The sequence below is a fragment of the Pongo pygmaeus genome, chromosome 7, assembly GCF_028885625.2.
Source record: "Pongo pygmaeus isolate AG05252 chromosome 7, NHGRI_mPonPyg2-v2.0_pri, whole genome shotgun sequence".
Taxonomy (NCBI): domain Eukaryota; kingdom Metazoa; phylum Chordata; class Mammalia; order Primates; family Hominidae; genus Pongo; species Pongo pygmaeus.
This window is the reverse complement of record NC_072380.2, coordinates 146,066,028-146,209,274: the sequence shown is the minus strand read 5'-3', so window position 1 is coordinate 146,209,274 and position 143,247 is coordinate 146,066,028. Positions and strand designations below refer to the sequence as shown.

The 143,247-nt window shown below is 47.5% G+C and overlaps 2 protein-coding genes and 1 pseudogene across 3 annotated transcripts; 1 reads left to right on the top strand and 2 right to left on the bottom strand.

Annotated features, from left to right (window-relative positions):
• Nucleotides 1-4,686: 4,686 nt before the first annotated feature.
• LOC129043029 (large ribosomal subunit protein eL32-like) lies at nucleotides 4,687-5,109 on the bottom strand (annotated as a pseudogene).
• A 27,092-nt stretch (nucleotides 5,110-32,201) lies between these two features.
• Nucleotides 32,202-92,430, top strand: NDRG1 (N-myc downstream regulated 1). The gene is made up of 16 exons (XM_054498089.2): nucleotides 32,202-32,377; nucleotides 45,198-45,278; nucleotides 49,274-49,309; nucleotides 64,894-64,999; nucleotides 67,370-67,490; nucleotides 70,280-70,342; nucleotides 71,084-71,144; nucleotides 72,662-72,748; nucleotides 74,958-75,014; nucleotides 78,990-79,093; nucleotides 80,761-80,817; nucleotides 81,604-81,655; nucleotides 82,889-82,936; nucleotides 85,158-85,193; nucleotides 87,523-87,574; nucleotides 90,486-92,430. Exons 2-16 carry the CDS (start codon nucleotides 45,216-45,218, stop codon nucleotides 90,725-90,727), a joined length of 1,185 nt encoding a protein of 394 aa, XP_054354064.1. The 5' UTR covers nucleotides 32,202-32,377; nucleotides 45,198-45,215; the 3' UTR covers nucleotides 90,728-92,430.
• Nucleotides 92,431-99,765: 7,335 nt separating this feature from the next.
• On the bottom strand, nucleotides 99,766-141,325 carry CCN4 (cellular communication network factor 4). 2 transcript variants are annotated; one of them, XM_054499552.2, is made up of 5 exons: nucleotides 140,976-141,325; nucleotides 119,002-119,281; nucleotides 110,582-110,842; nucleotides 105,778-105,971; nucleotides 99,766-103,935 (listed from the first exon to the last, which is right to left on the bottom strand). In XM_054499552.2, exons 1-5 carry the CDS (start codon nucleotides 141,042-141,044, stop codon nucleotides 103,636-103,638), a joined length of 1,104 nt encoding a protein of 367 aa, XP_054355527.2. In that variant the 5' UTR covers nucleotides 141,045-141,325; the 3' UTR covers nucleotides 99,766-103,635. The 2 variants fall into 2 exon arrangements, with proteins under 2 accessions (XP_054355527.2, XP_063525165.1); XM_063669095.1 differs by lacking the exon at nucleotides 110,582-110,842 and having other exon boundaries at nucleotides 140,976-141,228.
• Between the last annotated feature and the right edge of the window lie 1,922 nt (nucleotides 141,326-143,247).

The window sequence follows — 143,247 nt, the reverse complement described above, 5'->3', positions numbered from 1 at the left end:
ACCCGGTAGAATTTATGCAAGAATTCAAGAATGTGCTCAATATTATAAAATCTGTTAACATAATTTATTACAATAATTATATAAAACAGAAAGGTACACTTGAACAAAGGAAATTATGTAATCTGTTCTTGCTTAGGGAAATTCAATCATTTAACAATGCCAAATCTCTCTAGGTTGGTTTCTAAATTTAGTGTAACCCTAACAAAAATATCAGGTTTTGGTTTTGGTTTTAGAAGTAGACTAGATGGACCAGGCACGGTGGCTCACCCCTGAAATCCCACCACTTTGAGAGGCCGGCAGAGGCTGGGGGATAACCTAAGGTCAGGAGTTTGAGACCAGCCTGGCCGGCAGAGGCTGGGGGATAACCTAAGTTCAGGAGTTTGAGACCAGCCTGACCAACATAGTAAAACCCTGTCTCTATTAAAAATACAAAAAATTAGCTGGACGTGGTTGTGAGCACCTGTAATCCCAGCTACTCGGGAGGCTGAGGCAGGAGAATTGCTTGAACCTGGGAGGCAGAGGTTGCAGTGAGCCGAGATCGCACCATTGCACTCCAGCCTGGGCAACAGAGCGAGACACTGTCTCAAAAGAAAAAAAAGTAAACTAGATGATTCTAAAGTTTATACTGAAAACAAACAAGGACAAATCTGAACAAAAATAACAATGACTAGGGGTCCAGTCATATCAGATATTAAAATATGTCATGGAGCTTAATAATTAATGAATTTAATTAACCATTAATTAAATTAGTATTGCACTATTACATAAATAGTCCAATGGAACAGGAGAGAAAGTTGATTAATACAATGAGATACATTCTGTAATGTAGTATAAAATAAGATAAAAGTGGTATCTTAAGTCAGCAGAGAAAAGATATTCAATAAAGGATAGTAGGTCAACTGAATATTGGTCTAAACATAGCTCACTTCATACACTAGAATAAACTCCAAATAGATAAAATAGTTAAATACAAAATTTCAAACTATAAAAATATTAGAAGAAAATATGGAGTAAGAAGGCTTATTTAGTTACAGTTCAGAATCTAATATTTATAAAAGAATTGATTGATAAATTATATGATAAACAATGTTTAAAAATTTCTACCTAGCATAATAAAACCATTAGCAAAATCAAAAGACAAAATCAAGCTAGGCAAAATATTTGCAAGTCATGTTACAGATCAAGCTTTTAATCTTCATAATATGTAAAGAGCTCTTAGAAATGATAAAAAAGGGTAATAACTAAAAAGAAAAATGGGCGAAAGATATGAATAGAAAGTTCACAGTAAAAAATATAAATGGTTTTTAAAATACTGAAAGACACAACATAAGAGATAATCAAATTAAAACAATACTGAGATACCATTTTTCATCTATCAGGTTGGTAAAAAAATTAAATATTGACCATACCTCGTGTGTGTGAGGTTGGGTGGAAACTGGTAAGTTGCAGGACAGAGTGTAAATTGGTACAAACTCTATGGAGGGCAATTTTGGAATACTAGCAAAGCCATAAAAGCATATATACCCTTTGAGCCATCAATCTCATTTCTGGGAATTTACCCAACTGATAAACTTGCTCAGTTACTAAGTGACAAATTATTGCACTATTGCTTGTAGTAAAACGTTGGAAACATACATAATGTCCCTCAAGAGGAGACTAATTAAATAATCCTAGTATATCCATTCTGTGGAATATATGCAGATGCCAAAAAGAATACAAATATTTTTATATATTATAAGAGATTCGGGATGTATTGGTACTTGAAATAGGATGCAAGAGGTGTTTATGTATGCTACTTTGTGTGACGGAAGTGCGTGGTGATAAACATATACCTTTATACGTGTTTGTTTTCTGTAGGAATCTCAGGAAGATAATAAAGGTGGTTATTATGGCGGGGGTGGGGAACTCAGTGGATAGCAGGCAAAAATGGGAATAAGAACTTTTCCTGTGTGCCTTTTGAAACTGCTTATTTTGTAAGCTATTGAAATGTATTTCCTATTCAAAGTTACTTGATAAGCATTGAAACCTTTGCAAAGTTAGCACAAAGTGACTGTGGAGATGGAGGGGTGCAAGGCAGAGGGGAGGAATGGCTCCAGTGCTCCAAGGAGGAGCCTGGATAGGCCCCTCAGAGTCTCTGCTCACAGGTGAGGGGCTGGCCGACAGACCGCAGGTCATAATACTCCCAGTTGTGCGAGAATGAGCAACCCCAGACCATCCAGGCAGCCCTGAGTCAGCATCCGGCCCTGCCTTTGCATGCAGAGAAGTGGTTTTCTCAAGGTAAGTCCATGAAGAACGTGCTTCTGGCCTGAGTTACCTGACTGGGGCAAAACGCAGGCTTTACCAGCCTTTTCCAACTGAAGGACACACCTAGCTCTCTGTGGCGAAAGCCAAGGCTGTGTCCCACAGTCAAAGCCAAATAGAGGCCCGAGGAGGTTGTCCAGAAAACCCAGCAATGGCAGAGGAACAAGAGAGCTTCCATCAGCCATCACGTAGTCAGACGGTTCACTCCCTTTCCTTCCTGAAAACACAGTGTAGCCCAAGGAAAGACAGTGTGGGTTTCTGTGTTAGACAGGGGAGCAGCTTCCAGCTCTGGTGCTCAACAGTTAAGGGTAACTCCAGACAAGTCACTGAAGCTCATGAGAACTCAGTTTCCTAATCTATGGAATGGGTACGCTTGTGCCCAACTCACAGAATTCTTGGGAGGATTAGAAATAATGCATGTAAAGTGCTTGGCATTTTGTGCTCAGTTCAGGGTAACCACGTGGGATCCATGTGTTAACATATCTTTCACTTCCAGCTCTGCCTGGTGGAGATTTTCACCAGGGAGAGATCTCTGAGCAACTACCTAGCTATCATCTAGCCTTATTAGATAATTGGTTATGTTTACATAGTCTAGGTTTAGCCAGAAGGTGCAAAGGGACTAGTTCAGGAATGGCAAATACCCTGACCATGTGTACATGTCACATTTCTACTCTATGTCTAGGGTAGACATTGCTAGTCTGCCCTAGACATTTCTAGTCGACCCTAGACATCACTAGTCTACCCTGTGACAAGGAGAATTCTTCTCAAAGCCATGTTCCAGACAGCCATTGTCCATTGACTGCCGTGCAGGAGAGGTGACATCCACTTAGCAATTCTAGATAGGTATCTAAAGCCCCATCACAATCTTGCTTCCTCTGATTTCTCAGATTCTATCAAAAATGACAATAAAAAACACTTTTAATATTTAATTTTAAAAAACATTAAAATAGATTACCACTTTCACATTATTTAATTAACATCAAAACATTTGATGTGATGTGGACCGGGTCACGGGCAGAGCTTTCCCTCAAGGTCCTACTGTACCTGGAGGGACTGTCACCTGGCATGAACTTGACCCCTGCCTGGCTCACCTTTCGTCAGGAGATTCTGTAGGACCAACACATATTCTTCTGCGTTCGCACTTTTTATTTTGTTTCTTTATTTTGGAGACAAGATCTTGCTGTGTCACCTAGGCTGGAGTGCACTGGCACAATCACAGCTTACTGTAGCCTCAAACCCACAGGTTCAAGCAATCCTCCCTCCTCAGCCTCCTGAGTAGCTGGGACTACAGGCATGCGCCACCACGTCCAGCTAATTTTTTGTATTTTTTGTGGAGACAGGGTCTCACAGGCTGGTCTCAAACTCCTGGCCTCAAGCTATCCTCCCACCTTCGCTTCTCAAAGTGCTGGGATTGTAGATGTGAGCCACTGCACCCAGCCTACATTTACACGCTTGAAATAAATTCTGTGTATCCAGTTCACTCGGCACTAGTTCTCTAGGCTCTGTTGTGGTGGCCCTGCGGGAAAGGGAAGGGACAGAAGATATTTATTTAGTACTGACTGTTTGCTAAACAATCTATTTAATCTCTTCTTTTTAGTCATCTTTTGAGGTAGATGTTACTACCCCCATTGTACAGTGGTAAAATTAAGGCTCAGAGAGTTTAAATGGCTTCTTCCCAAAGTCTCAGAGCCAGTAAGCTGACTGAGTAAATTTCTTGCCTGTTTAAACAACAGCTATGAGGCAGAACAAATCCTCCCAAACGAAACTTGTCTGGATCTGATTTCTGTTTGTTCCTTAACTTGAAGTGTTGGAACATATCTGGGGCCATAGAGTGGTAGAACTGTTTAATTTGGATGCACAGTGTACGTGATTTCACGATTATAGCTCATTTTGTTTTGTTCTGATTTCTGCAGCACTGTGGAATAGTCAGCCCACATCCCTATGGAACCGCCCACCTTTCCAAAAAATCCTCCAAGCTGGTAAAGGCTGGATTGTCAAGGAAGTCCCCCACTGTGCCTTTTTCTTTCTGGCAGCCCTCTCTCTGCTCCATTGATGAAGGTTCAGCCAGGAGTCCTGGGCTGCCGCTCAGTCAAGACCAAGCTGGCTCATGGTCACTTGTGACAATAAGTAAAGCATCCCCATCATCATCATCATCTGACAAAAACTGATCCCACCCCAGTCCCCATGCTGGGGCCTGGGTGCTAAAGACAAGATCTCGGCTGAGCACGCCACTGCCTGGGCCTCAGAGTGAGCTATGCGCTTGTACTTTATATGATGTATCTCCGTTTATCCACACCATGGATTATACCAACCTCATGGGATAAATGCTAATTCTTTTGGCAGTTTTTACAGTTTTATTTAAACACAAACGTGCACATGAGCTGTCTACTCATTTTCTTTGCTGCGCTGCCTGGCATTAGGGTTGGTGACTCTGATGGCTAGCTGGGCGGCTCTTTCCATGATGGCTTTGTGGTTCTTGGAGGAAACATTGTGAGCGATGTCAGCACAGTAAGATTTATTGCACATCAGCAGCACTTCCAGCTCCTTGACGTTGTGGACCAGGAACTTCCGGAAGCCACTGGGCAGCATGTGCTTTGTTTTTTGGTTGCTCCCATAACCAATGTTGGGCATCAAGATCTGGCCTTTGAACCTTCTGTGAACCCTGTTGTCAATACCTCTGGGTTCCCATCAGTTACATTTAATTCTGACATATCAGTTTGACTGGTGATGGATGAACTTCTTGGTTCTCTTTTTGATGATCTTGGGCTTCACAAGGGGTCTAAGGGTGGCCATGATGCTGAGGAGATGGCTGCCACCTCAGATGCCTCAGATGAGGCAGATGGCTGCCTCATGATGCTAAGGAAGAGGATAAATGCTATTATTAAACCCATTGTACGGATGAGGAAACTGAGACTCCAGAGGGTGAAGTAGCTTGTATAAGGTCATGATCTTAGCAAGTGCATCTGGATTTACATTCTGAGCTCTTGACTAATCTATGTTGCCTCTAATGGGCTCCTTCATTAGAGACTTGTAGTAGTTAGATTATGTCTAATTATGAGTAATAGAAAAAAACCCAAATAACAGCAGTTTAAACAACATAGACGTTTACTTCTCTGTTGTGTCCAAGGCATTCCGAGGAGCTGTCTGGGCTGGTATGGAGCCCCAGAGTGTCGACGAATCAGGTTCCTTCTCTCTGTTGTTCTGTGCTGCATTGGTTTCATGCCTAAGGTCACCTCGTGGTCCACAGTAACTGCTGGAGCTCCAGCCATTGCATTTCATTCTTGCCAGCATAAAGGAAGAAACAAATTAACTTGTGCATGCTTTATTTGAAGCATATTTTCTAGAAGATCTCAAACACTTCTAATTAGATTGCATTGGCCAAAACATTGTCACATACAAGGGAAACTGGGAAATGTTTATTTGGGCTGGTTATCTGTTAAAATGTGGTGTTCTATTATGAAAGATGAAGAGGAGATTGAATACAACCCATTATTTCTTTATTTGAGGCCAAAACAAGGGCCCGGGCTGGGAATTAATGTATTCATTGTTGGATAATTTATTAATTCTTAAAACAAAAATGTAGGAAGGGTTTCCTTTGTGCTCATCTGATTCTCCATCCTGGGGATCCAGGGTAACTAAGATAGACAGAGTCTCTGCTGCCATAGTCTTACAGTTTATAGTCATACAGTTAAAGTCACGCCTCTGACTTTAATGCGCTTTGTGACTCCAATACACCACGTCCCTCTCTGAGCGTTGGTTTTGTTATCTACAGAATTGTTGGATCCTATAACTGATAAGCACCTTCTAGCTAGAATATTCCCTGATGAGGTGTCTCTGAGATTTAGGAGAAAGGTTGGATGATAAAGAACCTGACTTCCATTTACTCCTTGGAGATAACAATCACTAACTTGCTGGGTTATTATTTAAATTGGGTGGGTCCCATGGAGAAGTGCCCAGAAAGGTGCCTGGCAGAGAAGGGGGTCTTTTGTTTATATATCTCCCTGTCTCTTCTAAAGAAGAAGGAAATTCCCTGGCCATATAAGGAGAATGCATTTGGAGCTTCAGGACATCCAGGGAGTATGGGGTGCCCAGGGTTTGGAAGCTGTCGGGGGAGGTTGGAGGGCACCAACAGTCTCCCACTCACTTCCCACAGTAGCCTGACTCTGGAAAATTTTCTCTAACCCTAGGGTAGAGGATCATTGCAGCCCTTTTACCCAGGATGGGGAGTCTCTCTGAGAGACAGCATATGGATTCTGGAGCCTGTCAGCCTGAATTTAAATCCTAACTCTGTCACCTACTAGCTTATATTATGGGCTAAATTGTGTCCCACAAATTCATAGGATGATATCCTAACCTCTAGTACCTCAGGATGTGACTGTATTGGAAGACAGGTCTTTACAGAGGTCCTCAAGTTAAAATAAGATTACTAGGGTGGCCTAATCCAATGTGACTGGTATCCTTAGGAGAGGAGAAAACATGGGCACAGGTACCGAGGGAAGACAATGTGAAGACACACAGAGGAGACAGCCACCTACAAGCCAGAGAGGCCTCAGAAGAAACCAACCCTGCCAACATCTTGATCTCAGACTTCCAGCCTCCAGACCTGCGAGAGAATCAAGTTCTGTTGTTTGAGCCCCACAGCCTGCAGTTGTTTATTACGGCAGCCCTAGCAAACTGCTACAAGCTCTGTGATATGACACCTTTTTCACTCAAACTTTCTGTATCCACTTTCCTCGTTTACAAAACTGGTAGCACAGTAACATCTCCCTCATAAGAATGTTCTGAGGCTTTCAATATGGAGAGTACTTAGAATGGGGCCTGGCATAAGATTTGCTCTCAGTAAGCATAAGCTACAATTATGATGATGAGTACCCGCCCACCTCCTCACCAGACCTCAAAGGCCGAGGTTCCTGTCTATGCCCCTCCCTCTAGCATTCAGTGGAATTAGACGCTATGCTCCTAGTAGGGAACACTCCTGGACAAACCAGGCCTGAGCGGACTCAATGCACGATGAATGAATTAATGCAGCCTTAAACGTTTACCGGAAACAAGCATTTCAATCAACACCGGTGGATATCTTAATTGTAAATGCTTAAAGGCAGAGATGAAACTGTTGGTAGTGGGTACGGTACGTGAGTGCCCAAGGGTGAAAATAGGGGATTTCTTTTAGGGGAGAGGCAGCGATGCTAACAGTCACCTATGCAGCAGGTGAGCCAGGCCAGAGACACCGGCCCCAGGCCAGAGGCTTACCTGCATTTTGGGAGGCTGACGCAGCTGTCTGGGGAACGTGGCCGACGAGGAGGACGTGACTGAGCACGCGGGCAAGTGGGTGCAAGGTGGCAAAGCTGTCGGAGAAGCTAGGGAGACACCTGTCGGGCTGGGCCGCCTGGCAGAACAGCGCTCTGCAACCGGCATCCTTCAGAGGAGCCCCCAAATGCCGCCAGCAGAGCCGACAGGGGCTGAACAAGGCCCTCGGATAGGGGGTCACCTGGCTGCCTGGCGGGTCGCCCAGAGCAGGGCCTACCCTCCAGGCTTGGGATTGACTCCTGGGCCTGGCTCCTCCTCCTGCCCTGCCCCAGGGAACTTTATAAAAGGCTTCTCCAGCACCCATCTGCAATGGAATTTCTGTTGCTTGGATATAAGACGCATGTGAAATATTCCATTGTATTCTCCCTGCACAAATTTTAAAAGATTCTGAGCAACACAAAGAGCTGTTACCTGGTACTTACTTCCCCCCACTGTTGGGGAAACCCCTGGACAGAAGGGCCTGTGCACCCTCAATGTCCCCCATGAGGCTTTCTTCTTCCACCTTGTCTACTGAGTTTCTATCTGAGTCCTCCCCTTCCCAACCTTCCCTGTTTTCTGGTTATGGATCGTCAGCTTTTCCACCTGTTATACCACAACCCATTCTGGGAATCTAGGAAAGGAATCACGGAATCTAGGAATACCATGGCACCCAGAGTTGGGGATTGGAGTCCACAAAGATGTTCTGGAGAAGATGAAGTTTACACCCAGTTTTGTTGGAGGTCAAAGGCAGCCACCCCAAGTCAGCCTGCCATCTGCCAATGTGCCCATTCATCTCATCAACACTTATTAAGCCTCTACTGTGTGCAGCCAGGCTCTGGATGCTGGGGATACACTGGAGATGTTTCTCAAAGAACTAACCCCCACAGAGGAGAGACAGGCCTGCAAACAGAAAATGGGGCTTACACATGACATTGCTTTTCCAAAATACCTTTTTTCAGAGTCATCATCATGAGGGGCTGGGACACGTGGGCAATGGATACTTGGCCAGAGAGGCCAGCCTGGAAGGTCTCCAAAGGAGGGCCCTACAGATGTGTTTCGAGGAACAAAGTGTCCACAAACTTCCTGTGCCTGCCAGGTAGAAGTTATCTGCACACACATCCTTCCTCCGCACAAATTGTATCCACCCCATGCATAATTGTAGGCCTCCTCCTCCACATTGACTGTTAGAAATCATTAAAACTGTCCCTGAAAACAGAGGTAATCTTCACCTGTTGTGCAGAGGAGTAAAGAAAGTTTTTTTCCAGTGCTTTTTGGGGAATTGTTCCGTGTTACTTACTCTAGATAGAATTGTCTAGACAAATAAACCAATAGACCAATAGAACATTCTGCAATGATAGAACTGTGTGCTGGCCAGTCTCAGTAGCCACTGGTCACAAGCGTTATTGAGCACTTGAAACGTGGCTAATTTGTAATTTCATTTCCTTTGAATGAATTTAAACACAGACCTGTGTGGCTACCGGTTGTTGTATTAAACAGCGCAGGTCTAGCCATCGGGGGCTGCTCCTTCACAGAACTGCAGCCACTGTATTATCATGGACACTTCTTCTCAAGACCTGTTTTCTACATGGGAGCTTCATGCACTGCTGCTCTGGCCCTTGCAGTGATGCAGAGGTCCCAACACAGGGGTGGTGGGCAGAGATCTGAGGCCACAAGTTCAGGTGTGCAAGAAATATCCATTTTTCTTACTCTTTTTTTAAGTCCGTGGGGACTTGCAGCCCTCATTCCGCTGGCTCAGTGGGAAATTCATTCTCTGTCGTGAGTGGGCACCCAGCTCCCCTGCACCAATGTCAGGCAAAGTTTCACGGATTGTGTTACAGAGCAGGCAGACATTGGGGAACTCAGGGTTTCTTTGGAGCAGGGTTTGCTGCCTGGGCATCAGGCTCTCCAGAGAGGGTGGGTTGAGGACATAGCAACCCCTCTACCTCCCCGGGGCGGGAGCAAGGGTCCCTGCTGCTAACAGAACCCCAGACCCTGCCCCCAGCTCAGGCAAAGTGTTCTTCCTTCTCCAACTTTAAGTTTCTCTCCTTCCCTTCTGGAATTCCTGATCAAATCTTTTCATGCCTTAAGTTTTATCAAAACAAAAGCCAGCAATGCCTGTGTCTTGCTTTGGGCCCAGTCATCCTAACCCCCAGGTCAAGAGGGCTCAAATGGCCAGGTTTCTTTCCAAGAGCGGTGCTGAAAAAAATAAAAAGAAGAACCTCACTCTCTAATATTACAACACATTATTCTTCCTCACAGGACCATCACTCCCAATGTGGAGAAAAGGGGGAAAGACCTGGAAAAGACATTTGCAGCAAAGGAACAGTTTTGTTAGGGCCTGTGGCCAGCAGTTTCCAGCATGGCAGCCTCCGAATGATACTAGTCACAATGGTGGCAGCTTCCTGAGTGTCTGCTGTGCAATCATCTCCATAAGTCCTCATGACGAGTTGGATGTTGGCATGCCCATTTCAAAGATGAGGAAACTGAGGTCCCAAGAGGTTAGACAATGTAGCTAAGGTCTGCAATTATCTTTGTCTAGAAGCTTCAGTTCCTGCAGGCAGCCTGGAAACAGATGATGTAAATGAGTGTAAGGAGAGAGGCAAGGCAGCAATTTGCCTTGGGAAAGGGATGTCTCAGAAGTAAGAAGCCAAGCCCTCAGCCAGGAGATGAGTCAAATCATTCAGGTGACTCCAGAAACCAAGAGACCAAGCCAGCCTGGCATCCCAAACTGCTGGCCTGTTGCTAAACACGCACACCTTCTCCAGCTTCTATTAATAATCAGCCAGGAAGCCTCCCACGGTTACTCACCTAATGATTAAACCATGATCACTGTTTCAGAGAGAGTCCTGGCCCACCACCACCGAGGCGGCAGGGAGGAGGCGAGATCAGCAGCAATGCCCTTTCTCCCTTTGAGCAGAGACAGTGTGGGCTGGATTGTGGTAAGACTGGATCTGCAGTCATAAGACCTGGGACCTAGAGCCAGGAACACTCTCTCTGGGTGTCAGGTTCCTCAGACTACACAGGGAGAATGTTGACTTCAAGCATTTCCCCACCAACCTTTGCATTCAGAAGGCACTTGGTTGCTTAGGAAAAAGAAACCATGGAGGTTTGGGGTCATCCAGATAATGGTGGTTAGGGACACACTTGACTGACTGCCTGGGTTCCCATCCCAGCTCTACTTACTAGCTGGGACGTCTTCGGCAAATTACTTTTTTTTCTGCCTTGGTATTTCTATTTATACAGTGGGGATGATAAAAACAGTACCTTACCTTTTGGAGATGTGTTGAAGACTGTGGTTATTACATACAAGTGGTTTATAACCATCCCTGGTACTTATATGCTAAATAAGTATTAGTTCTTCTCATTAGCCATGAACACTTTGTCCAGAAATTTACCTGCCTGAAGCTTAGCTTCCCCATTGGCAAAATGCGGATATAATAACTCCTACAGTTGGAGTGCTAATTGCATGAAATGATGTAGGTGAAGTCCCTGTGTAGGGTTGACATTTAGTCATGGCAAGCCCTCTCTTCTTGTTCTTTTCTTCTGAAAGGCCTTCAGGTTAACTGAGTTTTCATCATGGAGGGCTTCCTGGACAGGTGAGACTCAGAGAAGCCAAGAGAAGGTGGGGAAAGTGGTGGTAACAGGAGGTCAAGACAAAGAACAGAGCCAAAGGAGGGATGAGCCTCCTCTCATTCTTGCAGAGCTTAACTAAAGTGGGCCCTGAGCCCTGGGGAGGTCTTCCAGCAAGGAACAGTCCCCACCACATTCTGGAGGGGTGCATGGGACAAACAGCAATTGTGACCACCATAGGGGAAAAAAGGGATTCCCCAGGAACATTTCTGATAAGACATGCTCCAGACACCATTTAATGATAGTCATTCCATATGCCTGTCCAGAGATGTTGATGGCGTTGGGTCCTCCCAGAAAGAGCAGATTCTTGGAAATCAGCCGGGCCTGTTAGTCTTCCCAGTGGTGGGACCATGGGCAAGTCACTTCACCTCTCTGAGCCTCAGTTTCCTCATGTGTAAAATGGAGATTATAATACTTGTTTCACAGGGTTGTTGCAAAATTCAGAAATGAAGAATGCAAAGTATCTAGCACAGTACCTGGCATACAATAGATGTTCAACATATATTAGTTTATTAAAGTTAGAGTTCATTACTTCCATGTTTCTCTCATTTGCTAAGCCTTTGTCAGCTGAGGCTCAGAGAGGGGAGTGACTTAGCCCAGTTCCCAGTAGCTGCTTATTAGCACAACCAAGGACTTTGCAATGAGGTCAGGTTTGGCTTCAAGTCTGGGAGCTGACAAATGGCTCCAGACGTGGAGTAGGGAAGAGAAAGGGTGGGGTGGGATTTTTATTACTTATGGGTGGACATAGAGATAGGACAAGCTCTTGAGATTATATATTTTAATAATGGGATCTCTCACTGGTAATTCCTGGAGGACAAGTATAATTACATGACATAAATGATGTCATCTCATCAACAGAAAAGATATGCAAATGCATTGAGACAATGAGATACTTTCACCTATCAGATGAGCAAACATCCACCAGGCTGAAGGCCTGGTGAGACCCAACCCTCCTACTGCTTGTAAAAAGGCGGCCAAGCGCGGTGGCTCACGCCTGTAATCTCAGCACTTTGGGAGGCTGAGGCGGGCGGATCACGAGGTCAGGAGATCGAGACTACGCTGGCTAGCACGGTGAAGCCCCGTCTCTACTAAAAAAATACAAAAAATTAGCCAGGCGTGGTGGCGGGCGTCTATAGTCCCAGCTACCCAGGAGGCTGAGCCAGGAGAATGGCGTGAACCCAGGAGGCGGAGCTTGCAGTTAGCCGAGATCGTGCCAGTGCACTCCAGTCTGGGTGACAGAGTGAGACTCCTTCTCAAAAAAAAAGGCAACTTGCAACAATGTATCAGAAGTCTTAAAAATGTGCACACCCTTTGAACCAGAGATTTCCCTTCTATGACGTTACCCAAAAAAAATCATTGAGGGACACAAGTAAGTAGGCGGAAGTACCTATGGAACATTCACTCCAGCAGAAACCAGAAACACTCAAAATGCCCAACAATTTGACATATTACATTAAATGAACTGTGGTTCATCCATGTGATGGAGCAAATATTATGGGTTCTTAGAAAAGATCATGTGGCCTTATGGGTGATGGTGGTGGTCCTGGAGGGAGTCGGGAGCCCCTGTGGAGTGGCCGTATTCTCCATCTTATCCCAGGAAGCTGCTGTATCCTTGAGCGTTCGTTTTATATTTATTCTGTTATACTGTATACTTCGGTTTTATGCATGTTGTATTTTATAATAAGAAAGTTTCTTAAAAATGTCAGATTTTTAAAAATGCAAAGATATTCATAATATACGGTTATGGGAAAAAAGAAGCAGGTTATTAAAAAGTCGATATAGTATGAGAGCATTTTTAAATGCTCTCATCAAAATACCTATTTATGGCCAGGTGCGGTGGCTCACTCCTGTAATCCCAACACTTCGGGAGGCTGAGGCGAGCAGATCATGAGGTCAAGAGATCGAGACCATTCTGGCTAACATGATGAAACCCCATCTCTACTAAAAATACAAAAATCAGCTGGGCGTGATGGCGTGTGCTTGTAGTCCCAGCTACTCAGGAGGCTGAGGCAGGAGAATCGCTTGAACCCGGGAGGCAGAGGTTGCAGTGAGCCAAGATCTCACCATTGCAGTCCAGCTTGGTGACAGAGCAAGACTCCATCTCAAAAAACAAACAAATAAAAAACCCTATTTATACTTGAATACTATCAATATATTTTAAATATATATTTACACACAGACACATACATGCACACTCATAGAATAACATCTGGAAGGATAAGCATAAAAATATTAATAGTGATTATTTCTGAGTGGTATTTTATTTTAATTTTTGTGATTTCCTTTTTTGATGCATGTACATATATATGTATATGTGTATGTATTTTGTATCTGAATTTTCTAATAGTTGTACATGAAATATTTCTTTCTAAAAGCTTAAAAATAGTTATTATGAGAGTAACAATCATTTCTATAGCTTTTCTTAGTTTACTATCGGCTCAAGAAAAAAACTAAGTCTAATAGCTGGGTGTGGTGGTGGGTGCCTGCAGTCAGTTCCGGTTATCCAGGAGGCTGAGGCAGGAGGATCACTTGAGCCCAGGAGTTTGAGGCTGTAGTACGATATGGTCATGCCAGTGAACAGCAACTGCACTCCAGCATGGGCAACAAAGTGAGATCCCATCCTGTCTCTTAAAAAAAAAAAAACTTGGTCTACTTACACTAGATGCTCATGTGCTGAAGATAAAGTCTCTTGTCTACCTGGGCAAATATAAGTATTGACCTGCTATAAAACTACGGATGGCCCATTTGTTTTAGGCAGATGTGCAACTCAGAATCCACCCTGTCCTCAGCTTCATCCAGCAGGCTGCTTGGGCAGCTGTAGCCACGTTTTCTCTTCTCCTGGTGCTCCCTGGCTTTGCTTCCTCCCCCATGGTCACAGCCACTGGTTGCATGTTTCCTTAGGGTCCAATAGACTGCCCATGTCACCAGATCCTGTCCAGCAACTATGCAGGCCCTGGGTCATTGGGACCCCTTTCCCAAGCCTAGGCCAGGAGGTGGATTTCTTTTTGGTACTAGTCAAGTGTGGCTTCAGCTTCCTCCTCTGTGAAATAACAGGACAGATGGGAATTCCCTCTGAAAACTCCCTGTGCTCTACACTTGTAAGGAAAATTATTAGGTGCAACCTCCCCACCTACTCAGGTGAACTCTTTGAACTTGCTTAGGTTTAAGGTAAGGGCGTCATCCTTAGGTTTAGGTTTAAGGTAAGGGCAGAGGTTGCAGTGAGCCGAGATCACGCCACAGCACTCCAGCCTGGGCAACAGAGCAAGACTCTGTCTCAGAAAAAAAAAAAGCTTAAAGGCAACCAATTGAATAAATCAAATGGCCATGGGGAATTAGGTGAGAATAACAGAGAATAACAGGGAGGGAGACTCTCTAAAATAAAATATCGTTTATTTGGGACCCAGCATTGTAATGGAGACACGTGTCACAGTAAACTATATGTGGATTCACGGAGGCAAAGAAAGATGAAAGTTTTTAAAGGAATAATGAGGAAGATTATATAATTGTTTTAAGATCATTGTTCTTGACTACAAGGATCAATAAGAAGGATGGTATCAGTCCAGGGTTGGACAGGCAGTTGCTGGACAGATGTCCTAGCAGAAGCATTCTTTTGTGTAAAGTTGCAGTGGCTTTGGATAAGTTGTGTTTTTTTGTAGAGACTTTTGTGATAGTTTTTGTTATCAGGCATTTGTGCGTGAGAACCCTTCCTTTATGGTCTTCCTCAGCTCTACTTTTTAAGAGTTTGTTTAACACAAGTGACTCCATTTTGACTCTGACAGCTTTCATATTTCTCCCTTTTGATTAAAATCTTTTTTCAAAGCTGGATGCAGTGACTCATGTCTGTAACACCAGCACTTTGGGAGGCTGAAGTAGGAGGATTGCTTGAGCCCAGGAGTTCAAGACCAGCCTGGGCAACACGATGAGACTGGCTCTACAAACAATACACCTGCCTGTGGTCCCAGCTACTTAGGAGGCTGAGGAGGGAGGATCACTTGAGCCAGGGAGGTCAACGCTGCAGTAAGCTGTGATTGCACCACTGCACTCCAGCCTGGGCAACAGAGAGAAAGACCCTGTCTCAAAAAATATTTTTTTTCCGAAGGTGTCACTGATGAATCATCCTGCAGTTACGATCTGATTGCTTCTCAGATGGACTTGTCCTGCCTGGGTTGTTTGTCTTAGCCACATTTGAGCAACAAGGCATCTAAGTTTTGGAGGAAGTGACATTTAGGCTAAGTCTACCCGAAGTCCACTGTTAAGTTTAATTTTGTCTGTTCTGTAGTCTTTTGGCCATTATGTCAAAGTGCAGGGACAACATCATTTTGACAGGAATCATACTTTTGCAGAAATTAAGACAACACGTACAAAGTTTCAAAGAAAAATACAAAGTAACATTTAGTATGTCATAGTAATATGACAACTCCAGTTTGTATAATCGTTTTGAGCTATAATAATAGACTTAAAGGCGGCTGGGCATGGTGGCTCACGCCTGTAATCCCAGCACTCTGTGAGGCTGAGGCGAGTGGGTCACGAGGTCAGGAGTTCGAAACCAGCCTGACCAACATGGTGAAACCCTGTCTCTACTAACTACAAAAATTAGCTGGGCGTGGTGGCACGCGCCTGTAATCCCAGCTACTTGGGAGGCTGAAGTAGGAGAATTGCTTGAACCTGGGAGGCAGAGGTTGAGCCAAGATCATGCCACTGCACTCCAGCCTAGGCAACAAAGCAAGACTCTGTCTCAGAAAAAAAAAAAAAAAAAGCTTAAAGGCAACCAATTGAATAAATCAAATGGCCATGGGAAATTAGGTGAGACCTATCATAACCATGTGGCCTGCTTTTTAAAAAAAATTTGTGTATTGGGTCTCAGCTTTCATGGAGGAATGTATCCGGGTATAGCAAGAAAAAGGTAGGCGTAAGAAAGAAAAAAGTAAGAAGGGCAAGACTGTCATATGAGGGGTGTTGTTCTGTTGTCTTGGGAAAGTCATCCACAGCATGAAGTCATCAACTGCTTGTGTCTGGTTATGACATCAGGTTTGGTGAGCTTCTTGTGAGGCCCATATATTAGGCATGAGACTTGTCCCTTGAAATTTATATTAACTAGCTTTAGCATTCAGGACTTTAAGAACAGAGCAATTTTTGTTCTTATTGGAGAGTTGTGGCTGACTATTGGAGGCAATCAAGAAAATTCACGATCTACGTCCACTCTACAGGTAAATGAGAATGTGGACACCATGTACAGGGCTGCAATCTACCAACAGGTGTATCATAGCTTTTTCCTTTTTTTTTTTTTTTCTTGAGACGAAGTTTCACTCTTGTTGCCCAGGCTGGAGTGCAATGGCATGATCTTGGCTCACCGCAACCTCCACCTCCAGGGTTTGAGAGATTCTCCTGCCTCAGCCTCCCGAGTAGCTGGGACTACAGGAATGCACCACCACACCGGGCTAATTTTGTATTTTTAGTAGAGACAGGGTTCCTCCATGTTGGTCAGGCTGGTCTTGAACTTCTGACCCCAGGTGATCTGCCTGCCTCAGCCTCCCAAAGGGCTGGGATTACAGACGTGAGCCACCGCGCCCAGCTTAGTTTTTTCTTTAGAGTTAAACTTGTTTTCTCTATAGACATCCTGATTTTTATCAATCAGAGTAAGACATTTGTTTTTTAGATAAGCTTAGTTTTAGCAAATGTTGTCTGTGAGAATAGTGATTTGACCACATATTATTCTCAGATTTAAAAATCTTTTGAGGGCTGGGCAAGGTGGGTCACGCCCATAATCCCAGCAGTTTGGGAGGCTGAGGCGGTCGGATCATCTGAGTTCAGGAATTTGAGACCAGCCTGGCCAACATGACGAAACCCCTTCTCTACTAAAAAAAATACAAAAATTAGCTGGGCGTGGTGGCACACACCTGTAGTCCCAGTTACTCAGGAGGCTGAGGCAGGAGAATTACTTGAACCTGGGAGGCAGAGGTTGCAGCCAGCAGAGATTTCGCCACTGCACTCTAGCTTGGGCAGCAGAGTGAGACTCTGTCTCAAAAAAAAAAACCTTTTTGTCCCTAGGAAGCCAAACCAAGGCAGATTTCGACCTGTAGTACCTATAAACAATATAAATATGATATTTTAGTCAAACATTGGTAATTTAACCAGTATTTTCAATTGTATCTTGTTATAAAAAGAGCTGAATCTTACTGAACTTACATAAACAGTTATATTTTCATAAAGAATGAGAAGACTTACGAATAGTTTTCAAATTTTGGAAGAATCAAGTGTGCAGAGAAAAAGTAAATGTTCTCACTTTTGTTTACAAAGGTATACTTTACTAAATTTCTTTATACTCTTTTATTTATTTGTTTATTTGTTGTTTGTTTATTTTGAGACAGAGTCTCTCTCTGTTGCCCAGGCTACAGTGCAGTGGTATGAACACTGTTTGAGGCTCATTGAAGCCTCGAACCCCCAGGCTCAAGGGATCCTCTTGCCTCAGTCCCAGAGTAGCTAGTATTACACGTAATTGTCAGTATGCTCGGCTAATTTTTGTATTTTCTGTAGAGATGGGGCTTCTGCATGTTTCCTGGGCTGGTCTCCAACAAACTCCTGGTCTCAAGCAATTGGCCCACCTTGGCCTCCCAAAGTGCTGGGATTACAGGTGTGAGCCACTGTGCCCAGCCTGCTGTAAATTATAGGTAGTTTAAGACAGAAAATTTTCTTAAATCTGGAAGGCAAAACATTTAAGTAAAGAATCAGCATTGTGGTCGGGTGTGGTGGCTCACTCCTGTAATCCCAGCACTTTGGGAGGCCAAGGCAGGCGGATCACTTGAGGCCAGGAGTTCGAGACCAGTCTGGCCAACATGGTGAAATCCCATCTCTACTAAAAATACAAAAATTAGCCAGGCATAGTGGTGGGTGCCTTTAATCCCAGCTACTTGGGAGGCTGAGGAAGGAGAGAGTCGCTTGAACCTGGGAGGCGGAGGTTGCAGTGAGATCACGCCACTGCAGTCCAGCCTGGTCAACAGAGGCTGTAAAAATCATACTTTTTTCATTAGTTCAGTTAGTTCTATGTAGTTAATTTTGTTGTACTTGATCTTGGTTAGCAGTTTCATGAATTTATCAGGTTTTTTAAAAACCAGAATTTAAAAAATTTTTATTTAGTCCATTGATCTTGAAGTTTTTAGGAGCCTGTATTTAAATGTACATTAGGGTTTTCTTTTTTCATGAATCTGATTGCAGATGCCTTTAGAGAAGTATTTTAAATAATAACTGTAGATGACAAAAACTTAGAATAACCATGGTTAAAAACCTGATGAAAGTTTATCAGAACCAGAAATTGACTAGGAAATTTGGTTATTTTGTGGCATAGAGCATAATAACCAGAATCAAGTCTGATAAAATATTTTTAAGAGTTGTCTATAATTTTAGAACATTTATATCAATAACATACCCATATATGTAATTAAACGAAAATCTAGCATCACTTATCATTTGGCAATGTTTCTTCTAATGCAATCTACAAAATAAACCTAATTATTTAATATCTCTACAAACTGAGAGATATATCCTTTCAGATTCTCCAGGGCCCCAACTGGAAAATCTCAAAGTTAATTTTAGGTCAAAATGACTTAATTTAGAACTTGGTCCTGGAAAACCCTGTCAGAGAAGTCGAAAGTTTCAAAACATTTGATCAAACAAGTTAACAGGTCACGGAAATAGTAGTCATTTATTTAACCAGAGTGACAAGCAAAGACTTCAAAAGCAATACAGAAAGTTACATGGATATTAAAAAGAAACCATAACCCTTATAAAGCTTAGTTTTTAAAAGTAATCAGAAACACTAATAAAAGCAACATGAAGCACAGGAAATTACAAATTCTTGATTTTATAGGCCAGTTACCAAAAGGTAAAGAAAAAACGTACAGTGTGATCGTTTTGCATTAGGGAAAGCCTGCTTAGATAATCTAGAAGTTAAACCTGGTGAAAAGATACTTAACTTTAATCAGGCACAAGAAAAGTATGTGTCTAAGGTTAACGTTTACACCATATCATAGAAGAAGTAAACAAGAAAACTACTACTTTAAGAAGAGGAGTACATGGCTCTTAAAAAAAGTAAAAATGTGTAAAATTTCCTGCTAAATGGAACAATCAAAACATACCAAGAAAAGTCAACAGTACAGAACCAAGTTATACTGGAAGAAAATGTTGCTTTTTTAGGCCTTTAAGACAAACATTTTCACACTGGGCCACGCCAACAGAGTTAGGACCAGAGGAAAAAGTTACTGGGGCAGACAAAAAAAGGTGAAAGAGAGTGTTATCACCCCAGCCAAGCAAAGAGAATCTGTTTAAGGGGAGAAAAAGGAAGAACAAAAGGCAATGATGTATGACCTGTAAATTCTGTGTTGCGAGATACAGCAAAATTGAATTGAAAAGTTAATAGAAAAACACTCTACCTCTAGAAATGAAATTGCCTTTTTAAGTGAAGAAGACAGTATTGTTAGCCTGAAACCAGGGACATTAAATGGAGACTATAAAACAAATAAAAGCTGTGGTTCAGATGATGGCTGAAAATTTTCAGAATTAAAAGTCAAAACTTGTAACTTCTTGTAAATATTACTATAGAAGATCAATATTGTAAGAAAACTTTGTAGTTATAACATAGAAAACTTGTATCTGTGTGTGTATGTCTCAATCTTGAGAAAGACTTATAAATAATTTTCTTTTACTCAACTTGATTAAACACAAGTTTTTTTATTTATTTATTTTTATTTTACTTTAAGTTCTGGGATACATGTGCAGAACGTGCAGGTTTGTTACATAGGTATACATGTGCCATGGTGGTTTTCTGCACCCATCAACCTGTCATCTAGGTTTTAAGCCCCAGATACATTAGGTATTTGTCCTAATGCTCTCCCTCCCCTTGCCCTCATCCAGGAACAGGCCCCAGTGTGTGATGTTCCCCTCCCTGTGTCCATGTGTTCTCATTGTTCAACTCCCACTTATAAGTGAGAACATGAGGATTACACACACTTTTTTAAAATAAATTTTAAAATTTATTTTAACATTTTTAAAAATAAATTTATCTTTTAGGAATCTTCATGACCTGTGCGGATCTTTGACAACAGGCTTAAGTCTTTAGTTTTGTTTCACTTTTCTTTTATAAATAGCCACTCATTTTACCATAGAACAAATTTTTAAATTATTGTTTTGAAAATTACTTTTTTCTTTTTAATTTTTCTTACCAAAAATACATTTTTGTATCTGTAACAGTTTTTTCTTTTTTTTTTTTAACCTCTCTCTCTGTGTTACTTATTAGCTTCCTTATGTCTTGGTTTGATTTTCTTTTTAAATTCATATTTTGTAATAATCTTTAAATAATTTATGAATTAGAAAAATTGTGTTTTTTTAATAAAGAACATGTTTTATGTCCTTCTTATTATTTTTCTCATTTAAAAGATATTTTACTTTGTTGGTATACTTTGTATACAGTAATATATATAAATTAATAGAATTTTAACACTTAGTAACCTTAAAGTTTAGTGAAACATAGGAAGTAAGAAAGTTTGAACTTTCTGTCACATATCGTATTTTATAGATGAGAACATTTTATAACATTAGAAACATATTTCTCCAAACATAATTTTCAAGGAGTATTAATAGACATAAATTTATTTAGTCTTTTCATAAAATTTAAAAAGCCAGGAACAAATATATTTATGTTTAGCAATGTATGTTTTAGTATTTGATCTTATTTGAAAATCACCCAGATGCTTAATGAGTATTTATTTTGTAACTAAATAAATTTTAAGGTTTAAAGTTACTAAAAAGATTTTTTGAAACTATGAAGAGTTTATAAACATTTGTGCCATTTACATTTACCTAATTTATTTATTTTTCATAATTATACTTAGATTACTTATGAAAACTGAGATATTAGACAAAGCTAGTCATTATCGTAAGCTATTATTTTGTTAACCATTTTTATAGCCTGTGAATATCAGTGTTTATCACCCAAGTAAGGACCTTAAAGTTAAATATTTGAGTATTTTGTGGATAACTTCAAAACTATAGCTGTTTTCATTAAATCAATAATATTAAATTAGTTTTAATTACCAAAGAGTTACATAAACAAAGATCATTCTGTTTTTAGGCTGGGTTTATAGTTTTATGTCCTTAGTGTTAAACCTTGCCTGACACGTTAAAACATCTAGCAAAGACAAATATAAAATGATCTGATCACTAAACCCAGGGAAAAACATATGTTGACAATTCTGAAGACATTTCTATTTTTATTTTACCAACAATTTTTAAATTATTTTATTTACCAAAGATTTATCTAAGTTTTATGAAATTAAAACCGAGTTAGTATATTTTTGATGAAATACTTGATTTAAGTACTTAAGGTTTCCTTTTAAGTCAATTAATTAATTAATTAAGGCTTTTTAATATATTTTGGTAGAAAAATATACAAACAAAATGAAAACAAACAGACAACACAAATACATACACAAAAGCAGATTCTCTTCCAGTAAAACATAGCAATATAAATTCACTGATTTATATGAGGACAGTTGGATCCAAATGATATTTCTAATAAACTGGAACCTGTTTTTCTGGCTACATTTTACTTTACTCAGTAGGTAATCTCATGAAGGCTGTGTACCAAAGCTTCGAGTAAAGAGGTTTTTATTGCAGTTTGATTTTTAAAAACCTCTTTTTATCATTTTTTTTTTTAGCTTAAATGAGTTCAGGGGTTAAATATTTAAATGTTTATATTTTAGTTATGACTGGCTAAATTGGACAAGGGAAATATATCCAGGTGGCCTTGAATTTTAGCAACAAATTTATCTTTTTGTTTATAGGTCTGGTTTGCTTGATTGGTTGATGTGGGCAGGGAATATTTTAGAAAAAGATGTTTATAGTTTCGGGGTTTTTTCCTTGGCTTTTGCTGGTGTATGTGTGGCAGACAAAGCAAAATTTTTATGCTAGATAGGGAAACCTTATATTATTGCTCTGATCTCAAGACTTTGACCTGTTTGATCTGAGAACATAACTTTTATAAACATGCTGTCTTGTTCTTTCTCTTTTAGACTATCAATCTTTTAATTAACTGTTCCATCACACTAAGTGATTATAGCGCAGTAAACCTAAATTTGCATTTCCAAAAGGGATGGCTCTTAGGTGTGCAAGGTTAGGTTGTTGGTTATCATTGGAGCTGTTGTAATTTGAAAGCACTCTCTCGTTTTTAAAGTCTTGGCTGAAGTGCCCTAAGAAAAACCTTTTAGTGTTTTTGAAATTAACAACAGTAGATTATCTTAATAACAGTGAAAAAGACAGCAGATTTAAAGCAATGGGAGAGGAGGTAAAAAAAGGAAAATAAAGAGAGATAGATAAATTAGGAGCTTTTACATGCTGGCATTTTATTTTAACCATATAGTTGCAGTTTTAAAATTTGGTACCAAGGAAAACAAGCTTGGGGAGTTCTAATGATTCCTATGAGGGCCACTGATTTAAAAATGCGCATGAGGAAAAGCCACGTAGCTGGATGGAGTCCCAGAAAACTGGCATGCCTTAATATTTGAGAATCCCATTTCATTTCTTATTCTCTTGAGAGCAGAGTAAATCCTATAAATCCTGTCAGGGAATGTCAAGAGTTTAGACCAGTGTTTTAGATGATGGCAACCTCCCCAGTGGCTTTTAATCGGTCATCTCACATCCACCATTTAGAATGTTTATTTTTGTTCTCAGAAAATGCTCAGAAACAAGCATGGGGGAAAATAATCCAAATTATATATAGACATGCATAGCCAAACTAAAATAAACCAAAATCAAAGTGTTTACAAAAATTTTAAGCTAGGCATGCAGATCAAGCAAAATATTAAACCAGGTATGCAGAAGGAATCAATAGTGAATGCACCAGTAAAGGTATGCCTCACTAACAGAACATAAGCTCCATAGAAAGCAGAAAAGTACACCCATCAGAAAGACAAGATCACTTTGTACTAGAAGGGACTTGTCAGAAAAAAATAAAAAAAAGTCTTATTTTCCCAGGAGGAATGCAAGGTCTTTTATTTGAGTTGGCCTTGCCCAAATCAGGTCTCAAATAAAGTCAAAGAGCTTTTACCAAAAAAATGGGGTTTTGGCCTAAAAGAATGCTCACCAGGGATGAAAAGGTGAGTTGTGGAAGCAAAGAGCTCAAAGGACTCAGATGTGCTGACTGCACACCAGTTCCAAGAATCACACACTTTCTCCAAAGATTATCGGGCTTCAAATCCCACTTCTGACACCAGTTACATTATCCTAAATAATAGAGAGGGAGAATCTCTTAAAGAAAATAATATTTCTTTGAAAACGAACATTGCAATGGGAATACATGTGTAATACTAAACTATATTCATATTTAGGGAGGCTAAAAAAAAAAAGCCAAAGACTTTTAAAGGAAAAATGAGGAGGACCACATAATTGTTTTTGATAATTATCCTTGGCTACAAGAATTAACAACAAGGATGGCATAAGTCCAAGGCTGGGCAGGGACTTGCCGGGAGGATACCCTTGCAGAGGTATTTTTGTGTGTGTGTAAGGTTGCAATGGCCTTTGTGTAAGGTTGTGCTTTTTGTAGTCTTTTGTGATACTTTTTATTATCCAGCATTTTTGCATAAGCACCTTGTCCTTATGGCCTTCCCTCACTCCATTTAAAATTTTTTTTTTTTTTTTTAACACAATTGACTCCATTTTGATTCTGACAATTTTCACGAAAGGCCATTGGTTTCTCCTCTCCTTTTTGCTTAACAACAGGGCAGCTGTGCTTTGGTCTGTCTTGTAATTTGAAGATAACATCAACTCTTCTGTGCTGCAGCCTGTCATTCCCTGTGCATATGTCTGATTTTTTGCAGCACACAGGGTGAATAGTCTTCCCTGTGTTGCCAGAATTGGCGTGAATTTCCCCTCTCTTCTTGCATCTTGTCCTGGTGGGAGCCAAAATTACACATTGCAGGGATGCCTGGATTGGGTGGATGTTTCAGTCTCTTTCCAGAAAGAGGGGGCAACAGGCTCCTACGGAATCAGTGCTGTTGCTGAGTTGTGGGTTAGTAGGCTACACGTCAGGAATGAATCTAAGAGCCATTTAGACTTTAGCTTCAGAAAGCATTACAAGTGAACAAATAAAAGGCTTACACTTGCATTTCTAATTCTAATCACATTGAGCAGGATAATTTATTGACCAAGATGGAATGTACCTCCAGGTCCAGCAAAGGCATGTCCTACTTGAAATTTAATTATGTACAAAAAATGCAAAGTCAGGTGTCATTATCCCGCAATCAGGTTAGGGAATAAGTTGAATGACTGCTACAAAATCCTTTTGCAATTCTTAAGCCAGATCCCAGGTGATGGCAGCAGGGAATCATCAATCAAGAGCCAGGTGGGAGATCCAGTGAGGCTAAATCTAACTTTTCTCTCAGTAAAGACAATCATTCTCTCTACAATCATTCTCTCAGAAAGTCATTGAGCCCCTCTCTTAATAAGGTAAATGCAGCCTTGGAGGCAGGTTAAAGCTTAGAAAATGCCAAAAACCATCCTGTATTCTAATCCTGGATGAATGAGGGTAGTTTTAAACCAATTGTCTGTATATTAGACTGAAATCTACCTTCCTTCCTTCCTTCCCTCCTCCCTTCCTCCTTCCCTCCCTTCCTTCCTTCTCACTTTCTCCTTCCCTCCCCTCCCCTTCTCTCCCTTCCTCTCTTCAACCCTCTCTTTTCCTTCTTTCTTCCTCTGCTCCCTTCCTTCCTTCTTTCCATCTCTCTCTCTCTTCTTCTTCCCTCCTCTCTCTCCTTTCCTTCCCTTTAGTTAACAAAGATCACTTCAGTCTTATCCATCCTATGTAAGGTATTGTGTTTCCAAGACAGAGGAGCCATTGCCCCCCAACAACAAGTTCCACCCTGCAGAGGCAACAGCAAAGGCACAAAGACGTGAAGTTGGCTGGCCTAATGGAATGAGGCAGGCAGGCAGGTTTGGCTGGAAGGTGCAGTTGGTGGTGATGGTGGTGGAGGCAGATGATCAGGGGAGGCAAAAAACATGAGTAGAGTGTGAAGGGCCAGCAATTTCAGAACAAGTGGCTGCCATGCATATAAGAAGGCATATCAAAGCTCCCCCAAACCTCTCCAAAAATGAGGAAAAATTTTCAGGGATCTACTTTCCTCAGAGATGAGGTCCCTAATTAATTGACCTAATACAACCTGACAGCCTTGTGATTTAATCTAGAAAGAACCTGACAGAGAACAAAGCCAAAACCAAATAGGACTAACCTGGGTGATGCTGAGATCTAGAGACAGAGTCCTGGTGATATCAGCCCTGGATCCTCCACGCTGAACCCACCTCTCCTCTGGACCTTACTGCTGCATGAGCCCATAACTACTCCCTGCCCCCCTTTATTGCTGAAGACATTCAAAATTATATTGATGCCAGGTATACATTGACGAGTTCTTTTTTCTCTTCTTTTCTTTTTTTTTTTTTTTTTTTTTTGAGATGGAGTCTCACTCTGTCACCCAGGCTGGAGTGCAGTGGTGCAATCTTGGCTCACTGCAACCTCCGCCTCCTGGGTTCAAGCAATTCTCCTGCTTCACCCTCCCGAGTAGCTGGGATTACAGGCATGCACCACCAAGCCCAGCCAGTTTTGTACTTTTTATAGAGATGGGGTTTTGCCATGTTGGCCAGGCTGGTCTCGAACTCCTGACCTCAAGTGACCCGCCTGCCTCAGCCTTCCAAAGTGCTGGAATTATAGATGTCAGCCACCACGCCTGGCTGCATTAAAGAGTTCTAACTAATACAAATAAAAATACACAATACTCAGGAGATCTGAAGGTGTTAAGGTCATGCTCATCCATGCAGGCTTTTCCTGACTTTCCAGAGTAGGTAAGATTCTTGGGTTATATAGTCTTCACTTGCAACAATTGCAATTATGTAATTATGCCCTTTTTTTGGTCTGATGTGGCTCTCATGAGGGTAGCGAATATGCTTTTTTTGTTGCTTATCTGTTTATTCTTAGTATCTCACACAGTGCCTAGTGGGATATGAATTCTCAACAAATGTGTACTGAATTTTAAAAAAAGAATTTCATTGCAGGAGAATGAGAAGTTAGCTGGGGGAGCTGGCAGTTTGCATGGGCCCTGGAGGATGGGGATCAGTCAGGATGGGCCATGCTAGGCTGCAGTAACAACCTCCCTCATAATCTTAGCAGCAGATGGAAACAGGTTTTCTTTCTTTCCTGCCTACTGTTACAAAATATTATAACCAGAGTAGCTTATAAACAGCAGAAATTTATTTCTCATGGTTCTGAAGGCTGGGAAGTCCCAGATCAAGGCCCTGGTGCCTTGTGAGGGCCTGTTCCTCGTAGACAGTCATCTTTTGACTATAATCTCACAAGGCAGAAGGGTAAAAGCATCTCTCTGGCGTTTCTTTGATAAGAGCACTGGTCACATCCAGGAGGGCTTCACACTCATGACCTGATATCCTTCCAGAGGCCCCACCTGCTAACACCATCACACTGAGGGTTCGCTTTCAATATGTGAATCTGTGGGGCGGTGGGGACAAACACATTCCTGCCTTAGCAACTGCCATGTCACATGTCCATTTTAGGTCAGTTGCAGGCTCTGCGTCGTGTTTCCTTCCTCCAAGCCCCAGGGAATGGAGCCTCCACCATTTGGTGTTTGGCTAGTTACAGTGGCAAGAGTCAGAAGAGCAGCTGAGTCACACAGTGGTTACAAAAGTTCCCACCCAACAGTGACACAGGTCACTTCCACTCATCATCCATCGACGGTGCAAGTCACCCTGACATGTCTGACTTCAAGGAGGGAGGGGCAGGAAGAAGGGGAACGGAAATGGGTGGTGATCAACCCTGCTGTGTTTCCGGGAAGAGTGAATGAGTGAAGTCACCATAGGTGAAGGGGGTGGGAAGGCTCTCTAGGAGGAGAAAGCAGCTTAGTCAAAAGTTCAGAGATGTAGGTGAAGATGAGTATTTTCAGGAAAAGCAGTGAGTGACTGGCTGGAGGAGAACGTGGGGAGGCAGACACAAGCCTGGGCTCACCGAGGAATATCCCTATTGCCACACCATGGATGCCGTGGTGAACTTGGCAGGCAACAGGAGCAATGAAAGGCCTAATGAGGCAGAACCTATGATTTAGATGGATCAAGATGACAATGGAACCGGCCATGTGATCAAGTGCATGGGAGGGACAGAGAACAAAAGGGGGCTGCTGTGGGATCCTATGATTGCAGTGTTGTCATGGCTGCTCTGAGCAGCCCCTTGAGTACATCTCTCAGCAAATATGGAACAAATACTTGCTAAATCCATATTAGCCATGTATGGGGTTGAACAGTTTCTCTCCAAAAATTCACGTCCATGCAAAACTTCAAAAGAGCCTGGTGTGGTGGTGCATGTCTGTAGTATCAGCTACTTGGGAGGCTGCTAAATCCATATTAGCCATGTATGGGGTTGAACAGTTTCTCTCCAAAAATTCACGTCCATGCAAAACTTCAAAAGAGCCTGGTGTGGTGGTGCATGTCTGTAGTATCAGCTACTCGGGAGGCTGAGATTGCAAGATCTCTTGAGCCCAGGAGTCGGGAGGCCAGCCTGGGTAACATAGCAAGATTCCATCTCTAAAAAAACAAACAAACAAAAATTACCATATTTGGAAACACGCTGTTTGCAGAATATAATTAGGTAGGTTAAGACGAGCGGGCACAGAGAGACGAGAGAGGAAGGAATGTGCTGACAGGCCGAGATTGAAGTGATGCATGTATAAGCTAAGGAGCAGCAGGGATTGCCAGTAACTATCAGGAGCCAAGAAGGGGCAAGGAAGGATTCCTCCCTGAGACTTCAGAGGCAGCAGGTCCCTGTCCACATCTGGAGTTTTTATTTCTAGGCTCCAGAACGGTGGGAGAATACATGGCTGCTGTTTTAAGCCACCCAATTTATGGTGATTTGTTATGACAGTCCTAGGAAACTCATGCAAGCCAGGAGTGAGGAGAAACTGATTTTCTAAGGGCCAAACATTGCACAACTCTTCATTTATGTTCAAAGTAAAGGATTTATTACACATCCTGAACATAGCCTACCCTTCACCCTCATTTGGAATTGTTTTCCTTTCACAGTTTTTTTTTTAAAAAATTTTCACTGCTCACAACTTGATATTACAGGCCAGGCATGCTTGCAGAGAACTGGGATAATTTACTTTTATTTAGGTAAAAATCCCAGATGGCAGTCCCTCCACCTGGGATCATGAAGCAGGTAGGATCCCCTTTTTCCTCCTAACAGAGTCCAAGCAGTAAGACCGAATAAGATGGGGCAAATTCAAAGAGAAACATCTGCATTTGCTCAGTTCTTCAACCAATATTTACTGAACTTCTCTACGGTCAGGTGTGCAAGATGCCAGGAGGGATGAGACAAGATGATGATGATGATGATGATGATGGTGATGATGACAGTGAGGATGACGGTGAACACTTTAATGAGAGCTTTCTATGTGCCAGGGACCGTTCTAGGCACTTTACATATATTAACACATATATCTATCACAATGACCCTATATTGTTATGTGTATCTTATACATGAGGAGGCAGAGGCAGGAAATGAAATAACTTACCCAAGAGCATAGAGTCTGCAAGTGGCAAAGATAAGATAGAAATAATTCTCCAAGAGCAGACAGTGGTGACTTCCGGGAATAGGGAAGTGGGAAAACGGGGAGACAAGGGCTGTTGTTTTTCCTAACAAGTTTTGAAGACTTACTTGACCAGGTTCAAGAAAAACTTGATAAACACTACAAAGCAAAAGGAAGAGGAGATGAGGTGGGCTTTTGGGTACAGATGCTTGTTTTGGAAAGTTTAGGGAGGAAGGGGTGAGAGGAATTGGGCTGCACTACAGAAGTGGGGGACTTGGGAAAAAGAGGGGATTGGTTTAGGGTGGGTCATTGATCGCAGTGAATGTTTACTTGTTGATTAGTTTGGTCCAGAAGAAAGGGAGAGATGGATGCTGGAGGAGAGAGGGGGTCCCGAGAGAGCCCAGGCCTGGAGGTGGGAAGATACGCACTTTTAGGGACACTTTTTCATTTTGACAGACAGAAAAGACGATGGTCTGCAGCAGTAGACCCACAAATTGTGATTGAAAGGTCTGATGGTTTCTCTCACGCGTTTCCTCCATGCACAGAGTGGTGGAGTAATTTGCCCCAGGTACTACAGCTCATAAGTGGTGAAGTTGGAGTTGGGGGCCACAGACCACTGGGTTCTTCTCCATGAATCCCCGCTGCATCTTGGTTTCTCCCAACCCCGAGTACCCATGAGTTTTAAGAAAGATAGTTGGGAATAGGTGATTCCTATGGTCCTTTTTGGAACATTTGGTTAGGATATTCTAGTATAAAATCTAAGATGTTGTTAAGTAGAAATTTCCAGTGGACATTTGTCCAGAAAATCCAATCTCATCCTGTGACGGATTTGCAGTGAGTGTGCATTTACTAAGCAAATCTGATTCTACTGCTGACCAGCGAGAAAGAGGAATAATGTAAACAGTCAGTGCAATTGCACCCACATTCAGCTCCGTGAACTTCTGCCACCTCAGCTGGCTGCGGTGGGGGATGTGGAGGTGCGTGTAGCTCCCAGGTCCCAGTGAGGGACCTCTGTATAGGGTGGGCGTCCTCTATGCTTTATGTGCATCCAGGCCTGTACTAAAGACAGTCTTTCTCCTGCAGCGTGACACTTAGCTAAGAAAACTACTTCATCTGGTGCTCAGTGGAAGAAAACATCCTTTTCAACGGGGAAGGAAAATTGGCTGTGTTGGGCTGAGGGAGGGGAGTGTGGAATCCAAATGGTGTCTTCCTCAGGCCTTCTCCAAGGTGATGTGGACTCTGATTTTAGAATGCCATGATTTGGAAAATTGTGTTCCATTGCTCAAATTCTTGCCTCCCCTCTCTGCTCTTTTCTCTTCACTCCACTCTCCTTCCTCTGTCTGCTGACTTGTTCAATGCTAATGGTCTTCCAGAAGGTTAGGCTTCCCGCACAAGCCCAGCCTCCTGCCAGGCAACCTCCTCGGGGTTTCAAGCTGCAAGTCTGGGCTGCTCTTCGCGTTCTGTCCTGAGGACCTCCTCAAAGAGACAGGCAAGGGCCTCCCCTGGCAAAATGCCCTTCTAATTCCATGCACTAGGAGTTCCATTTGTTACTGAAGAAGTGGGCTGCCTTCCCTGCGCCTTTGAACTTGACATTCCTTATCGTGACACTCCGCACTTTTGAACTTGACACTTTGTATCTTTAGCAGATAAAAAACCAAAGGTGCTCACTCAATAAATCGCCACAATGGGGAGCCTATGGGAAAATGGGTATGTGTAAGCCGGCTAAAGGAAAACAGGCACACAGGCTGCTTGATCTGGGATGGTCTTTAGACAACAGGATGGCTCCCACAGATGCACTTTTTTTGTTGTTGTTGCTCATGATCATGTCCCCAGGTCTAGAATGGTGCCTGGGCATAGTAGGTCCTTAATATAGTTAGGGAATGAGTTTATCTCAACCACGCTGTATGGATGGAGAAACTGCGTCTTGGGGCTATACTATGCTATGCACCTGCAGAATACGTTTTTGCCTTTTCAGTCCTTTCCCAGTGCCGGAGTACAGGACCCAGCTCATAAGAGCAGCTCAATTCTGTCATTTGTGGAATGACAGGATAAATAAGTTTCAGGGCCTAGGGAGGCAAGTGGGATACAGAAGGGAAAGCCATGGCCCCTGCCTTGGGGACAGCATGGGTTGCCATAGAAAAGAGGTTTACAATCCAGCAGGAAGTGTTGTGCGTGCGCGCGTGTCTGCGGAGGCGCAGGGAGGGTCACCTGAGCTTGCCCTGGGTCTGGTCCTGGGCTCAGTGGCAAATTCAACGCTGGGCAGGTGGCCTGAGGACAATGACGGTGCCAGCTGTGAGTCAGACTTCCTTTATTCATAAAATCATGTTCCTCCATGCAGTGCTTCTCAACCTGCCTGCACGTCAGGAGCCGCCTGGGTAGCTTTGTAAAAACCCCAATGCCCAGTTGGTTTGCACCCCCTGAGATTCTGATTAAACTGTTCTGGAGTCCATCTCTCTCTTTTTATTATCTATTTATTTATTTATTTTTTAATTTGGCGGCTCCTCTGGGACTTCTCATATGCAGTAGAGGTTTGAGAATTGCTGGTTTTTTTGGCCAGATGGGAACATGCAGGCAATAGTTACACATAAACAGAGCAGCAGAGTAGGACAGTGCTAAGGTTGGAAAGGGTGTGTCATGAAAGTTCAGGAAATCAGAATAGAAAGGGGTGAGAATCCTCTCATGTGGGCTTGTGGGGCAGGAGAGAAGAGCCCAGTGGGCAAGGTCCAGTGAGTGTGCTTAGAACTGGGAAGATGAGGGGAAGGGGAGGCGCTGGGCAGCGGTGGGCAAGATGGACGAGATTAAACGGGAGCGAGGATTTCAGCGAGAGCTTTGGCGACAAGGAAGGGTGAGAACCGGAGGGAGCCTGTTGGGCGAAAGCGAAGGCGGCTGCTGGGCAGGCAGCTGAATCCGGCTGGAGAGCCGAGCGGGTGAGACCTGGAGGAAGTGAAGGGAGTCGCTCAGGGCGTGGCGCAACGAGACTCTTAGAAGAAACTCTGAGGCAGAGATGGGGGGCCTCCGCCCATACGGAGACACAAGGAAGTCCACATGCACACGCACGAGCGCGCACATGAACACGCACAAGCACACAAACGCCTCCTCCGGGCAGGGCACACGCTCCCGCTGCACAAGTCGAGGCCCTGGACTCGGAGGGGACTGCAGAGCCGACCCACAACCGGAGCCCCGATGCCCCTCCCGGCCGCGCCCCTACGAAGGCTTGCGCAACAGGCGGCGGCTCCAGTGGGCGCCCGCCGCGCGCTGCCAGAGCCCAGCCCAGCCCGGCGCGCCCGGGAGGAGGGAGCGGGGAGCGGGGAAGGGGTGTGTCCCGGCTGCGTGCGGGGACTGCGAGGGTCTGGGAGGGGCGAGGCGCGGGGGCGGGGCCGCGGCGCCTATAAAGTCGCCCTCCGCCGGGACGTAAACAAACCTCGCCTGGCTCCCAGCTCGCGCTCGAGCTCGTCAGCTCACCATCCGCCCTCGGCTTCCGCGGGGCGCTGGGCCGCCAGCCTCGGCACCGTCCTTTCCTTTCTCCTTCGCGTTAGGTAAGCCCGCGCCCTCTTCTCCCAGGCGCGACGCGGAGCAGAAAGGGGCCGCCCGTGCGGTGCCGCTGGAGCGCCAGGACCGCCCTTTGTAGCCCCGCGGACTCCAGGAGTAAGCGCCCCGGAGCTGCAAGTGCGCGGTCACCCCGGGGCGCGGGCGCGAGGGGGCTTTGGGTGCAGACACCGCTGAAGTGGGGGGTTCAGTTACGGAAAGGGAGGAAAAAAAGACAGGGTCCCATTCATCTCCCGACTAGCTGGGGATTGGGGTTCTGGAGGTCGGGAAGGGGGCGATGAGGCGGTCCGAAAAAACACCAGGATAGCGTTTCCTGGCATCCTCTCCGAATCCCAGCTGGCGCCGCTGGCAGGGGTGCGCGCTGGACGTGGGTGCAGAAGGGACTAGGTGAGTGTGTGTGTGTGTGTGTCTGGGAACGGAGAGATTGCGCGCGAGTGTGTAGATGAGGGGTTGGTAGAGGTGAGCGGCGCTGGCAAGGAGGCTGGAGAGGGGGGCGTGTGTGTGTCTGGCTTGCAGACTGGGTCGGGAACGGGTGTGGATCCGAGAGGCTGGTGGCGCTTCAGTCCCGTAGCACACACAGGGCGGTGTGCATGTGAGTGTGAGTGTAAGCATGTGTGTGGGGGGAGGGTCCAGGGTATGTCACAGTGCAACACGCGAGCGGGAGCAAGTGTCTGCGAGCGCCGCTGGGCAGGGTGCGCCCCCGGAGGAACCCGGGATTGGCGCATCGGCGGCGTGGGAGAAGTGGCCTAGGCGAGAGGGGTCTCGCGGACATTTGGCGGCCCCTTGAGCTGGCTGGAGCTAGGAGTGGCGTCATTTTCGCCTCCGCCCACCCTCCCCCGCTTTCCTCCCCTTCCCTGCCTCCGGTGCTGGCCGCTCCTGCCCTCCAGGGGGGAGAACAGCTGGAATTACTTCGACGTTCCTGGGGGATCCGCCGCGGTCTCTGATTCAGCCTCGGGAGGAGATTCGGGCTGGGCTTGGGGAATGCGGCTGGTTCTGGGGGAAACACGCTGTCACGCCTCTGTCAAATTAGTAGCTGGAGCTGGGATTTAGTGGGTCGGTTCCTTACCCACCCCTCCCCCATACCCCCCGCCTGTTGTCCCTGCTGTCCCTGGGGGTCCTGAACAGCACGCCTGTGTGGCTTGGAAGTGGGAGATGCCTGGCAGTGGGTGGGGGAGGCTGGGCCCTTGGTTATCTTATGCCCATCCAAGAACAGCCCTTCTCACGGACGCTGGGGGCACTTAAGTTTGTTTGGTTTCTTTAAGCTGCTGGGAAATATCTAAGATTCAGAACTCAGCCAGTGGCCAGGCAGGAGGGCGGTAGACATTCTTTTAATACCCATCAGCTGCACGGGACCTTCTCCTAAGCTGCCTCAAGTGAACATATCTAAATACAAATCCCCTGTTCTTGCTGCAGAAATGCAGTTTCAAGGCGAATTTTTCAGTCTAGACTCTTCCTGTTGAGAAATTCTGGCGTCCTTATTGAGTTTCACAAATGTGATTGAAATAAGCAAGGTGCAGAGGGGGCAAACCCCAGCGCCTGTCTTGGAAGGGCTGCCTTCTGGTGGGGAAGACACACAGCTGGAGACGCAGACCAGTTCTGTGTGGTGTGTGTGGCGGCAGAGCCAGCCCCAGGCTGGGGTGGCACAATGTCGGGGATGAAGGAAGGTGTAAGGGAGAGAGAGGGTTTCGGTGTGGATGGAAAACGGGGTGTTCCCCTGACCTGTGACTTCTTAGCTTTGTGGAACCATGTCTCCCACTGCATCTGGGCAAGGAGGAGGATTTGCCTGCCCTGCCCTGTAACCTGGCCCCTGGCCCAGCGCCTGGCAGGTGGGAGGAGTTGAAATATGCAGATGGGATGAAGTGGATGGCTCTGGGTCTTCTGCCCCATTCTCCTGTGAACCAGCAGGTTGAGTTTCGGGCGAGGTAATAGACTGTGCATGGGTGGAGGTGTTGGGTTTTGCTTTTGAGGGATCCTGGAGTGTCTGTTTGGGTCTCTTGTGAGGAAGTTCTTTTGGAGCAACAAAGTTTGATCATTTGGAATGGAATAAAAAACTCACACAGGACCTAACTAGTCCAACTTCTTTCCATTTTACAGATGGAAAATGAGGCGCAGGGATGGGCAGGGATGTGCCCAGGCCGAACTGAGCTGGAGCTCAGCTTTGTGCGAGGCCCCTGGGTGAGACTGAAGGCAGTGGAAAGGGTTCCTGGCAGGATTTTGCTTGCCTGCTATGGAGGGGCAAAAGGAAATTGCATCTTCACTGAATTTCTGGTGAGGAAACTTTTGAGGCCAAAGGGGCAGAGTGGAATGATTTTTTTTTAAGTGTAAATCAGGTATTCTTGAGAGATTAGCAAAGTCAGCCTGAAGAGCAGGGGCTTAGAGGCTGCAGCCCCCTGAGTTGGCCTTTGACTGAATGGGGCTGCCCCGCCATGGCAGAAGACAGATCTCAACTGAGCTGAGGGCCCCCCTGGGGTACGTTGAAACCCGCTGGCCTGAACTTGCCTGCACATGGACCTGAAAGAAAGATAGCATTGTGTTTGTCGGGTGGCCCAAAGCTGCAGTTCTTCCTTGGGACCCAACCCCAGAGAATCCCATTCCAGACGTGACTCAGAGGCCCTGTCCTGGGAGAGAAAGCATGATGACTCAGCATTTAAGACTGAAGCAGTGTTCAGGTTTGACTCAGCCTGGAAGGAAGGCCAGGGAGGGAGACGGCATCTCTCTCCCTCCAGAGCAGCCACGGTCTCCCTCCATCTGCCTTCATCCTCGCAAGAACGCTGCCTGGACCGTATTGCTCCATTGAATGGATGAGGCAACTGAGGCCAAGAGAGTTTCAGGATTTGCCTGTAGCCATATGGCTCAGGTGGGAGAGCCAGACTTTCAACCCGGACAGTTGGACTTCAGAGCCTTTGTTTTTTTTCCATGACAACATGTTGGGGCGCCTGAAGAAATCAGGCTCAAATGAAAAGGCAATCAGGAGCTCCATGCCTCAGTTTGCTTTTCTGTAAAATGAGAGTAACAGACATGGTGCCATCAGAATGTGTAACTATTAATCTATGTAACCTGAGAACAGCACCCAGCATGTGGAAAACAGCGTGTAGGTGTTTGCCGTCAGTAACACCCACAGAAGACATTCTCAAGGCATCTTCTTGGCAAGCAGCGTCTGGGGCCCTTTGTCCTAAACCTACCCAAGGCTGTGAAAGTGCCTGCAGATGCTTGACCTAGGTATTGCTTTTTGCTAAGCTTATGTAGGTTGTATAATAGTGTCATGAGACTCTTGTCTGAAATGCACGTTTCCAGGCCCAGTCTCCTGCGATTCTGTCTCCATCAGGGGATACGCTGTTGTTTCAAAGCTCCTTTGGCTGGGCTGGGAGTGGGGTATCCTGCAGGCAGACAGAGTTGAGAACCTCTGCTCTGGAATGACAGGGGAGAGAAGAAAGGAAGGTGTAGTCATACACGCCGCTGTACCTTCAGGCCACCCTGTGTCCGCAGTGCCTGGGAATTAGTGAGTGCTCAGTAAATAGCTCTTGTTTGCTACAGTGCCTTGGAGGTTCAATGCATCACATCATCTAACTGAGGTAGAAGACATTCTTTCCACCTCTCAGGTCAGAAAATTTGAGGCTCAGGCTGGTGACTCTTCTGTCCAGAGTCCAGTGAGTGGGGTTCTGGCCAAAGTGAGCCTCCTGAGCCCTTTCCACACTCCAACATTGCCCTTGGAGGCCGCCCACACCCTCTGGGCCCACTTTTTGAGAATGAGCTTGGTTTCCTGGATCCACCCCAGGCTGTTGTTCCTGCCTCTCTTGATGGCTGTGTGATGGAAGTACTGCGTGTCCACTTGCTTTTTATCTTTCAACTTGGAGACAGAGGCAGGCTAGATAGCGGTCTTGGCTGAGAACTTGGCCCAGGCAGGTAGGCAGAAGGGCTGGGGACACTGAGGCCCCACAGGAAGGTGGCTGCAGAGGTAGAGGGCCATGAGTAGGTGCCAACCTGGAGCCGGGTTCTCGGGGTGGGGGCCATGTGAAAAGAAACCTGGGCCCCCTCGGGTGGGGCGTAAGCCCCAGCAATACAGAATGGGAATGGATTACACAATCGGGGCGATAAGCAGGTCTCTTTGACCCAGATCTTTGACTTTCCCACCTAACATTGTTTACAGACCTGCCTATCTCCTACCCGCCTGGGCTACATCTCTGACTTTTGAGTCCAGTGGGTTTTCTTGCAACTGAGCTGGTAGAAAGTGAGGCTCCTTAACAGTCTGGGGGCCTTGAGTGCCCTCCCCAGCAGTTTAATCTTTCCTTTCTTTAAATCTGCGGGGGGCCTTTCTGCAGCTATAAATTTTAAATCTGCATAGAGTTCTGTTTAAAGAGAGGTGGGTGGGGGCCCAGGTCTCCATCCTGTTCTCCTGCCTTCACCCTGTGCCCCACCCCCACGGAACCTAAGAAGATTCTTAGGTTCCCCACCCCCACGGAACCTAAGAAGAAGTAACCCTCTTCAAATATGGATGTGAGAGGGCCATTTAAGAGGTGGGTCTATGGCCTCTCTCAGCTGGGAATGCTTACCACCTCTCCTTCCTCCTTTTTAATCGTGGAACTCTCCTCCTTTCTCCAGAAAGGCCTCCTTGGCTGTCCCCTGCTGGAGGAGAGGCTGGGTTGGGTCCTTCCTGGGACCTGTCCATGTCTCCCATGAAACCTGAGAGCCTGTCCTTAGTAGGTGTTGTGTTAGTGGTGGTGGAAAGGACACCTCCATTGATTAAGGAAGTAACTTGGACCATCTTGCATAGACAAGATCAGAGGCCCATTCCAGAGGGTGGAAACTGCAAGACCGTTCTGGGGAAGGATCCTGTTAGCGTGGCTAGCATCCCATCTCAGGACAAAGGGTTCTGTATGACGAATCCATTTCCTTGTCCTCTGCTAACACTGGCTCCATTTGTGTGATTTCCACAAATTATCTCAGACCATCCAGCGCAGCTCATGCCTGTCCTGCAATTTCACAAAATAATCCTCTAAGGAGACCAGTGTCCTCCTTTGGACTTCCAGTTATTCACCTCGTCCCCTCAGACGGTCGTCTTCTATCTGCCAAACAAATTACTCGTGCTGCCAAAACTCCACTGAGAATCTCCAGGAAGATCTCGGTTGTATTGCAGAAAAGAGGTGGGCCGCGACGAGATTCCTGACACCTCCCTCTTCCTGCTGTTGTGTTTGGGACACTCGCTGACCTCCCTGGTGCTGTGCTCAAGTTGAACACACAGCAGTTCAGTTTCGGCTCCAGCCCCTCTGGACCCACACCCAGGGAGTGAATGCGGCTTTGGCTTGTTTGAGAGGGAGACAGTGGAGTTCACCTTCTTAGTGATCCCGTTTTCATTCCTTGAATATCAAACATCACTGATGCCTCCTGGGTTTCAGGCTCCACCGCAAAGTACAGGGGCCCTCGAGGAGTTCCTAGTGTGGTTTTGTTCTCTGTGTGACATTTGTACTGTTTCCTTGATTTTGATTGCTCTGATACATTTCCCTAACTTCTAAACTAGGGAACTTTCTTGAAGGTACAGTGAATCCACCCATATTGTTTGCTGAGTTGATTAGTTAAGAAAGACAGTGTGTGAAGACTGCCAACTTCCTCACCCTCCCCACGGCCTGGAGTTTCAAAAGGGCCAGAAAACACCAAGAGAGCCCGTGAACTGCTTTGTAGCTTGACTTCAAAATCTCTTTTGGCAAAGAAATGACAAAGGAATGTATCCACAGTAAGGCAGGGCTATCCAGGGCCTATCTCAAGGTGGTTTTCCTTGAGGTTCAGGCAGAAATGGTGCTGTTCATGGCAGTTTTCTGGGGAAGTTGCTGTAGCAAACAGCCACAGCACACGTTGATTTTTTCCCTCCTTTTAAAATCTGTTCTATAAAGAGCACAATGTGCTGGAGAGAACACTGGCTTTCATGTGGCCTTAAAACCAGGCATGTTATGGAGGGTGGAATCTGGGCCAGTTGCTGTTGGTGACAATCGATGCTACCCTTGTCAACAATTTCTGCCTGCTCTCCCTTTATCTGCTTCACTGAAGGCCTCCAGGGGACTGTTGTCCGCTCTCCCCCGAGGGAGTGAGTGCCACACCTGCACCCACAACAAACCAGTGAGTTTTTCACCTTTTCCTCAGCAGGGAGGAATCTAGACATGTGGCCTTTGGAAATCAAATGGGTCTTTGTGTTTGCTTTTGAGCCTCAGGTTACCCATCTGTGAACTGGGTATAATACCCAACCTCTCCCGGGGGAACCTCCTTGAGGAGCAAGTGAAACAGTGTGCTGAGTGAACGCTTTTCCAAAGCATTGAGTTGGCCATCTTAGGAAGGTACTATGGGGGAGCTGAAAACAGAGAACCTTCTGGGTGTTGTGAAGGGAGAAAAGTTCAAGACGCCGGTTTTGCCAAAAGCTCAAGCCTACTCATGATGGTTCAGTGGTGACTGCAGGGTGGAGGAGAGGCATGTGACTGTCCCAGCTGACCTCCACGCACTGAAAGCCTCACGGTCACATGCAGCCCACCTTACAACGTTGCATCTGGGCCACGGGTGGTGGTGAGGACTGTGGATATATTTAGGGCGATGTGAGATCATTGTCAACATTCCCTTTAAGGTTTCTTTAACCTGTGCCGGCTTGATGCTTGCTGACTTGTGGCACACATCTTAACCTCTTGGTGCCTCAGTTTCCCTATCTGTTAAACGGTGACATGCTGGCACCTTCCTCCTAGGGTTTCTGTGAGGCTTAAAGGAAGTACCGGGTTTAGAGCCCAGTTAGAAGTACCGGGTTTAGAGCCACAGATACTGTTCCTGGTGCTGTTTTTGTGGTGTGTCTGTGTAGGGTTACATCGTTGCCTTCCTGTGGCTGCTGGCTGCTCTTCCTGGTGGATGGAACCTGGAACTTCTAGAACAGATCATGGATGTTTCTTTGCTGGATACCCCTTCAGCCCCACCCTGTGGGAGTTCTGGGTTATCCAGGAGAGTTTGCTCAAGAGGGTGTACAGATGGGTGGCAGAGCTGGAGCAAGGCTCTAGTCTTAACAGACAGGAGTCTGAGGCTGGCAGAAGTGGGGGCCTTGGTCCAAGGTGCGGGGCTAATCTGGCCAGAGCTGAGCCCGGCAGGGCCTTGGTAAGACCCTGTGGCCCTTTTGTCTTTGTGAAGCACCTTCCTGCCGGGGTTTCCATTTGCCTATAAGTTTGTTGTGGACAGTGTGATCTCCATAGACGTACACTGTGCTTACTTTACAGATAGAGAAACCAAGGCCTAGAGAGGAAGTGACTTGCTCAGAGTCACGGAATAGGAAGGTGGCAGGGTCCCTATGCCCCGATTCCTAGGCCAATGTTCTGCTGCCCCACTGAGGTTTTTGGGAATCACAGGCTCTGTGTGTCCCTCTCAGTCCCCCACGGGCTGTTGAACAGTTCTCAAGTGGCCTCGGATTACTCAAGACGCCTCTGCCCACTTCCCTCCCAGGCCCCAGGGTCACGGGTCATGTTCTTTTCTTCCTCGGGCAGATCCTGGCCTTGGCTTTGCCTGTAACCTGTGTTCCAGCTCTCCACTGACTCTCCTGGGTCTGCTGGACCGGAAGGGTATTTGTATAGCCCCTCTTGGACCCTCGTTACTCATTGACAGACAGTGCTGGTGGAGAGAAGGGCCCCAGTGGTGATGCATTGGGCCTGATAATCAGAAACTTTGGTGGCATTTGCTGAGCATTTTCCATGTATCCCTCTCCTCGCTGGGGCTCTAGGACTGAAACCCAGGCCACGTCCTCACAGATGTCCTGGCATCTCCAAGGCAACCCTGAAAGGAAAGTATGCTGATGAATTAAGCAGCTGTTTGCCAGGTTCTCCATGCCATTCTTGAATTTAAGCCCCACTGCTGATCACTGGGCGCAGGAGTTAGCGTGCCCATTGACAGACAAGCAAACTGAGGCAAAGAGGTTAGATAGCCAGGCATGGTGGCATATGCCTGTAATCTCAGCTACTCAGGAGGCCGGAGTAGGAGGATCACTTGAACCCGGGAGTTCGAGACCAGTCTGGGCAACATAGCAAGACCCTGTCTCTCTAAAAAACAAGATGAAGAATACATTTTTAAAAAGAGATTCGATAAATTATGCAGGATCACAGAGCTAATAAATGGTGACACCAGCATCTGACCTGCAAGGCTTCCCCCAGCTCCTGGCTACCTTTCACTTCTCTGGCATTGGACTTCTCGGAATTCCTCTCAGGCAGGTGGATGGGAAAGGAAGAAGTGAAGATACAGGCTGGCAGACGGTGCTGTGACCTGGAGCCCTGTTTTTGGTGCTAAGCCGGGTTTTAGCTGAAGGAGACCTGCTGGAGGGGTTTCTTCTGTGCTTCTTAGGGAGCAAAGATGGCCTTGGAGATGGAGACACGGTTTGTCAGTCCCAAGCCACTCCAAAGGTGGGGCAGGTGGGCTAGGAGTCAGCCCTGGTTCCCCCGCCATGCTGCGTATGGCCCTGCCCTGCCACCCCACCTGCAAGAGGACCACTTTGATGCTTTCTGGTGGGTCCCAACGTTCTGTGATTAGGACTTTGCACGAGGCACAGGGAGGGCAGGGACTGGAGTCCAGCAAGGACCTCAAGCCCAGGGACAGGCTCCACCTGCCACACCTGCTAAACCATGAGGGCCTCAGGTGCCCGGGAGGAGGGAGCAGGAGTGGAAGCACCAGCCCGAGCCCCCAAACCAGGTCACATATCACCTGCCATTTCCTGCTGGCAGAAGGAGATCACAGACACCAGAAGACAGCGGCTTCTGCCAGAACTGGGTCCTTCCATGATTCTCGGGTGGTGACTTTGAATCCCAGAAAAAGTGTTTTGGGGAGAGTGGAGTGAAGGAAGAGTGTGAACATCAGATCTGGCTCCGCTCCAGCCCCTGTGCCGCAGCCAGCGGGGTGAGCTCAGGACAGCTGGCAGCCGCTTGGGCCCAGCCCCCTCCTCCGTGAATGAAGGTAGGTGGGGTGTGCGCGTGTGCGTGAGTGCATGTGAGTATAAATGACTGTGAATGTGAGAGTCCATGAAAGTGAGTGTGTCAGTGTGTGAGAATGTGTGAGTGTGTGAGAATGAGTGTTTGTGAGAAAGTATGTATGTGTGAGTATAAGTGTGAATGTGAGAATGAGTGTGAGAATGAAAGTTTGCAAGTGTGTCAGTGTGAGAATGTGTGAGTGCATTTGAGAGAGAGTGTGTGTGTGTGTGTGTGTGTGTGTGTGTGTGTGCATGCACTAGATTAAATAAGAATGCATCCAACTGACATTTTCTGGATACTGTTACCTACTAGGAATTACTGAAATCAGCTGTTCCAAAGGAGGGTGGATGTCGCACCAGGGGACATTTGGCAACGTTTGCAGATTCTTTTGCTGGTCACAGCTTGGGGTGTGTGCTGTGGGCATGTGGTGGGCAGAGGCCAGGGATGCTGCTGAGCCTCCTCCCATGCTCAGGGCAGCCCCTAAGGCAGAGGCTGCTTGCGGGGCCCAAATGTCAGCAGTGCTGAGCTGAGGATCTCTGTCCAGGAGGCACAGATGCTGTCCTGGATGCCGTCCAGACAGCATCCGCTCTGCCCTCCAGGGGGACAGACAGGACAGTGGACACAGCCCAGATGCAGCCTGATGAGTAAGCCCGAGGGAGCGCCTGTCCCCTCGGGACTGTGAGCTCCGTGGGGGCAGGAACTGGGTCTGTTTGCTCATGATCCCCAGATGAGTCCCATAGCCAGTCTCATCACCATAGCTGGTGTTATTTTTGTTCTGAGCTCTGTGTTGGGCACATAGAACCTAGTGTGGGAAGAAACCTCTGAATAAATCCTGAGTTTTCCATCCTGCTTCTGAGAACTCAGATGTTCTTTGAGGGCCAGCCTGGTGGCGTGGGGGCTGGGAGTGGGCAGATTGTAGGGAGCCAAGTCCCGGGGTGGAGTGGGGTTCAGGCTCCTTTCCCTGGCTTCAGCCGAAGCACCTTGACTTTTTAAATTTTAAAATTTTTATTTTTTAGCATTTTTATATGTTGAAGTTCCTTACATGATTTCCTTTGGATAAAAGCTCCTGCAAAAAAAGTTTGAAAAGTTTTTTGGTTGAGGCTTCAGGGACAAGGTAAGGGCTGCTTGATGGGCCCAACTTGGGAGAACTGAGGTGAGGGAGCCGCTCTCCTCCTGCCCTGCAGGCTGGCCAGATGGTGGACCGCCAGCAGCTGGCTAAGTCAACCTGCAGAAAGCACCTTCTGCAGCCCTTGGTTCATGCGGCCTTAGTATTGCAGGACGCGACCAACATGCAGGCTACCCCGAGGCCTGCAGCCCGCACAGTCCCCCCAGACTACTGCAAAGCTTTATCCAGTCTCCCGGCAGACTTCAGAGTCTAGGACACTCCCTAAATGGTTCAAAATCAATGGAATCATCTGGGCGACAATAAATAATGTCACCAGACATTGCCAAATGTCCCCTGGGAGAGAAAATCCCCCCTAGTTTAGATATACCCCGTGATCACCCTCAGCAGTTTTATCTCTAGACTTCCCAAAGGCCTTTAGCAGTGAGGGGGCTGGGTCAGAGAAGGCCCCACCAGCTCCCAAAAGCAGATGCTCAAGAACTTGATATTTCTAGGAGACACAGCGATTTTTTAACCCCTTGCCTCGTGTGGTCTGGGAAGCTAAGCTGTAGGAAGGAAAAAGGTGCCGGGTAGGGTAAAGAGGTTTCACCAGATAGAGGAAACGGGGAAGGTGGACATTTCTGTCTTTTCTCTTCTGGAGAAGGAGAGAGCTGGTGGAGACTGACACCATATCCTAATGTGATCACGGTTTCTGGAAGCCAAAGAGAACTGACCAAACTGGGCTGAACCACAGCATTTCTCGAGTCCTTTTAAATGTAGAATGTGTTTTCCAGACATTGCACTCTTGGGGTTTAGCAACAATTTAAAAGTGAATTTTACTGAAAGCATGCTGTTGCGCTACATTGCTCATTTATTCAGAGAGGGAGTTGCAGCCTGACTGTCTGCCTAGGAGAGTCTCTCGTGCTGGGAGCTAGAGGTAGAGAAAAGAACAAACTACCTGCTTGATGAAGCTCACAGATAGGACTGCTTGAACCCACCTGGTGGGACAGTGAGAGCCCCCTGACTTCACCCTGGCGCGCTTTGCTGAGGAGGGTATGCTAAGAAGCTCCTGTGAAATGAGAAGTCCTTTCACTCTCAGAGTGAGGGTGGCGTTGGCAGGGTCCTGGGTTTCTGGAAGGCTCCCTAGGCCCTGTAGGCGAGGTGTCCCACAGGCCAGGGTCTTGGGACCACGAACCTGCTGAATTAGCAAGGCTAACAGACCCGGGCCTTTCATGCCTCCTGCCTCCAAGCTGGCAGCTGCCCAGGAATGCTCACAAATATAAAACCGACTTTGTTTTCAGAATGTTCTGGAGCATAGACTCCAAAGTCTGTATAAAGCCATTCTTGTGGGGCTGGTTATCTACTGGGGAAAATCATGCTGGGGCCCCAGACCAGAGCACCCTAGTGGAGAGCGGGATCTGCCCACGGAATGCCATGTGTTGGCACAAGGGATGGATCCGGGGTGGATTCGGGGTGGCCCGCACTTGCCGGGTAACCTCTAAGAGGTGTTTCACCAGGTTCTTGGGAGTTCCTGGGTCTTCAGAGGAGCCCTAGGCAGGAATTTCAGAGGCTTGCATTCTCTCTACCATTGCATCCAAGGGGCCTTGGGCAGTGCGGGGCCCAGGTTCCCACTCTGAAGCTGGCCGTGTGAGGGCTTTGGTCAGGCGTTTTCCATTCAGAAAGTCTGGATCTGTGAACAGGGTGGGTGGCCTGGGCTCTTCGCTCTTGTCACTTACTCCTTCTCCCCCGGTCCTCTGCTGCTGTCTGTAATACTTGACCTTATTCTGCATTTTTTATGCTTCACCCCAGGGATTGGTGGGCATTTGGTTTTTCTAACTTGACTACTGATCTAGAAGAATACATGCTTACACTTCTGGTTTCTAGATTCAGCTCTTGGAAGCATGCTTAATAGATATCACCACCTGCCCAAGCCTTGCACCCCAGGGAGTCAGTGGCAGCATTCCAAGTCTTCCTGGGCTGTGCTTCAGTCTGGTTTTGCAGCCAACACTTCTGCACCTGCCCTGTGTTAGAGCACAGGTAACCCCTCTGGCCCATCCCCTGCTTTGATCCAGGAAGCGCTTTCTGCCTTGGAGGTCCTTTTTCTTACAAAATTGTACTTTGCGTTCAAATGCCTGCCAAACTCCTTGGCTTAAGTTTTCCTCTGCCCCCTTCCCTTTTAGCAGGCAGCTGAGAGTCCTGCGCCGTGGGGTGTGTATGTGTGTGCGCGCGCACACGTGTGCCTGTGTGTCTGTGCATCTGCATCACCAACCTTCTGTTAGGGCTAACTGAGAGGCTGAAGCTTGTACTGTGCCTATACATGGTAAGCATCGTGTGAGCTTGTGTTCCCGTTTCATTGTCACGCTGGGGCTGCCTGACTTTGGGATCAGCAATGCAGGTCCCCTTCTAGAATGCAGTGAGCTGCGTCTCAGGTGTGGTGGGTGGGCCTGAACTTGGTATGGGGACCTGTTTGTGAGCCTGATCCATCCATTTCACTGGGAGGGTAGTGTCTGTGAGCCTCAGTATCCTCTCCCAGGAAATCCACTGCGCTAGCCCCAATGGGGAGACTGGGTTTGGTCCATGGACTGTGTGTACAAGGGGCCTCCTCATACCCTGCAGTGCATCACGAGGGAAGCTGCTGGGCAGAGCGCAGGCCTGGCCTTCTTGCCATTGGTCTTGGATTTGCTTCCTTTAGGAAACCTCTCAGCAGGAAGTATTGACCTTTTGGCCTTTGTCTCCTTGCAGGCAGGTGACACCAGGGACATGTCTCGGGAGATGCAGGACGTAGACCTCGCTGAGGTGAAGCCTTTGGTGGAGAAAGGGGAGGTGAGTGGAGATCTTCCTGGCTGCCCCATCACAGGCACATGTGCACATAGACACACACAGGCACACCGGAGCTCACACTTGTACTTATGGGCATGCAAACACTGCACAAATACACATGTACACAGCATACACACGGCATACAAACATGCTGCACACACATGTACACGGCATACAAACATGCTGCACACACATGTACACAGCATACAGACACACATGCATACACACATAACACATGTGTCCACTGCTTCCTTGAAATGCAAAGTTGTGAGAGGCTCTGGTTCAAGTCCCATAGGATTGGGGGCTGGGCCCCTTGCCCACTTCTCTGGGCCTTTCTGCTCTCATTTGTAAAGTGAAGACATCAAACCAGAGGTTCTCTCAGCTTTCCCATCTCTAACATTCTGTGGTTATAGAACATGCAACATGGGGCCCAGTTGCCCATAGGCACTGCCTGCCTCAGCTCTCATTAAAGCTACATACTCTGGGGCCGCACTGTCTGGACTTATATCCCAGCTGTGACACTTTGCAGCTTGGTATCCACTTGCTAACCTCTCAGTATCTTCATATTCTAGTTCTTCATCTGTAAAATGGTGACATTAGGACTTACCTCATGGGGCCAAGTGAGGATGGAGTGACCTAATTCGTAGGGAGCAGTTAGAACTTTGCCATAGAGGAGATGGGCAATGCATAGTCACTTTTTCACTTGCTATTATTATCTTTTTGGGCAAATCTCTTCTGTCAACAGAGCCCTTCCTGTTGGAAACAGAAGCCCCTGTCCTATAGGCTGGGCTGGCAGGCCCCATCCTCGGCTGATTGTTCTGAAGATGAATGAACCTTTACATTTGCACAGTTGACATTGTAGCTTCAAAACATGTTTACATCCCAATTCTCACTTAGCCTCATAACTGCCTCTGATATGTCTTTTTAAAAATGTGGAAGCTTTGGCCCAAAAGTGAAGTTAGTCTAAAGCCAACTAAATGCTTTTAAAAATGATAATTACCATGCACTAACCACATCCTGCATGCCTGCTTTTCCGCCAACCGTATTTCAACTTTGGTTCATGCAGGTCCCAGGTTCTGTGATTATACTCATTTTGTAGAGGAGGAAGTTGGGTCTTAGGGAGGTTAATTTGTCTTCTTTGCATAGTTACAAAGTGTGGGACATGCAATCAAACCCAGGCCAGCTGACAATGGTGAATAGACTGTTCATTTAATTTCCTTATGACTTTACATGTGGCTGCTCTGTTTTAGGCTCATAATTTCGTAGACTTTTCTTTACAAATGTATGAGGCAACGATCTCTTTTCCCCTTTTGCAGACTTAAAAATAAAAACAAACTGGTCCTAGACAGGAAGGGGATTGGTCAAGTTATTTCAGCTATAGCTGGTACAACTAGAGTTAGAAACCAAGCCTGGGGAGGCTACAGAATGCTTGCTTATCATTCCACACTAGGGTCTGCAAACCTTTTCTGCAAAGGGTCAAATAGTAAATATCTTAGGCACTGAAGGCCACATGATCTCTGTTGCAACTGCTCAACTTTGCCATTATACCAAGAAAGCAGCCATAGACAGTATGTAAGTGAATGTACTTGCTGTGTTCCAATAAAAATTTAAAATGTGGTTAGGCGGATTACAGTGTGCCAACCCCTGCCGTATACTATGCAATTTCTAAATCCATGTCCTCTTAACTGTGGGTCTGTGACATAGTCTTCTGAAACAGTCAAACAAAAACTTCTAGATAGAACAAATACATATCACCATACTCTTATTTCTCCCTTTTTAAAAACCCTGTGAAAATAGTATCCCACAGTTTGCTTTATTCACTTGACATTTCTGGGAGATCTTTTCAACATCAGTCCATAATCCACTTGCTTTTCTCTTTTTAGGTACATAGTATTCCACCACATGTATTTGCCCAGTGCCCAGTATGTGAACACATGTGTCTGTCCAGCCTTTTGCTATTACAGACAGCGCTGCAAGAAATTTGCACCCTTGTATCTTTCACATGTGTCATTACATACATGTGCAGGTACAGCCCTAGAAAAAAGTTCTCAGAAGTGGCACCGCTGGGTCCAAGGGTAAATGCATTTAAAACAACATTTTTTATTTATTTCAGGCAGCCTACTGGAATCCTTAGAACATTTTATACATGAAACACATCTCTTAAGAGCTTGTCCATTCAGGGTTACATGCCAGTGCATCTCTCAGTGAATATTTACCCTTTCTTTCAAGGTTTAGATGGAAATAAATTTCTTTCAGTTCCTTAGATTGACTCAGCAAAGTGTTTAGAGTTAGGCTTAACTATTGGGAAGTTCTTCCTTGTGTCTGTCCTCAATTTAGATTGCCACTGTACTCTGCTGACGTTTTGAAGGTTGGTGTTTGTTGTACAGAATGGCTTTCCCCGTTCTTCCCCACCAGTACACACTCACGTGCACATATACACACACAGGGCAATGGTATAGGTGCCAGCCACGTTTGCTTCCACTTGAATTTACCCAAAGTCCCTGATGTTCTTGCCCACAGCCCAGGAGATGTGGAGCTATTTGAATCCCCAGCACAAGAGCCTGTGTTGTCATCTAGTCTTCCAATCCCTGCCATCTAACGGGAGCTCCATTCCATCATCCTGTTCCCCTCATCGCTTTTGCATTTTGCTCTGCTGAGCCGTCTTCTTTTCTAGGGGTTTGTGGTGGGTGAGGCTGGGGCTCAGTTTTCACGGAGTGTTGGGACTCCGTCTCTGGGTCGGGAGAAAAACATGCCAGCAACATCTCTTAGAAATGTTGGCCAGCCAAGACTCCAGTTGGTCCTCTGAGTCACACTTTCACCAGGCCAGAGGGGACACGGGACTTTTCTCTGTCTTCCTGGGCCTGTCCTGCCATGGACAGCTCTGGTAAAAGATAGAATTTGGGCTGAAACTCAGATGTTTTTTTTTTTTCTCGAGACGGAGTTTCACTCTTGTTGCCCAGGCTGGAGTGGCTGGAGTGCAATGGTGTGATCTCGGCTCACTGCAACCTCTGCCTCTCAGGTTCAAGGAATTCTCCTGCCTTAGCCTCCCGAGTAGCTGGGATTACAGGCATGCGCCACCATGCCTGGCTAATTTTGTATTTTCAGTAGAGACGGGGTTTGTCCATGTTGGTCAAGCTGGTCTTGAACTCCCGACCTCAGGTGATCTGCCTGCCTCAGCCTCCCAAAGTGCTGAGATGACAGGCGTGAGCCACAGCACCCAGCCTGAAACTCAGAATTTTTAGATTGAGGGAAATGCTTAGAGGTCTCCACTGCCTCTTCTACTCACAAGAGATTGAAATTTAATCCAGGTCCAGATGACAGCAGCCATGGAAAAAATGTAAGGAGGACCATGATGTGGTCAGGTTTGAGTTTTAAAAGTATAGCACATGGGTGGAGCCAGGGAGACCCGTTAATAGTCAGATATCAAATTTCTGTATCTCTCAAGCCTGTGGTCAGCTTAGACCTTCAGATTTTTATCTATCAAGGCTATTGTCAGAAAGGAGTCCAGTTAATGTGTCTGCCTTTCTGCTGGACTTATATTTTGAGATGAAAAGGAAAGTCTGGGCTGGGTGTGGTGGCTCACACCTGTAATCCCAGCACTTTAGGAGGCCGAGGTGGGTGGATCATGAGGTCAGGAAATCGAGACCATCCTGGCTAACATGGTGAAACCCCGTCTCTACTAAAAAATACAAAAAAAAAAAAAAAAATTAACTGGGTGTGGTGGCGGGCGCCTGTAGTCCCAGCTACTCAGGAGGCTGAGGCAGGAGAATGGCGTGAACCCGGGAGGTAGAGCTTGCAGTACTCCAACCTGGGTGACAGAGCAAGACTCCGTCTCAAAAAATAAAAGGAAAGCCTGCCTTTGTGAGGAATTAGGGAGACCCCACAAAGGAGGGAGCGTAGGTACAGATTCAGGTCATAGAAAGGCCCATATGTCCTAACATTATTTCTCTTACAGAGAAAAACAGATGAAATTGACAATCTTTTTTGTCTTTCCACAGACCATCACCGGCCTCCTGCAAGAGTTTGATGTCCAGGCAAGTAGAGGATGTGGCTTTCCTTCCCCTTCCTCATTCCATCTTCTCTTTTTCCTTTTTCTTTCCATTGGTTTAAGTAGATCATTGGGCAAACATTGCGGGCAGGGGGAGAGAAGGCAGTGGTCTCAGCTAGGTCCTCACCCTCAGCTGCTGCTCCCAGACAGAAGCTGACTTGAGTGCTGGCCAGAGAATCAGGAACCAGTCACTTCCCACGAAAGCAGGACAGAGACACTGCCTGTTTCAGCCCCAAAGAGCTGGCCAGAACGGTGGGGCGTGTGTGGGGAAAATGGTGTGATGCTGGGCTGGCTTGGGACCCTGTGAGGGGAGGGAACGGAAGCAAAAGCTTGATGTCCTTGGCTCCACTTGGGAAACTGAAACCAGCCTTCTCTGTGGTTTTCTGGCCCAGAACTGAAATATCTCCATCCCCAGTCAGGATTGCAGGGTGGGCCAGGGGGTGCAGCTCAGCCGTGTCCAAGAACAGGCTCTCAGGAGAACAGGCTGGGCTCTCTCAGCCGAGGGCGGGGTCAGAACTTCAGGAAATCTAAGTCCTGGACTCGTTAGCCCCAAGCTCGGGTGGGTCCCATGCTGTGCTGGGCTCTGGAGGGTGGGGCAGAAAGCCTGAGCATATGGTGAGCTTATGGTCTCCCTGAAGGAGGAGAGGCGCACTCCTGGACCAGCCAAAGGTGGCTGAGGTGTTCTCATCTGAACCGCTACCCATGTGTTGCACAGGTGTCCCCAGTTTGGGACCCGTTCTGTACTCTGCATCTCACTCCTCTATTCTACCTCCTTACCTCAAAACAACTCCGCTTTTCCTCTTGAATCCCTGATTTCATGAATACTCCCCCATCCATCCCAAGGCGAGGAATCTTGCACTGTCTTTGGAAGGAAGGGAAAGGATGGGAGAGGGGCTGGAAGCATTGGCTAGTAGATGATCGAGGCTTTCTATACCACCACCAAGGTGTGTATTTTCTCATCATCCTGGTTGTGTCAGGCTGTCCCTGGAGATCACCCTGATCTCAGTGTTTAAGAAGAAGAAAGGGCCAGGTGCAGTGGCTCATGCCTGTAATCCTAACACTTTGGGAGGCCGAGGCAGGCAGATCACCTGAGGTCAGGAGCTCGAGGCCAGCCTGGCCAACATGGAGAAACCCTGTCTCTACTAAAAATACAAAAATTAGCTAGGCTTGGTGGTAAGCGCCTATAATCCCAGCTACTTGGGGGCTGAGGCAGGAGAATTGCTTGAACCTGGGAGGCAGAGGTTGCAGTGAGCCGAGACGACGTCATTGCACTCCAGCCTGGGCAACAAGAGTGAAACTCTGTCTCAAAAAAAAAAAGAAGAGAGACAACACTGGGAAGTGACTTGCCTGAGGTCACTCAGCAGTGATTGGGGAAGTGGTGCCAGACTCTGGGCCTCGCCTCTTCCAGCCCTGAGAGCTCCCCGTGCTGCTTGTGTAGGTTTTAATGATGTTGGTGAGGGCTTCCTACCTGCCAGGTGCTGTGCTGAGAGCTTCCCAGCCAATATCTCATGTAATGCCTCAATATCTCATGATAACATGAGAGGCACCATTAGCCTTATTTTTCAGATGGGTATACTGAGGCCAGAGTGGAAGGACTGGAAGCCACACCTAGCTCTGCCTGACCAGGAAGGAAGCCCATGTTCTTCCTGCACCACTCGTGTGCTGAGGTCCAGGCTTCTCCCATGCCCTGGCTAGAGCTCCATCCCATTCCTCTCTGTGTTGCAGGACGCTGGGCATGCGAAGATGCTCCAGGAGGGTGGGAGGTGAATGTACTATCTTGAGGTTTATCAAGTCCAAGCCTTCATTTTACAGCTGGGGAACCTGAGGGACAGAGAAAAGGGGAAGTCACTCATTCAGGGTGGCATGGTGGGGCAGCTAAGAGTTATGGTAGCGGATCCTCTTTTTCACCCTCTTGAGAATGGGAAAAAATGCACCCAGGGCAGTCAGAGCTGCAACAGATGCAGTGGCTCTCGCACCAGCACCATGGCCTTGGTTATTTGACTGGTTCTCTGAGCTGAGAACAGCTGGAAGTTAGCCCCAGGGGTCATCTGCTCATTCAGGGATGGGTCGGGCTACACCAGCCTCCCTCAGCCTGATCGAAGCTGCCCTTGCCAACCTTCCCTGTGGCTGAAATGTCAGCTCCTTGTGTTCCCCAGGGGAGTGGCTTGCTGGCACTGAGGTTGTATCTTCCTGCAGTGGGGATGTGATCATCCATCCTCCTCAGGTGAAGGCCCCATTCCAGAGCCAGGAAGAGTGAACCACAAGCCCCATGGGTGCCCTTTCCTGGTGATTGACCCTTAGCACAAGATGCTTCACTTCCATTTCCCCATCTGTGAAATGGAGACAGTGCTCCAGCCTTGTTAAGTGGTAGTGGAGAGAGGACACTGACACGGGCCAATGATGTGGTGCTTCCCGCATCAGTGCCGGGCCAAACATACACCCTATCCACTAACTATCATGGAGTGTTTTCCCTAATTATTTTTGTTGTTGTGGAAACATGCACATAACATCCAATTTACCATCTGAACTACTTTTAAATGTACAGTTCAGTAATATTAAGTACATTCATATTGCTGTGCAACCATCACTATCGTCCATCTTCAGAAATGTATTCATTTATTTATTTTTATTTGTGTTTAGACAGAGTCTTGCTCTGTCATCCAGGCTAGAGTGTAGTGGTGCGATCTTGGCTCACTGCAACCTTTGCCTCTTGGGTTCGAGCAATTCTCATGCCCCAGCCTCCTGAGTGGCTGAGATTACAGGTGCCTGCCACCACATCAGGCTAATTTTTGTATTTTTAGTAGAGATGGGTTTTTCCATGTTGGCCAGTCTGGTCTCGAACTCCTGACTTCAAGTGATCTGCCTGCCTCAGCCGCCCAAAGTGCTGGAATTACAGGCTTGAGCCACTGTACCCCTGGAACTTTAAAACTTGCAGAACTGAAACTCTGTCCCATTAAACAACTCCTCATTCTAGCTTCAGGCGGTCATCCTTCTATTTTCTGTCTCTGTGATTTTGATTACTCTAAGTACCTCATACAAGTGCAATCATACACTATATTATTATTATAAAACTGTATTAATTTGCATTGATTTGTTCTTTGCCAATGTCTGGCTGGTGTAAGTTAGCTTCATGTCCTCAGGGTTCTTCCCTGTTGTAGCAGGTGTCAGCATTTCCTTCCTTTTTAAGGCTGAATCATATTCTGTTGTATGTATGCCCCACATTTTGCTTATCCATTTGTCTGTTGTTGGACACTTTGGGCACTTTGGGCTATTGTGAATAATGCTGCTGTGGACATGTGTGTACAGATATCTCTTTGAGATCCTGCTTTCAGTTTTGGGGGACATATACCCAGAAGTGGAATTGCTGGAGGTATTAGTCCATTCTCAAGCTGCTATAAGGACATATCAGAAACTGGGTAATTTATAAAGAAAAAGAGGTTTAATGGACTCAACAGTTTCACATGACTGGGGAGGCCTCACATTCATGGCAGAAGGTGAAGGAGGAACAAAGGCACGCCTTAAATGGCAGCAGGCAAGAGTGTGTGTGTGCAGGGGAACTGCCGTTTATAAAACCGTGAGATCTCTTACTCTTTATAAAACCATGAGATCTCTTGAGACTCATTCACTATCACGAGAACAGCACGGGCAAAACCTGACCCCATGATTCAATTACCTCCCACTGGTTCCCTCCCATGACACGTGGGGATTATGGGAGCTACAATTCAAGATGAGATTTGGGTGGGGACACAGCCAAACCCTATCACTGGATCATATGGTTATTTTGGATTTTAAAATCTTGGTTACCAATTCTGAGAAACCTAGAAAGCATAGTTTATCTGCTCCCTGCGAAGATAATTCCTCACATTTGTGTTTCTCTGGAAAGTCTGCAAAACACTTTTACATTCTCCCGTCTCAGGACAAAGGCAACTGATAGAACAGAGAATAGGAGCTCCCGCCCCTACTCCCAGGGAAGGTCAACCTATGTGGCTCAGGCCGGGGTCGGCTAAGGAGCTGCCCCTTAGGACATCATTAAAGTGGGGACCACACAGAGAAGCCTTTGGAAGGACAGCAGAGGTCAGGATAAGGTCTCCCAGCATCGTGCACCAGCCTGGGCTGAGCCCTCTGAGTTAATTCCCCGAGCTGTCCTATGAGGTAGGAGCATTTTTCCCTGTTGTGCCTTCCTTTGTTTCTTTAACAAATGCCCACTTTGTGCCTGGCATTAGTTTAGGTGCTGGGGATGCAGTGATGAGCATGACAGGCAGTGACCTGTGTTTTCAGGAAGCTAAATTCTGGAATAATAGCTCAGCACTGCCGAGCACAGAATGTGTGTCTGGCAGCATGCCAAACGTGCCCCATGTGTGCTTACGGTGATCCTGTCCCCATCCTATGGAGAGAGAGGACCTGAAGCACAGAGAGGTTAGGGAACTTGCGTGAGATCGCAGAGCTGGAAAGGGGACCTCAAGCCATGTGCTTCCAGGGCACGTATTTGAAACCAACCCTGATTCCTCAGAAGAAAGAGGCAAACAAACATACAAACAAGCAAATGTGAGCATTCCAGCTTCTGTAGGTGCTTTGAAGATAATAGTGAAGGGTTATATGGAGCCAGGTGATGGGATAGGGCATGGCTGGGGTGCTGTCTTAGGTTGAGGCTTTTTTTTAAGTGGTGACATTGCACTGAAACCTAAAAGATAGATGGAGTCAGTCACGTGACAAAGAGACTGGGGATAGATTGTTCCAGGCAGAGGTAACAGCACAAGCAAAGGCCTTTCTGATCTGAATTCTGAAATTTCCAAGGGCAAAAATGTGTTATTCCTGTAAGCTGTTAACAGGCTCAGTGCTCCCAGTAAGTCACAATATTTGAGCTGAAATTTGAGTGTTGAATGACACTTTTTCAAGGTTGTTACCAAAAGAAAATCTTTGTATAAAACTGTATTCCTTTAGATTTGGCTTCTTAGATTGGAAGGTGTTAGGGACTCAGGAGATTGGTGAAAGCGTCCCCCAGATTTTCAGCAGTCTCCAAAATCTTGGGTGTAGGGTTGCTGTAGAATTTTCATCAGAAGATGTAGTGCAGTGTGACGATGGAAGCTCTCTGGGGCCTGATGGGTTCCAGGGCCAGGAACTGAGAAGGATAGAGCTTTGGTCAAGGGGGTCTACAGGGCGTATCAGCCTGGGGACTGGTCAGTATAATCTGACCTCAGATTCACACAGGAGTTCCAGCAAAGCGACAGGACAGCACCTGTCTGCCATGCACTTCGGTGTCCTTTAATGAGCCAGGCCAGCACTGAGGGCCTCCTATGCTCTCTTGCTGAATCTTTGGGGACCTGTACCATCATCCTTACTTTACAGATAAGGAAACTGAGGCTTTCCCAGAGGTGGCAGCTGTGAAGTGAGCCACATTGAGCCCAGGGCTGTCTGACGCAGACAGTTCTCTCAACCGTGATGCTTGAGTACAGCCCTGTTCTTGGAAAGGCTGATCGAGCCCTTATGGACTAGATTCTGGTTCACCTTTGTTACGTCTACTTGTCAAAAAATCTAGCCAAGCAGATAATCTAAGCAACACTTCATTGGGCTTATGTTTAGCCTACTGACAATGAGTTGTTGTAGGACTCAAGAGTTGATGTGCCTTAATGGCAAATGGATTTTATCTGTTCATTTAGTTGGTTTCTTATCTGCTTGTTAAAATAGGGCTCCCTCCTGGGCAGTTCTTCCCCTGGGGATAGCTTCCCTCCTGGTCCAGTCTAAGGAGTCTGAGTCGCTTTATTTTGTGTATCTGAAAGCAGCTGATGTTATTCCTTGAAAAATAATTACTGCTTCAGCACTTTGACTAACTCAGGCAGATTCCTACTTCCTTTCCCAATGTGGTCAATAATTTAGGCTTTTTTTGTTTTGTTTTTTAAATGAATCAAAACACACACACTTGAGCCCAGAGCTCGGCACTGAGGAGCTGCTGGCGGAGTCTGCATTGAACTGCTGGGTGGCCTGTCTCTGGAGACAGCTCGCCTGCCAGAGCAGATGGCATCAGGCCTTATCTCTCCGTCACTGGCATCGCCTTTAGGTGGTCTCTTTGTTTTGTCCTGGGTGATGTTCGGGCAAAGTGATTGGTGATTTGCATATGAGGTTCTGCCAGCACTGTCAGGCCCCTGCCTGGGTTCCGTTCCTGGAAAGATTCTGGAACCCTCAGAGCACGGGGTGGGTGGGCTGCTGGCCTAGGTGTTGGGGTTGCAGGAAGGACATGGTCTGATCTGGCTCTGCTGAGAGGCCTCTGGCATCAGGTTTTAGGCAATTGTGTTTGCAAATTTGATGAGTAGGGAGAGTGGGAGTATTTTGGGTTCCAGCTTATTTTCTTTGGCTAGAATTCTAGAGTCCAAGACTTCTGCTCCAGTTGGGGAGCTTTGTGGAAGGCCACCTGGGGGAGGGAAGAAGAGGAAGAATGAATATTTGCATACTCATTGTCTCAGGGCTTCACTGCCAGGGTGAGGGGAGTTGGCCTCTTTTGCAGATGAGAGACCCATTTGAAGATGTTAGGGAACTTGCCAAAGGGTACTGTTGAGATAATCCTAGATTTAGATCCATCTGCTTCCGAAAAATGTTATAGTCATGGAAGCTGTAATGGCTGGCCTCTCTTGAGCTGTGCTGTACATCAGAAACCATGCTGGGCTCTTTTCCTGCATCCGCTCGTGTAATCCTCATGAAACCTTGTTGAGGGAGGTATCCTTGCCATCTATCCTTGCTATCCTTGTTTTATATTGAAGATACGAGGCCCAGAAAATCTGAAGGGATTTGCCCAGTGTCACGCCATGATGAGATAGTTAGTGAAATCTCATTCAATCCACACGTCTGGAGCCAAAGTTCATGTAACGAGTTTTGGGGAAGGGACAGCAGAGTTGACTTCATTACCGATAAATTGTAACTCGTGGGCCGGGTGACTTTCTGTGGCTTCAAATTGCTTTTTCTGTTGGATTTGCTGCTTCTAATTCCCTCCACCTGGATCTTGAGTTGTACAGACGGTTCGATTTGATTTGGTTTCCATGGGAATCTGTGTTTGTGTGCTCACCAGGGCTCCCTGGGAAATGAGCTGGTATTACCCACAGGGCCTCCATGTGGAGCAGTGGAGGGGGCTGGGGCAGCACCGGGGCCGGGCAGGGGCTCTGGAGGTCTGGCTCCCGTTCTACTGCAAGACCTCTTGTTCAGCAGAGCTGAGCTGGTCTTAGGGATGTACGATCCCATTCAGGGGGGGTTGTTTTCCCTCCTTTTCTTGGAAGCGGACCAGCTCACAGGGAAAATGGAAATGGTGACCTTTTGCTAATTTCTCTCTTTCCACACAGTTGCTTCTTGTTTTCATGCCCCATGACTGAAAGTGGGCAGAACTCAAATAGAAGCCTGGAAATCCTCAACTCGCCATTTCCCATTCTTGCCCTCCCCCAGCCCTACTTCCTAGCAAAGCCATTGGGACTTAGAGCAAACCCTTAGAGTGACAGATGGCAGGAACGCTCATCTGGATCAGCGCAAAATGAGGCTTTGGAAAATAAACACAGCATGCTGCTTCTGCAATTCTGCTGTGGGTTTCCTAGGAGCACCCTCCAATGGAAAAGGAGAGGTGGGGCTTCATACCCAGGCCTCCGAGGTGTGTCCAGGCCAGGCTCTGCCAGGCTGACCTCACTCATCTCCTGGTGTCCCAGAAAGGGTGCAGTGAGTGGAAGCGAGTACAGACCCAGCCCTGTCATTTGCTACTCGCGTGTCCTTGGCCACTCGCTTGACCTCCCTGGGGCTTAGTTTCCTAATCTATGAAACAGTGGGGAGCATCGCTGTCCCTGAGCGCATCGCAAACGCTGAACGCACACAGCAGCGGGCTCAGCTCACAGGTCTTTGTCGCTCTCCCCTGCTCCATGGATGACGGGGTCTGCTCCGTCTCTTCACCCTAATCCAAACAAAGATGTTATTCCTAATTCTTGTTTCCTTGGAGAACTGAGGTCTTCACCGTGGGTTCTAGTTGCATGCTGTATTCCCAGGCTGACACCCTCTGCCCACTGCGGCCTGTTCCCTGACTCTGTGTAACTTTGTTCAGTTCTCTTGACCTGATGTCAACATAAAAGAAGACTGGGGAATGAAGCGAGAAGTGACAGGCCCAGCTTGACCTCTTGAAGGTCTTCCATTATGTGAGGCTTGCAGGGGAATCATGGCTTTGGAAGCGCAAGGACCTATCTATCTTGAATCTTAACTCTGCTATCTCATTGGGCACCTATACTTCAGTCCCAAAGGCTGTTCAATGGCTGTCATGATATAGCACAGGAGACAAAGCTGGCTTTATCGGACTTGCTCAGTAAGTGGGTGGCTGTCTTTTTATCGTGTTCCTCCTGGCTACACACACCTCCCCCGGTTATCTCTGGTACTTTATGTGTTCTTTACTCTATTTTTTTTTTTTTTTTTTGTTAAGACAGGGTCTCCCTTTGTTGCCCACGCTGGAGTGTAGTAGTGCGATCTCAGCTCACTGCAACTGTGACCTCCGGGGCTCAAGTGATCCTACCTACCTCAGCCTACCTAGTAGCTGGGACTATAGGCGTGAGCCACCATGCCTGGCTAATTTTATTTTTTGTAGAAAGGAGATCTCACTATGTTGCAGATGCTGGTCTCAAACTCAAAGTTACAGGTGTGAGCCATCGCACCTAGCCTATGTTTGTTACTTAATGGAATGGATCATTAAGATGAATGGCACTGCTATGGCTCCCCGTCCTCCTCCATGGGCATAGGAGATGAACCAGGAAAATACAGGGGGAGGAGTGTATCGTTTTATGAAAAGGTAGTGGGGAGGGGGCAGGCCCCTGACATTTTCTCTTGAGCCTCTGTTCCCATGATTTGCCTTTCTTGCTGCCATGGGCCTTGACTTTATGCTGATGAGCTACAGTCAGCTTCCTGGACAGCTGTTCCAGAGGGCACCGTAACTGCTCTGGCCATGCTTGGACCCCAAGGCTTGCTAGACTGAGGGAGGGGTCGCCCAGCCCACCAACTGACTTAGAGCCTGGGTATGCGGTCATCCTCTTAGAGCCCAGGACGGTCGGCATCTGCTCAGGGCCTGCTGGAAAGGAGGGGATTACCGGGGGCAGCGGGGAGGCAGTCACAGCTGGCCTCCAGAGCCCCTCCAGATCATCCAGAGAGTTGACTTAAGCCAGTGGGGGCTGGCCCTGGCAGCTTCACACTAATCATCTCTGGAGCGGTTGTCCATAACAACTGACATGGAGGGAAATGCTGCAGCTTGCAAAACACATTCAGGTCTGTACCATGGTTTTAGTCTTGGGAGCATCTCAATGGAGCAGGAGGCCTTGTCATTGACCTCAGCTTACAACTGATGGCAGGGTTTGTCAGAGAAGGCTGATAACTTGGCCAAGGGCATGTGGTGGTTATATCATTAGGATAAGTATTGCTCAAAAAACAGTGCTGTACCAAGGAAATGTTTGCTATTCTCACCAACCTAGAAAGCTAACACCCCAGCTATGAATGTCACCCAGCCCAGCTGGAGTTAGTCCTTACAGCTTCCTGCTGTCACCTGAGCATGCGGCTTTGGTCCTCAGATTAATAGGATGGCCACCGAACCCGCGAGCATCTCATCCATGTTCCAAGTAGGATGCAGGCAGGAGGGTGAAAGGACAAGAATCAAAAGGTCAAGTTTGACCCTTTTTAAAAAACTCTCCTTGAAGCTGCAGGAATTTCTGCTGGCATCTCATTGGCCAGAACTGAACCTCCCGACCGTCCTTGGTTACAAGGGAGGTGAGTAAGGAAGGGGACCACTTTATCAGGCACTTCGCTGCTTAGTACATCAGTTGGAATTCTATCCTCAAAAAGAAGGGAACAACAGATGTTTGGGATGCCAACCAACGAGTCTGCCATGGTTTTAAAGCTCCCGAGCCAGGGTTGACAGCCAAAGAGATGAAATCTTTAAGGCATACTTAGTGTTAGGTCCTGTTTCCCCACTTGACAGCTTACAGGCGGTGTAGACCATAGTGGTAGGTGCCATGTTTGCTACTTGCCAGCATACAGGCTACAGGCAGTGTAGACTGTAAATCTCCAAGAGCACCCTCCGGGCCAGACTCTGTCAATTGGAGAGCCAGCCTTTCCCTCTGGGAATTGGCGGTCTGGCTGGGGAGGCAGCTGTTACACGTATATTTGTAATTGTGGTTGTGCTGCAAAGAAGAGAACAGGGTTTGCATGGCATGTGTATGGTGGGTAGCAGGAAGGAGGAGGTGACGTCTGATGTCTGTGCTGAGGTGTTTCCAGTGTTGGCACACTTCCTCACAAAGACACACATGCCTGCAGTTTGGGGGCAGGTGCCTGTTTTAGGAGGATGGGAGCAGCAGATATTACTTCTCGATTCTGTTTGGTAGTGTAACAGCCTGTGCTGCATGGATGGCCACTCCTTGGAGACGCTGGGGAGGTACAGGTGTTTTGCAGTCAAATAAATGTGGGAAATCTGACTTGCTGCATCCCCTTTAGGGAGTCACAGTGCACGTTGCAGAGAAAGGTTTCCTTCCCCTCTTCTGCCCAGCACAGAATGTGAAACAGGATGTTAAAGAGAACAGGCTTTGGATGCGGACATTTGAATCTAAGCTTGGTTCAGATACTGCCCCATTATTCCAGCTGTGTGGCCTTGGATGAAGTCCTTAATCTCTCTCAGCCTCAGCTTTCTTATCTCTGCAATGGTTGTTCGTGTATTTAATGAGAAAACACGTGTGAGAAACTCAAAGCGGGCATGGGGTAAGATGCAGTGGCTGTTTATTACTGCCCCCATCCCTGCCATCACCTCTAGACTTGAGAGAGCAGCTTTCTAGACTTCCATAGCAGGTGAGAGGAAAGTGTGTGCAGCCGGGTTTTTGTCTTTTCATCCTCTTGTCTGGATCAGGCCCTGTGAGCAGGGTCTTCTGTGGCCTGGTCCTGAACTGTGGAAGAGCTGGGTATGGGGCTCTGGATGGTGGAGGAGTTGCGTTTGTGTTGCCAGCCTTGTCCCAGCCAGAAGTTGGGGGGGTCCCTCATGAGCCTCGAGACAGGCAGTTTGCTCTCTCAGGCAAGAGGACAAACAGTACACCTTGCAGTTCTGATGTTCTGGGTTCCTTGTGCTTTCTCTTTGGGAAAACATAGAAGACACGGGACGGGTTCCTCTCTCCAGAACACTGAGTGATTGATCCCCGCAGGGACAGAAGGACAGAACATTCCTTTGGGACTGAATAGGACAAAGGCCTGTGTTTGTGAGTGTTGTAATTCTCCCATTCAATCTCAGACAGTCTTCCTGGCTGGCTTAGAACCGCGTGCGTGCATGTGTGTTTGTTGGTGGGTGTGTTTGTTGGGGGGGGGGGTGTGTGTGTGTGAGACTTAGGGGATGGGACTTGGGTACAGGGAAGATCATAACACTTGCTTTTTTCCTCCTCCTCCTGTGTGTGCTGGGGGGCCAGGAACTGAGTGGAGGACCGATGGGAGCCAGCAGACCCTGGCACAAAGGAGCAAGGGCCCAGTGGAGAGAGTTCGAATCCTGGTTCTACCACCACAAGCCTATGACCTTGGGAGAGTCCCCTCCACTTCTTTACCTATAAGATGGGATTGATGGGCCTCCTGGTGGCATGGAGGTCTGATACCCTGCCTTACTCTTTGTAGGCACTTAGCAAATGTTCTCCCTCACCTCTGCTCACCTATGCCTGGGAGGCAGCCCTGCCCCTGTGTGACCTTCACCACTTCACTTCCATGTTCTCAGATGGGGTCTTTGTCCTTCCCACCAAGGATAGCAATGTCGAAAGCCTCTTTTTTGAGTCCTGCTCAGGCTGAGGTTTGGGGCAGTGTTGAGGCAGCAGCCAGGGTCCTGACACTCATGAGCTGGGGTGAAGTGTTAGTGCTCTGTGAGGCTCTCACCAACCCTGGGGGTCTTATCAGGAGAGAGCTGAGCATCTCATGGCCAATCCAAGAGCAGAGTGGGGAAGATCCCAACATGGATCGATGCCCTTAGGAGAGAAGGTTCCTTCCTAGCGGGTAATGCTCACCATTATCTGTCAGGATCAGATCTCTTATCCAGCAGATACCGGGTGCCCACTGAGCAGGCAGCTGTGCAGAGGCCTGTGGACAGAAAGTGAGTGAGACCCAGGCAGCCTTTCCTTCTTGGACTGAAGGATAGACCCTCCAATTTAGTTCTGGTTCCACAGCTGTATAATTTTAAGACCTTCAAAGAAATGAGTCAGAAATATGCTATCCACCCGCTACCACGGGGGCTGCCAGGGACATTCTTGAAGCCAGCTGGGGTGGCGTGTCACGTACCTGCTGCCACATTAGTACCCTCTGCTGCCTGCACCAGGAGACCCCTTCCTGCCTGGTGCTGTGCTCTGGGCTCCATGCAGGTGACTCCTCTCCTGCTATGGAGCCTGGGGTGCAGGCGGCTCTCCCAGCTCAGGGGTGACGATCTGGAGGCTCAGAGGTTGGGGAGTGGTAGGACTTGGATTTGAACTCCGATGTCCATGGCGGTGGGGACACCACCTGCCCTGGCCTGTCTTTTAGAGGGAGCCATGTGGGTCAGCTGGGGAGACAATGAAGAATGTGCCCCCACAAACAAATGGACCTTTGTTCCCACAGTGGCTTCAGGGCCGGGCTGGGCCCAGCAGATGATCTCCGGCCCCCGCTGGAAGCTGGGCCACTGCTCCCTCATCTATGGATTTTTCCAGTGCCTGTTATGGGCAGGAAAGAAGTGTTGGGCCCTGAGGGGCAGAGAGGGGAGAAGGGAGATGGGGCTGAGCTCTGTGTGCCAGGGGACTTATGGTGTTGGGGGCTAATGCAGGTGCCAGGACGACCCCGTGCTGGGCGGGCCCGGGTGCTCCCAGGGGGCTGGGCCTGGCTCTGTACAGTGCATCTTTGTGTGTCACCACCCTCACCTAGTAACCACTGCTGCGTCCCTGTGCCATTCGGGAACAGGGAACTTTTAGGTAACCTTGAGGAGGGCGGAATCCCAGGGCAGGCGAGTGGAAGTGGCAATTGAGAAAGAGTCATGACCACCCTCTGCAGGAGTTTAGATGAACATGGCAGGTGAGAGATTGGTCCATGAGTGAGCTGGAGTGCTTCTCTCCTTTCTGCAGAAGCACGATGGTGGCCTGGGGCTGGCTGGCTTCGGGGTTCTCCAAGTGAGTGTTGGGAATCCCTGCACTCCTCCGCTGGGGAGGGGGAGGTGGTGAGTTCTTGTTGGAAACTCAGTACAGAGCTTTCATACGCTGCAGGGGAGCCTGGGAATTGGATGCCATTTTTCTTTATTTTTGAACCTGTTCCTCAGGTTGAGAATCGTTGGTCTTACGGGATTCAGAAGGCTTTCCTGATCCCATTCCCGGCAACCCGCCAGTGAGTTAAATCCTCTTTCTCCTCTTTTCTCAGAGGACCCAGAGGACCTACAGCCCGCTAGGGCCGTCTTCATTGCCCCCACTAGCTTGTGAGTTGTTACCCACTCATCCCTGCGGGGACAAAGGGAACCTGGCATACAACAGGTGCCTAATGAATGTTTCTCGGATGAAATCGAACTGCCTTAAGTATCAGGGGTAAAGAAGTAGCAGAGGTGGAATCCGATCACCAGCTGGTGTGGATGGCGTGGGGGTGGCTGCCTCATACCACTTCATGGGGGGGTCACTCGCAGATGGAGCAGCCCACATTCTCTGGGCCTTCAGCACCCCTAGGAGGTAGGAAGGGCCAGGCTGTCCCTGTTTTAAAGATTCAAGCTGGGGAGGAGGTGGCTTGCTCCCACAGGGTGCCTAAGTGGTGATCTGTCCCATCCCCTCTTAAGTGTGAGATTGTGAACGCTGACCCTCGTCTCTGCTGCCACATGGCAGTGATCTGTATGGGTCACATCTCTGCCAGCTTCTGGAAGCAGGTTCGACAGCATTTAGAGTGTTCTGTGTTCCATTTCACTGCCTCATTTACTCTTTGGAAAATCAATGCAGCTTGCTGAGCTGAGGTGGCCTCGTGAGGCCTGAGTGTGCGCTGCTCGCGGGCAGGTCAAGTGCTGAGAAGCCTGGGGCCCCGCGGAGGCTGATTGTCTGGGGGACCTGCCTCTGTGCTGCCTGCCCGTGTGACTCTGAGACACCGACTTCACTTCCTCAGCCAGCTGGGTCATGTGGCCCTGGCAGGGCTCCTGTGAGGGTAAGAACGTGGAGAGACATGGTCATGGTTCAGCACTGCCTTGGCACCTGGAAGGTCTCAGCAGCCTGATGGCCTTGCCTCCCGCTCCCCAGCTGCCCTGTGGGAGCAGAGCCCAGAGTGGCACTTTAAAGGGGAGGTCGCTGCTCTCAGATGTGGAAATTGCTCAAGGGAGACGAGTGACTGGGGTCCTCGGGAACTTCTGGGTGACCTTGAGGAGGTCGGAAGCCCAGGGTAGGCATGGGGTGAAGGATGAGTGGAAGTGACAATTGAGAAAGACTCACGACCACCCTCTGCAGGAGTTTAGATGAACACGGCGGGTGAAAGATTGGTCCATGAGTGAGCTGGGGTGCTTGGAACCAAGGCAGGGTGCCTTTTTTTTGTTTTCCAGAGGAAGAAAGGTGAGCAGGTCTTCAGCTGTTAGGAAGGTTTGGTGTGGAGAGGCGCAGGGATGACTGGGAGTAAGCTGGCTGGGGGTCGCTGGCCGAGCTGGAGAGTTGGTTTTGACCAGAAGAACCACCTGGCCCAACGAGAAGGAAGGACAGGAGGGAGGATGGCATGGTATCATTCAGAATCTTTTGGTCAACTCAACATGGCCTACGTGGTATTGGAAGTTGGTGACCCATGTAACTGAAAATCCCAGGTGGTGGATGCCATCCCCAAACCTTCTTTCACTGTTTTCCGTCTCTGGGCTGGCCATACTTTCAGGCAGGCCCTTGCCTCATGGTGACAGTGTGGCTGCTGCAGATCCAGCCCTCCCAACCTTGCTCCATCAAGTCCAATCCAGTTCCCCAGTTACTAGAAATAAGTGCAGCTGGCTTTAGTTGGCCTGAGCCAACCCATGTGTTCTTTCCTGATCCAGTCCTTGCAAATGGGAGGTGGAGTGCATGAATTGGTCTTGACTTGTGAAACGTGGGGAGGGGGGTCACTGTCAACAGAACTCTTAGGACTAAGGGTGAGGGTTGGGTGGGTTCCTGAAGGAAACTGCGGACTGTTCTTGGAAGTGGGGAGTGAATTCTGGGTAGCCCCAAGCCAGCAGATGTTAGTCACAGGTACGGTAACCTGTGGGGCCAGTGGGGCCTGGGGGCAAGGAAGCAAGGAAGCGCAGGCTTGATGGCCAGTTTTCCAGATGGAGCAAACAGTCCGGTGCAGAGATGGCCGCAGGCAGGCCCTTTCCCCAGCATTTTGTGCATTTAACAGCACAATCTGAGCCAGGCCTCTATCCCCTGCCTCATGGGAGTCTCCTCCTAGCCCTGGTCCTGGGAGTGGCTTCTGGCCAGAGAGAGCTGCTGCCCGAAGCCAGGGCTCTTATGGCCAGATGAGAAGTGAGCTTCCTCAAAACACAGTTGGAAACAGGCTGGCTGTCCTCAGCCACACGGATGCCATGAACCCCACGTGACCAGCCCACTGTCTGCTGTGTCTCCTCAGGAGCAGGACATCGAGACTTTACACGGCTTTGTTCACGTCACGCTGTGTGGGACTCCCAAGGGAAACCGGCCTGTCATCCTCACCTACCATGACATCGGCATGAACCGTAAGTTCTGAGGAACTCTGATTTGATTCCCTGTCAGCCAGTTCCCAAGAGAGTGGCAGAAAAAGGCAGCCGAGAAGGGCTGATGGCCGGGAGCTGGTGGTTTCTTTTTGCCTGGGACTTCCTGGAGCTGTTCTGGGAAGAACTCTTGGCACAGCCTGGAAAAGCCAGAAATGCGCGGCATGTGGGCACAGAGTTGTCTGTGTGCCCGGAGGCGCTGGGAACACGGGAAGCTCTTTGCTATCTGTGGCAGTGACTTCTATATTAATGCACGCATATGGTTTTTAGTCTTTTCACAGAATTGTGCAACCATCAGCACAATTTTGGAACATTTTCATCCTTCCAAAAAATCCCGTACCTTTTATCTGTCACCCCACCCTCAGATGACTGACCCTTCATTGACTTTCCTTTTCTGTGAATTTGCCTATTCTGGAATTTTGTATACATTGAATCAAATAATATGTGATTTTTTTTGTAACTGGCTTCTTTCATAGTGCTTTCAAGGTTTATCCAGGCCATGCATTAGTTTTTGTATTTCCTTTATTCCCTTATTGAATAATAATATTCCATTGTATGGATTTACCACCCTTTATTCTTTCTTTTTTCTTTTTCTTTCTTTCTTTTTTTTTTTTTTTGAGACAGAGTCCCGCTCTGTTGCCCAGGCTGGAGTGCAGTGGTGCGATTGTGGCTCACTGCAATCTCCACCTACTGAGTTCAAGCAATTCTTTTGCCTCAGCCTCTCAAGTAGCTGGGATTACAGGCACCCACCACCACGCCTGGCTAATTTTTGTATTTTTAGTAGAGACGGGGTTTCACTATGTTGACCAGGCTGACCTCAAACTCCTGACCTCAGGTGATCCACCCACCTCCACCTCCCAAAGTACTAGGATTACAGGCATGAGCCACTGGGCCTGGCCATCTATTCTTCAGTTGATGGGCATTTGGGGCATTTTCACTTTTTGGCTGTGTGAGTAACTCTGCTATGAATGTTTAAACTGTGAATTCCAAGATTACCAGGAGGGTTTTCATAGGTGGGTTCCCCATTTTTCATAGATGAGAATGGAATGGAATCTACTAAATGTTGAAATTTCATGGAATAGAAGTGAATTCTTCTGTGAAGAATCAGAAGACGCAGGTTTCACTGGTCCCGTAATTTTTATGAACTTGAGTATTGCAAGCTTGCTTGGTTTTTGATGATGGACTGCCTGATTTTCATTTGTTTCTATAAAGCTTATCAATACCTTGAGGCTGGGGATGATGTCACTGAAATCCACTGAAAACACTTTTTTACTTCATTCTCACCTTCTTTTATCTCACTTCTTCCCCTGTCTGTTTCCCTTATATCCATTTTGTACCAGGTCCGTGCTAGGTATTTTGATTTACACTATCTTATTTTATTGACTCTGACAAGGAACTGGAATTGCATATGGCAGCGTCTCTCCCCATTTAGAGAGGCTCATTGTTGGTTTATAATAGGCTTACCACTGTAACAAAAGATGCCAAGCTCTCTGTGGCTTAGCACAATGTATGTTTTATTTCTCACTCATGTAACAGTTTAGTGGGTGTTTGGTGGGACATGTTCTATTTGGCAATTCAAAGACCCAGGCTCCTTCTAGCTTGTGGGTTTGCCATCCCCTGGGGCTGCAGAGCCTTCTGCTGGAAACTGTGCTTCTGGCAGGTAGATGGGAGAAGAGAGAAACTCAGAGGATCTTAGAGAATCTGGGTGGCAGGTATGGGGAGGAAATGATGACAGTCACAGGCTATTGGCCAGAAACAGATCACATGACTACCTCTCATTGCAAGGGAGCTTGGGAAATACTGTCTAGCTGAGTGCCCAGGAGGAAAAGGGACAGGAGGTAGGGTGAGCAGCCTGACTTCCTTAGGCTTCAGCAAGTGAGGAGACTCATCCAGGCCACATGAAAGGAGAAGGCACGCCTCACCTCCCATGCTTCTCCTCGTTTGAAAATTATGTGTGTCCTGCACCAGTACCCCAGATGGGAGGGCATAGTGGACCCAGATGGAAAGAGAGGATCAGGGGGGCAAACCCATCTCATGCCAGGGCCATCCTGACCCTGACTGACTGGAGGAGCTACGGGAGCCAGCCTGGGAGCCCCTTCCAGCACAAACTGCAAGATTCATCTGCCAGCTACCGCTCCCTTGCCCCATGAAACTTACTCTTGCTTTTTATCACCAGAGGAAAGTGAGCATGGGGACAAAACCAAAAAACAAGAAACGCGAACATCTGTGTTCTTCTAAGTTCACTTCCTTCTTCTGAATAGGAGTGAAACAAAATGAATGTGCTTTGCCACCGAGACACCTAATTTTTTTCTCCTCTTACTTTTTTCTCTTCTCTCTCTCTCTGCTGTTCTTCAGACAAAACCTGCTACAACCCCCTCTTCAACTACGAGGACATGCAGGAGATCACCCAGCACTTTGCCGTCTGCCACGTGGACGCCCCTGGCCAGCAGGACGGCGCAGCCTCCTTCCCCGCAGGGTGAGAGAGGCCTCTTGCCCTATGAGCTCTACAGGGTGGAAGCTGGGTGTCGTCGAGGGGTTCAGCTGCTTTGCTCTTTTAAATACTTTTTAATTGTGGTAAAATATAAAGTGTATCGTCTTAAGCACTTTTTAAATTATGGGAAAAGATACATAACATAAAAGTTAGCACTTTAACTATTTTTAAGTATATAGTTCAGTGGCATTAAGGACATGCAGCCATCGCCACCATCCATCTCCAGGACTTTTTCATCTTCCCAAACTGAAACAACATACTCATCAGATGCTATCTTCCCATTCCCCCAGCCTTCCTGCAAGGCTGGCGTTATGATAGGTGTGCTCAGCCTGGACAGGACTGAAGTGGAGGAGGACTTGACACCACCAAATAGTGTGGTGAAAAACCTAGAAGGTTGGGGAGAAAAAGAGAGGGAGAGAAGTAACATTGATGGAGCACTTCCTGTGGGCCTAGGCTTCATCATTCGTACCTAACATTGGGCTTAATCCTTACAGCTAGCTCTGTGTGGCTGCTGTTGTTAGCTCCATTTTCCAGATGAACATATTGAGGCACGGAGGCGTTAACTACCTTGCTGGAGGTTCCACAGCTGAGGCCGAGCATGGTGGTTCAAGCCTGTAATCCCAGCACTTTGGGAAGCTGAGGTGGGCAGACCACTTGAGGTCAGGAGTTTGAGACCAGCCTGGCCAACATGGTGAAACCCTGTCTCCGGCCAACATGGTGAAACCCTGTCTCCACTAAAAATACAAAAATTAGCTGGGTGTGGTGGCACGTGGCTGTAATCCCCACTACTCGGGAGGCTGAGGCCAGAGGATCCCTTGAACCTGGGAGGCAGAGGTTACAGTGAGCCGAGATCGCACCACTGCACTCCAGCCTGGGTGACAGAGCAAGACTCCGTCTCCAAAAAAGAAAAAAAGGTTGCACAGCTGATAACTGGGGAGTTGGCTTTGGTCCTATCTACTGAGACGTGTATCCTCTTTGGAACATCAGGCTGCCTTAGTTGAGAGTGTTTACACTGCCTGGCCCTTGTCAGCTCGTGATCTGTATGGGCATGGCCTTTCAGTTTCCTGTTGTGCAATTATGGTGAAGCTTGTTGGATCCCCCAATCAGCATCACGTGGGGGAGGCAGACCTCAGAGATAACCCCTCTTGTCCCTGCACCTGACGCTGTGATTAAACTAGGGCAAGAGCAGGTTCTTGGGCTTAAAGTCTTCCAGAAGGGGCCTTCTTGGCATTTATAAATAGATATCCTTTTTTATTAGTGTTCAGAATTATCCTTAATAATTAACCTTTATCAGAGAGGAAGGGAAGGGACAGCCAACCGTATGGGGTCAGGACCAAAAATTAAAAGTGTATTAAAACAGTGGGACAGGGTTAATTGTTAACCAGCAGATAAAGCCACAGGTATATCCGTAAATCTATCTTTGGTTGGACCAATTGTGTGAAAGACTTGGGGGGAAAGCAGAGACTCTTAGTTCCCCCCGGAGAAGTTTTACAAATATTCTGAGGCCTGAGCCCTACCCCCAGGAATTTTTCTTCAGTTGGTCTGGGTATTACAGCGCGTTTTCCCCCTAGTTTACTAGGTGGTTTTCGTGTGCATCTGGTGGGACCCACTGTCAGAGTGGGGCCTGACTTGTTTCTTCCTCCTGGAGTAGGGCAGAGGAGAGTGTGGGTCTTGGGAGGGGTGAGGGGGCGTCTCCCAGGCCCTTTTAAGGGTGAGCCCCCTATATCCTGAAGCTGAGACAGCAGAGCAGGGTAGGGGATCCCTGGCTGGGCTCCTCCTGGCTCCGGTGTCCACCACCTACACAGGAGGGACCTTGGAAGTAGAATTCTGCTGCTTCCTCGCCTCACACCAGCCCTGGGGAATAGGAAGAAACAGAGGGCCCTGCAATTAAGTGGCTTCTCCAGTGTCACACCTTAGGAGCTGCCGGCCCCAAATTGAGCCGTGGCCATTTCAGAGGGGTTTCATGTCTTTGCCCCACTTCTGCCCTGCAGCTTCTCAGCTCAATGGCTGTGTTGATGTGGAGCCACACCATACGGGCTCTTTCTGGCTCTTCCCAGGGCGTCTGCACACACTGCTTCCCTGCCCACACGCTTTACTCATCAGGTTCCCAAGACCCCTTCAGCGTCACTTCTTCCAAGAAGACCTCCCTGATCACCTGATCACCGCAGCCTTTGTTATGAGTCACACCCCCCTGTTTTTATTGACTTGGGGGCTGGCTCCTGTCCTGGTTTGCATCTGCTTTGCTCACAGGCCCCTGCCATTGCCTCACGAAGAGCCTGGCATGTGTGAGGATCAATCACTCCTTTGTGGATGGAACTCATTCATGCCTGTTTTAATTCCTTCTCCCTGAGGCTGGAATTGTGAAATGCCTTCTAGTCAGTTTCTGCAACACCCTAGACCCAAAACCAGACAAACACAGTGAGGACGTTTCTGGCTAACCATCTACTGCTCTTGTGAGGCCAAGTGGCTCATCTCTCAGCCTCAGTGATGTTTATAATCTTGCTATGAGGGGAAATCCTAGCAGCCTCCTAGAGTTATTGTGAAAACTGAATGAGCTAATTCCCAGAATGCGTCCATGGGACCTGGAGCATAGGAAGCAATTGATAGAGTGTGCTGCAGAGGGTCTTGGAAGGAGGATGGGAAGGGACTTGACTGGGGGGTCTGGGTGCATGGGGCAGGCTGTTGCATGGTCCCCACCCTTCAAGTGGTGTCCCTGTTTGGATTACCTGTTTCTGTCCCGGCACTCACTAATGGCTTCTCTGTGTCATCCCCAGGTACATGTACCCCTCCATGGATCAGCTGGCTGAAATGCTTCCTGGAGTCCTTCAAGAGTTTGGGTAAGAGCGAAGGATCAGCTCCTCCTCTGTTTGCAGAGAAGCCTGGTTTCTAGCATCCTCTTGCCCCTTGGCTTTGATCTGGACTGACCACTAAAATTAAGGTTGCAGTTTAAAGATGAGGCAAGAAATTAGCTCGTCACTCTGTGAACACTGTTCCTCACACAGTCTCTGAGCTCTAGTCTGTCTCCTGTAACTTCAGTTTTCCTCTTGTGTGAATGTTATGTTGCGTGATGGCAGCCGCCCCACCCATTTGCTCTTGCCTTCTTTTCTTCCATTCCCTTCTCTTTCCCATGGAATGTTCTGGAATGGAGTTGCCTGAGACCTTAGCTTTTCTCTCCACACCCTCATTTTTCCAGTGTTCCTCTCTGTCTTGAGCTCTTCAAATAATGATAAGTTCATGGTTCTTGCTCGATTTGTTTTCATTCCAAGTTTTAGAATCCAAAATAAAGCTTAAGAGTGGGAAGAAATGATGCCATAACGGGCCTTCCCGTAAATGTCAGATGGTCTCTCAGAGCCTGGGTGGTGGCCAGGAGGGAAGTGAGGAGAAGGGGCGCGGCTCTCCAAGGTGGAGGTCTCTGTCCAGTCCTAAAGCATGGTGACCTCAGGGCTGTGCAGGCAGTTACGGCAGCATGCTCCCGCATTGTCTAGCCAGGCGGTCACCCTCAGGAAGTTCTAAGTGGGTCCTTGGAGGCTCCCGTCACTCTCTCCTTGTGTGACATGCATTTGTATTTTTGCTTCCAGGCTGAAAAGCATTATTGGCATGGGAACAGGAGCAGGCGCCTACATCCTAACTCGATTTGCTGTGAGTGCTTTGGCATTTTTTGAAAATCGCATTTTAAATAACATTTTAAGATGAAGGAAGACATTGGAAAAGCATCAAAAACCCAAAAGGGAAAAAGAAATGACCCGTATGCTCCACAGTTGTGTGTGTGTGTGTGTGGCGCATGGGTACTCATATATATATATATATATATACATACTCACAGCCTTTTCTCTTCCTTCACTCAAGGATGATACTGGACACATTCTTTTGTCATGGGCTTTGTCCGCTTAGCCATCTAGTGAGGACGCTCCTCGCTCACTGAGTAGTCTGCTATGACACTGCTTTGTAACAGCTGTACAGGTTTTTGTAGTCAGGGCACTCCTGGGTCATAACTGATTCTAAACTAGAATCAGACATGGGAAGTTTTCATGACAGTTGTCATTGTTATTTCTCTGGGCTCAGGTCAAGAGCCACTGTTCCTTTGTATCCTCACCGAGCAATTGTGTAAGAATGCAACAATACTCATTTTGTTCATCCATTGGTATTTTGACTACCTATTATTTGCTGGGCTTTGCTGGAGGTTGGGAATACTGACATGATTCTACAACATCCATCTTACAAAAAAAAAAAAGAAAGGAATGCTGACATGAATACAAAATGGTCTGGCCATATAGGCTCTCAGCAAATTAAAAATAGTCTCAACTGTACCCCAGGTGTACATATCTATATCTGTATGTATCTGCATCACAAAATGACATTTTGGTCAATGACAGACTGCATATTTGACAGTGGGTCCATAAGATTATAATGGTTCATTTTTACTCTACCATTTTTATGTTTAGATTTGCTTAGACACATCAGTACTTAGCATCGTATTGCAATTCTCTGCAGTATTGGGTAGTGTCATGTGCTGTACGGGTTTGTACAGCAAACCTAGGAGCAAAGGGCTGTACTATACAGCCTCGGTGAGTTGTAGACTATACCGTCTAGGTGTGCGTAAGTATACTCTGAGATCTTCACACAATGACAAAATCTCCTAATGATGAATTTTCTCAGAAAGTATCCCTTTATTCAGCGATGCATAACTCTGTGTGTGTGTGTGTGTGTGTGTGTGTGTGCTGTGTGTCTGTGTGTGTATGTATGCATGAGTTTATATATCCTGGAAGTAAGTAATACAGTTGTTACTGCCACAACTAGAGAGCATTTGTGCGCCGTTTGATTGATGAGGTTGATGGTGTGTTACACCCATTTGACAGCTGGAAAAGCTGAACCTCCGTGGGTTGAAGTGACTTGCCCAAGGCAGGTCTGCAAAGCGGCGGGCTTCCTCCTTCTCCTGCACTTCCTCTTTCTCCTTCCCACTCTCTCTAGGACCCGATCCCGTGTCTGCTGTGCTGGAACCTCAGTTTTGCATGGGGTGGGGCCGGGGAGCAGCAGCCTGCTCTGCTGCCCACACTGCCTTTTTCTGAGTACTTCTTTCAAGCTTCGGTTTGCCTTGGAAAGTTCCTAGTGTTTCAGATTGCTGGGATGTCTGTCTCACTTTGTGTCTTGAATTGCAGCTAAACAACCCTGAGATGGTGGAGGGCCTCGTCCTTATCAACGTGAACCCTTGTGCGGAAGGCTGGATGGACTGGGCTGCCTCCAAGGTGAGGTGGGGGCCTGTCAGGCCGGCAGGGTCCCTGCAGGAAGAGGGACAGGTGCACACAGCCTCTGCCTGGGGGAGCCCTGGAGCTATGAGCTCTCTCTTTACCCACTCCTCCACTATCCTCTGCCTGGGGGAGCCCTGGAGCTATGAGCTCTCTCTTTACCCACTCCTCCACTACCCTCTACTGCCCACTCCAGTTCCCTCTGCTTTGCTTAGAACAGTACACATGACCTCAGCCGTTTGCCATTCAGAAGACTTAAATACCACCAAGCTGTCTAAGCCGGGAAAAGCACTGGGACACAGGTCCCTGAGCCAGCTTGGATAAGCATTGCTTGGATTAATGAGTATTAGCTGGGTACCTAACTTGTGCCAGGCTTTGGTCAAGATGCTGAGCATCTTGAAGAACAAGACTTCTTGAGATGAACAAGACAAAAGCCTCTAATCTTAGGAATTCATTCACATATTATTAAAGAAAAATAAATGTGTATTTAGTATGGACTGTGCCACAAAATTTTACGATAATAATTAGCTAACGTAGATTGAGAGTTTACCATGTGCTAGTTTCATTCTACATTGCTATGTGTGCGTTACCTCAGTTAATCTTCGTAGTAACTCTAGGAGGTGAGAATTTTTATCACTGTTTCAGAGGTGAGGACTCGGTGTGGCTAAGGAGATTGTCCAGGGTCACATAAAGCTAGGCAGTAGAATGGGGACTGGATGCAGCTTGCTTTGACTTTGTGGTTCATGGACCTGACCATCCTTGCCCCTGGGGCTCCTGTCCGGGGTGGGAGACAGACAGGCCTGGCCAGCAGGGTGGGCTGCCTGGAGGAGAAGGCACCTGCACTGTCTTGGGAAGCTCTGCCGTGGCTGGTGTCCTGAGGTTCCTTGTTTATCTTTTAAAAATTATCATTGTGGTGTTTTTGTTTTTGTTTTTTTTCCCTGTAAAGGCCTCAGTGTTGGCCAAGGAGAGGGGGAGGTCATTCCAGTTGGAATAGGACAGAGCCTTTCAAGCTGAGGTGATCCCAGCTTCTCATTTTGCAAGTGCGTTTTTGCCAAATTTTGGGTGGCTGCCAGGGACCGACGGTTTGAAGGGGCCGTGCCTCTTGCCCCGTCCCCCGCCCTGTCTTAGCCACTGTGATTTTGCATTTGTTCTTTGAACATTCCTCCAAAATGCAGAAGCCCTTCTCTCCTGCTTCTATGACATTCCGGAGTGGAACACACTCTTTTTTTTAATTTGATTTTCCAGCAAAGGAAGTGACATTCCAGTCAACCCACTGGGCTTCGTGATAGCTGTTCTGAGCCAGACTCAAACGTCTGGGGATGTCGACCGCTGGCTAATGTGAAGCCTAAGGATTGTCTGTGGGGCTTTAATAGCTGTACCGTTCCCTTCCTTTTCAACCCCAGCCTTTTGAGTACCAGGCATTGGTATTAGATACTGTGATATGTGCAGTTACTTCTTGCAGTCCTTACCTTGACCTTGTGGCCTTGAAGTTCCTGGCACTCCCAGTTCCAGATTAGAAGTCTGAGACCCAGAGGTATGCAGACTGCCCAGTGCCACACAGCTAGGCTGTGGCAGGCAAGGGCCAGCCAAAGACCCTTAGATCTAGAGCTTCTCTCCTACTCATTTTTGTCTAATGCTTAGGTCAGCACACATTTATGGAGCTCCTGCTGTATACTGGGATTTATAGAGCTCCTGCTGCAAACCTAGTCACTGGGGAGAGGTAGGAAAAAGAAGACTGTCAGTGTCTTTGGTAATATCAGTATACTTAGAAAGGGGAAACTGGCTTGGAGATGAGAGAGGGGGGATAGTTGGGAGCCAAGCATACCCCTGGGGCGTAGACTGCGGAGCTCAGTGTGTTTTTAGAAGAGGTGAATGGACGGCCCTCTTTGCTGAGGACTTGGTGAATGTTTGGAGCAGGGTAAGCTAGCAGTAGCTGGGTCTTTATTCAGCACTCATTTGCTGTGCATCTTGTGCATGGGCCTCTGAAAATAAGGAATTGGATATAGTCCCAGGCCTTGCATTTGGGGGATCAGGTCCAGGAGGGAACTGGAGACAGGAACTGAGTTTCTATCAAGGGGGATGTCCTTGAGGCCTGCATGTAGGGGGAGTCCGGCAATGCCACCCTGCACCCAGGGAAGTGGGGTTTTGCTGACCTTGTTAACTACTGTTAGCTCCTGGTTTCTCATCCACCCACTTTACTCCTCTCCAGATCTCCGGATGGACCCAAGCCCTGCCGGACATGGTGGTGTCCCACCTCTTTGGGAAGGTGAGTTGCGTGGTCTGGCAATCTGTTGTTCCTGCTGAGCAATGCATTGTGTGGTGCTCAGCACAGGGCCCCATGTGGGGGTGGAGAGAACAAGACACAATCAACTGGGGGCCACCGAGCTGGTGCTCATGAGATAATGTGACATTATTCATTCATAAGCAACAAGTCATTCATTCTCTCTTTTTTATGTGTCTTTAAAAAACAGCTGATTGAAGTACAATTAACTGCACATATTTAAAGTGTACCATTGACATGTATATACATTTGTAAAACCATCACTGTAATCAGGAGAATAACGTCTCCATCACCCCAAGAGTTTCCTTGTGCCCCTTGATAGTCCTCCTCTCCCTCCTCCTCAGGTAACTTCTGATCAGCATTGGCCTCTATAGATTGCTTTGCAATTCCTAGATTTTTATATAAATGGCATTATGTAGTAGGTACTCTTTTTTTTTTTTGGTCTGGCTTCTTTCACTCAGCATAACCATTTTGAGATTTGTCCATGTTAATGAGTGGATTTTAGTTTATTCCTAGTCTGGGTGGAGTGCTCATTCCTATAATCCCAGCACTTTGGGAGGCCATGGCAGGAGGACTGCTTGAGCCCAGGAGTTCAAGACCAGCCTGGGCAAGATAGTGACACCTTGTCTCTACAAAAAAATTAAAAATTGGCCAGGCATGGTGGTGCATGCCTGTAGTCCTAGCTACTTGGGAGGCTGAGGCAGGAGGATCGCTTGAGCCCAGGAGTTTGAGGCTATAGTGAGCAGTGAGCTGGGATTGCCCACTGTGTTCCGCCTAGGTGACAGAGAGACCCTGTCTCTTGAAAAAAAGTTTATTCCTTTTTAGTGCTGAGAAGTATTCCATTTTATGTATGTGCAACAGTTGGTCTTTCCATTCACCTGTTGGTAAGACCTTTGAGTTGTTTCCAGTTCTGGGCTGTTATAAATCTGGTCTGTAGCAAACATGTCCGTGGAGGTAGCTATGTGCTGGGCTCAGTCCTAAGAGCTTCACAAGTGTTAGCTATAGGAATAGGATTCCCCCCAGGTGCTCTGTGACCTGTGTGATAAATTCTGTTCTCATTCCCAGTTTATGGAAGAGGAAATAGACCAGAGAGGTTGAGTGACTTTCGTAGGGTCTCAGCCAGGGAGAGGTGGGGCCGGTATTAGAACCTATGAATCTGGCTTCATTCTGGTCACCGCAGCAGGATGGTGGCTGCCTGTGCTGCTGCCTGGCTCTGAGATGAGCTGCTCTTCTGCAGAGTCACCCCACTGAAGGGGAGTGAGCCAGGCCCCTCACAGCATGCTAGAAGTGAGCGGTCATTTTATCAGCCCAGCCTGCCTGGCCCCAGACACTGGTTTTGTGTCTCTAGCTGGGGCCAGCTGCCCTCGGGAAGGGTATGCCAGGGCTTGGTTGCAAGCCCAGGGTCTGGAAAACCCCTTGCTTGCCTGAAATTGCAGTGACCTGCTTTGCTTACATACCACTGTCTGCTTCTGAGCTAACATGTGTGACCATCTGACACTCCCAGGAGTCCTGGGGAAACAGGCTCCACTCTGGAGTTGGCGAGTACACCAGGGAAACAGACGCCCCACTCTGGAGTTGGCGAGTGTATGAGAGAAACAGAGGCCCCACTCTGGAGTTGGCGAGTGTACCAGGGGAAACAGAGGCTCCACTCTGGAGTTGGCAAGTGTACCAGGGGAAACAGAGGCTCCACTCTGGAGTTGGCGAGTGTACCAGGGGAAACAGAGGCTCCACTCTGGAGTTGGCAAGTGTACCAGGGGAAACAGAGGCTCCACTCTGGAGTTGGCGAGTGTACCAGGGGAATAGAGGCTCCACTCTGGAGTTGGCGAGTGTATGAGAGAAACAGAGGCCCCACTCTGGAGTTGGCGAGTGTACCAGGGGAAACAGAGGCTCCACTCTGGAGTTGGCGAGTGTACCAGGGGAAACAGAGGCTCCACTCTGGAGTTGGCGAGTGTACCAGGGGAAACAGAGGCTCCACTCTGGAGTTGGCGAGTGTACCAGGGGAACAGAGGCCCCACTCTGGAGTTGGCGAGTACAACTGCTAGGTTTGCCCGTTGTGTTGGTTTCCTGTCGCTTCTGTAACAAATTACCACAAACAGGATGGCTTAGAACAACGAAAGTAGGGTGAGCGTGGTGGCTCACACCTGTAATCCCAGCACTTTGGGAGGCTGAGGCGAGTGGATCACCTGAGGTCAGGAGTTCAAGACGAGCCTGGCCAACATGGTGAAACTCCGTCTCTACTGAAAATACAAAATTAACCGGGTGTGGTGGCACGCGCCTGTAATCCCAGCTACTCAGGAGGCTGAGACAGGAGAATCACTTGAACCTGGGAGGCAGAGGCTGCAGTGAGCCGAGATCGCACCATTGCACTGCAGCCTGGGTGAGACAGAGGGAGACTCTGTCTCAAAAAAAGAGAAAAAGAAAAACAAAAGTGTATTCTCTCACAGCTCTGAGTCTAGAACTCTGACGTCAAGAGCTGGCAGGGCCGCCCCTCCGCCACAGGCTCTAGGGGAAATTCGTCCTTGCTTCTTTACTGCTCCAGGTCGCTGTCAGCATTCCTTGGCTAGTGGCTGCTCACACCACTGCCTGTGTCTTCACATGGTCTTCTCTGTGTCTGTCTTATTTTTCCCTCTCCTTCCTCTTTTAAGGATATTTCCATTGGATTTCATCCCTGATCATGTAATCCAGGATTATCTCATATCAAGATCCTTAATTAATCACACCTGCAAAAACCCTTTTTCCCAGCAAGTTTGCATTCCCAAGTTCAAGAGATTTGACATGGACATACCTTTTGAGGACCACAGTTTAGCCCACTAGAGTCCTCTTTCCCCTTTTACGATTCATTCCACAGTGTGTGACACATTTTCCCTGTCCTGAGTGTGTAATCTGAAACTGATAGGAATTGGGAAACATTCACAGCCACTGTCTCTGTTTCACTGGAGGAGGGATGTCAGACATAGCGTTGAGCATCTGATCTGATTATACCCCAAGTTATTTGGAGACTGGTTGGTCCGGCCATGGTGTCTGAGGGTGCCCCCAGATCGCTACAGTTGGTTTTGATCTGAAATCCCAGCGTGATTCCTGACTGTTTTTTCCAGAGTTTGCTCTTAGTAGCCAGTTGACCTCCTTGCTGCCTAAATGATCCTGGACTGTTTGATGCAGCTCAAGCTTGACACCGGCTTTCTTTGACCCCCAACTCCAACTTCTCATCTGGTTGCCACTGGTCACATCAGACCCTTGTGTGAAACCTACAGTGTCTGCCCTCGTACAAATGAGAAACAGAGCAAACAAGTTGTTTGTCGCAAATGACATTCAAAAAGCACCCAGAGATGGGGAGGCTGAGGCCGACTTCCCCGAGGCTCTGGTTGGCTGTGGTGGGAGTTGCAATTGCCCTTCTTTTCAGCGACTTCCTGTGGCATGAGTTGGTTTTGCTTTTCAAGCATGAAAAACTTCTTTTCAGCTCTTCCCATTGGAAAACAATTACTAACATTTGCCTCCAATTTTTACCGTTAGTAGAGGTGAGAACACAACCTCCATTAAGTCCTACAACCTAGTGAAGTAGGCAACATTCTCTCTCTTCCCCCTTTTTTTTTTTTTTTAAGAGATCTGAGGCTCAGAGAGGTTGAAAGATTTGCCCACGAAAGTGACAGTGATGAAGCTAAGCTCTAGATCCAGGATGTCTGACTTCAAATTGAAAGTCCCTAAGTAATGAGTTCGGAAGGGTGGGGTATGGCCTTTCCAGGATGGGGGTCTTTTCTGCTCCCAGTGGATAGTGAAACCCCTGTCTGCACCCGGATGGGTGTGCTGCTTTCCCGAACGTTTTTTTTTAGGTCCGTCACTGGCTTGTGGATTAGGCATTATTATCTTTACTTTGTATCCAAATAACCTGGAGAACAGAGAGAGTAGTGACCAGCTCAGGGCCACAGTGCAATGAGGACCATCTTCTCACCTCTCTAAATGCAGGAAGAAATGCAGAGTAACGTGGAAGTGGTCCACACCTACCGCCAGCACATCGTGAATGACATGAACCCCGGCAACCTGCACCTGTTCATCAATGCCTACAACAGGTATCGGGATGTTGTTCAGCCACATCATTGCTATTTATGAGGTGTCTTCTGTAGATCCGAAATATGGGACAGGTGAGAGGGAGGGTATAAAATGAGCGGAAGAGGCAGGCTCTGAGTTTAAGCAAATAGATTCATAGGACAGATGTCCCCAGGAAGGACACCTGGCCTGTAAGCTTGTTCCTGGCATTCAGCTCATCTTGCAGAGATCTGAACAAACACTCCAGACCACTGGGGATGCAGACGTGAGAGGGTTGCAGTCGCACACTCAGAGGGTTGAGAGTAAATGTGTGTGCCCACTGCTGACCTTCACGAAAGGCCAAATGTAAGAAGAGCTAAGTGAGAGAGCAGCAAAGCATTCCTGGAGGCCGGGGATAATCCAGGCAGGCTTCTGGGAGTTTGTCATTCCAAGGATAAGGAGGACCTGAACACGGCGTTTGCCTAAGGCTTGGCCCTCTCAACCGGCACTAGGTGCTTATCTGGAGCTCAGCTAGGGGAGGAGACAGCTCAGGGCCATTGGTGTCAGCCAGAGACTCTATAATCTTCCAGGGAGCTCACTCAACCTGCTGAGCTAGCTCTGCCACGCTCGGCAGAACAGGAGATAGAAATGAGCCTCATAGTGTTTATCTCTGCTCAAATGTTAATAACGTGACTTCTTGAAATTAACATTTGTAACAGAGCTTAGTATCTGCCTCCTTTTACAATCCTGCCCTCATCTCAGTGATAACATCCTCACTGTGGATGTGACTGAAGAAACCGAAGCCCGGCAGTGCGTTCACTTAGTAAACACCTTCTGAGAACTGGAGTGAGTCAGGCATTCGGCTGGGCGCTGGAGACGCAGAGGAGACCAGCACAGCCCGCAGACTCCACACTTAACTTGCCCGTGCAGATAGCACAGTAATTAACTGACCCCTCTCCAAATCCCGCTCTGAAGGTCCTGGAATTATTGTCATTTCCTGTTGAGGAAGCAAAGGCGCAAAGAGATCCTGTGTTCTCCCCAAGGCCACACAGCTAGAAAGTGGCAGAGCATGATTTGGATCCTGCTTGTCTAACTCCAGGCTGTGAGCTGGGAAAGAGCTTCTCATGTTGGGAGCTGCAAGATAGCAGAGAGGGTGGGTGGCTGCGTGCGGGGAGGGTGGTCGGTACTGGGCTTGGCCCACACTGCGCCTCACACAAGTGCAGTGGGAAACCACCACAGGGTTTGAGACAGGGAATGGAAAGATGAGGCCTGAGTTTTAAAGAGATAATTTGGGTGCTTTATAGAGGACTCAGAGTCGGTGAGGCTGGGACTTAAACTAAGAGGCTGCGAGAGCATTTGGGAGGTGGCCCTTCTGTCAGGTGGGGGCTCTGACTAGGGAGACAGGGAAGGCGGGGACCCTCTATGGTGGAGGATCTGACTTCTACTCCTGGAAAAAAAAGCCCCACAAATATTTGTGACAAAATGAGGGGGGCTCTGCTTGAAATGCATGTGTCTTGCCGTCCTTCTAACCAGGTCTGTGGACACCAAGAGGGTGTGGAGTCCTGAAAGCCACAGGGCCTCTCTCAAGTTGGGGATGTGGGTGGCTTGCCAGAATGGCCACTGGCAGGACCTCCTGGGCTTGACTGGATGGGAATGGGAGCTTTCTCCAGGGGAGGGGTCCTCATGCTAATGATGCATTTGTTTCCTGCAGCCGGCGCGACCTGGAGATTGAGCGACCAATGCCGGGAACCCACACAGTCACCCTGCAGTGAGTGGCTTTTCTCTCCCCCAGCACTTGCAGTCGGGGCTGCCCACTGTAAAGGTGGCCTTGCTGGCAGGGCCTTCTTTCTGAGTATGGCGGGACATTATGTCAGTGAGACCTGGATATATTACACCCAGAGACTGAGCGTTACCCAGCCTGACTTGGACTTCTCCCTGTGCCGGTGGCATCCGTTTCTAGGGTGTCCCCATGACCTACGCTTTTGATCTTGGAGAAGGGTTGTTGATTGTACTTGGGACAGCATTTATTAAGCACCTAGTACATCGATAACTGTGAGGCTTTGCTCCATGAAGCCTAGGGATGGATAGCACAGGACCCAGGCTTAAAGTGCTCTATACGTCTAGGAGGAAAAGACAGTCATGGACAGAACTAACTGGGTTTCCACCAGTAATGATGGTGTCTTTTTGTGGCTGAGTGCGCCGCGTTGTGTGACACTTGGGAACCTGGCACGTCATTGCCTTTGTCCTTCATGCTGTTCTTGTTTCGGTCTTGATTGCCAGCTAAGTCCTGCTCATCCATCCTTGAGGAGAAGATGCTTTAAAATAAAAGCACTGGGTCACAGAAATTCCCTGGCTGAAATTCATACTAAGTTGTGAATGACTAGTAACCAATTTTATCCTAAGATCAAAGGAGAGCGAAGTAAAAGAGCAAAGGGTGTTGGGGAAACCAAAATGACATTGTTTTTAGAATGTAGGCCCCAGCCTGGCAGGCCTGGGAGTGGGACAATCTTTAAAGGAACCTTGTGCTAATTCTCCGCTCTATCCCTGACCCCAGGTGCCCTGCTCTGTTGGTGGTTGGGGACAGCTCGCCTGCGGTGGATGCTGTGGTATGTAGAAATCACAGCTGATTTCTGTGTTTAATTCAACAGGCAAAGTCTGGTTGACTTTGTTGAAGTGACCCTGCCTGCCCCGCCTCTCCTCTGCCCCATCAGGGCAGGTGATGTTTTTTGAAATGCCATATTGGCCTTTGGGCAGAGGGCCCAGCCACTAGTCTCTTTCCCTGGTGGCCGCCAGCCCTGGTTGCTTGGCAGTGTCTCCTCTCCCAGGTCCCCTCCCCTCACCCGCCGATCTGTGTCCCATCGGCTTGTTTATATGGGCGTGTTTGCCACTTGGCTTCCTGGCCAAGAGACTCGCCTCTTATTTGGGAAGCAGCTGGATCTTTCCAAACTGACTGGTGCCTGATGAGCTGGCAGGGGAGAGAGGCACTGGGAGGTAGGGCTTAGCAAAGCTTCCTGACTCCTTTCACCCCTTAACTCCCACCTGCAACTTTGTGGCAGCAAAGAGAGGACTCTGCCTTTCAGACAACCCCACAGCTGGGGAGATGGAAGACTTGGGGGCTACGGATCAGAGTCCTGCAGTACTGCGATGCCTTGTGCAGTGATCTGCAGAGTGACATTTGCAAATGTTCATGTAGTAAATACCTGGCATGCCTTAGCAAACCATGAGTTTCTTATGGGCTGACTGACTGGAGATAATCATGGGATACATCAATAGAGATACACTGTTCAAATCAAGGGAGGTGATAGTTTCACTTTAAGCATTTTGAACATCGTGGGTTACATATGGGTATTCTGCCCAATTCCGGATGCCCCTTTCAAGAGGGTCACTGACAAAATGAAGAGAGAAACCAGCTTGGTCAGTGTGATTTTACATGAAGAATAGTTGTTAGATCTGGGAATGTTAAGCCTGTAGAATCTCTGGCAGCTGCTGGTTAAACAAGGATATTTATTTAGCAGATATTTCTGCAGTACTGTTTACATTTCAGCTAATCTTCATAACAACCCTTTGATAAAAGATATTATCTCCATTTTATTGATGAGGACATTGAGGCCCAAAGAAGTTAAATAACTTATCCAAGTTGTCACAGCTGGTACTGGCAAGGCTGGGATTTCAAGCCACATCTGCTGAATCGCAAACTCCACATACTTTCTTCTTTGCCAGCAGAAATACTGGAGTTTCTGGTGACGGTGGCAGAGCGGCGGGGAATGTTTTGGCTTTGGGGAGATGTTTTGGCTTTGGCTTCACGTAGAAAATTGACAGATTTCCTCCCTCTTGTGCAGGTGGAGTGCAACTCGAAATTGGACCCAACAAAGACCACTCTCCTCAAGGTACAGGGAAAACAGTGGGGGTTTGTGTTTGTTATTTCTTAGAAACTCTCACGTTTTCTGCAACATTGAGTTAGGCTTGAAAAAGGCAAGGCACACGATCAGAAATCATAGAATTAATTATTTAATCTATCTGTTTATGAACATATATTGGGTGCTGACTGGCGATCTGAGGCTGCAAAGATGAGGGATCCTTCTCCGGGACTGCAGGAATCAACAGGGTGCTGGTCTGGGGACTTTGGGGATAGAGGGACAAGGGATGGCTTGGCAAGGGCCCTCCATAGGCTGGGGCCAGGACATTCCTCCAAGAGGGGCTCTGCTCGTCACAATAAGCGGAGACGTCTCCCACGGCCGGGGAAGGTCAGGACTTTCTCCAGCAAGTTCATCTGAGCACATGGTGTGCCAGCTCACTCGCAGCTGGATTTGAGGGTCTGTAGCAACCTCCGCCAGTCCCTTGCCAGTTATGACTGATTGCACAATGCAAACCACCGGCTGTTTGTGGCAGCCTCGTCCGGAGATGCAGCACAAGAGTAGGAACCTTTCAGAGGGGCCTCTCAGCCGGGGTGCACCCCTGCAGGGGCAGGTGACCAGGCGGGACCTGGGTGGAGATGAGGCGGCTCCCTTGCACTGGGGGAAGGACAAAGAGGTGGCATCTGTAGGTCACCGTGCCCTCAACTTCCCCCATAGAAGTAGAATGCCTTCGAAAGGCATGTGGGGGGTGTCCGATACTTATAGAGTGGGAGGCTGTTTTCCTGTATTGGGCTCTTTACATAGATTTTCTTTCAAGATTCCCTCAAAAGGAAATTGCAAGATTAGAAGCTGCTGGGCGTCAAGCTTGCATAATGCCGTACTTTGAGGGCGGTTGTCACAAGTATCACAAAATGGGTGGCTTAAAGCAACAGATATTTATTCCCTTTTAGTTCTGGAAGCTAAAAGTCCGAAATCAAGGTGTGGGCAGGGCCGTGCTCCCTCTGAAGGCGCTAGGGGAGAATGCTGCCTGCCTCTTCCAGCTTCTGGTGGCTGCTGGCCACACTTGGTTCACCTTAGCTAGAAGACACATCACTCCAGTCTCTGCCTCCGTCCTCACTCAGCACTCTCCCTATTTTATCTCTGTGTTTGTGTCCAAATTTCCTTCTTTTAACAACATCAGCCATTAGATTTAGGGCCCATTCTAATCCAGTATGACCTCATCTTACCTTGATTTTACCTGCAAAGACCCTATTTCCAAGTATAGCCACAGTGATAGGTAACTGGGGTTAGGATTTCAGTATGTCAATTTTGGGGACACAATTCAACCACAACCTACAGCAAAGGGTAGGTGGTCTAACTGAGGTGGGGTGGCCGATTCGATGGTAGATCCAGAAACAGAACTCACTTAGGCCTGATTCTGGAGACTTCCACAGTGCCAGTCTAATGTGCTGAGTGCCCTGCCTGGAGGGAGAGTTCGGGCATCCTGCTCCCTGCATGCTGGTTGAGCTGAGGGCTGCCCCAGGTCAGTGTGGCTTTGTGGCTAGTGTTGGGGGTCCAGATTTGAGGCGCCCTGGGCTGTAGGATGCGCACAGCCTCACCACTCCCACAAACTCCTCCAGCCCCCTTTCGCCCCAGGCCACCCTCCCCACAGCCTCCCCCTGCTCCCTTGCCATCAGCCTTGCTCATTTCCAGTCTGGCTGCACAGTTTCACAGCCTGCAATAGCCTCTTGAGGTTCAGTGATTTCACAGGGACTTTGAACATCCACCGTTTAGGAAGGGTACCGGTCGGGAGCTGAAGGTAGCCTGAAGACCCAAATTCAACCGCTTCCTTTTGAGGGAAGCTTTCAAGGGAATATATGAAGAGGGTCTTGTTTATCAAACCCTTTCGGGTCAGAGAGATCATGGCCTGGAACCTTGCGAGTTCCTCAAGCTCTTCTTGGCCCAGTTTCTGCCTGTAAAATGGGACAGCTGTACCTTCCATGGTTCTTGGGGAATGGAGTGAAATTATATGTAGGGCCTAGCGTAGTGACTGGCACGTAGCAAGCTGCAAGTGATGGTTGCAATGGAGACACCAGCAGCCTTGCCTGGTGGGGCTGGAGTGTTCCCTACCCACGGTCCACCCTGTTCCTCCTTGTAAGGCAGGACAAGGCAGGGCAGGGCAGCGGGCGGATGGGCATCCTTTTGGAAAAAACTCATAGAGCGCAGAGGGCCTTGGCTGTGGTGTTTGGCACTAACCAGCTTCCCTCTCTCCTAGATGGCAGACTGTGGCGGCCTCCCGCAGATCTCCCAGGTGAGTGCCACGTTGGCTTTTGCATTACACAGCTGTCGCCTCCCACTGGGTGGAGTGCATGTGCCTCTGTGACACCTGTTCCCTCATTGCCTTGCTGTGACATCGGATGACAGTTTGTGGACTGTTGGGAAAAGGTGCTCTGATCCCTTTTCCCAACAGTAAAGGAGGACTGTTGCTCTGATCCCTTTTCCCAACAGTATAGGAGGACTCTGATCCCCTAGGAACCAACCCCTGTGGAGTAGGTGATACTGCGGTTCACAGAGGTTGGGGGATTTGCCAAGTAAACACACCTTGGTCATCATGGGTCAGAATCTAGGTATGTCTGCCCCAAAGACCACGGGCTTCTGCTGGAGTGAAGGGCCATAAGGAGCTCCAGCCCAGAGCAGAGGGACATGGAGGAGATTAAGCCAAATTGTGTGTGTGTGCATGCTTGTTTGTGGGTGTGCATGTGTACACATGTCTGTGGGTGTGCATGTGTATACATGTCTGTGTGTGCATGTGTACACATGTCTTTGTGTGTGCATGTGTAAATGTGTGTGCACATGTGCAAATAAACACATCGATCAACGTAATGTGTTTGCTGCGTAACTGATCCCTTCAATTTCCCCTCCTATAAAGAATCTCACCAACCTAACAAGTAAACTTTTAATTTGTCGTCTTATAATTTTATATCTTGATAGTTTTGTGTTCCATCTTAAAATGAAATAGAGTTTTTTGTCATCTTTTTTATCCAAAACCTGCCCTGCCTCCTTTCTTCCTCCTTTTTTTCTTTTTCTACTTAAAATGAGAGCAGATGTAACCCTAGTCATAATTAAAAGAACTTTCAGAGCTTCAGAGGAGTTCAACGAGCACAGGCTTCGGGGACAGCAGTGCAGGGAGGAGCAATTCCTGTGTAACGCTGTTGTCCTCGTGCCCTTGCAGGTTGGGTGTATGTTTACACAGGGTTTTCCCATCCTTGATTAAATTAGGTCCTTGCAATAGTCCTCAGAGGTGGGAAGAGCAAGCATTTTATCCCAGTGTCACAGAGGAGGAAACTGAGGCCAAAAGTTGAGAGAGATTGTCCATGATTACTGGAGCTAAAATTGGGCCCAGGTATTCTCATTCCCAAGCCTGTATACTTGGTTCTCTCCACCATCTCGAACACAGGCGTCCCTGTTCCCTGCAGCCCTGACCTGCTTCTCTTGTCTCTCTCTTCCACTGTCACACAAATTCCAGAGGGCAGTTTGAGCAGAGCCGCTCTTTTAAATGTCATTTGGCTCTTTGTGGAGCCCTGGCAGGAGTTAGTGGAGAGCAGGGAGGGGAGTCAGCCCAGCCTCTACCAGTGCTCTCTCACTGCCTCAGGAGAATAGGACCCAGGGCACTGGATAGAACAGTTGGAGTTAACTGAAGAACAGATACGCCTTGCATGTATGCCCTTGATACTTGAGCATTCACCTCCAAGTTTACGTTAAATGAACAGAGAGAACTGGTAGAACTGGATGTGGTCTCAGCATTCCATACGCATTTCACTTAAAGTAGCCCAGTTAGTTGTTAATTAATTGGTTTGTCTACCCATCCAGCGAACCATCCAACCATCATCCATTCATTCTTCTTCATATCCTTTCCTCCTTTTATTTGTCCTTCTTTTGTTCATATTTCTCTTTTTTCCTTCCTTCTTTCCATCAGTTCTTTTTTTAATCCTTCCTTCTTTCCATCCATCCTTTTCTTTCCACCCATCCATCTATCCATCATCCCTTCTTTCAGCCAGCCTGCTATTGAGGCTGATAGTGACTTGCCTCAAGAACAAGTGTTTTAGGTTTGGAGAGCCCTGGGTTAATGTACAGGACCCACCACTTACTTGTTGTGGGACCCTGAGTGGATTTACCTGTCCAAATCTGTTCAGCTATGAAATGTATCTAAGGTAGCACTGACCTCATGAGGGGCTGTCAAGAGTAAATGAATGAATGCAGCAAAGCCCCTTGCATTGGGAGTGGCTCACGATGCCGATGCAGTTATGTTCCACTTGCTGGGTTAGACGTGTCCCTTTTGTGGAGGGTAGTCTCCCCAGAAACACACAGAAATAGCTGTGATACTCTGCCCTATGTTACAGGTGAGGAAACTGGCTCAGACAGGTCATGTAACTTGTCCAAGTGACACGGCTGTGGGGTGAATTTCCCATCATTATCCCATAGTCTTCCTTTTACTTTTGTGTTTTGTCCTGTCAACATGTGATGGCTTTTGTCTTGAGCCAAACTCTCAAATGAAGGTGACCACAGGCACAGCCCCCCATGGCCTTGGGTGATCTGGTCCCCCAGCAACTGACTGTATTTTCTCTCCCTGTCTCTCGCAGCCGGCCAAGCTCGCTGAGGCCTTCAAGTACTTCGTGCAGGGCATGGGATACAGTGAGTATGGGCTTCCCCATGTGCCGTGGGTCGGGACACATGTCGGAATTGGAAGTGCTCTGTCCTGAGCCAGGCTTGGATGAGCAATTTTGTGTCCCCCTGGCTAGCTTCAGCTTTCTGGGAGGAAGCATTTAGGTGTGTGGAGGGCATGTGGCAGCCTGGAGGATCTAGCCTCTCATACCAGCAAGGCTAATTTTTCCTCCTTTGTTGAACAGAAGTTGTTTCACACCAGGGATTTTGGGGGGTTTAGATGAGGACTGTCCCTTTAAGCACCAAGACAATGACCAACGGTGAAACAATAACATTTTTAAAAATTTTGATCACAAGTTTTAAGAGACCACCAGCTATAGTGATGATGAAGATGGTGTCGATGATGAAAGATTACTAACACATTATTTTATCTCATTGAACCATCACGGTACTGCTTTGACATCACGGTACTGCTTTTTATCTCATTGAACCATCACGGTACTGCTTTGACACGGTACTGCTTCATCAATGATGAAGCTGAGGCTTCGGGGTTGTAAGCAGGGAGCAGAGGGTGGATCTGTGGAAATTGTTTGAAGACTGTGAAGCTCTGTGGAAGTGGCTGATAAAGTTGCTTATATTCAAGGTGGAACATGCCATAGTCGAGTCATGAGCTTTGGGAAGTGGAGGATACACTGGAATCATCATTCAGGAACTCGCTCATTCTTATTTTGCAGTTATAGTTTGTTAGACACATATAGCCTTTTTTCCAGAAGTGCTGTCCCAGGACTAGGGACAGACCCTGGCGAGTTGTAACTCGGCTGAACAGCAGCCACACTCGGTGCTGTGGGCTTGTCAGCCATGGTCCGGCCCTGACATGACTAGTGGCTCTTCTGACCCTACTGTTTGGAACTATAATTTGTGTGTCCTTCCTTACTAGGAAGGTATTGAACTTCTGATCCCTTTTATCATTTCCTTAAACTGTTTTCCTGTGTATAGTAAGAGTATGCTTGGTAAGCTGACTGCAGTCCTAGCATTGGCCTTAGCCGTGATTAGCTCTAGCAAGGCGAGGCTGGCAGGTTTGATTTCCATGCCTCAGGCTCAGGCGGGATCCACATCCCCAGGTGCCCTCTTCCAACAGAAGCTATCTGCCAGTGGGGCTCCTGCCTTTCTAGCCTGCTTTCCCCGACGGAGGTTGCAGGCAAAGGCTGTCATTGGAGACAGCCGTGGAGACAGCCACGGGGCAGCCCTGCTTTACCCTGCACGGTGTGAGTTGTGGCTCCCGTTTGTCTTGGTCCCGCCAGGGTTTGGATTTCTGCTTTGAGAGTGTGTTCTGGAGAGAAAGGAAGTGAATGCTAGACCTCATCTTTCTCCCCAAATCGGCTTCTATTACCAGAAAGCCAAAGCCTCCTTCAGGTCTTGGGGGGGGAAATAACAGGAAGAGCTATGGTCTCAAAGGCATCAGCCAAAGAGAAGGAAAGGAACCGGTCACTGGCCTCCGGCACACCATGGGGGGCTCGCTTGATGAACCCTTTGCACACCTGACATCAGTGCTCACTGTACGCTTCTCGTCCTGCTCAGTAGACATCCCAGATTTGTGGGTGAGAAGTAGGGGCTCAGAGAAATATGTGAGCTGCGGATGTGGCATTGACCGCAATTCTTTCTGAATTCAAAACTAGCTCTTTAAGACAATTCAGCAAGGATTAATTCTGTTTGGGAGTGCCTGCCATCAAAAGCCCCTCCCTGTGCCTGTCAAGGAGATAACATAAGCCCTGCATGCTTGGTGTGGATCAACTGCCCCTGTTTCTGATGCCTGACTCAGTGTGGCCTCCTAGCCATGATGCTTCAGTTGGGTGGAGTACTAGTTTCCTAAAGCTGCCTTAACAAATCTCCACAGACTGGGTGGCTGAAAACAATAGAAATCCATTCTCTCAAAGTTCAGGAGGCCTAAAGTCCAAAATCAAGGTGTGGGCAGGGCCTTGCTCCCTCCAACGCTGCTATGGAAGACCCTTCCATGCCTCTTCCTGGCTTCTGGTGGCCCCAGGAATCCTTGGCTTTACGTGGCTTGTGGCTGCATCGCTCCAATCTCGGCCCCTGTCTTTGCGTGGACTTCTCCCCTGCATATCCCTGTGTGCTGTTTCTATAAGGACATCACAGTCATTGGGTTTAGGGTTCCCTGTCAACCCAGGGTGATTTCATCTCAAGATCCTTAACTAATTACATATGCAAAGACCCTATTTCCAAATAAGATTCTCTTCTGAAATTTCAGGTAGGTGTGAATCTTGCGGGACACTGTCCCACCCAGTACAGGTGGGCAGGATTGTTCCTCCTCATTCCATCCCATCAGCATGTGCCATGTGCAAGAGCATTTGAGGTCTTAGAGAATATTCCAAAGAATAGACAGCACCCTTGTTAGCACCTGGGCTGACAGGCTTCTTTGGGAGAGATGACAACGAACAGCCATGCCAGGAACTTGCCGTGTGGCCCCTCTCCCTTTCCCCACCTGTGATATGCAGGGCTGCTGACCCCCAGGTGTCCTCCCTGCTCCAGTGATCATGGACAGCATGGGGTCATGGGCGTACACACAGGTGCTGATACCAGGGGTCAGTATTTAACATACCTGCTTTACAGATGGGAACAGGCAGGCTCAGAGGGACACTCTCAAAATTACACAGCTTTTAAGAGGTGGCAGAATTGGGGTTCAGACCCAGATCTGGGTTCAAGTCACTCATGGTGTGATTGCGGCAGTTCCTTCCCGCATCTGGGCCTCGGCATCTCTCCGAGTGGATATGGAGAGGATGGGGGCCCAGCAGCTGGATGGCTGCAGGGATCAAGTCTTCTCTGGGGCTGGCGCGTAGAAGAGCATGTGGCTGGTGGACGGGCATGTCTGGCTCCTCACCTGGCAGTCTCCTGCCCTCTAACCGGCTGTCTCTTGTCCCCCTAGTGCCCTCGGCTAGCATGACCCGCCTGATGCGGTCCCGCACAGCCTCTGGTTCCAGTGTCACTTCTCTGGATGGCACCCGCAGCCGCTCCCACACCAGCGAGGGCACCCGAAGCCGCTCCCACACCAGCGAGGGCACCCGCAGCCGCTCCCACACCAGCGAGGGGGCCCACCTGGACATCACCCCCAACTCGGGTGCTGCCGGGAACAACACCGGGCCCAAGTCCATGGAGGTCTCCTGCTAGGCAGCCTGCCCAGCTGCCGCCCCCGGACTCTGATCTCTGTAGTGGCCCCCTCCTCTCCAGCCCCTTTTCGCCCCCTGCCTGCCACGCTGCGCCTAACTCGGTATTAATCCAAAGCTTATTTTGTAAGAGTGAGCTCTGGTGGAGACAAATGGGGTCTATTACGTGGGTGCCCTCTCCAAAGGCGGGGTGGCGGTGGACCAAAGGAAGGAAGCAAGCATCTCCGCATCGCATCCTCTTCCATTAACCAGTGGCCGGTTGCCACTCTCCTCCCCTCCCTCAGAGACGCCAAACTGCCAAAAACAAGACACGTAGCAGCACACACTTCACAAAGCCAAGCCTAGGCTGCCCTGAGCATCCTGGTTCAAACGGGTGCCTGGTCAGAAGGCCAGCCGCCCACTTCCCGTTTCCTCTTTAACTGAGGAGAAGCTGATCCAGTTTCCGGAAACAAAATCCTTTTCTCATTTGGGGAGGGGGGTAATAGTGACATGCAGGCACCTCTTTTAAACAGGCAAAACAGGAAGGGGGAAAAGGTGGGATTTATGTCGAGGCTAGAGGCATTTGGAACAACAAATCTATGTAGTTAACTTGAAGAAACCGATTTTTAAAGTTGGTGCATCTAGAAAGCTTTGAATGCAGAAGCAAACAAGCTTGGTTTTTCTAGCATCCTCTTAATGTGCAGCAAAAGCAGGCAACAAAATCTCCTGGCTTTACAGACAAAAATATTTCAGCAAACGTTGGGCATCGTGGTTTTTGAAGGCTTTAGTTCTGCTTTCTGCCTCTCCTCCACAGCCCCAACCTCCCAACCCTGATACATGAGCCGGTGATTATTCTTGTTCAGGGAGAAGATCATTTAGGTTTGTTTTGCATTCCTTGGAATGGAGGGCAACATTCCACAGCTGCCCTGGCTGTGATGAGTGTCCTTGCAGGGGCTGGGGTAGGAACATTGGGGTGGGGGCGGAATTGGGGTTACTCGATGTAAGGGATTCCTTGTGGTTGTGTTGAGATCCAGTGCAGTTGTGCTTTCTGTGGATCCCAGCTTGGTTCCAGGAATTTTGTGTGATTGGGTTAAATCCAGTTTTCAATCTTCGACAGCTGGGCTAGAAAGTGAACTCAGTAGCTGAACCTGTCTGACCTGGTCACGTTCTTGGATCCTCAGAACTCTTTGCTCTTGTGGGGGTGGGGGTGGGAACTCATGTGGGGAGCGGTGGCTGAGAAAATGTAAGGATTCTGGAATACGTATTCCATGGGACTTTCCTTCCCTCTCCTGCTTCCTCTTTTCCTGCTCCCTAACCTTTTGCCGAATGGGGCAGCACCACTGACATTTCTGGGTGGCCAGTGCGGCTGCCAGGCTCCTGTACTACTGCCTTGTACTTTTCATTTTGGCTTACCGTGGATTTTCTCATAGGAAGTTTGGTCAGAGTGAATTGAACATTGTAAGTCAGCCACTGGGACCCGAGGATTTCTGGGACCCCGCAGTTGGGAGGAGGAAGTAGTCCAGCCTTCCAGGTGGCGTGAGAGGCAATGACTCGTTACCTGCCGCCCGTCACCTTGGAGGCCTTCCCTGGCCTTGAGTAGAAAAGTCGGGGATCGGGGCAAGAGAGGCTGAGTACGGATGGGAAACTATTGTGCACAAGTCTTTCCAGAGGAGTTTCTTAATGAGATATTTGTATTTATTTCCAGACCAATAAATTTGTAACTTTGCAGCGGCTTGTGTCTTTTTTCTGTCCCTGAGAGATTGTGTGTGTGAAACATTGCAGTGCTGGGATGGCTGTTTCACTGGGGGGTTGCCTGTCCTTGACACCTAGGGGAACCCAGCCCCTTATCTCTGGAATTCTTTGCCTCAGAGCCTCACGTCCAGCAGAAATTTAAGTCAGCTCATATGTTACTTCTAATTTCCTGGCAGCCACATTTTCAAAAGTGGAAAGAAACAGATGAAATTAATTTTAATAATACATTTCATTTATCTCAAGACATCTAAAATATTACCACTTCTATAAAAACCACTGAGCAGGTATTTTGCATTCTTTTTTCATTCTAGGAACTCTAGTGCGTGTTTCACACTCACAACGCATTCAGACCAGCTGCATTTCAAGTGCCCAGTAGCTTGGGCAGCACAGTGATGAGGATAAAAAACTTTTCAACCTGTGATTGGAGGAAAACAGCTTTTTTATTTTTAATATTTATTTTTATTTTTTGAGACGTAGTCTCACTTTGTCACCCAGGCTCAAGTGCAGTGGCACAATCTTGGCTCACTGAAACCTCCGCCTCCCAGGTTGCAGCAGTTCTCGTGCCTCAGCCTCCTGAGTAGCTGGGATGACAGGCATGCGCCACCATGCCCAGATAATTTATTTTTATTTTTATTTTTTATTTTTAGTAGAGATGGGGTTTTTGCCATGGCCAGGCTGGTCTCGAACTCCTGACCTCAAGTGACCCGTCCACCTAGGCCTCCCAGAGTGCTGGGATTACAGGCGTGAGTCACCGTACCCAGGCTACATTTTGTTTGGATTACAAACAAATGTATGTGGAAAGATCATTCCTTTTCTCATGCCCAGTGACAACCATTGTAATGCTTGTTTTCTACTCCACATAAAAAAAAAGTTAAGAGATTTTAGTGTAACCTCTTATTTAAACTAAGATTAGTTTAAAATGTAGACAGTTGCAAACAATACAGAGAGTTGCCATATAGCCTGTACTTGGTGACCCCTGTCATTAATATCTGACGTTACTGCATACTTGTCACAACCGGGAGATCAGTTGGACGTTGCTGTTAACTAAGCCCTGGACTATATTGAGAATTCACTGGGGTTCCCCTAATGTCCTCTCTCTGTCCAGGATCCCATCCAGGACACCCCATTACATTTTGTCATCATGTCTCAGCTTCCTCTGGCTTGTAACAGTTTCTCAGATTTTCCTTTTTTTTTTTTTTTTTTTCTTGAGATGGAGTCTTGCTCTGTCACCCAAGCTGGAGTGCAGTGGTGCGATCTCGGCTCACTGCAACTTCTGCCTCCCAGGTTCAAGCAATTCTCCTACCTCACCCTCCCGAGTAACTGGGATTACAGATGCAGGCTGCCACGCCCAGCTAATTTTTTTGTATTTTAGTCGACAGGTTTTCACTGTGTTGTCCAGGCTGGTCTCCAACTTCTGAGCTCAGGTAATCCACCCGCCTTGGCCTCTCAAAGTGCTTGGATTACAGGTGTGTGAGCCATCGCGACCGGCCAGATTCTCCTTTTTCTTTGACAGCATTGAGAAGCACTAGTCAGGCATTCTGTCGCAAGTCTCTCCACTGAGGTTTGTAAGTAGTTTTTCTCACAGTACAACTTGGGGCTGTGGGTTTTTCGGGGAAGCCCACAGAGGTGATTTGTCCTGCTTCTCACATCATATCCAGGCCACACACTATCACTGTGGTTTATCGCTGATGGGATTAATGGTGATGGCCTGGCTGGGGCAGTGTTTGCCAGATTTCTCCATCATCAAGTTACCCTTTCCACTTTTCCATATTCATTCTTTGGAAGTGTGAACCCCCAAAATTTGAGACAGGTGTCTGTTAATTTAGAAAGTTTATTTTGCCAAGGCTGAGGACGCGCGCCTGTGACACAGCCTCAGGAGGTCCTGACAACTTGTGCCCAAAGTGGTCGGGGCACAGTTTGGTTTTATACATTTTAAGGAGACACGAGACATCAACCCATACATGTAAGAACCATACGGCCGGGCGCAGTGGCTCACACCTGTAATCCCAGCACTTTGGGAAGCCGGGGCGGGCGGATCACGAGGTCAAGAGATCGAGACCATCCTGGCTAACACAGTGAAACTCCGTCTCTACGAAAAATACAAAAAAATTAGCCGGGCATGGTGGCAGATGCCTGTAGTCCCAGGAGAATGGTATGAACCCGGGAAGCGGAGCCTGCGGTGAGCCAAGATTGCACCACTACACTTCCAGCCCGGGCGACAGAGTGAGACTCCGTCTCAAAAAAAAAAAAAAAAAGAACCATACATAGGTTCCATCCAGAAACAGGGACAACTAGAAGCAGGGAGGGGAATTCCAGGTCACAGGCAGGTGAGAGACAGACACTTGGTTGCATTCTTTTTTTATTTTATTTTATTTTATTATTATTATACTTTAAGTTTTAGGGTACATGTGCACAACATGCACATTTTGAGCTTCTGGTTAGCCTTTCCGAAGGAGGCAATCAGAACATGCGTCTATCTCAGGGAGCAGAGGGATGACTTTGAATAGAATAGGCAGGTTTGCCCTGAGCAATTTCCAACTTGACTTTCCCCTTTAGCTTAGTGATTTTGGGGGTCCCAAGATTCTCCTTGCACAGAAGCAAGTCACTAAGTGCAGCCCACACTCAAGGACATGCCCCCACTGAAAACAGCTATCATGCTGTTCTCTATGTTGGTTTTTCTTCACTTCCGTTGAAGAGTTTCTTAAGCTGTGTAAAATGTTTAGCTGTAAACACTTTCTAAGTCTGCACCATCGTGCAGCATGTGGATGTGCCATAGTTAACAGCCCTGCTGTTTAGGATCTAGACTTGGAAGAAGGAGGGGACATCACCTCAGTACAGAAGAGCAAGAGGGCGTTCCCAGCAGAGGGGCCAGTTTGGGCACCAGCACTGAGGGTGGATGGTATGCGTCTTTTTTTTGAGATGGAGTTTTGCCCTTGTCACCCAGGCTGGAGTGCAATGGCATGATCTCGGCTCACTGCAACCTCCGCCTCCTGGGTTCAAGCGATTCTCCTGCCTCAGCCTCTGGAGTAGCTGGGATTACAAGAATGTGCCACCACACCCAGCTAATTTTTTGTATTTTTAGTAGAGACAGGGTTTCACCATGTTGGTCAGGCAGGTCTTGAACTCCTGATCTCAGGTGATCCACCTGCCTCGGCCTCCAAAGTGCTGGAATTACAGGAGTGAGCCACTGCGCCCAGCCCGGTATGTGTCTTTGTGAGGAATGTGCAGTGTAGACCTGGGCAGATGACCTTGTGAGCTGTGCATGGCAGGATGTGAGGCTGGAGTGATGTTTTAAGAGAGAGTGGCTCCCTTACAACTCCACCCTGTCCCAGCAGGAGCTCAGGGGAAGGCAGAGTCCTTGGGCTTCTTTGTGCCACGGATGGCCCCATTGATAAGTTACAGAAGCCTTCAGACTCCTCCGAAGAGTTTTAAATGTGTAAAATAAAATACATAAGACTACAAAAAACACTTATATCGAAGTGTAGTTATCCAAATGTGACTATTGTGTGACCTAGTCACATGCGCTTCTTCAGCAGTAATGTGGAAGCAGACCTCAACATCGCTGCAATTTCAAAGTTCTGTACTTTGAGCTGTCTGCTGCAATTGAAATAAGAGGATTATCTGCGATTACAACTGCTGATACTATTAGGGTTTGTCGCCTACATTTAGATAGAAGGAAATGCTAAGTTGCAATTAGTGGTTAGGAACAACAAAGATGCATTTTTTTCCCCATCTAAGAACAGGGCCCTCTGAATTCTATAATAGATCCTTGGAGGGCCCAGGGACCACAGGTTAAGAAGCCCTGTTTAAAGTCAGGGGAGGGAGGAGCATGTTGGCTCGTGATTATTCAACAAACGTAAGAAGTGCCTTTCCTACTTTGTGTCCTGTGTGAGTCGCGAACTAAGATAAAGTGGGTGGTGGAGGAACTGGCGAGGAAGCGTCACAGCAGGGGGGCTGTGCCAACTTTGAGGAGTCAGTGTGGCACACAGACTTGCTGTGGTCTGGCTTCCTCGAGGAAGGAACTGTTGCAGGTGTTTACATGTATCAGTGCTATTTAGAGCTACATGCCCAAAGGCTGTTTGGCCAGCTGGGGATATGATTCTGGTCTCCTAGCTGCTTGTTTTGGTTTCAAATCTCCTGACTCTTGGGTTTCAGCAGCATCTGGGAGGCCAAGTGTGTTCTGAGATTAGCATGTGCAGGGTCTGTCCTTGGCCCTTTCCAGACAGTTTCCCTAAGAGAGTCATTGGGTTGACCCCTAGATCTGGCCTAAATCCATCGGCTTACATATTTATATTGGGTCTCGTAGGCTACATGGAAACCCTTCGCTAGTGTCCCACATGGAATCCAAGAGCAGAAGGTAAGGCTTGGCTTTATGGGGTGGGAGACGGGACTGGGGAGGAGTTAGCCTCCTCCTTTCTAAAATCAGATTTTTCTGTAACTCTGAAGCATAAAATGGTGGCCCTAACCCAAGGGCTACCTGACCTTTTGGCTCTTGAACCCCAAACTAATCAGGTCTTTCTGTCTCTTAAGGGGAAGAATCTCATCGGTCCAGCTCTACTCAGGTGCCACTCCCTGTCTAATCAACTGTGACTGGGCTCATGTTAACTCCTGTCCCCTTCCCCCCACATACATGCAGCAGGTGTCTGAGTAATTGATGTAGTTGTGGTGGTGAATTGGGTGTATCTGTTGCATGATTAAGCCCATTGACAGCCAAGCTCACTATGACAGAACATGCCCTTTCTCATCCCTGCTTTGAGAAGTGTCTGCTGAATGCCCAGCCTGCCCCATGAGGCAGGCGCCACCCTGCAGAGATGGGACATCTAGCATTTGTAACACATGTCACTGTGGGTGTTCTTTCTCTCGCAAACTAGGGATTTTTTTTTCTTCTTTTTTTTAGATGAGTCTTGCTCTGTCACCCAGGCTGGAGTGTAGTGGCGTGATCTCGGCTCCCCGCAACCTCTGCTTCCCGAGTTCAAGCAATTCTCCTACCTTAGCCTCCCAAGTAGCTGGGACTACAGGCGTGCCACCATGGCTGGCTAACTTTTTGTATTTTTAGTAGAGACGGGGTTTTGCCATGTTGGCCAAACTGGTGGGATTTCTTCTGTATTGACAGGGCCAGCATAGAGCAAAGCACATAACAGGAGACTTTTGTTAAATTAACAGATGCACACTTTCTTTAGTAATATTTAGTGTGCTTTATAGATTCTTCCCCGTTTTTATTATTTATTTGTGAGGACTTTTCCTTGCTTCATAGATGAGAAAACCAAGGCTCGGAGAGATTAAATCGCTTGCCTAGCCATTTCTAAAATGGATTAAATCCCTTGTTGTCTTGTTGTCCTTTAAAACAGTTCACTGAGCACATGACTCATGCCACCACCTATTGATGTCTTGGGAATGTGGAGCATCAGTAAGTTCCTGGGACTAACTAAGACTGTGGATGCCCGTAAGGTTGTTACTGACTGCGGCGGGTGTTTGTCCCTCTGTTATTAGATAGTCCCACTTGGACTTGGGTGACCTGCTTTTATATCTTTCATCTGGTTTTTAATTTTTCCAACTCCTCCTCTGCTGCCAGGCTGGCCTCTGCTATCAATAAGCCTGCTTCGGGCAGCTTCCTCTCCCTTTTTATGGAATGGACTAAGAAATCTACATTGTTAGGGTTGTGTGAAAAACAAGAGCAGTGAGGTTTAGGCTGGAGATCTGGAGACATTCGTTACAGAATAAAACATATGAAACACTGCATGGGCTTTGTGACAGCTTGTTTGTCTCCTCAGAAGCCATTTTTGCTCAGTCCTACATTTAGAAAGAACCCAGATGCAACTAGAAATTGGCTCTCTGAATACAGAGGATGCCATTGAATTCCAATTTTGTCAGTAGGGGTGATGGAGAACACTGGCATCTCTGCAATATGCTTTTGAAAATAAAATGCTTCATAATAAAATGCTCTGGCCATTTCCCCTAAATCCCATTTCCCCTCAATTCAGCCACCTGATATCCTAAAAAATTGCCCTAACATCTATACATTCATCTTAATCTGAGGCACCCACAGAACTCCACGATCTAAGTTCCAATTTTAAAACCAATATGCTTCAGGATAGAGGTGTTCCTAGAAAGAATTCATGTGACAATTATATTTTTATTGGAATGGAGCCTCCCCTTGACTTTTTTATACTCTCATCATGTGTTCTGGGGGCAAGTAGATGAGAGGGATTTGGCCAAGAGGTATCAAAAGAGGCATTCGCTTAATGTGCCCCAGCCATCTGCACATCTGTTTATACAGCTCAGCATATGCTATGTGCTGTGTTGGGCTTCAGAGACACAGAAAAGTATAACACATCCTTCCTGCTTTAGAGAAGCTGGGTTTCAAATCAAGTTACAGCATAAAATGAAAACATAAAAAGCAAAAAATTAATGGGCTAAGCAGTCTATGGTTGAGGTAAAAAAGCATTCAACTGAGTATAGATAGTGACACTATAACTGAGTACAGATAGTTTTCTTTACATTTGTTATTTTAAATAAGGGCTAAATAAATTAAATATACAAAGACACACATTGACATTAATTCTTACTTCAGCCTTGCTGATTACCCCCAGTTTATGAAGAAACTCAGCTAATAATAGATGTATTTAGTAAGTGCTTAATGTTCTAAGTTTATTAAGTGCTTAGTATTCTAAGCTCTATTTTAAAATTTTGTATGCAATACGCATTCCACTGAGGGGTAGGTACTATCATTTTCTACATCTCACAGCTGGAGAAACTGAGGCTCAGATGGGCCTAGTAAGGAAAAAAGTATATCAAGATCCACTTGAGGCCCAAAGTCAGGACTGTTTCCATTGCATCTGCACCCTCCCTTATGCTTCTTTTTCCTCCTCTTGGTTCCTAAGGCAGCTGGCAATAGATACTCTGTCCATCCATCCAGTCCTTGCTTACTCAGTTCTTGACATGCACCTGCTTCTGAGCTAGGCTCAGAGGATGCAGTTACAGTCCCCGACCTCACGGTACTCAGTCTCATTGGGGATGTAGAAAGACACTGAATATGTGAGTAAGTGAATGAATGAATGAATGCCAAAAATTTCATTTTATATTTACATGAGGTGTCTTCCAGCCTGGATACATTGGCAGCCCTTGTCTTCTCTGAGTTCTAAAATTTGTGTTTCTAAGCCCATTTCCAAAGTATTTTAGCCATTTTAATTTCAGTATATAAAGTATCTGGGACCTCGTTTCCACCATCTGCACATTTATTGAACATGCTCAATGCTCCATCATTGTCTCATAACAACTGCCTGTACAAGAAAAGCCACCAAATCCAGTACGTGACTTTGCTGATGGTTTATTACCTTAAGGAAGAGGCTTACACATAGAAATTGAGCAATGAAAACCCTTCACATTGAGCAAACACGTTCCACGCTATACAGATCATGAGAAAAATGAGGACTGTTGTGAAACATGACAGATTGCCCAAGTGTTATTTTTCCTCTATTGGAATATTCTAAGACGTTTCCTCATGTGTAGTTTTTCAGTCACAAAAATGGCAGTAGGAATATTTAAATATTAAATCACAGTTTGAAAATAGATATATACATACATATATATACTCACACAGAGATACATAGTTGACTGTTATGATTCCCAGATATGCAGGGCTATCATTGTGGCTGCTTTGGATCAAGACAAGTTTGTAAAAAGCAGCGACATAGTTCAACGTAATAGGAGCTAGATTACTTCCCTGTAATTGCTATGGACACACAGTACAAGGCTAGCGAGATTATAGACAATCATGTCATTTGAATCTACTATCTTTGATAATTCTGAATCATTTTCAAAGTTAAAATTGCAGCTATTGTCAGTAAAGCTCCTCTTATAAAGGTCATGCCTTTTGATTTGGGGGACAGAATAACTAGGCGTAGCACAAGAAGAGATGGCTCAGGTATCAGACTATCCTGGGTTTCCAGTCTTGGTCTGCTGTTCACTAGCTGGTAAAACTTTGAGTACACTATTAAACTTCTGTGAGACTCAGATGATAATGCCATATTCTGTAGGTTTGCTGTGAGGATTAAATGAGATATGGCAGGAAAGCACCTTCCACAAGGCTTGGTGTATGCTAAGCGCTCATCAAATGCTTATGATAAGGTTTAGCAAGATTTAACTTGGTGAATTCCGGTCTCCCTCCCTTTTGCACACCTAAGCACACCTGAGTAATTCACTCTAAGTATGAATGTAAATTTCCTCAGCAAAGGTTAACTAACCCTTAGGGTACCTTTCCTTTGTCTCAGAACATATAGTTAACAAGGGACCACAGAGGTGATGATCTATTTGGTCTATTTGAAGCCCCTTGTAGATGTGATTCTCCAATAGGAGTCATTCAGGTCTTTTCTAGAGGCCTCCGCAAGAGCAGGGGCTGGTAGAATAAGCTGCTGTTTGAGCTCTAACTTTTTGGGGGCTGACTTCTCTTTTCCATTTATAAAATAGTGAAGAGATGCATACTCAAAATTGCTGTAACAATTAAATAAGATAATGAACGACTTAGCATAGTGCTTGGCACCAAGTAAACAATCAGTGGAGATTTTTTCCATTATATTTATTATTCTTAATTTTTATTGAATCAGGCCACACCATTGCAGGGAAATTCTGACTTAGAAAGAGCTTCATTACATTGGATCCAAATTTCCTTCTCCATGGCTTCAACCCATGAAGCCCTCCGGGCTCTGCATAAGATAGTTCCATTTCTCAAAACCAATGGCGACTGTGTTATTCTGACCACCTTCCTCCACCCATTGCCAGAATAATCCCTAGTTTCTCCAACCAGACTTCCTATGATCTTTGAAAGCTAAGTTCAGTTTCCCAAATTGAGATGCAAATTCAGTAAGAACCTAGCTCTTGGGTTTCCACTGAATTTCAAATGGAGTGAGCTGTTATCCAGCCTTGTAATTTGTAGATGGCAGGTGTTTTCACTCTCAGAAAATCTAACATGATTCACACTGACTTACAGAAGAGATCATTCATGGAGTGAATTCTCTTTATACAAGAATTCTTGCATATGCATACACAAATATATGTATACATACATATGCATTTCTTTAAAATATTAAATGTCTCTTTTGCTAAGGCACTTAATATAAAATTTTGACTGTTAAAATTCTATTTTCATGTAGCTTTGGAAGAAGAGAGCTTCAAATAAAAGTAGGAACACATGCACAACTTCCTGTATTCATCAAGTATTTAATGAGCACCACTGTATACCTTGCACTGGACTAGGTTTTGGGGAGGTCACAGTAAGGAGGATGTATTCCCAGTCCTTTTCCTCTTTAGGAATCTCTCTGCACACTGCACAGAATTCCCTGTGAATAACTACACAACATTCAATATGCAGCATTGGGTAAACAGAATCATCTTTTAAATGTGTGATGAGAGCTGGTTCTGATGGGAAAGAGGGGATAAGCTATAGGGAATTCTTGGATTTTTGTGTGTCCCATGTATTTTGGATGCTTAAGTACCTAAATTATCAGAAAATCAGATATTCTTGTCTTTTGAAAAGGAGCTACAAAGACTATAAGAGGGAAAAATGACATTGAAAAATCAAGCCACTTATTGCAATGTTTTCCTATTCTGACACATTTGGAAGCTCTAAAAACGGGGAAAATATGGGTTATAAAGACAGTCCAATTTCGATCTGAATCCTAACTTTCCCACTCACCAGCTGGGTGACTCTGGTCAAGTTTTCTCACCTCTATGAGCTTCCGTTTCACATTTGTAAGAACAGAAATAATAATGGGAACTTCTCAACATCGTTGTGAAGATTCAGTGAGCTAATATATGCAAAGCACTGAGAGCAATGTCTGGCACAGAAAAGGCCCTAAATAAAAGAATTCTAACAGTAAATATTATATTTTACTAATACAATAAATAATAGCCTGATATTCATTAACAATAACCTTTTCCTTTTAGCTTCAACCTCTTCAGCTTTAAACCTTTGTTAAGTCTATTTCTGTTTCTAAACAACTGGTAAACCTCCATCTTCCTACCAGAAAACTGGCCATTTGGTCAGCAGAACCAAAGGCTGTGAAATGAGTCTCTGCAATAGATGTGTCCTGAGCAGGGGGGCCCCTGGAGTCCCACAGCCTCCAGCTCTAGAGGTCACCCCAGGCTGCTACCAAGTAGACCCACTTCTTGGTTTGACCCACACCCCTATCTGAACCTGTCATGGTCATTTCAGTGGGTCTGACATGGTCTGCAGCTGGATGTCTCAAGGCTCTGTAAGAGTAGAGGAATGTTCCAGGGCACCACTCTCAGGGGCCAGACAGGCTAATCCAGAGGCCTTACCAATTCCTGTGAACCCCAAGCAGGACAAGGGAGAAGATTCAAGGAAGAGCCTGGCCAACTGCCCAAGGCCCTGCCAGTCAGCAGCTGATTCAGTGTGAGAGTCAATTGGTCCTTCTGAAATGGGCTGACCTTTCCCTGTCTCTGGAGTGTTAACTGGGGGCTTTTCCCATCAATAAGAATGTTTATCAAATTTTATTTCTCACTGGGATAAACCTAATCTGTACCCTTCACAGTGCAGGGGTGAAGAGAAACTTAACCTCAACAATGCCCAGGTTAATGGATACAACTTTCCATTAAAAATCAAAATCAAGCAACTATTCACCTCACTTGGCAAATATTTGATGACCTTGGGGTGCACACATATTTGGAATCAGTATAGTTTTGGTGTGCTGATGTCAGAATTACCCATTACAGTACCTCTTGGCAGGCTCCAAATAATAGATTATTCTATTGTTCCAAATTCCATCTATTCATCTGAATGGACCCAAAGAGTCTTGTGGTTTGTCATCTGAAGAAGAAATTAGTGATATTAGAAGTCTACCCGATTCCATTTCTTGGGATTTAGGCAAGATCCAGCAGGACTTCTAGTGACTTGGAAAGGCTGGATCAGGCTTGGGTGTAGTCCAGAACAGCTAGAGACAGGCATTTTTCTTTAGAGTAGATGCTGAATGATGTCAAGGAGAAAACTCATAGTATGGGCCTGAGCAGCACCGTCAGGAGTCATTTGAGTGGTTAGAGACAGAAAAGGAGGCCAAGGGTCCAGATCAGGGTAACTAAGGCTCATTGGTGAAAAGTTATTGGCCATAAGGGCTGACTGCTTTGCAGGCATTGGGTCAGTCCCCAAGACCCAAGATCTGTGCCTGCCTAGTTGGCAATTTCTGAGAAGTCAGGGTAAGATTCCAAGTCAGCAAAGATGTCATTGGGATTCCTACAGCTCAGGTTACAGAAGCAGGCATTAATCCATAGGACCTGGCGGGAGAAACCAAGCCCATCAGGACACTGGAAGGACACACTGATGGTCTTAGACTTGTAGGGGATGCAGCACCTGTTGTCCATGCAAACTCCACAGTACTTGGGTTGATAGGAGCGTCTGCTGACGCAGCCCGCAAGGGTGAAGTTCATGGATGCCTCTGGCTGGTACACAGCCAGACACTTCTTCCCTGCCTGAAGGAAAGGAAAGGAAATTTCAGTGGGGGTGCTCAGAGAATGGACAACCACCTTCTTCCCCTGAGCTCCCAGTTTTTCCCTTCTCACTATGTGGGAGCATTCCACCTTACTTTCAGCTTCACAGCATCCTCAAGCAAGGAGGGGCAACAGCAAACACGGTGAGATCCAGCATACCGCACAGGGGTAAATGGAGGACCACAGAGGAAAATGTTTTGTTTGGGTTGTATCTCACAGCCTGCAGTTTCTCTTTTGTCCTGCATTTTTGTCTTGCCTATGGCCAGTCGTTCATCATGGTTTCACCAACATGGGGAGCCTATGTAGCTCCTTCATCCAAGCAAGTTCCCCTGGCTAGCTAGTGGCAGAACTGGCATCGGGACTCCACGCTCAGGGGACACGCTTTGCCCTAACCTCCCCGCCTGCCTTTGCTTCTCGTGGCCTTTCACACGTACCTTTAATATTCAATGGATTCAAATGGATTGACATTATTTAAAGGTAATGCTACCTTCCACTGGGCTATGGGTCACTTGAGATTTGCTGTTCTTTCTGTGTCTCTGTGGTATAATTCCATGCCTAGTACAGAGTAGGCACTTACTAAACCCATTGGATTGAGGGTTCTCAGGGTCTACTGTGTAAACAGTATGCTAGATCTAGGCTGTATGGCGGCATGAAGCTTGCCCAATTTGGGAAACCCTCTGAGGGCACATAATTCTGGAAAAAAATTGGTTGGAAATCAAAATTGGTTTGGACTTGCATTATGTGGTCCGGTAATTGTAGAGCCGTCTCACTCAGCTTAGGACCTTTGTTTACTGTCATTCTTCTGCAGCTGGTACCTTTTCCATGTACGTTTTCAGTTAAGAGATGTCTGTGGAATGCTTACTGTATACTAAGTGCAGAAAATACAAAAGCTAGTATTACAGGGAAAAATAATCAGAGAGGAAGAAGAAGAAAGAAGAGGAGAAGAAGGAGAAGGAAGAAGAAAAATGGATCCAGTTGATCAATATATAGATGACTGGAGAAGGTGTCTAGGGGATGAGGAGTGACGTTGGATGTCTGAAGAGGATCACAGGAAGCTGTGCTGTCTTTTCTACATGGGAGGCAAACCTGTCCTCAACATCCCTGAGAAACCATCAGCATTCCAAAAATGGAATAACTGTTGAATTTTTTGTTTTACTTTGTTTTTCGTGTGACAAAAGGCTGACCACTCCTAAGGCATGATTGAGGGGGACTTGAATTAGATAAATCAGATCCACTTTTAACTCTGAGACCGGGGCTCAAGCTAATGAGTGGCCCAATTTTCTTTGATGTTTATTTTAATTATCTTGGATTCTTAAAGCTGAAAGGGATTTCAGAGATCAACTCCAATATGTTAATGGTGAGGGAATGGGGGCTCAGTGATGAGCAGAGATTGGCCACAGGCACGTGCAATTAATGCAAGTAGACATTTGACTCTAGGGGTCCTGAGCCTCATTTAGTGCTCTCTGTACACCCAGTGTGGCTGCTGTGTGTGGGTGGGCTGGCACAGGAGTGAAGGGAGGATGGAAATTGGTAAGGATCCCTCAGAATCATTATAGAGGACCACTCCTGAGGGTCCCTGAGGTTTCTCCGGAGTGATCCTGATTCTAATAATATGATACCTACCAAAGCTTCCATGGACTGAAATTCACAATGCACCAATCTGGTGACCTGCATTATCTGAAATAGCTGTTACACCAGACCTACCAGGTGAGCTTAACTATTCCCACTTTACAAATGCTCCCCACGAGGAAGTTCAGGAGCCAGGCTCAAACCCAGGTTTCTCTGCTTGTGAAGTCTAGACGTCCACCCCTGCTCTGGACCCACCTTAATGAGTGTACGGATGTCCACATCGCATGGCCGCAGGTTGCAGAGGCGGCTCTCTTGCTCAGGCCAGCACTGGGCGTTAACATTGGAGATCCGAGTGGAGACCCCCAGGCCACAGCTGGTGGAACAAGGGCTCCAGGGGCTTGTGTAGGCTATGCAGTTCCTGTGCCACGGCTCCACCTCACCCACAGCATCTGTGTGTGGGGACCAGAATCCACATGAATCTACAGCTCCCACCAGCCCCAACCCTCACCTTCATCACACTAAGGTCTGCGGTCCCCAGAACTCACGAGAACAGAGAAATTGGCTGTCCCTCCCCACAGGGCAGCAAGTTGGCTTCTAACCAGCAAAGGTACCCAGGGAGTGGAGGACATGTTCTGAGCTCCTTGTATGTTTCTGATCAAAAGAGGCAGTGCGGAAGCATGGGAGGAAACCCATCTTTAGAGACAGGTGGACCCAAGTTCAAATTCTGCTCTGCCATCTACAAGCTGTGTGATCTTAGATAACCCACCCTGGGCCTGTCTCCCTGTTAGAAAAATAACAGCTGCCTGTGGGGCTGGCAATACAATCCTAGGGCCTAGATTTTTACTGAGTATGCATCAAGCATCTTGCTAGGTGCTGGGAATAGGACTTTTTTTTTTTTTTTGAGACAGAGTTTCACTCTTGTTGCCCAGGCTGGAGTGCAGTGGTGCAATCTCAGCTCACTGCAACCTCTACCTCCTGGGTTTTAAGCTATTCTCCTGCCTCAGCCTCCCAAGTAGCTGAGATTACAGGCATGGGCCACCATGCCTGGCTAATTTTGTATTTTTAGTAGAGACGAGGTTTCACCATGTTGCTCAGGCTGGTCTCAAACTCCTGACCTCAGGTGATCCACCCACCTCAGCCTGCCAAAGTGTTGGGATTACAGGCATAAGCCACCGTGCCTGACCAGGAATAAGAGTTTTAAAAGACATTCTCCTGCCTCTGCAGAGAGAAAGTTTATTTGGGGGAAGTTCGAAGGCAAGTAGCTACATCCCAGAACCTAACATTTTGTCGCAGTGATGCCGAGGGCATAGTGGGTAAGAGGGCATACAGGCTTCTTTGGGAGGCCAAAGCAGGTGGATCACTTGAGGTCAGGAGTTTGAGACTAGCCTGGCCAACATGTTGAAACCCCACTTCTACTAAAAAATACACAAATTAGCCAAGCGTGGTGGCATGTGCTGTAATCCCAGCTACTTAGGAGGTTCAGTCACAAGAACTGCTTGATCTGGGAGGCAGAGGTTGCAGTGAGCCGAGATCACGCCCCTGCACTCCAGCCTGGTCTAAAAAGCAAGACTCTGTCTCAAAAAAAAAAAAAAAAAAAAAGGACATACAAGCTTCAGAGTCAAATCACCAGGGTTCAACTGGCAGCACTGCTACTTGCTGGCTATGTGACTTCCAATAAGCTAGCTCACACCTCCTTGCCTCAGGATCCCCACCTGCAGATGGGGTTGGCTATCACATCTCTTTCCAGTGCTGTGATAGAAAAGATGACTTCACACCTATGAAAGCACCCAAGCTGTCCCCGGCCTTCAGTAAGCTAAAGCCCTTAGTTAATGTGAGTCTGTGTGGTCATTTGACTGTCAGCCAACTCAACTACCCACTCTTGGATGGTCCTATTGATGCATGTATCTCTCGCATCTAGAAGATAGTAGGTGCTCTCTAACTATCTGAAAAACGGAAAATGGTAGTGAGCTCGAGACCAAAGCAAGTTAAAAGCTGTTAAGACAGAACTGCCCACAGAAAGATGGAACAAGATGCAGTGGAGAGGAGGCCTATCCCATCCAAATGCACATGAGCATGAGGAGAGGAGGGAACAGGCAGACAGGGAAGGGATGGAAAGACAGAAGCTCAGAGAGAAGAGAAAGAAAGAAGGAGAGGAGGACAGAGAAAAAGAGTGTGTGGGTGTGAGAGAGAGAAAGAAACGGGGAAGGTAATAAAAGTAATAAAAAGAATGAGGGGAGGGAAAGAGAGGGGAAAAGATAAACAGAAAAGAAGAGAAATCTAACTAGGATTAGAAAGAGAAAGAGGAAAGGTAAGTCAGTTCCTCTAAGCTTATAGGTGTGCAGGGAACATTGATGAATGAATTCAGGAATCACTGAGTGAGAGGAGACACCTGAAACAGGAGGCATCCAAGGACAGGAGGGGCAGGGCTGACAGGAGCTGGAGCTGCAAGCATCTTGGGAGGTGATGGGTAGGGAATTGCCCAGGAGGATAAAGAGGCTTTGGTTTTTGGGTCGCCTCGGCTAGGCAGGGGCTCCGCTTGTGCTCGGTCAGAACGGGGTCACTGGGCCACACACAATGGCAGACAGCTTCTGCCTCCCTGCTCCCCTGTGACCCTTGTGTGGCCCTGCTGGGGAGGTGGTGGTGGGACAGCTGCCTTGCTGCCCTGGGGCTGCTGGGGACAAAGCTTTCCTCAACGCCTCCTCCTATCCTCACAGGACTGCTTCTTTTTAGCAATTTTCTCTCCTAGGGTGCATTTGGCAGTGTCTGGAGGTGATTTTAGTTGTCACATCTCTGAGGGAGAGGATGTTTCTGGCATCTAGTGGGTAGAGGCTAGGGATTAGATTGCTGGGATTTAGTAGCCATGCATTAGATTGCTACTAAACATCCTCCAATGCACATGACAACCCCACCACAAAGCATTCTTTCATCCAAGATGTTGACAGTGCCGAGCTTCAGAAATCCTGCCCCACACCGTCCCTGAGCAATCTTCAGTATATATAATTTTTTTAAAAAAAACTACCAATACTCTTAGAACTCCCACTCTATTGCCATTTTTCCACTGCTCTCTACTGGTTGCCTCATAAGCACTTTCCTCTAGAAATGTCCTCATCTGCTGCCTGCCATGGCATCAGATGCTCCTGGTTTTCTTCATACATCCCAACCCTCCTCTCTGTTTCCCCATGCCTCCTCTTATTCTGCTCACCCTTCACATGTCAGCATTCCCAGACCTCTGCCTCAGACCCCCTCTGTCTCACTGTGGATGTTACCCTCAGGCCATCCTAGCCATCACCACCAGCAGATCCAAGCAGATGACTTCAGAGCTCTCCTATTTCGTCTCCTTCCTCCCCATAAAGAGAAACTGGAAGCTCCTCTTAAGATCCCATGGGCAGGGCACTCTGCCTTAAACTCAGTCTGTTTCAAACAAAGTAGGTCTCCCTTGGCCCAAATGTGCTCCTTCTCTTGTATTTGATCCTAGGCAATGGCAAGCCCTGGGAGTCAGCCTCTGTCCCTCTTTCTTCTTCACTCCATGCATTAGATTGACATTAAGACCTTCAGTCTTACTCAAGCAATGCCTCTTGTGTCTGTTCCTTCTTTGCCTCTATTCCCACTGCCCTAGTTCAGATCCTCATTAGCCCATCCATCTATCCACCCACACACCCATTCATCCATCCATCCACCCTCCATCCATCCATCCATTAATTGATCCATCCATCATTCACCTATTTGTCCATCATCTATCCATCCAATCATCCATTTATTTATACATCTATCTACCTATTCATCCATCCATCCATTAAATTCATCCATTCATCCATCCATCCATCCATTCATCCATCCATCTGTCCCCTCATCTACTTATTTGTACATCATCCATCCATCCATCCATCCATCCTCCATTCATCCATTAATTGATGCATCCATCATTCACCCATTTGTCCATCATCTGTCCATCCAATCATCCAATTTTTTATACATCCGTCTATCTATTCATCCATCTGTCCATTTATCTATTCATCCATCTGTCCATTTATCAATTCATCCATCCATCCATTCATCCATACATCTGTCCACTCATCTAGTTATTTGTACATATATCCATCCATCCATCCATCCATCCATCCATCCATCCATCCATCCATCTATTCATACATTCATCTATCTATTCATCTATCCACCCATCTACCCACCCATCTATCTATTTATACACCTATCCATCAATTCATCTATCCACTCATCAATCCACCCATCTATTCATACATCCACCTATTTATCCATCCATCTATTAATCCACCCATTCATTCATCATCCATCCATTCATCCATCCGTCATCCACCTATTCATCCATCATCTATCCATCCACTCATCCCTCTATTTATACATTCATCTATCTATTTATCCATCCATCTCTTCACCAATCCATCCATCCATCCATCCACCCACCTATCTATCTATTCATCCATCTATTTATCTATTCATTCATCCATCTACTCACCCATCAGTATGACAAACATTAATTGGATACCTGCTAAGTGTATGGCACTGGGCTAGATTCCAGTAAGCAGCAGTGAAACAATTGGGCCTGTCCCCACCCTTCTTTTCCAGGGCTTCCTCTTATCTGGTTTACCTGGCTGAAATCTCACCTGCCCACTCATCGCCATAGCAAGGGGGAAGCCCCAAGTCATCATGAAGCTTCTACTAGACCCATCTCCTCTTGCTCATACCTCCTCTCCTCAGGTACCCACATACCTACCCTTCTTCCACCACCCATCCCTAACTCTTTAGTAGGATAATAATGGATTGCACTTTTAGGGCTTTTTTCTTTGCAAAGCACTCCTCATTTTATGCTGGGAGGATCCCACAGCACAGACTAGATAGATAGGATTATTTCTGTTTTACAGTTGGGGAAATAGGGTCTCAGGGGAGGTATGACTTTCTCAAGGTCACAAAGCTAGTAGGTAGTGGACTGGGGAATGAGTCACTCTATGGTGGTCAGAGCTCCAGGAGGGTCCACAACCCATTTGTAGGGTCCCAACCCCAGCCCACTTGGGCCCACACCCACCGAAGGCTCCTGTGTCACGGGGTGCGGTCTTGCGTGGCCTCTTGGCGTCTTCCTCACACACCCACTGCTCACAGCAGCGGCCAGGTATGCTCACGCGCCGCGGGTGGGGGCACCAGAGACGCGGGGGGCGCACTCGGAGGCACAGTGGTGTGCAGCCCACCGCACCGTCGATGCACGTGCAGTTGTACTTGCAGTTAGGCTGGAAGGACTGGCCGTTGCTGTAGCGCACCCCGTCCAGGACGCAGCCCACACCGACCACCTCTGCAAACACAGGCGGCGGGTCAGGCCCAGTGGCCTTGGTGCCCCTGGCTGGCCCAGCTGCCTTTATAGGGGCTCCATGTGGACCACACCCCAATCCCGGGGATGGCTCCCAGCATGGAGGAGGAACAGAGGCACAAAGGCAAAGGCAGGGAGGTGTGAGAGCGCACAGGGCAGGGCTGAGTGTTTGGTGGGACTTCAGCAAAGGGAGTGCAGGAGTTTCTTTATAGCTTCAGCCAGCACCCAGGGAGTGGAGGGATGCAGCATCCCAAGGGACGACTTGGCTGGCTTGCTCTCTGCAGGGTCCCCAGCACCAGGCACAAAGCCTGGTACTGACAAAGACCTGCCGTTAGGGCTCATGGTTCTGAAGGTGACGGACTTGTAAAAAAAGCTAGAACACTTCGAAACACATGTTCCATTCATTCCATACACATTCATGGAGCCTTCTAGGTGCTGGGGACTCAATAGTGAACAAAACAGACAAAAGACATGCCCTCAAAGAGCTTATGCTGTGGAAAGGTCATATGGAATGTTGGCAGTTACAAGTGTCTGGGAGAAAAGTGGAGCAGGGAGGGGGAGTTGGGAGGGGGGAGACAGTTGCAAATTTATTAATAACCCTTTCCCTGTTTAGAAAAAAAAAGTTCAGCTAGCTGCCAGAGCTCATTTAATTTTACATAAACACACTTTTTGAGGTTGAAGCAAATCTGACTGATTTTCCATGTAAAACTAAAATATAAAAACTGTTTCTTGGAGTTCTTTCTAAACAGAACTAACATCAGAATTGTCTGAATCATCAGAATAATCTATTTCAGAAAAATCAGATTCGTCAAGTGAATCCCAGCCAACTGTTGAAGAACAATTACGCATAGGAATGCTGGGTTTTCTAGGATTTGACATTTTCACTGATCGAGAATTACTATATTTTGTAAATGGAAATACCACTACTAAAAAAACACAATGCTGTAAATAGAATGATATCTTTTGTTTTTCAAAGTTGGTATTCTAGAATGATGTGAATAGAATAATAAAAGTGAGATATTTTGTGGCAAAGTTATTTTGGGGTAAATGCTGCAGCCTGTAGTGCTGCTGGTGAGTATTCTCAGCGCAAACGGGAATAGGGTTAAATCAGGTGGATGGGGTAGGCCTCACTGGGTGACGATGCTCAGCAAAGCCTGAAGGGAGTGAGGAAGGAAGCCAGCCCAGGGGTTGGGGGAGGAGCTTTCCAGGTAGGGAGGGGCCCACTTAAGTAAAAAGACCACAGGTGGGAGCAAGCCTGGGCTGCAGGAGAGGTCTGAGGAGGGGAGACAAGAAGGAAAAGGGAAGGAGAGGAGGTCAGAGAAGGCTTCCTTGTAGAGCAAGTGCAAAGCTGTTAGAGCTTAGCACATAGTAGGTGCTCAGTAAGCAACTGCTGAATGAATGATAAAAAGTATGCTTTGCAAGAACACTCATGGTGCTGAGTTGAGGATAGATCAGAGGGCAAAGGTAGCATGGGGGACCACCCTGAGACCCAGGTGGGAGGGAGCAGTCTGAAGCCAGAAAGAGAAGAGCTCGTCTTCCAGACAGATTTGGAAGGAGAGCTGTCAGGACTTACTGACAGAGGGGCTGTGCGGGGGAGAAGAGAGGAGTTAAGAAGGAGGAAGATGCTCTGTCCTCTTTGGACAAGCAGAGTTTCGGTCGGGTGGACTCAAGTGTTCTCCATTATGCGCGAGATGCCTGGTTGACAACCAAGTGGCCATGTGGAGTTAGTTATGCCAGTTTGGAGTCAGGGATAGTTGGGTACTTCCGGGCCAGATGTCACCCTTGACACCATGCTCTCTCTGGAGGACAGCTTCTGGAAATGCAGGTAGAGAGCCCCGGACATCATGAGTGGCCACCCAAGGAGGAGCAGTTTGGAATCTGCAGTGGGCCAACAGTTCTGTCCTTCAGGGTTTGCCTGAAGGTGGCTATTAATAATATTAATAATCCTAATGTCTAGCAGGCATGAAGGTTTTCAAAGTACTGTCTCTGTTATTGGATACTGGGTCTCCTCTGTATTGTGCATTGCATTACTTATTTTATTCTATACAGAAACACTATCACATTATCATCTTTGTCTTTATATATAGCAAAACAAAGTCTCAGTAAGGTGAAGACACGTCGCGTCCAAGGTGACCACAACGGGAAGCAGAATCCCGGTTTGTGTGAACCTTGCTGCGGCTACTGTTTTTCTTGGGGTGCGGTTATCCGTGCAGAAGGTGCAGAAAGGAAAGATACTAACATCAACTGACCCTCTGATCTAGTGCCAGGTATCATCTGATACATTATCTCATTCAGTTCCCCCAATGACTTCATGAAGAGAGTTTTATTTTTCTCCTTTGATGGACAGGGAAGCTCTCAGAGAGGTTAAATGATTCGTTTGTTCAAGGTCACGAAACTGTTGAATGATACAGCTGGGACTCAAACCCAGGAGACCTGACTCCACAGCTCATTTCCTGCCACCAGACACCAGTGAAGGAGGGGACAGAGGAAGGCAAAAAAAGCAGAGGAAGCGCTGGGTGAATCACTCATCTTTGCATTCTGAGTCACCCTGCCTCTGCCTGCACGCTGTCTCTCCAGGAAGAGTGTGTGTGTGTGTGTGTGTGTGTGTGTGTGTAGAAGGGAGTGGGCTAAGCCCTGGACTCTGCCCCTGCATGTGGAGACTTTGAAGGGAGAGGTCAGTGCTAGATGCCCGGAGTCCCCAGCACAGTGGCTTTCCCCACCAGCTGCACAGGGGAACTCCAGGGGAACCTGGGGAGCTTTCAAAAATTGTGATTCTCATGCCAGGCCTCAGAATATGGGGGTGAACCTGGGTGTCAGCATTCTTCTTTTGTTGATCACCATATTTTTAAAGCTCCCCAGGTGAATCCTGTTTGCAGCTAAGGTTGAAAACCACTGCAGCTAGAAGGCACTCCAGTCTCTCTCCTTGGAGCTTTGGATGGGGAAGTGAGATACTGCTACTGGCTCTGACCAGCCTGCCCACCACAGGCTAGTGGGATGCATGATGGCTGCAGATGGTCCCGTCAGCTGACTCATTCACTTTCTAACTAATCAAAGGTGAAATGGTGAAGCCAGTTGGGTTTCCTTCACCACCTCCTATCTAATCTCAGATCTGCAAGTGCAGGTGAGATCGAGTTAGCTTTCTTCTTACTGAAGCACTTTCAGGAATTCAAGTCAACTTGCTCTGCCATTGGGGCCTTCCCTCCCTTCCCACACCTCCCATGGACCGTCAGCTCACGCTGTCAGCAGGGACAGTGGGCCACGCCTTGTAGCTCTGTTTGTGTTTGCGGCCTCACCTATGTTTAATGTGTGAAGAATCAATGGAGGGATGGATGGATGGGAGCTGGGGTGAGCTCTACTCTTTATTCAGCTCCTGCCATGTAGCAGGCACTTGACATTCTAACCACCCAGAGATATAAACTTTCTTTGTCATGTTTTCCTTGAAGAAGAAACTGAGACTTAAAAAGCTAAGTAGTTCGCCTAAAGTCATAGTACTAGTGAGTGATGATGCTGGGATTCCAGCTTGATTGTCTAGGTCCAAAGAGCATGCATGAGTTTACTACTCCCTCACTCTTCAGTATGGGGGATCTAGGCCAGGAGCTAGACCTGCTCCCTCCTCTAAAGGTGGCCGTGAATAAGACTGAGGTAACTTTCTTTGCAAGCCAAGCCAAGAGCAGCCAATCACTTTTATTTTTATTTTTTTGGCATTTCCTTATTTATTCTGCAGCAACCATGTGAGGTTAGTTTTATCAGGCTCCTTAAGAGATGTGCACATGGTCACGTAGCTAGTAAGTGGCAGAGCCAGGATCTAAAACCCAAGTCTGTCAGCCTGTAAATATCATAATCCTTCCACCAAACCACACTGCCCTCAGGCCTGACCCAGCTTCATTTAAACGTAGAGTAGTGTTTGTACAACTGAAATAGCCAAACGATGTAACTGAGAGGTCACCCTCTGCCCACAGATGTATTTAGTTTGGCCCACAGAGTGGTTTTAAAAATATTTTTGAATGTATTGCCAATGTTTACAAATCATACACAAATCTATATACCTGGATTCTCTTGAAAACTAAGTATGCTGAACAAGACCTAGCTTTTTTCTGCTTGGCCACAGTGGCTGGGCCCAGTAGGGTGATCTCTCTGAGAGCAGGGCTTGCACACACCAGATTGCCATTGTCCCCATCATACTCTGTTTGAGTTACATAAGCCAGGGTTGCAATTGCGCATTTTTATTACCTGCCTTGTTCTGGTCTAATTACATGCAAATCTTCAAGGACAGATTTAGCCTGTCCTAGGAACTGTCCATTGGCTTAGCTGACCATTTGTGGAAAAATTGTTTCTTAGAGGAACCCTTTGTTCTGTTTACCCTCTGGCCCAGAGGTGTATTCTTTTGCAGACCCCACACTCTCTTATTTCCTGCATTAGGGTCTCATGAATTCAGACACTATGGTAGCACTTCTGGGAACATGTTCAACAGAGCACTAGTGAGTTGTGTGTGTGCACATGTGGGCACATTGTGTGATGTGTATATGTATAACTGTGTGTTTGTGTGTGTGTGTGTGTAGTGTAATGGGTGGGTAAGAAACTATCCGACTGAAAAAATTTAGTATTAAATACATCTAAAAAATTTATTATGATGCTTAGGATACCTCTCTTTTGGAGTTTGGCAATGGACATGAAAATTTGAAGCCTCTGAGAATTTCTATAGCTCCTGGTTAGCTTTATTTATCTCAATGCTTGTAAAACTTCATGACCAGGGAACCATTGGTAGGTGTAAAATCTATTACAATCTCCTTTGGCCTACAGTTTTTGTTTTTTTCAAATAAAAGGAAAGGAAGTACACAGAAGCCCATGGTGTTGGGAAGTTAAGTGGCTATACTGGGTCAAGGCAGGACCTAAGATGCAGAGATAGGGGATGAGGAGGACAGGGAAGGGGGTTTTCCAGGCCACTGGTGGGGAAGGCAGGCAGAACAGGCAGTTTCTGGGTTCACACAATCTTTGGATCCATGACAGAACATCTATAAATGAGTGGTGCCTGGCAGATGACAAGATCTCAATACAGCTTTAGAGATTAATGCAATGGTAGTGAACAGAATTATCTTTTTAATGACCTTGAAGAACAGTTTTTACTGGCAGAATAAATTATGAGACAGGCTCATATAACTGGAGGTGGTTCTAGTGTAAGAAGTCCGGGCCAGGTTTCCCTACCTGGGTTAAGGGGAGGGAACAGATGACTGAGTATATTAGCAGCAATTCTTGAACTTTAGCATGCATGAGAATCACCTGGGAGTCTTGTTAAAGGACTAGATCCTCATTCCCACTTCCAGAGACTCTGATTCAACAAGTCTGGGGTGGGGCTCAGGAATAATATTTATAACCAACACATCAGATGATTCTGAGCAGGTGATGCTGCAAGTTCTCTTTGAACATACCATTTATGTGGCTGCTAATGAGTTTCAGTAAAAGAAGAAAAATTAGAAAGATGGGAGAAGTGGGATGGTTATTCACAGAAAGCCAAAGACACAAGGATTGGTGTGAAAGTTGAAGTATGAACCAATGATAAAAGAGAAGAAACTGTCATAAATTAACCATGAGGTTCAGATAAAACAAAACTGTCTGACTGCAAATGATGTACGTAATCCTCATTGACAATCCACCTCAAAAAATATAATGGTTAGCTGAGGATGAGAGACTACGTTGTGTGTGACTATGTGATAGGGTGTATATGAAGTCATAGATAAGGGGAAGGCTTGATTCAGCACTAAGGGAAGAAGGGAGTTTTTGGGTTTATGAGACTTTGTGGAAGTTTTCAGAAGTTAGGCTGCTGCATCATAATACCTAGTTAGCTCTCTTAATCTGATGAGTCATATATTTTGGGTAATGCTTACACAATTCAAGGAAATACAAGTCCAGACAGAAGCAGGAGGTCAGAAAGTTTCATAAAGGAGGTGTCTTGGAACAAAAAAGGATAGAATCCCCTTGATGGAGCACTTAAAGACCAAAGAAAACAACAACCAACAACAACAACAACAACAACTACCTCCAAACAGGAGGATATCAGAATACACCAAGGATAAAGAAAAAGCAAAGGCCATTAGAAAGTCCAGGAAAAACAAAAAGCATCATAAGGAAGGAAATTCAAACAAGTACATGATCTCATATTGCAGTGAACAATATTTACACAGTCATAATATTGTAAATACTGATGATTGTATAACCAAAAATTATGGCAATGTTATTTGGAAGGTAGGGGTATATAAGGTGGTATTGAGGAGCTAAATCATCAGCTATCTTAGAATATTAATATATTATCCAAAAATTGATATATCAAGGCAATTAAGATACAGCAGAAGACATACATTTTATAGTAGCAACTATATATATATAGTAGTACTACTATATAGTAGTTACTATATAACTACTGTTATATAGTAGTTATATATATATAACTACTGTTATATAGTAGTTATATATATATAACTACTGTTATATAGTAGTTATATATATATAACTACTGTTATATAGTAGTTATATATATATAACTACTGTTATATAGTAGTTATATATATATAACTACTGTTATATAGTAGTTATATATATATAACTACTGTTATATAGTAGTTATATATATATAACTACTGTTATATAGTAGTTATATATATATAACTACTGTTATATAGTAGTTATATATATATAACTACTGTTATATAGTAGTTGTATATATAACTACTGTTATATAGTAGTTATATATATATAACTACTGTTATATAGTAGTTATATATATATAACTACTGTTATATAGTAGTTATATATATATAACTACTGTTATATAGTAGTTATATATATATAATTACTATATATAGTATATATAGTATATATAACTACTACATATAGTGTATGTATAGTATATATAGTATATATAACTACTACATATAGTGTATGTATAGTATATATAGTATATATAACTACTATATATAGTGTATATATAGTATATTTAACTACTCTATATAGTGTATATATAGTATATTTAACTACTCTATATAGTGTATATATAGTATATTTAACTACTATATATAGTGTATATATAGTATATTTAACTACTATATATAGTATATATAGTATATTTCCCCCTGTGAAAACTGTTCTTCAAGGTCATTAAAAAGACAATATATATAGTGTATATATATATATAATATACTATATATAGTATATATAGTAGTTATATATACTATATATAGTATATATAGTAGTTATATATACTATATATAGTATATATAGTAGTTATATATACTTATATAGTATATATAGTACTATAGTACATATACTATATAGTATCTACAGTAGTTATATATACTATATATACACTATATATAGTAGTTATATAGTACCATAGTGTATATACTATATATACACTATATAACAGTAGTTATATATATAACTACTATATATCAGTAGTTATATATATAACTACTATATATCAGTAGTTATATAGTAACTACTATATATCAGTAGTTATATAGTAACTACTATATATCAGTGGTTATATAGTAACTACTATATAGTATATAGTAACTATATACTATATAGTAGTATAGTTACTACTATAAAAGTTTCTAGTTATTTCAGAAGAAATAACTAGAAAATTAAAGTGACTGTAGTAACTGAGAAATGTAGGTAGCTAGTGGGAAGGGATGACTGCAGGCTGCTGATTTTCATTCTTTCAAGGCTATTGGATTTTTAAAACCATCTTGTTTTAATTTACAGTATTAGCAAAATAGCTGGAGTTCTGTAGTATGCTGGTGTGTCTTAGTAGGCCATGGACATTTGTTAAAATGTCCCACCACTAAGAGAACAAAACCAGGCTTAGGTATTTCATGGCGTCTCCCTCTTCCCTGGGGACAGCCACGAATGTGCCTCCAGGACTGAGAATAAAGCAAGAAGCAAAGTTCTGGAGGCGAGAGTAGTGCAGGCATCCTTCCCTCCCCTTCCCAGGAAGGGCCCAGCCTCTGGCCTCTGATCATGGGGTGTATCTCCTGCTGAACAGAAGCCTGGCCAGGTGAAAGGCTGTGGGGGTGCCAAGGGAGAGGGGTTTGGGGCCAGAGCTGGGGGTGCTCAGGGGCTGGTCAGAAGGTATGGAGGGACTCACTTACGTGCACACACTCCTATTGCGTACCTCGGGCGGTCCCCGCTGTAGTCACAGTAGAGGCCCCGGTGGGGGTCACAGATGGCAGCCTCTGTGCAGTTGTCCCCAAGCTGCTGAGCGCACATCTTACAGCATTCACAGCCATCTGTGACGAGGCTGACCCCCAGCGGGCAGCGGGGTGGGGACGGCGGGCACTCACATGGCCACTTGCAGAATTGGGGGCGTGAGGAGGTGTCCTCCAGTGGAGCTGGGGTAAAGTCCATGGTTGTAGGTGCTGGAGAGAGGGCCTGCGGGGGGAGGGCAGAGGGAAAGGGGGGCTGCTGAGGCAGGGGTTTCAACGCCTGAAGGGCCCTGCCATTGCATTCCTGTCCTCATGCTGTTCAAAAGGTTTTCATAAAATTATTTTTTCTATCATGCTTTTGATAGCCAAACATCTCCTTTATTCTCAATAAAACAAATAGAACAGAGAAGACCAACATGCAGTGAAGTTAAACCAATTGCCCGAATCCTTCCGCTGGTCAGCGGTGGGGCCCAAATTCCACATCAGCCCCTGCTCCTTTCCTTTCTTGAGTGATTGTCCCTGCAGCCCCGAGGTAAGTGAGGTGGCCTCACTTTACAGGGAGGAAGCCGAGGCCCTGAGCAGGTGGAAGCTGGCTGTGAGTCATGTGGCTGCGCGGGGCTTGGATCCCATGGCTCTTCTGTGACGACCTGCAGGGCCAGTTCCTTCACTCACCAAGAGTTCTTAAGGCCTCTCTGAGTCAGAGGACTCCTGTTTAACACCGGTTTCGGTCCGCTGACCTATTATTTTTTTTTCTCCTCTGAGTATCTGGAAAGGGCTGGCGTGGTGCAGCGGCAGGTATTCAACCTTATAACTCCTGGCAGCTACATGGGCCCCAGCCCTTGGGGAATGAGTTGCGCTTCCTTTGCCAGCACAAGCCCTGCATGGAGAAGCCCTTTTATTTTGCTCTCAGGGCAATGAGACGCCCCCACCCAACACATACACACTCCGCTCTACCAACCCGCACTCCTCCCCAGCATCCCCATTACCGTCCCCCAGCCAACAGCTTCATCTTTATTTTGGCAAATATGATGAACACAACAAGAGGCCAGCTGGGAAGGGAAACCAAGGCCCTAAGAGCTGCCCAGGCCTGAGGAGCAGCAGATGGAGATGCCTGGGTGTCTGAGTGCAGGAGCTTCAAGCTGCCTGTATCTTCAGCACCCAGTCACCTGCCGTTCCATCTGGTTGCCCCCCTGAATACCATCTGTGCCCTTTGCTCTATCTCGAAGGAGACCTGGGCCTACCAGAGGAAGAGAATCGCCTGAGGACACAGGAGCGGGGTCTGGAGCCAGGCTCTGAGTCAGTCCTCCCACTCCTGGGCAGGCCATGGAGCATCCTGCCCAGCACTTCTCGTCCTTGACGGCTGAGTTCTTAAGTAAGCAGAGGAGAATCCAGGGTTTCTGTGGGACTGGGGCAGGGAGCTGGCTGGGCTCTGGGCTGCTCCCTCCATCTGGAAGCAGAGGAGCCTGCTTTGTGGGATTATAGATCTGCTTTCCACTCTGAACACCAGGCTCCGGTGCTGAGCTATTCAGACAAATTCTTTCCTCCTTTACAGGGGAGGAAAGCAAGACCCAAAGAGACAGATAGACACTCCCAGAATGACACAGTTCACAGCAAGGCCAAGATGCAAATTAATCTCCTAACTCTCATTGCAACAGCTTTTACTTTTGCCTCCTCTGGGTTCTTTCATTCACTCAACAGACATTTGCAGAGTTAGCTCATAGTCTCTCTTAAGTTTTAGACATTTGAAGATAAGCGTTAAAGGTCCCTATGATTGGGGAACCCACAGCTTATGGGAGAGGCAAGTATTAGAGGTGATTTACTACAACTCGAGGGATTTACTACACAAAGTGCTGGGCGTTCCAAGGAGGCATGGAAGCTCTCTGAACATCAGGGAAGTAACTGCTCTGCCCAGGAGAGTGGGATCCACTCTTGCACCTTGAAGGACCAGGGATGAGGAGAGTGGTTCAGATGAATTTCTGAATTAGTCTGACTAGGCTCTGAGCCTGGCGCACAATAAATGTAGTAAATATTGATGCAATAAATAAAGCCCTTGCAAGTCAACAGACAAAACCCGACTTGAAGCTTTCATCTCCCATAGGCTTGATTTCAGGACTTGGTCAAATCCACCCTTTCCCTACCTGAAGGCTGCTGTGATGCAGTTCCCTGTGGCTGAGAGGCCCTTCCTATCTTTTCACCTGGGGCCCCTTTCTCTGGGCGGACTCTCCCGACTCGCTGACCTGTGTGTGCCTGGCTTTCCCTTAAGTCATTAGGCAGGCTCAGAAATTAGACATTTGTGTGTTGGGAGGTGAATGCCGGTGAACTCCATGGGGTGAGTGCAGGGTGGGGCATGCCCCCACAGAGTGCCTGCACAGTGCCAGTCTTCACTGGGGACATATGGGTGGCTTCTCTGTTATGGCCCAGACAGACACCAGAATGGCCAAAAAAAATCTTGCCTGCAGCCCCCTGCAGGGAAAAAGGCTCTGTGGGCGATGTGGCCTTGGAAGGCCTTGCTGGTGGGGAACAGAGAGCTCTTGGGGTTGGCAGTGCTGGGTGGTTCACCGAGGAGGCACTAGTTAGTTTGCGCTTGTTCATGTTTCCTCAAAAACACAACAGGATGCAAGAAAACCCTACATTTCCAAATCAGTAAACACACACACACACACACACACACCCCTCTTTTTGACTTTGGGGAGAGATGTTTCCTTGTTAGGCCATGACTCTAGAAGTCTCAGAGCCTCATGAGCATTAGCAGACCATCTCTCAGAGCCACTACACTCAGGACGTGCCCTTGGCAGAGGAAATAAAGATGGCCTCTCCTCCAGGAAGCCTTCCCTGCCCTTGCCTCGCTCACTGGAATGTGAACTTGGAAAGGGCAGAGCCCGGGCCTTGCATCTCTCTGTGTGCCTCAAACACAGCACAGGGCACACAGTAGGGCTTCATATGTATTGATTGGTGAAATGGATGAATAGGAGCTTGTCGGCTAAAAAGGCTTTGATATCTGTGATATTCAAGGCATCATGTACTGGAACCTCTCCTCTGGCCCTAAGTTTGAGTGTCAAGAAAAGAACATGCAACCTGAGACAGTCCGACGTACGTTCTTTCCATGTGGCCTTGGAACAGCATCTTCATCTTTCTGAGCCTCAGCATTCCCATCTGTGATATGGGCACAATCACGCTCACCTCCCTTTGGGGGCAGTGGAAGGGTGAAGGGGCATTGTGGATGTGGCAGCACTAGGTAGGGCCTGGCACATGTCACATGGCACACAGAAACCTGTCTCCTCTTACACCCATTTGGTTGTGTGTCCTCCCTGACCCCACTGTGCCCAGAACAGAGCTGAGGATCTGGAAACTTTAAGCTGAGTTGGAATGGGCTGGAACCGGGTGGGTATCCCACTCCTGGGATCACTATCCATCCTCTTGTCTCCATCCCAAGTTAAAGATGCCCAGAAGGAAGCTTCCTTTCTAAGTGCCTGGAGGTGCCAGGGCAGGCAGCTGGTGAGGGGAAGCTGCAGAGAAGTCCTCCCTTGGACAGGGGAGCCGCTTATGGCATCCCTGGGCAGAGGAGGGAAGGGCTGTGGGCAGTCGGCTGAGCCAGCCTTTGCAGTTGGCACCATCTAGTGGTAGAAAACCTCCCAGACTCAGGCCAGGGGAGAAGGTGCTGGACAAGATCTGTGCAGGGGAAAAAACCTCTGGACCCCAGGGTCTGAGGACTACTGGGTTTGGTGTGTGAGCCTCTGAGTGCCAGCTGCCTTGTCCAGCATTGACACATACCTAGGGTATGTCCAGCATCGACATATACCTAAGGTATGTGTCTGCAGGCCACAAGTGAGTCCAGACTCCTGATAATTGATCAATCCTCGCCTCTCTGTGTGAGCACGAGGGAAAGCAGATGACTGGCACAAGGGCAGTTTCCGCCCTCCAGCACTCACAGTTTAGCTAGGGATGTGCACACTGACTGAGTCATTCTAGGGACCGAGGATTATTGAATCCCTACTACGCATGGGCTTTGTGCCAGGCTGAGAGGAGACGAAGGTGCCTAAGACAGAGCCCCTGACTGGCTCCCCACCTAGTGAGGCCAACAGACACATAAATAATGATTGCAATTCAGTGCAATCAATGCTATAACAATGGTACCCACTCATTTATTCATTCTCTCTTTCATTTATTTATTCAACACATCTGTAGTCAGCTTTTATTTTGTGCCAGGTGCAGCACTAGATGCTGGGGATGCAGTGTGAGAACCAAGCAGACCTGCCTGTGGGATGACAAGGGAGTGGCTGGGCTGTGTGTGTGCTGGGGCTGAAGAGGGCTTCCCAAGACAAGAGGCATTGGGAACGGGTTTTGAAGAGGGGGTGGGAATAGATCAGTGAGGAAGGAGGAGAGGGTACCCAATGCACAAGGACCCTCAGGTGCACAGGCACTGAGCTGGCAACATGTGCCAGGGCCTGGGGCCTGGAGAGCCTGGTGTAGGGTGCAGGGTGGAGGCAGAAGGAGGTGAAGGCTAGGACGGATGAGGATGGGTTCAAGGCGCAGCATACATCAAGGAAGAGCTTGAATGCCTTGATTTGGGCTGAGGTCTGGAAGAATGGTTTGTTGAAGGATTTTAGCAGGAGGATGGCAGGGTTTCATTTGTGTTTTAGAAACACCACACTGTATCCAGTCCAGGCTTTGTCACTATTCATGTTACTCTGGGAGTTCACTTTCTGAGCCTGTCTTCTCCTCTGTAAAATGGCATTGCTACCATTGCTTAGCTCCCAAGTGACTGGAAGTGAGCATCATATGAGGTCATAGCTGGAATTCTTCCTGCTGGTACATCCATTGCAAACCATCACTCCGATGACCACTCGGGGACTGTCTTGCCCTAGCCCTCAGTGACTCTGGCTGATCTCATTTGTCTTCTGCACAGTGACTGGTATTATTATTCCCATTTAACAGATCAGTAAAGTGGCTTGCTTATGCCCAACACCTAGTAAGTGACAGAACTTGGATTTGAATCTAGAACTCTTTCAGTTAATGTTTTTCCCACTACTGTACATGAGGGAGAATTTTCTGATGAAAAAAAAAAAACAGCTGAAAGGTAGTGAGTGCTCCGTCAGTGGAGGTAATCAAGAAGCAGCTAGACAATTATTTGGGCTGGCAATTGTAGAGGGACATTAAGCCTCACAAAGCCTGACACATAGTAGGTGTCAATAAGCATCTGTTGATAGTATGAATAAATGAGTGTATGTTCATTTCCCCAACTAATCTGTCATCCTTTGAAGGCAGAAACCACATGCCGCCCATCTGTTTCCCTGCATGCACAAACTCACAGGCCCTTACAATCAACATACCTAAGATTTGAGTGAGGGCTCATTCTATATGGAGAACTTTGTATGCACTATCTCGTATAATCCCCTAACAAATCACAAGGCAGGTTTGCTAATGTTCCCCTGAGCAGTGAGAACACAGAGGCACAGAGAGGTTAATGTCTTGTGCAGGGCCACACAGGTCGGGTAGTCAGGGATGGAACCAAGGTCTGCCTTATCCAGAGTTTTCGAGCCACTAACTCTTCTGCCTCTGATCACTGCACAGGGAACACTGTGTGCATATGAACTTTGGGGCCATGCTCCCGTCAGATCTTGAGCAAAACAAATATTTCATGGGGGCTGGGAGCTCAAGGAGAGGCTTCGGGATCCTGGGACATAGCTGGATCCCTGTGTGGGGGTACCTGTCCCTTCAGGGTTCTTGTTGCTGCCAAAGATGAGCTGATAACGGCCCACTGCCCTGCTTCTCCCCTGAAGTCCAGCCTAAGCTGCCATTCGGGTGGTCTAGCCCATGAGCACTCAGCTTCCAGAGACAACAAATGCTGCTTATTGCTGAAGAGTGAGGGCTGGGAGGGGTCCTCATGGCCAGAACTTCTTCTGGAGGGCTGGTGAGTCATAATGCTGTGAGTCATCTTAGAACTCCTTTGCCCAATCTGTCCCTGCACGAGCAGGGAACGGCAGAAGGACTCCAGTCTGAAGTGCTTGACTCTAAGCCTGTGCTTACAGTCCCCACCTCTCCCTGAGTGAAGTCATAGCTTCCCTCCTGCCTTCCTGCTTCACTCCAAAGCTGCTCTGCGGCCCCGATCAACTGGAGGTGCGTGGTGCCACGGTGGCTTTCACTCCTCCTGGGCAGGTGGCATATACAGTGAATGACATCAGCTTCTAATGAAAAAGCCTGTCCAAGAACCCGCGGCAGTGGCTTGGAGTGTAGGGGTGGCAAGGTCACATCTTAGAACCTCCCAGTTAGTTTTGGGACCTTAATTCCAGTGTGATCCCTGGCACCTTGTGCCCATCCACTGGCAGCCTCCTTCGGCCCCAGGCAGGTTGAGGCAGCTCATCCCCTGAGCATCCCTCAAAGGCTACTCACTCGGGCTTCAGCTGCTTGGAAGGCCAGTGTAGGGTCTCTCTCTCTCTCTCTCTCTGTCTCTCTCATACACACACACACATGCGCACACACCATCAGCCTCCTTCAACATCCAGGATGGCATGACATGTCTACCTGTCCTTTGCTTTGGTTCACAGCTCTTTTCACCGAATGGTTCTCTTTTTCCACCCCCCACCCCCCACCCCCCGACCAAAAGAAGGAGTTGGGGAAGCATCTCAGCCAGAGAAGGGAGATGAGAGTTTCCCACACCACCTTCTGTCTGTGCATCCTGTGTGGGCTCTTAACTCCCCATTCCTTGCACATCCACTTGCGAAGTCATCCAAGGGCCCAGGTACCACCAGCCCCACCCTTTCCTGCTGCCTGGGGACCTCCTCAGTGCACCCAGGCCTGTCATGATGGGGAGTCGCTGGGGGAACATCTGGGGCACGTATAAGTGCTGACCTTGAGTGGTTGGTCTGGGGCCTTTCTGGGGGTGTCTCTGTTGGTCCAGAACATCAACACATCCTGAAGGAAATGTGTAGCGCCTCTGGGTCGGAGCTGTGGCTCCATAGGTAAGCCAGCTGTATCATCCCAGCCTCTAGTACCCTGATTTGGCTGCTGGTGGGACTCCCATGCCGCACCTGTGGTGCCATGCAGTGGAGAAGCCCTGCAGCTCGGGCCCCTAAGCCACACCTGGCCCTTATCTTTAGTGGACAATGAGAGTGTGGCCTTTGTCAAAACAAAAACGATAAACCCATTTGTGTGTAAGCAACAGGTATTTGTGCAAAACAAATACCTATTTGCTTGGCTTGCCTGGGTTTGGGAGAGAGAGGTAATTAGTAGAATATGAACGTTTAGAGGAATCTTTTTGCAGCTAAACAATAGGAAAAAAAGGCCTGCACATTTTCCAGAGGCTTCTGTAGGATCTCACAAATAGTACTTTCCTTCTTGGGGCTGGGGCTCATCCTCGAACCCCAGGATGCTTGCTTGGGCCCCTGGGACCCTCTGAGGTTTCTACCAGGCTCTCATTTTCCTTGGGGATTGGAAACTATTCCTGTTTTCCCCAGCCACAGGCAGGAGCCTGCCCCATACCCTGTCCTGTAGAGTCCCCAGAGAGCCCTGACTGCTATCTTCTTACCCACCATGAGCTACCTGAGCTGGGGTGACTGGGCCTGTTCTGCAGATGGAGAAAATGATCTTTGCAAACACACTGTCATATGGAGTCTGCATCATTCTGTCCAACAACAGAAGCCAAGAAGGCAAAAAGGAGAAAAGATCATAAGTCAAGGAGAGTGTTGTCTAGGGAAGGCCAGAGGAGGGGGGAAAAAAGACAAAAACAAAAACAAACAAACAACAACAACAAACCAAAACAGCCTTGGTATTTCCAAATTGCAGATGTTCACATAAAAGTCTCTTTCATGATGTACTTCTGGAAATAGACTCTGCAGATAACACTGTGTTTATGGGGAAGACAGTGGCCACTCCGCGATGCTTCTGCAGGCCAGATGCCCAGGGCTTGCTCAGGCACAGCCTGGTCCTGCTCAGTTCTGCCTGCTGCAGCCTCTGAGCCCACCTGGCCCCACCTACCCCACTGAGACTCCTCCTGCCATGCCCCTCCCTCCTTAGCAACCCCTCCTAACTACCAAGGCACTATGATGCTGATTTCCAAACTTTACTGCAAAGTACAACCACTCTGGGGCTTTAATGGACACTCTACTCAGAGATCCCAACCTAAGGGGCCTGGGAGGAGCCTGGGCATTGGGATTTTTTCCAGGTGGTTCTGAATGCCCCAAAGTTTCAGAATCACTGGCCTGTGAAACTTGTTAAAATACAGATTCCTCAGCCAGGCATGTGGTTCACACCTGTAATCCCAGCAGTTTGGGAGGCTGAGGCAGGTGGATCACTCAGGCTCGTCAAGGAGTTCGAGACCAGCCTGGCCAACATGGCAAAACCCTGTCTCTACTAAAAATACAAACATTAGCTGGATGTAGTGTCACATGCCTATAGTTCCAGCTGCTCAGGAGGCTGAGGCAGGAGAATTGCTTGAACCCGGGAGACAGAAGCTGTAGTGAGCAGAGATTGCACCACTGCACTCCAGCCTGGGTGACAGAGTGAAAAAAACCAGATTCCTAGATTCCTCTTTGAATATTCGCCTTAAGCTTCTCTAGGCTGAAGGCTGGAATCCGTAGTTTGACCAGCAACCCTTGGGAATTTTTACAGAAATAGGAACCACTGCCTTAGAACATTGGGCAGGGATAAGAGAAAAGTGTGGAGATTTTAGACCACCTTCCTTTTTTAACATCTGACTTTTGCACAGCCCACACCCATGTGCATTACCCACCGACACTGCTAAGCTGCTTTCACACCACAATTCACGCAGACCTGCAGAACCTACTGCATTCTGTGAATCATCAGGGCGACACAACTGCTCTGTAAGCAGGTCTTGTGCAGTTAAGTGAAAATGATGTATTTTATCCTTGATATTTTAAAATGACTGAAAAATAGGAGAAAACCAAAAGGAGTATCTCCCAATGATAAGACCCCTAAGTCCTTAACCCCGCTGGACAAGCAGGGTTATCAGTAGGCAGGTGAACAGTGATGAAGTGATCCCTTCAATCATACTTATTGGACAAACTTAAGCTGATTAAAATTGGGAAGGAAAAAAAATAAAGCCCTGGAGGAAATGTTTCATATGTATTTTTGAGATAACATTTAAAGGTGAGTGGTAACTTATTATTATGCTGTATTTCAGCCCTTTGAAAGTGAACTTGGGAAGATGTAAGTCTATAATTTGACGTTTGCATATCAGTATTACTTCATTTTTACAAAAATGCTTAGCAATAGGCATAGGAGCAGAAAGTGGGAGGCGAGCAGCGTGGGATGGACTGCCCAGGATACCTGAAGTGTCCCGTTTGATGAAGGAGATAGATCCCATTCTCTTCTAAGAGTGTGTGCAGTTTATTGTGAACAGGGCATGGAATTTGCAGAAAGGGCATGTCGTCTGCAATGAGGGGACCCCATTTGACAATTCCCCAACCTCCTGCCACTCCCAGCTTTGGGATCTGGAGCTGTGCTCACCTGCTCTGAGCTTGTTTCATCATTTGTAAAATGATGATGATGTCAACATCCTCCAGCAGCCCTAATGAGCAGTTATTAGTGTCATCCCTAGTTCACGGATGAGGAAAATGAGGCTCCAAGAGCTCAAGAATCTTGCTCAAGATCTCGCAGCTTGAAAGTGGTCTATTGACCCAGAGTGTCCCTGCAGAACCCTTACTTGTAATCACCTTGCTGCACGGATCCCTCATTCATTCATTCTTCCCTCCGCCCGCCCATCACACACATGTGCCAAGCTACGGTGTGTCTGCTGTTCAGATGAACAAGGCAGGGTCCTCACCCCCTGGGAAGATAGCAGTGGTGTTGAGCCCAGGTTGCCAAGGGAACCCAGAAGAGGAGTGAAGAGCCCTTGTGGGGCTTCTCAGGGACGGGTTGCCCTTTCCCGCCTCCTGGGTGCCCGGCACTGCGCCTGGCACACACCGGGCAAGTGCTCCGTGAGCAACGTGGACGGTCGGAGGCCTTGGCTTGCCCTGTTTCGGAGGCCGCACCTAGATACTCCACCAGGGGGCAGGGTTGAGGCAGGAATGGCCGGAGCCGGCCCCAGCTGGGCCCGGGGCTTTCAGGACAGGGTTGTCCTGCTGGAAGCAGCTTCTGTTCACTGCTTTGCTGAAAAGAGAAGCCCTGGGGGCCGTGAGAGAATGCAGGCCTGCCGGTGCCCATGTCTTCCCGACGCTCGTTTCAAAGCTCATCGGGTGCCTCTGAGTCAGCCACAGGTAACAAACACCTCTTTTCCCAACACCTCTGGCACGTGTACCCCTAGGCACCTGTATCCCGGGCCCTGGTGGGGGCTCCCCTTCAAGTGGGGCCTGGGACAGTGGTCCTGGGCAGATCACCTTCTTTGAAAGCTCTTAGCTCCAAACCCGTGAAAGGTGCCTGAGCCAGGTACATCCCCCTCCTTCCCCCACTGCACTGCCCAGAATCTTCCAAGGGTGGTTTCCAGAAAGTTGTTGGCCAGGCTGCATGTTATGGGATGTAGAAGGTTTTTGAGATTTTCTACTAATTGGTTTTATAAATATGCAGGCGGGGGAAGTCAACTTCACATGATGAGGGTACAAGGGGCAAGAAGCCAGGTTTTTTTCCAGATAACGAGCCCTAGTCCATGTGTTCACTCATGCATTCACTCGTTTGTCAATCTGTATACAAAGCATCTACTAAGTCCCACATGCAGTGGCCAGTGTCAGAGACAAAGCCTCCGAGAACGTCCAGACTCCAAGGAGACAGGAACGTAAAACAGGCAACCACATTATAAAGGTCAAAAACTACAGCCCGAGGGCCATAGATGGTTCACGACATTTTTATAAGGGCCTGCCCACTATAGGATAACCCTGTTTGTCCAGGGAGGTGAAGAACTTAAGGGTCTTTTCATCGGGAGCTACTCCTTTTGGTTTTCTCCCATTTTCAGTCATTTTAACAAAACATCAAGGGTAAAATACATCATTTTCATTTAACTGCACAAGACCTGCTTACTGAGCAGGGGGAAAGAATGTTAAATGTTCTCACAGTTTTAGAGAGTAGTGAGAAAACCACAACAAAAAACACTAAATACTATACACAAATTTAAACCGTGTTCTTTGCTAGAGACATATTTAAATATTCACCCAAGTTAAGAGAATAATATAATGAACCCTACAGACGCATTGGCAGCTTTGATAATTATCAACACTTAGTTGGTCTTGTTCCTTCCATTGTGCCCACACATGTACGGTTTTTTTTGTTTTGTTTTGTTTTGTTTTTTGAGACTGAATCTGACTCTATCGTCCAGGCTGGAGTGCAGTGGTGTGATCTCGGCTCACTGCAACATCTGCCTCCAGAGTTCAAGTGATTCTTGTCCCTCAGCCTCCCGAGTAGCTGGGATTACAGGTGCCTGCCACCAGGGCCGGCTAATTTTTGTATTTCTTAGTAGAGATGGGGTTTCACCATGTTGGCCAAGCTGGTCTCAAACTCTTGACCTGAAGTGATCCACCCACCTCAGCCTCCCAAAGTGCTGTGATTACAGGCATGAGCCACCACACCTGGCCGTATGCTCTTTTATTCTTGAAAATTTAGCGAATCCTACACAGCCTGAGATTTTACGTGAAATTCTCCAGTGTGTCTCTAAATTATGAGGAATTTTTAGGAAAAATGTAACCCCCATGCAATTATCACACCAATAAATTAGTTACAATTTTGTAAATTTCTCTAGTTAATACCCAGTCCACATTCAGATTGCACTGTCCCAAATAATTTTTTTTAACAGATGGTTTCTTTGAATCAAGATCATCTACATTTTAAGTAAGTAATTTAATCCTTGTGATTAGCCTAAGAGGCAGGCTGCTTTTATTATTAGCTTCCTCATTTTTTAGATGAGCAAACTGAGTCACAAAAAGGTAAAGGTCAGATAATTTTTCCAAAGCCACTAGCAAATGGCAACGTTGAGGTTTGAACCTCAGCCCTGGGACTGAAAGCATCCATTTCTTAAGGCTTCACACCTAAGGGCCACACTATAAGGTAACTCAGCATAGTCTAGGTAAGGGCTACGAGGGTGAGATGAAGAGGGGAAAGGGCATGGGGTTGGGAGTAGGAGCAGAGAGTGCTCCCTAGAGGAGCAGACATTTGCACTGAATCCTAAAGGATGAGTGGAAATTGACAAGAGGGAGGGCAGAGAGGGCGTTGAAGCTGGGGACAACATGAGCAGGGGTGTGCAGGCAGAAGCAACGTGGCATGACACGGGATGACCAGTGGGCCATGTTGCTAGGGCCTAGTGTTCAAGGACATGGAGATGGCAGTCAGGGGCCCAGGACAGAGGATGCGTGCTCCCTCCCCTGGGGAAGGCAGTGGTCTTTCCTGAAGTCAGTTTCCTGATCATCAAAACAACCCCATGAGGTCAGCATTGATGGCCCCAATTTGACAGATGGGAAACTGAGACCCAAAAAGGTTGAGACACAACAAGAAAATGACACAGTCAGCTGTTTTGCCTCCAGGTCCCATCCTCCTCTAGCGACCTCTAAGGCACCTTGTTCTTGCCCACTGTCCAGTTCATTTGAATAACCAAATGTAACCGAGGGCCTTTCATGTCCCAGGCCTGGGCTTGGCAGTGGCTATGGGGTGATCACGGAGGGACCCAGCCCTGGAGCCACAGCAAACACAGACACGGGTGGAAGAATGAAGCTCTTTGCTATCATTGAGCTCAGGCTTGTTCCACCTACAAGGGTGGAGTGGGCATCTGCCCGATGGGGTAGTGGGGATCGTCTTCCAGTCTCCTGAGCTCCTTTCCTGGAGGGGAGAGGCCCTGGGCTCCAGTCCCCATGCTGAAGCTGGTGGCCTTGGACAAGTCACTTTCTCTGTAACAAGAGCAGGCTGGGATGAAGGGATCGCCATGGGCCTTCCCTGACAATGGTTCATGGATCCATGGATCAGGGAAATAAAGCAGGGGATAAAGTCTATCTGTCCTCCCTCCACCGCCCAGAGCATGACTCCATCTCCCTTCCCTCCTCCTGCACTGGATCCCTGGCTCAGATGGGAAGAAACAGAACTGGCCTAAGGGACTGACACACAAAGACACCCCTAGGAGCTGGTCTGGGCAGACTGCTTGGGGCACACGGTGATGTTCTGAACCTTGGATGCCATGGAAGTACGTAAAACTCTTGGCGCCTCAGTTTTCTCCTCTTTAAAATGAGGCTGATAGGAGCTCCTGCCACACAGGGCTCTCGTGAGCATCAGATGATACCTGTGGGAAGGGGCTCGCCATGGGCCTTGGCTCACACTAAGGGCCCAACAAGGGCTGGCTCTTTGATCATCTAAGAGCCAAAGTTTGCAAGCATCAGGACTTGGCCACTGGAGCACAGGGCCAAAAACAGCTGTCAAGGAAGTCAACTGGCATGCGTGCCTGTGTGTGCGTGTGTGCATGTGTATGTAGGCGACAGATTTAAATACAAATAGCATGGCTGGGAAGACAGGTGGCTGCAATCTCACTCCATGCAGCGCCTGCCAGCTCTGTTGTCCATGAGCTCCCAAAAGGACTGTGAGACAACACTGTCTAATCTCAAAGCAGCTTGACATTCCCTGTCTAATTATGGCTCCTCCAAGCCCCTTCTTGACACATGCTCCACACCCAACCTCTTTCTAAGTCCTCTTTCTTAGTCCTAAGGTCTCTGTGACATGGGCATTTATATCCATTTTACAGATGAGAAACTGAGGCCCAGGAAATTTAAAGGCTTGGGGCTGGGATATAGTGGAGCTGGCTCTTGACCCAGGCTGTGTGCTACCCGCCTCCTCTTCACCACCACATTACCCTGCCTGGAGCACAAGCATGAGCAGAGGGGCATTCTTCTTGTTTCCTTTTTCACATAAAGACATTGAGGCTCAGAGATGCAGGTAGAGCCTACAGAGACCCAGGTCTCCCTACTCCTCATTCTGTCCTTGCTCCAGAACCAATCCTGTAAGCTGCCGCTTGCCATTCAGTCCTCTTAGCAGTTGAGTCCAGGCCCTCTTGCAGATTCCCTCCTTTTCCTCCCCAGCATGAAGCTTCCATTTCAAAAAAAAATCAGTGGTGTTCCCTCCCAGCCTCCCCCATCTCCTATACACATATTCTCCCCAGCCCATGCCAGGTCTGGTTCTTGCTTTAATTCATCCTATCAGGAAGTACACTGTGAGCACCTGCAATATGCAGGCATAGACAGTGACAGAGCAACAGAGCAGGGAAGGTGTACGGGCAAGCCTGGTAGAAGGCACAGCATGTGCAAAGGTCCCGGGGCCTGAGGGCACAGGTGGTCAGGAAGCGACAAAAGGCTTGGCTTTGCAGGAGGGTAGGGGGAGGAGGGAGGGTGGCTGAAACACAGGGCAAGGCCAGCAGAGAGTCCCAGCTGGGCGATGTGTTTCCTTCCACGTAGGCAAGAACAAGAACCCATGGGTGCCCACAGGAGGATGTCTGCAGCTCCATTTGGGGGAGGCCGTCAGTTCAGATGGCTTCAATTTCATGAATCAGAGAAGGATGGGGGAGGCATTTCAGAGCAAAGGAACAGCTTGGCCGTGTACACAGAGGCGGAACTCAGGAGTATTTGACAGCGAGGCTCATGAAGTAGAAAAGAAGGTGAATGGGAGAAGAACCAAAGGAAGAGGCTGGGAAAACAGGCTTGTGTAGGAAGAGCAGGGAGAGGGCCTAATTGGGAAACCACTGAGATGGTGGGACCCTTTGGATGTCAAGGTGCTGATGTGATTTTCAGTTTTATGAGGATGCTGTGGGCCAGAAACACAGATACACTTTGAGGATTGACAAAAGAGACGTGGGCTGAAAGGAGAATATTTTTGGACACTGTAAGAGGGACAAAGCACATCTAAATAGACACCTAGAGCAAGGAACATACATTTTGGGTGCCGACAACCCCTTTCTAGAGAAGCAGCAGCGTGAGCTCCCCTGCTGCTTGTTAAATGATGGATCTGCCTGATGAATGAATGAGTGGACTCTCGGAATATATGGCGGCTCCAGCTGGAAACCAGCTTGGGGATCAAGTCCAATCTCCTCACTTTCAAGATGAGAAAATGAGCACAGAGAAGGCAAGTGGCTTGCCTAAAGCTACACAGCAGGAGCTATTTCCCCCTGGTCTTCTAGCTCTCTAGGCAAGGAGTCTGCTGTTCTGCTCTGAGGGCAGGGGTATGAGTCCCTGCTCTCTCAGGATATTCCCCTACTCTTAGAATTACCCGCCTCCATCCCCTCCCAGCCATAGGCAGGCTCATAGCACACATGCCTTTCTCCACTCCCAGACTCAAAGCAGGATTCCTAGAGCTGCAGGGTGGACCCCTACCTTCCTTTCCTTTGGGCCTGGGCTCTCATTTTCTCTCACCCCACCCCCCACCCCTAATCAAGACTTAGCAGATCCACACTCAAAGCCCCAAGCCTGAACTTGCCTCCAGATTGGAGACCGTGGGGGTGGGCGGGCTCACATTTCATCGCATCCCCTGGAATGCGCATCATTCACATTTGCGAGGCAGTCTCTTCTCCCTTGACTCTGTCTCTCGTCCTTCTTTCACAGAGAGGAAGAGGAGGAGGGGAGGTGACTGGTTAATGGAATGTCAGAGCTGGGGGAGAGACTAGAGTCTATCTCAGTCACTGGTGTTTGAAATCAAGTGTACATAAGAATCATCAGGGTGCTGGTTAATGTGCAGATGTGTGAGGGTGAGGTCTTTCTAGGAATTCTGGTTCAGGGTTCCAGAATGTGTTTTTCACCATCTCCCATGTTCTCCAAGCTTCCCCCTCTAAGTCCTAAACATACCCCTCTCTGCTAATATAAACATCTGTTCCACACTGGAACCATCCTCCAGTTTAAACACAGCGAGACCACTCACCACCATACCTCTAGAAACTGGAAGTGGCTGGGCATATAATTGGGTCCGTTGGGGTCCATGGAAAAAGGAAATAGGCTCAGAAACTCACAGTTGGCATTGAGGGACCATGTCATCCTGACTCAGGTTAGTAAGATACACATCTCACCTACAGGCACCACCACCATCATCATCATCATCATCATCATCATTTCTTTCTCCTACACAATAACCCAAAAGTGTTCATTGACCCTCTAAATGTGCCAGGTAAGCTGGCCAGGCTATGGAATCTGTGAGATCTTTAGAACACGTGCCCAGCACTGAGCCAGGACAGCCTGCCCATTAGCCTGCCCCTCAGCCTGCCCCTCCTCCTAGCCACCTGGTGCTGAGCCTGAGGTTTTTATAAGCCCCTGCTCATTGGATTGGGCCTTGCCTGCAGCTGGTGCATCCACTCAAGTTGGAATCCCCCTGCCCTGCTATTGGAACAATAGAATCCTTCCCTTGGGTGTTCTGGGGCCTTGTGGGCTTTATCTCTGCTTCATTCCCCATTCAACACCCCTAACAAGCCAATAGTACTAATATTAATATATTCCTTTATACAGAGGTGATCTTGGCTCAGAAAAGCTGGGCTACTTGCCTCAGGGCACACAGCCTGTAAGTGGAGACACTGGGATTAGAACCCTCGGCATTTCTCCCCCCCACCTGTTACCATAGCCTTAGGCACACTTGTGTCTTTCTAGGCTGATGCTGTCTAGTAAAATACAATAAGAGCCATAGATGAAATTTTACATTTTCTAGTAGCGATATTAAAAAGTAATAAGAAACAGATGAAGTTTAGTGGAATAATAGATTTTGTTTAACCCAGTATATTCAAAATATTATCATTTCAATATGGCGTTAACATAAAAATTATTAATGGGAATATTGCACTCTCGTATTCATACCATGTCTCTGGAATCAATGGTGTATCTCATGCTTCCGGAACATCTCAGCTGGGACCAGCCTCATTTCAAGTGCTGAGTGGCCTCCTGCCGCATGTGGCTACTGACTGGCTGGTCTAGATTACAGCAACACCGCTGCCTCATAGGTGTATGCAAAAGGGCACTGTGCCCAGAGTAGAGTGGGCACATGCTCAGAGTGAACCCTTGCCGCCATCCACATCACAGGGATGCAGGGCCCACCACAGTGTCCTTGAATGAGGGGACAGCTGTGCTGAAGCCTTGCTTTGAAACCTCCACAGTGACCCTGCCCGGCTCGCTTTGCTTCCTGGCTGTGATTGGCACCCTTCTCAGCCCCTCCCAGGAACCCACCTGGACCACAGCTGCTTCTCCATCCTTGCTTCCATATCAGAGCCCACCTCCCTTGGAGTTTGCCTCCCTGCTGCCCAAAGGATAGCTGAGGTTTCTGGGAAGATCCCTGGGTTGCTGTTTATACAAAGCCAAGGGCAGCCTCCTGGCATGTGGGTGCTTTGCTGGCACAGGGCAGGAGCCTTTTCTAAAACCTGGGGGTGGGTGGCGGGGCTTGCTGTGGAGCCAGGAGTGCTGCCCAGCCCATAAGGTAGCGTTTTGTCTCTCAAGGAGCTGGTTGGGCGGAGGCCTGTTCCCGTGCCCACTCCTTCTCCAAATGCCATGCCGAGGGGGAAATGCCTTTCAGTGCCGTGCTCGTGCCAGCATCCAAGATAAGCTGTCGGCTGGAGGGGCCCTGAACTGGCAGCAGGGGGTTCAGGGAGCCCAAAGAGGCTCTGGGTTGGGAGTCGGGGGTGTGGGGCCTGGATAGGGTTTGAAATCTTCACTCAGATTCCAACTCTAAACAGGAGGTGTGAAAAGACATATTGTTCACATTCTCTGTTTTTTAAAGGGGATATTTTGCCATATACTTGACCCACATTATTCTGCAGTTGCTTCTGGAAGCAGAGAATGAGTTTGTATCTCACACCCAAACACAAGCTTCACACACACACACACCACACATGCAAAAACACCACATACACACTCAACATGCACACACCACACAAATACACACACCACAAAAACACAACACATATACACTCAACAAACACACACACCACACACATACATACACCATACACACACCACACACATGCACCGCACACCACACACACCACATACACAAGCACACCACATACACACTCAACACACACACACCACAAACATGCACACACCATACACACACCATGCACAAGCACCATGCACACCACACACACAAGCACATTACATACATACTCAATATATACCACACACATACACACCACTCATACACACACATACCACACACCACACGCACACAACACACACACAGACCACATACACACTCAACACACACACCACACACATACACAGACACCACACACATACCACACACACAAGCACCACACACACAAACACACCATATACACACTCAGTACACACACCACACACTCACACACACCACACACACCACACACATACCACACACACCACACACACACGTACCACACACATACCACACACAACAAACACCACACACACACACCACACATCCCCCACACACACCCCAGGCACATACCCCACAAACACACCACACACACACCACACATACCTTCCACACACAGACCACACACACACCACACACACACACCACACACACCACACCCCCCACCACACACGCACACATGCACATACCCCACACACATACCACACACACATACCACACACACACTACACAAACCCACACACACACACCCCCCACGCACCACACACACCCCACACACCCCTTCATACCAGCACCCCCCCACACACACCACATACACACCACACACTCCCACGCACACCACACACACCCTCCACACACACCACACCCCCCACCACACATGCATGCACACACCCCACACACATACCACACACACACCACACACACACCACACAAACCCACACACACCCCCACACACCACACACGCACCTCACACACACCCCCCACACCACCACCCCCCCCACACCACACATACACACACACCACACACACACACCCACACACACACCACACACACCCCACATACACACCATACGCATACCCCCACACACCCTCTCACAGACACACCCCCCCACACACACACGGTGCAGCTGTGCACATCCCACATGCGCTGATACGGGAGAGAGGATGTGGGTTTCACCTGTAGACCTATATATAGACCACCACAGGCCTAATGCTTGCCCAGGAATTTATCACTCAGCATTCGTTTGCTGAATTACACACTTCTGAGAGGTTTTCCTCAGTCACGTTTTCATGTTCAGCAGCCGGGAGCTTGGTGTGATGAAACAGTTAGTCCCAATTAACAAATGAGGAAAGTGAGGTCTGAGGTGGCAACGGGACTTACCGCGGCCGACTCAGCCAGTGGCAGAGCCTGATTCCAGCCCCTCTACTCTGGCTGACGTTGCCCCTGTCACTTGCCCCGCTGGCCAGTAAACTCTGTCGGGGCAGGGACTACATGCTCCTGGTTTCTGTACTTGGACCAGGGAGGCAGGAGGCTACATTACCAAGAGCTGGACCAAGGTTCAAATGTCAGCTCCCCTGATTACCAGCTGTGTGACCTTTGACAAATTACTTAACCTCTCTGAGTCTCAGTTTTCATATCTGTTAAGGAGGATAATTGCACTTGCTAAATAATATTGTTATGGGAATTGTAGAATGTGCCTAATAAAGGTTTGTTGGGTGAACTGAGGTAGGTCTTATACATGTGTTGGCTCAGTACTTGCAAATGCACATTAAATGGAGTCTCTTTCTCTTAGCACATGGTGGACATGCTCACTAAATGCAGAAGAAAAGAATAAAGACACGAAAACATAAGTCATATCTGCAATACACCTTTAGCACAGGTTAAATTCCCAAATACACTCGGCCGTTCCTGAGATCACTCCAGTGCCTCCCTCCTTGGCTGATCTCCTCCTGTGCTGCCATCTTCCTCCTTCCACTGCAGAACCTTTACAGAGCGCTTTCACATCTCCCAGAGAAGTCCCCCTTGTAACTCTACTTCCTCAAAGTTTTCTTGGCAATTCTCACATGGATTTTCTTCTATATGAACATTTACAACCATTTTTTCCATCAAGATCTCACTGGGACCCTGGTTGGACATGTGCTCCCTTTGCATATTAATTCGGGAGGATGACCATATATGGAATTTGGCTATGAAACAAGGCTGGTTTCCGCGTGGAGTCCAGCTCGTTTCTATCAGTCTCACAGCCCACACAGCAGGCGGGGCTTTCAGGACATCCAGAGAACTCCAGTGCCGTGCACACCTTTGTCCCAGAAGCATCTAAATCATGAAACAAGTATGGGGCGGGTGGTCTGGGTTCCCCAGGCAGGGGCTGCCTAGAAGAGAGGTACCCTGTGTTGGTCCCGGGAGCCTTCCCTCCAACCTGCTCCCTGGGTCCCTCCACACACTCTGCTCCTTTGCTGGTCTCCTCTGGCTGAGTCCTCAGCTCTGTCCTTCACTCCTCCTCAGCACCAGCGGTTCTGGGAGCTGACTGGGGCTCCAGCGTACTTGGATTCATGCTTAAACCTCCCGCCTCCTCTGCCCACTCAGACTTTGGCTTCTCTCAAACGCTCACCTTTTCTCCATCCACTCCCTGCCCTCCCAGATGTGGCAACCTGCAAAGCTATACCCAAATAAAGGTGCGGCTATATCCAGAGCCGAAATAAAGACCGACTTAGCTCCTTCTGGGCACTCCTGTAGGATACAGTCAGCTTCCCCTAAGTAGGAATGGTTAGAAATTGGCATCAGAAGATCTAAGTTTGGGCCCCGGCCACTTATTAATGAGGAGCTCCTGGGCAAGTCCTTTACTTGCTCTCACTTTCCGTTTCTTTCATTTGTGAAATGGAGCTGATAACTTTCTTGTAAGGTGGTTCTGAACCAACTATAGGCAGGCACCATGCCAGGCATGAGGATTTAACCATAGATGAGACAGACCCACTCCCTGCCATCATTACACACACTGAGGCATTGGGAGGAATTCCTATTTCCCAGCTCTCAGTTTGCTGTCGGCTCTTGGCCTCAGTTCTGGCTGAAGCAGACCCAGAGTCTGATTCTGGCAAGTGGTTTAACCCCAACACTCCGTTTCCTCAGCTGTGAAGGGGGCTTCTTAATCTCCAAGGAAGCTATCAGTGTCATTTGGGGATAAACACCCCTTTGCCATCACCCCTCTGTCTCTAGGCTGTTCTGCCAGATGCAGGTCCTGCCCTGGGCTGTGGAATCTGGGGCTCAGAAGCTGCCAGGTACCCACCTCCTGCCCTCCCTGCACTGCCTGCCTCTGCCTTTACCTCACCATGCCTGGCCCTAGCAGGCTGGCTCTACACGGTCACATGTGTGACTCCCCTGGCTTTTGGAGGTGCAGACCTTTGTCCCTTCCCCTTGGTGTACCCTGGGGTGCAGGTGGAAGAGAGAGAGACTCTGGGGTGCCCACATCACCCCCACCCTGGAACAGCAGGCTTCATAGGCAGGACCCAAGTATGGACACTCTGCAGACTGCAGAGGGCTGTGCAGACAGGAGGTGACAGCAGTTGGTGTTAGACATCACCCTGAGCACTGTTTGCTCAATAAGGAGCTTTTGTTGAAAGCTGGCATTTTTCTTTCCATTTTTTTTTTCTTGGCTTTGTCCATCTCCCATCCTCGTAGCATCTCCAATGCTTGGAGTCTTGGAGTTTTCAAACTCAGAGACTCTAGAAGTCTCCTAACAACTTCCTCACTTTACGCTGCTCCAGGAGGGTGAGTGACCCACCTAAGGCCACACAGCCAGGTTAGGCAAAGACAGGTCTGGAGCCCGAGTCCCTGACTCCCAGTTCTGCTGAGGGCCCCATTCTTTCTGCACTGTTTCAGGTGGGGAGAGAGGGCAGGCTGAACCTGTGCAGTTTGTTTCCCCAAGTGTAGCACCGTCCTCCTCACCCTGCCAGCTTCAGCCAACCTGGGCAGCTGACTCCTCACCCTGGGCTCTGTCCTTGCCCTGTAAGTGGCCACCTTCCAGCCCCAAACCTTCCCGGCCCTTTTCATCCTGCCCACCGGCCCCCATACAGCAAGACCCAGTAGAGAAGGGAGCTGGGTCTCCCTCTGAGCCCCTCCAGGCAGGACTCACCGTGGCCAGGACGCTGCTGGCGGCTGCTGCTGTCACTGCTGCCAGCGTCCAGGACAGGAACCACCTCATGCCTGGATGTCAGTGGCACAGGCATCGACCGAGCAGCCCAGAGGATCCAACCACCTCTCGGGGGAGCTGGGCCCAGACTGGCCGGCCCATCAGGAGCACCAGATATGCCTCTTCCGCAGCCCTTGGGGGGTTTTATTAAAGCAAGATCTGACGTCAGGGTGAAGGACAAACCCTGCATTTTCCTCTGAAAAAACTTTTCCTGCCTCTCTCTCTTTTTTTTTTCCTTTCTTCCCTCTGTCCCCACCTCCAGCCTGAGCTTGGCCAGCCTCCCCAGCTCTGACAGTTCTTAAAGGGAAAGTTACAAGGCTATGACTTCACACTAGGGCGTAAAATTCTCACAGAGGAGCTGGGGTCATCCTGCCTAGGTCTTTCACTGTGGTAGGGAGAGGGGAGCGTGGGAGGGTGCAGGATGGCGGAGGAGATACTGTTACCCCAGGCAGGCGGGCATGTGGGCTTTGAGAGGGCTCCCAGTGGAAAATCAACTCCCTGTCATTTCTTCAGGCTGCTCCTACTTCTGGTTTTCTTTTTCCTTTTCTTTTTCTTTTTCTTTTTTTTTTTCTGAGACAGAGTCTCGCTCTGTCGGCCAGGCTGGAGTGCAGTGGCGCGATCTCTGCTCACTGCAACCTCTGTCTCCCAGGCTCAAGCAATTCTCCTGCCTCGGCCTCCCGAATAGCTGAGATTACAGGCATGTGCCACCACGCCCAGCTGATTTTTGTATTTTTAGTAGAGACGAGGTTTCACCATGTAGACCAGGCTGGTCTCAAACTCCTTACCTCAGGTAATCCGCCCGCATCGGCCTCCCAAAGTGCTGGGATTACAGGCGTGAGCCATTGCACCCGACCCTACTTCTGGTTTTCATTTGCCCTCTTGCACTCCCCTCTCCCTAGCTGCAAGCGAAAGAGGTGGCTTTCAGTCCACCCATCTAGAAATGATAGGAATTCACAAATAAAATGAGCTCTGAGGCTCAGGTTACAGCATCACCTTCATGACACGTGAAAGCCACAGTAACGCATTTGCTGTTTGCCTTCTCCGCTCATTGGTCAGAGGCTGTTTAGTGCTGGAGCTGTCCTCACGTGTCTTTGGATGCTTGTTATCCCTGGGGGGTTGGGGTTCCTGGCCTGTACCCTTATTGCACTGCTGCCACTGAGTCTCTTCCTTGGGCAAGAAAGGAGATGAGATGTCGTCTATGAGCTGTCCTAGTCCAGCCCTGTGCTCCCCATGGGGACCACTGCCACAGCCTCCTGACTGATACCCAGCCTCCCTGCCCACCCTCTACCATCCACACATCTCAGAGCAATCCTTGAACTAGCATCATGTATAGATCATCTTCTGGATACAACTGTCCAAAGCCTGCCCATCACACAGCACAGAATCCCCAGTCCTGGTGTGGCCCCTGGGCCAGCCAGCTCCCTGTACACTTCTTCCTCTCTCCCTCTCGTGCACCATGCCCAACCACAATGGCCTCCTTGCAGCTCCTCTCACACCTTGGCAAGTTCTCAGCATCTCCAGGTCTCAGTAGGAATACTCGACACTGCGGTTTAAATGACAATTACTCCTTCTCTTCTCTTTTCCTGTAGCTTATTAACAAGGGAGGCTGAAGCATGTGTGGCTGCTTGGAGGTAGCAGCAGGCTTGTGTTCATGGAAGGGGTTTATGATCCCTATAGACATGACTCCAGAAGAGATGATGCTGATCATTTCTTCATTTACTGACCTAGGGATGTGCCTCTGATCCAATTCTGGCCAATGAGACATAGGGGAAACCTGCTATGGTCTTCTAGAAAAGATTCCCTTCCTCAGGAAGAGAATGACCATCTACTCATTCTTTTCTTTCCTTGTGTGCAAATGTGATGGTTGGAGCTGCAGCAGCCATTTTGGGTATATGAGGCTGAGAATAAAAAGTCAACAAACTGAGGATGGCAGAGTGGAAGCAAAAAAAAGCTCTGAGTCGTTGGGACTTAATGTTGTTGGAACCACCCTTCAGACTTCTCATTATATGAAATAATTTAATACTTTATTGCTTAAACTGTAGTTAGTCTGAGATTTCATTTGTTGGAGTCAAGTTGTATACTAATTGATACATGAGGATTACTAAAATCATATATGTAAAATTAAAGGGCAGGGTAAGTGGGGGACACGTAAGGACTGCCCAATAAATGTCAGTCATTTTCTTCTCATTAACTTATTGATGCTGAAAAACAAATC

Bases quoted from the DNA above. Each gene is read 5' to 3' on its own strand.
- CCN4 (XM_054499552.2), bottom strand. From the start codon at position 141,044: ATGAGGTGGTTCCTGTCCTGGACGCTGGCAGCAGTGACAGCAGCAGCC. The intron at 119,282-140,975 runs GTGAGTCCTGCC...CTCCCCCCGCAG, and splicing joins CCAGCAGCGTCCTGGCCACG to GCCCTCTCTCCAGCACCTAC. The intron at 105,972-110,581 runs GTGGGTGTGGGC...CCCCACACACAG, and splicing joins CCGTGACACAGGAGCCTTCG to ATGCTGTGGGTGAGGTGGAG.
- NDRG1 (XM_054498089.2), top strand. From the start codon at position 45,216: ATGTCTCGGGAGATGCAGGACGTAGACCTCGCTGAGGTGAAGCCTTTG. The intron at 45,279-49,273 runs GTGAGTGGAGAT...GTCTTTCCACAG, and splicing joins CTTTGGTGGAGAAAGGGGAG to ACCATCACCGGCCTCCTGCA. The intron at 80,818-81,603 runs GTGAGTGGCTTT...CCCTGACCCCAG, and splicing joins ACCCACACAGTCACCCTGCA to GTGCCCTGCTCTGTTGGTGG.